The sequence below is a fragment of the Rhinolophus hipposideros genome, assembly GCF_964194185.1.
Source record: "Rhinolophus hipposideros genome assembly, chromosome: 10".
NCBI classification, from domain to species: Eukaryota; Metazoa; Chordata; class Mammalia; order Chiroptera; family Rhinolophidae; genus Rhinolophus; species Rhinolophus hipposideros.
Genome location: NC_138056.1, coordinates 45,215,508 through 45,359,686, shown reverse-complemented (window position 1 = coordinate 45,359,686; position 144,179 = coordinate 45,215,508). Strand labels below are relative to the sequence as shown.

The following is a 144,179-nucleotide window of genomic DNA, read 5'->3' as shown; positions in this document are numbered from 1 at the left end:
GCATGAAGATATGGAGTAGAGTAAGGATACCAAAGAACCTGACAAATTCTTGGTGTAGCGTCTGTGAGAAATGGATGTGGGAGGTGAATGGGTGAATAAGAGTGTAAAATAACAACAGCACTACAAGTGATATTTGATCATCATCCAAGATAGTAGATGTTGTGACACAAATTTGAACAACCCCATGATTGTCTCCATCAGTGTTCAGCAGGGTACTAAGGGTATTGTCTTTGGAATACCCACAGGCATCCTGCTCAGACAACACAATGTTAGGACCCACATCCTCATGGCTGATGTTTTCCTACTTGTGCCTCCCCTGCTGAATCCCATTGTGTATTGTGTGAAGACCTGTCAAATCAGAGAAAGGTTGTGGGGAAACTGTCCAAAAAGAAGTTGATCACAGGAATGAGAAAGGGAATACATTTGTAAGTGATAACTAGATAAACCTTGAGTGTTAGCTGGAAGAAGGCATGATATAGCAGATTGCCTTGGGTTTCAGTCAGACAGAGTTCATAGAGTGAATGGCTTTTAACTATTTGTCCAAAAGAATGTCTACTTTATTCCAAAAGCATTACCTTACAATTTTTTAACCATTTTCTTAATTATCTAGGAATTATTGACTCTCCATTCAATCACCCACACATTATCCTTCTTTTTTAATTACCTGTCAGAGTTGATTATTAGGCTTTCCAAAGAATATTGAGAATATGAGAAAACCTTGGCTTTTAAGAAAGTATAATCTCCTCGTGTTTCTCTATCAGATTGGCTGCTGCATTACTGGATTTTGCTCTATAACCAATCCATTTGTTGGTTATATACAGCATATATGTTCTCCCACTTTATTGCTTATATTTTCAGTCTCTTAATCAATGGAGTCAGCCACGTTAGGCTACATAGATTTATATTATACTCACTTTGTGGCTGGGGATTCCCTCTGGAACAAATATGAGCAAACCAGATACCAGAAACCACATGTAGCCAGTCTATCTTTGCAGTATAAATCATATCTAATTACTTGAACATAATAATCTTATGATCTAATTAGAAATGTTAAAATTAGAGAGACAAATGCATTGACTTCTCACTTTTTGTCTGTAATTCTCATAAGCCTTCCAACTTCCACTAATACACAATCACACAGAAGTTCCCATACATTTGGGAAAAAAAGAAGTGTTTGAATGAAGTGCTTCTTAAACTTTAATGTAGAAGGAATCACCTTTAGATTTTGTAAAATGAACATTTTAATTTAACATTTTTTGGATAGATCACAAGTAATTGTATGCTTAACTAGTTTCCAGGTGATGCTTATGGGTGGTGGCCCGTGGACCACCCATTGAGACATGCTGATCAGTGTCCTACTATGTGGTTTTGGTAGATGGAAACAAATTTGTCTATCATGTTGAATTTGCTTGGGTGTGACTAGTTTTGTTGAGAAATATATTATTATATAATAATATAATTATTATTATTATTATAATGAAGTCATTTTTTTAACTTAAAAATAAAACTAATAAGACTGGTGTCAAGCAAAGTCACTGATGAAAGTTGTCTAGCTTCAATTAAGTTGATTAAACAGCATTAAAATGACAATGCAGTTTGACTTACATTTTAAAATTTATTACTATTTTCTTTTTCAATTATATTGCAGTTATTCCTTTTCTTATTTATTTTTTATCCTGGATTCTCTTCAGGAATTCTTGTATGTCTGCTCTATCTTCCATGTTGTTATTTTCTTTCTCATCTTAGTGTGCTAAGGTCTGAATAAAAATTGAATAGACGTGATGGTATAAGACATCTTGGTCTTTTCTTGAATTTTGAGGGATGTTTTAATATTTTGTCATTGACTTTCAGATTTACTGTTTGTTTGTTTTGAGGAAGGGGTTTGTTTAATGTTTACTTTCTAACATTAAAGGAGTTATCTTCTACTCCTAGATTTCTAAGAATCTTTTCAAATCATACATTACTTTTATAACATATAAAACTTTCTCTTACTTTTGTTGCAATGATGTATTTTTAGTTTATTCTTGTTGTAGAGAATTTGAATGTGTGTTTTTAAAAATTCTGATATATTTTAAGAATGGCAATGATCTCACAAAACCAAAAGGAGAAATCTATATATTTCAGAAACACACACTGGCGAAACTCTGCACAGAAACATGCACAGTACACACATGCACAAATATATTGTACTCGTTTCATTCAATTAAATTCACTGTGTTGATTATACTCAATTAATTGAAATATAGAGTATTTTCTCGTGGCATTAATCATTTTTTCATAAACATGTAATAAAGTGACTGGAACAAAGTAGGTATTTCACAAATGGCTTTTGAATAAACTAATATCACATAATTAAATACATACGCCTTTCATGGGCACTTTAACAGGCACTTGAAATGAGAATTTCTGCACAGTTTCAGGGATCAACAATTTGTCAAACAGTTTGAAATGACAAAAAGGAAATTGTAGGAAACCATCTCCAACTGAAAACTGAGAATACCTGGAAAATATTGATTGAGAAATGGTCATGCAGAAATAAAAACAAAGTGTCTAAGAGAGGGGGAAATTGATAGAAAAAGAAGAAAAAAGAAAATAATGCGAAGAAACTGTTTTCTAAATGTGTTCAAGGAATGGAGGCCATTATCTCTGAGTCTCTTGCCATTGAGGGACTTAAGATTTATTAACACCCTCATATTTCTGAAAATGTCCTTAGACTAAATGACTAGGAGCAACTTACATATATAAATAATACTGTACGTTATGTATTCCAAAATGCACATTCTATCCATTTTAGCATTTCTGAAAGTAGAATGCAGCTTATAATCAATCTATAGTGTCTTTGATTTGATGTAATATGGCACTTGCTTCTCACTTGCTTAGAATTGCACTGAAGTCTAGAAACCAGCAGGTTTTTCAGTTTACCTTAGGTTTTATGTTTATGAGGTCATCTATGTAGGCAATATGCTAAAGAAAGGGCCCTAGTAACTAAGCTGTTTAGGTTATACAGGCAAATAGTGATCTAAGGCCTATTCTCCATGCTTAATTGTCATACATTCTACATCTGGGAAATTATAGTCCCTTTTCGCCCCTTTAATTTTTTATAGTGTACAATCCTGTCACAAATGGCCCATGTCCAATGAAAAAAACAGCAAAACAATACAATAACAACAACAGCAACAGTAAAGCTTATCATAATTAAAAAAAAATGTCTTTAAGCTATTGTTTCTTGGTAAGGTTTATATGCATTCCCATATGTCTTTGCTATGCTCCACTTTTAATGAAAAGTGTTTTTAACATCTTATAAGTGGATTTGTTTACTTTTCCAGAAATTTTCCATCAGTCTTCTACTGGGTGTCTTTCTGAGGAAATTCCCAGATAGTATATTATCCTTAGGTGCTGTGCAGTCTAGCTCAAGGCAATCTGGGTAACCATGAGGGTTAACTGTTTGTTAACAATTACATTTGCACTAGGGCAATCCCTGGCACTACAGATATTTGGGGCTAGATAATTATTTTTGAAGGAATCTGTACTGTGCATTGCAGAATATGTCCTGTAAGATGGTTAATAGCACCCTTAGTCTTTATACAGTAGATGCTGATAATACACCTCACCTCCCAGGTTGCAACAACCAAAAATGTTTCCAGATATTGCCAAATGTCTCCTGGTAGCAAAATTGTTTCTAGTCTGGAGCCATTGTTTTCGGAGTCCCAGAGTTGGCCTTTTTGTTTCTCCAGGTACTATGGTCCATATTTCAGGAACATGTAGACTATGAAGTGGTGACGATGAAGTCCCCCTGCCCTTACTGGCATTTTTGTAACTTTAACTTTATTTTCACTTAGTTTTATTAAAGAGGGCTTGAACGAAACCTAAAAGACTTTTTTTGAGATTGCTGAACACAACATCTCTATACAATATCCTGCAAGAAAGGATTAAATCCCATCAAATCTGTTTAAGTATCCCTCGTCTTACTAATGGAGACTGTGGAAGGTTTCACTTTGTGCTGCATAATACAGTATATCGATTAGTGCTTTGCTGTGCTACAGCCCTCAATATCCATGGCTGAATCTGTGAGGTTTTGGAAAATTATGCACCTCAGACAAAGAAACAGAACCCTGATCTGATGATTGAATTTCCTATACTAAGAAAGCATTGTGGATACAGATGCAATCCCTAATGAAAAAGTTAAAATGTAGCCAAGATAATACTATCTGGGATATAAAAGGTAAGGTTTCATTCCCAGCTTCTGATTCCTTATCTTTGTTGAATTCACTAAGCCAATCTCTCAGAACCTCAATCTCTTCAACTGAAAATACAGGGGGAAAATGCTTTATAAAAATTTGGGTTATTGTGAGAATCAAAAGAGAAAATATGCCTAAAGAGTCCTAGAAGCATATCTTGCATATATTAAAAGTTCAAAATAATGCTTAGATCTGTAAAAATTTGTTCATTAATTATGAGGTATCATCCAGTTACAGGCTGATTATTGTTCTTTAAGCATTTGACCCTGCTAGAAGTTGTCCCTTGATTTACCTGAGGATAAAAGTGTAGGAGATTAGAATTCGTGTGGTATGTGGAGAGGACTTGCGTCAATGAATGGACATGAGAAAAGGCTAAAAATTTGTTCTATGACCTACAAGGTTTTTAGGTTATATTAGGAAGTTGAATTGTTTGTCACCCATAAAACCCAAGATAATAAATTCTTCCCTAACACCAAATGATTATTTTTCTACTTTCAAAATCTTTGAGCATCTGTGATATGCCCAACTTTGAAATACGCAATTAAGGAAGTTATATTCCATCTAGATGGAGTATTACTGAACTCTGCAAAAAAAAAAATTCCCCTTTCTACAAACATAGCCTTATTTTCACATTTATTTGTTAATAATTATTTATTGGCGATCTACTCTGCATCAGAAATATCCTAGATATTTGGCACAGGGACATAAAGAAAATAGATATGATCTCTAAATTCATTATAGCACACTTTATTTAGAAAGTAGAAAGAAATGAACATGAACTACCTATATATGTAATTGCAAATCATAATATTAAAGAAGAATGAATAATAAATAAGCAATTAATGAGATTTTCAAAAAGAAAGGGTCATGCATGATTTGAACTGAGGGTTTAGATAATCTATCATGAAATTAAGTTGAAACTTTAAAAAAGTGAATGGAAATGAGTTATATAAAATTGAAGTCAAGAGCATTCTAATAAAAGGGGTCAGATGTGAAAATTTATAAGAAACAGGAAATTTGTAAATTCAGTAAAATTTCAGAAGGCCAGTAGAGCTGAAGTTTGATTATATGATAATGTTGGAGAGGTAAAGAGGGTCTAGGTCATGTATAGTTTTATAATATGTATTTTATTGCTTTAATTCTATTCACAAAGAATTAAGATTTCATATTCACAAGAGACATTACACCATTCAATTTGTCTTTTTTATTATTTAATTTTTTAAATTAAAGTTTATTGGGTTGACAATTGTTAGTAAATTTACATAGGTTTCGGGTGTGCAATTCTGTAAGGTCACTCAATTTTCATAGAGAATCAGTTAGAAAGCAGCAAGGGGAGACATTTAGAAACTAAAGAGGTTATTGCAGCATTTCACCAAAGAAATGCCATTGACACACAAGGATGTTTAAAACAGAGATAACAAGGAGACAAAATTACAGTATAATTGGGGTCTAGAATACAAAACAAAACAAAACAAAAACCTTAGTATAGATTGATTGAATTTGGGGATGACAAATCCGTTTCTGTCAAAAGGATAGGTGATACCATTTGTCTGTCTTGATTGGAATTTCTTGCTTTTAACCGAGTTGACATCATGAGCTATTTATTTTATTTTTTGTTAACTGGGATGAAGACCGCAGGAAATATACTTCCTCTTTTCTGTTTTATGTCTCTGTTCAGTACCCAACTTAAATAGAATAAATATGATGATATTAACAAGAAAAATATATTGATTATTTGTGTTAAATATTAGGTTTCCTCAAACTCACCTTTAATCTCTTACCCAGAACATTCCCCCAAAATGTTTTCTACTGTATATATGACTGTTAAATCTGCATCTGACATAATTTTGCTACAACTGTTACTCTAATCTGTATAGTTTTTACACAATACACAATCGGGTTCATCACTGGAGGCACAAGTAAGAGAACATTTGCCATGAGAACATTGAAGAGAGGAGAGGCATGCCGGGCAAAGCGGTGGACAATGGCAAGATTGATGATGGGCAGATAGAAGGTGATCACAGCACAGATGTGTGAAACACAAGTATTGAGGGCTTTGAGCTGCTCCTTTTGGGATGCAATTCCCAGCACAGTCTTGAGGATCAGAATGTAAGACACAACAATCAGCATAAGGTCTACCATAAGGCAGAGTGCTCCAAAAAAGCCATAGATGACATCAATTCGGTTGTCAGAGCAGGCCAACTTCATGACATCCTGGTGGAGACAGTAAGAATGGGATAATTGGCTTTTGTTTCAATATTTCAACTTTCTCAAAGTGAAGGGGAAGGGAAGAACCAAGAGGAAGCTCTTAAAGCACAATACTATTCCTATTTGAACAACTTTGACAGCAGTAAGAATGGAGTTGTATCTCAGAGGATTATGGATGGCCAGGAAGCAGTCAAACGACATGATCAGGAGCACTGAGGATTACAGTGCTGTGAATCCATGGATGAAGAATTCCTGGGCAAAGAAGGCATTGGCAAAAATTTCAGGGGCATTGAATAAGAAGATCCTCAATACAGTGGGAAGGAAGGATAAGGACAAACCTAAGTCAGACAGAGCCAACATGGAAAGGAAATAGTACATGGGCTCATGCAAGGAGGTCTCTGTCTTGATGATAGAAAGGATGGTGCAGTTTCCCAGAAAAGCAACAAGATACATGCTGCAGATGGGTATAGAGATCCAATTGTGTGCATATTCCAGCCCTGGAATTCCAACCAAGAAGAGGTGGTGATTTCTGCATGTGATGTGTTGATAATGGACATGACGCATTGAAACAGAGATTCTTGAGTTGGTAAAATACCAATATCTAGATATTTGATAGAAAAAAAATATCAGTTGTTGAAGGTTCTGACTTATTTCCAGTTCTCTTTGTCAGAACAAAACATTTATGTGACTATCATATAGGGAGTGGATGCCATTTTAGACTAGAATCTATCTATACCATAGATTAGGAAAATTCCTATAGAGAAACTAGAAATGTATTTTGCATTCAGGTATGAATCTGATTTCATTTTCATTTAAAAATATTATTAAACCCTAGTCAATTAATCTGGGTTCTCTATTATTTCCTCCTTTCATATCCCAGATACGATGTTGGGTAGAATATATGATTACTCAATGACAGTACGTAAAGGCAAAGGAATCTCACAAATCAATTTCTTTCCAGGTCTTGGAACTCTCAGAATCAAACTACTCCTAGTTCTATCCCTTGCTATCTGAAAATTGTTGATTATTTAAATATTCTTTTAATATTTCCCACTATTTTCAAATAATGTATCTATTTGTAAAGACAGTCACTCCAGAGATTACTGACGTTATGTCTCATTTTCTCCTGGCCTGGAATTTATTACAAACACTACAATGTATTGTGTTGGCTGGAGAATAATAACCTGAAGTGGTTAGTATCACAATTTGGAGAATTTGAATTCTGTTGAAGGCTGATCTCCCAGAAGGTACATACTCTATTCACATAGTCTCTGAAAGGAACAATCTTCCTAGAAATATGACTTTCAAAGGTGTTTTCCTACTCTGTATGAAATTGTATATGGTTTATTGCCAAGAAAAAAAAATAAAGTAAAAGTCAAACAGATAAGTATATCTGAGTACTTACCAGAGAGTGGATTATTTGGGAGAACACTTTTGAGACTACTACCTGAAGGATTCCAGCATAAAATCTCAGAAGTCATTGAATTTGTCTGCCACCAAAGTCTCCATCTGATATAAGAGATCTTGTACCTTTCTTCTTCCCCAATTATCTGCTCGAGGTCTCTGGGAATAAGAATAAATGTGCAGATGCAGTAAATCCACAGAGATAGTAAATACTAAAGGAATGAAATAATTATCTGGACCTTGAATTAGGGACTGTTTGGCTTAGAGAAAGGTTCTTAATATCCAAGCATGGGACAGACATGGTAAATGCTACATGAAATCTCTGACACTTCTGTTGGGTATTTGGCTCAGATATTACTCCTCTGCCCTCAACAGAATAAAAGCAGAGATGTTATGAGTTAAATCTGTGCATTCAAAGAATTGATGTAGGACAAACACACTATGTCATAAATTTTTAGGCCAAACTTTACTCCTGAAGCCTGGATTCATTCTTCTAAATATTTCTGGACATCACTAAGTAAATATTCCTTAAAATCTACTTGTCCAAATCAGACTCCATTTTTCTCTCTTTCCACATCTGCCCTTTTCATAGGGAACCATCGTCATAATAAAACCTTGTGCTTAGTATTTTCCCTCAACCTTGTCTGTCACATAATTTCACCAAGATCTGATTTCTAATCTGCTGACTCTTCACAGAGTACACAGTGGCATTCATTAGAGGGGGAACCAAAAAGAAGTTATTAGCTATGAGGGCCCTAATAACTGGACAGACATTTTGGCAAAGCTGTGAAGGACAGCCAAGGTGACCCTAGGCACACAGAAGATAAGCACAGAACAAACGTGGGAGAGGCAAGTGTTGAGGACCTCGAGGTGGCCCTTGTTTGAGGCAATGCCCAGAACGGTTTTCAGGATAAGTGTGTAAAACCGAGAAATGCACACCAAATACCATAAAGATGTAAGAGCCACAAACAGTACATAGATGGTATTGACCCAGTTGTCAGAACAGGCCAGCTTCATGACATCCTGGTGGAGTCATTAGGAGTGGGATAAAAGGCTTTTCTTACAGAATCTCAGTCTCTTTAGAATAAAGGGGAAAGGCAGAACAAACAAAATACACCATGTAGCAAATATAAGGCTGATTTTAATGACTCTGGCACTGTTCAAAGTGGAGGTGTATCTCAGAGGGTTGTAGATTGATGGACGTGATGAAAAAAACTGATGATTCCATAGCTGAAAATCCATGAATGAACTCTTGGGCAAAGCAGACTTCAGGGGAAATTCCAGTGGCATTGAACAAGAAGATTCTCAACATTGTTGGAAGCGAGGAGATGGAAAGTCCCGGGTCAAAAAAAGCAAGTATGTAGAGGAAATAGCACATAAGCTCATGCAGAGAGGTCTCTGGTTTTAGAAAAAGAGAATGGTACAGTTCCCCAGGATGGCAATGAGATACATGAGGCAGATGGGTATGGAGAGGCAAATGGATATGGAGACCCAAATATGAGCATGCTCCATCTGTGGGATACCAATGAGGAAGGAGGTAGAGACTTCCACTTCAGTGGCTTTAAAAACTGACATTGCAGTGATATGAGGGATCAGGATGTGGCTCTCAGAAAAGCTTTCCTGCAATGGCATAAATAGATGAGCTCAAATGTGTATGCTGTAGTCATCTGTTTGGTATGAATCTTGAGATTACAGCTATTTTCCTACAATAATTCTTTGAACTAAAACAGTGTGTTTTATAATATGTACAGATATAAATATTTCAAATGCTTTTCTTGGGCTTAACATACAGAAAGAAAACAGTAAATTTCACAGCCTCTGTCTCTATAGCTTTTTTTTTATAGTAATGCCCTTACAATTGAAGATTATATGGATAAATATAGGTTCAAATAAGGACAACACTTATTACAGTTGCATTCTTAGTTATTAAATAACATTAAACTTTAAGAAACAATATTCCTTTTTTAAAAAAGGGGCTAGGACATCCAAGAGAATGAAGTTAGACCCCTAATTCATTCTTTACACAAAAATTACCTCAAAATATATAATAGATACAAGTCCAAAAGCTAAAACAATAAAGGTCATAGAAGGAAACATGGGTAATAATTTTTTGTGACCTGGGGCTAGGCAATGGATTGTGAAATATGACAGCAAAAGCACAACAGAATCTATCATCTATCTATCTATCTATCTATCTATCTATCTATCTATCTATCTATCTATCTATCTATAGGATTTCATCAAAATTTAAAAAAAAATTGTGACTCAAACGACATCATTTTGTAAATTATATATCTGGATTTGTATGAATAGTATGTAAAAGACTATTACAACTCTACAATAAGAATGAAAATATCCTTAGCATCACTAGTCATTGGGAAAATGCAAGTAAAAATGAAAATGTGATACCACTTCACACATATAAAATAGCTAAAATTAAAAAGACAGACAATAACAATTGTTGGCAAAGCTATGGAAAAATTTGAACTCTCACATTGCTGGTGAGATTGTGAAATGGATCACCAACTTTAGAACTCATTTTGGTAGTTTTTCAAAATTTTAAACATAAAGTTCAAATGACCCAGGAATTCCACTTCTAGGAATATATCCATGAGCAACGAAAGCATGTGTTTATAAAAAATACTTGTACACAACCCAATTGGACTAAATTTGCTAATAAAAATTAGTACAATACTGACATATGCTATAAGACAAGTGAACCTTGAAAACATGCAAAGTGAAAGGGACCAGTCACAAAGACAACATATTGCACTATCCCATTATTATGAAATGTCCAGAACAGATAAATTCATAGAGGCAGAAAGTAGATTAATGGTTTTCAGGGACTGGGGAAAGGTACAAATGGGGAGTGACTGCTAGTGAATATGAAATTTATTTTTGCATTGAGAAAATATTCTAATATTAGATAGTGGTTACAGTTGTACAATTCTGTTAATACACACTGACTTGTACACTTAAAAGTATGAATTTTATAGTATGTCACTAGCATCTCAACAAAGCTGTTAAATAATAAAATGAAATTGCATCCTCAAATACTTACTTTTATATTTTTCTTACATAAGAAACTTACAATATGAAAATGGCTTTTTTAAATTAAGAAAACCCACCTGGAACATTTGATATGCCCTCACTGTAACTGTGGTGCAGAATAAACTAGTCTGACGGCTTCCTAGGAAAATTTGAGGTTAACTGGGATAGCTGGGCAGCTATTTAGGTTCAAAGGTATGTGTATTTAGGTACCAAATGTGGAATACAATATACGAATGTCAGCTTGGGGTCACTTTAAAAGAGATCCAGTTAAAGCAAAGAGGACATGGGTGGAGGGATAAAGATCAGTTGACTAAAGAAGAGGCGCAGTTCATCAACAGAGGAACAGTGAGAGGGTCTGGCAGTGGAGTCTATGAAGACTGCAAATGTGCTCTGCCAAATGGGGAGAGGGGGCTTCAGGGTGCTTTCCTCAATGAATTAATTCTTCCCATTTACAGGGGATTGGATGAACCTCCTGTTAAGGGCTACACTTCCAGCATCTAGGACGTCTTTACTCTCCCACTTAAGTCCTCTATTTCTGAAGGATAGGTCTATTATCCCATAAACACACACACCATAAAGCTTCCTTCTTCCATACTATTACTCCAGAAGATAATCTAAAGTGAAGTGTACAACAATGAAAAGCAGTAATTTGTTTGAAGGATATATATTCTTAAAGAATAGTGTAAGTTATTTTCCTTTACTCCAGAGTAACCTAAGACAGATTTTGACATTTTCAATATTATAAAATTTGAGCAACATCTGTTGTTTCTGCTACTTGGAATGCTGTGGAGTTTTTGTTTGTTTATTTGTTTGTTTGTTTTGGTGGTTGTTTATGTTTGTTTCTATCCTGTCTACAGATTAATCCTCAAATTTTTGGAATAAGAGTAACTCAGTGTATAGTGTGCTTTCCTTGACATCATTGCTGCTTTTATCCTCTCTCTACCTTCACAGTCTCTCATTTAAGCAGATATTATTTTGATAGACACTGACATACATTAAATGAACAATGTTATACCCTCAGTTTGGAGGCCTCTACATTTAAATTATATGATTAAATAGAATTTATAAAATACCCACTTCCACACAATTATTTATAATCCATGGACTGATAGATGGCTTTTTGTTAGAATCATAAGGTTGCTTTCTTATTTATTGAGAGGAAAAATGTAAAGCAAAAATGTAAATCTAATAAGAAGCATGCTGAGTTAGGAAAGACTATGGAGAAAGAAACCATTGCCTTCTCACCAATGCCTACTACAAACTCTGTGGTCTCATATACCTGCACCAATTTATAGTAACATATAAGGTAATAGCTCTAAACATGTCTCTCAAGATCCAGATCTAGGTACCAGTTTTGAATTTCTCTCTTTGCTCAGTCAGTGATTCTGGCCTATTGCTTGATTGCCATTATTTGGCAGAACTCTGGGCTTTTACCATGCATTAACAGAATTGCTGGATGTTTTAGAGGGTCAGAGTGATGGCAACCACCTTCATCAGTTGGCCACTGCAGTCACACAAGTACTATGTGGATTTCTTGCTTGAGTATTGTAAAGTTAAATGGTAGCTATTAATATCAGGACTCGTACCAGTAGGTTGGTTAAGTCATTGGACCCACATGTCAGAGTAAAGAAGAAATAAAGTATGCAGGCACCAAAACTTCACTACCATGTAGGTCTAACAATTCCTCACTTCAGAATCTAGTCCTGCCTCCCTGGTGCTCTCCTATTGACCCCAAAACTTTTGGTGATTCCAGCTCAGCAAATTCTACTCAGAGAAAAAGAAAACTTCTTGTGGTGAAATCTCAAAGGGCACTGGAGCCAAGGAGGATCATCCAATCCCCTGTAAATGGAAAGAATAAATCCTCTAAGGAAAACATCCCTTAAGCCTCTGCTCCCTCTGGCAGAATTGTGCTCATTTCATCCATGATCCCAGAATGCCATATGAATAATTTTAGAGCAGTTTCACAGTGTACGATAACGACGCCTTTCTGTGTCTGCTTCCTCCACTAGAGTTTATTCTTAAATTTATAGATGTTTCCTGATACAAATTGAGAAGGTTTGAAAATTTAACTTTCATCTAGCATCTGTGAGAACAGTGCGTTTCAACCTGGCATGCTCATCAGACTTCAGTATGGAGTTTCATAAAAATATAGATTTCTAGGCCTACTCCATATTCCCTGAAGGTCTTTAATTGATATTTTTGGTATTGTCTTGGTGTTTTCATGACATATTCTGCATATTATTTCCCATGATTATTATGTTGCTTATCAATATTGTTTCCACTGTAAAAATTATCCTTATTTATTTTTTATAAATCTGATGTAACATTCACTGTCCTTGAATATAGGCTATGTCATTGTCTTTAGAGATATTTTATTTAAAACTTCTTTTTTTTGTAATAGCTTTATTATTTTGTTTTGTATGCCACAGAAACAACCAAATTTATTTGTCAGTAGCATTGTGTTATCAACTCTTATTAGACTTTTTACACTGAATGGTATAAGTAATAAATTAATAATGACCATTTTAAGATTAATTTAACTCTCTTAAGTTAGCTTAACTATCTTAAAAAAATAGTTTTTGTTTGACTCTGATGTGTTCATCAAACTTCTGCAAACAGCAGCAGAACACAGTTTTGTCTGCGACAAAGAATAACCCTGTCAGAGCTCATGGAAAAAGACTGCATCAAGTACTTCATACTTCAAAGAATAGACTCTTGGGTAACTTTCAGACTATAGACATACCTCAGAAGTATGGCAGATTCAGCTCCAGCCCACCACGATAAAGAGAACACTACAATAAAGTGAGTCACAAATAGTTTTTGGTTTCCCAGTGACATGCCTGTATTCCAGTGGGCTGAGTCATGTTTTCCAGGACTCCTTTTAGTCAATAGACATGTAGTTTCATAAGCCTGCTAACCCAAGATCCAGTGGAATAAGAATTAATTGCATAGGGTTGAATAAATTGATGAGTAACATCCATTTTATTGCATTTATTTGCAATATTGTTGCTTTGTGTTCTATTTTCTGAACATATAATGAGACTTTTTCTCTTAAGCTTATTTCCAACCAATAATATCCCAGTAGGTTCTGCTTTTGTAAACTGAAGTGAAATATTTTGAAGTTAAAACTGATTCTCTTTGACTCCTCAGAGTACAGAAACTCTTCTTCAGTGCCCTTGATTTCTGTGGCAATGCGTTATTCATATAGATGCAATAAGAGCTTGTCTTATTTTTAATCAGGATATAATTTGAAAAATTAGTTATGTTACTAGGGCCTTTCTTGGAATACCATACTTGTGAGTGTTGCCCATGCAATCAGGCATAACCAGTTACTTCTAGAGAATTAAGGTTACTTTACAAAGTCTGTGTTGACAAAGACTTCCCAGATATGGATGAAAAAGAGGTTCTATGGAAAGTCAGTGTCATGGTTGCTCACTGGCAAGTGGTGAAAGCTTTCACGAGGCACAAAAGAATGAAGTTAGAATGTTTATTTGAGAAGAGAAACATCAGCAGAGGAGTTTTCCGGGGTAGAGTCTAGGGTAGACAGTTGTCCTGAGTTTCTTTTTAGCTGAAGTTTTATACTTTTGTAACCAGGATGTAATTTGCTTTGGCCTTCAGTGGAATCTTCTATGGTGTTCAGCTTTGTCTGTTGGGGTGCGGGAAGGTGTGGTTAAACATATTATTGCAACCTTTGCATATGTTCCGTAAATTTCAGTTGGAAATTCCCTGTTCCCCTTTTCCCCCCACAGTCAAAAGGCTTATTCCTGTTTACCCATACATGTCTTATCATGTATGGGTAACCTCATAGAGTGATCACACAAATTCCTAACTGGTCAGGTCATGGTGGGTAGTCAAACCCCAGGTATATAAGTCTTTAGTAAAATGTTTATCTTTGCCTTAAGCAAGCCCCGCCCATTGTTTTTTATGCATCTAGGTTAATACACCTTTTGAAGTAAGTGTAACCACCCTCAAGAGAGCACATAATCTCATTAACTATCTTAATCCAATTCTCACCTTGCTTTCTCCCACCTTCAGATAATCTTCCTATGATCCCTCCTTAATTTCAAATGTATAAAAGAAACTGTAAAACTATCATTCTTCTGGAGCACTTAAGATCTTGCTTCCAGGCAGCTGTCATCAGTTTTGGCTCAAATAAACTCTTATAAAAATTCTTTACAGGTTTGGCTATTTCTCACATTGACACAAGTAAACTAGTCTGTGAAGGGGTTTAGAACAAGTCTCCCCAGAATGTGCCACTTTGGTATGTGAACTATTTAGAGCCATAGACAATCAAAGCCAAAAATACTTAAGAGCTTATTACCTCCCCTTTAACTGCTTAAAAGAATTTAGATAGAGAGTCTGGCCCAGGAAGAAAACTATTACCAGAGATAACTACAAATAATACTATCTAGTGTGGTGAGCTGAGGAAAGCTAGGTAGATCAAAGTCCTCTGTGTCCTATTGTCTCTGCATGGTTTAGCAAACATTTGTTTACCAAATGTTTCCTTTTCCCATCCTCCTATTAATTGTCTTCCTTCTCCTTGAAGCCTCAGACCCCTACCTCTTTTCTCCCTAAATTCAGGATCGGATATAAATTTTTTCGTCTTGACAGCCTGTGGGCCTCATATTCTTATGTGGTCCCATATCACACAATTAACTTTGTTTTTTTCATTAATCTGTTTTATGGTAACTTGATGATTAGACCAGCCAAAGAACCTAGAAGCATAGAAGAAAAAAAAAATTTTCCCCAATACCTGTTACTTGGCTAGCCCTGAGAGATGGAAAGGGAGTTTACTTCCGTGTTAGGCCAGGATCTTGGGATGTTTGGGGGAGTCTGAGAAAAGAAAATATTGCACAAATGTGTAGACAGCTGAAGGAGTAATTTGATGAAGACAACTTCTTGGTTATAGCTCCCTGTCCTAGGTATATAATAGCAGCTTTTAAAAATCCAATCTGCGATTCCATACGGAAATCTTTAACATTTCAATTATAAGAAAGCCTGTCTGTTAAATTAACATTCTTTCTGCATCTGTGTAAATAATGAGGCCAAATCTAATGGGGGAAGTCTTATTTTGTGATCAAGAATAACCTTCCTTTGAAATTATATTTTATTAAAATTAGAGAGACTATAGGGAAAAATGTGTGCTACAGTGGAGAACTCTGCATTGTTTAGAACACACCTTTATAGGTTATCTGACTCTGATGGTGTGGGGACTTTGTGTTTTCATTGCCTTTGAGCTACTGTCCAGCTCAGTAAGTAGTCAATACTAACAGCAGTTAAAAACAAAACAAAACAAAACAACAACAAAAAAAACAAATTCAACCAAGTAAATTTAAAGATTTAATTGGCTTATTGAAAGACACAGGAATTGGGCAGCATCTCATCTAGCAAATAAAATGGGAGGGTTTTAATGCAGAAGGAAGGTAGGGCAAGGGAGTCATTAGCAGATGAAAAGAAAGGATCGCTGCAGGCCAGGTCATTTTCTTTTGGAGGGAAGGGAAAGGCAGTTTTATCATGCAAATTACCTCACTAGTGCTAACCAGAAAATTTCAAATTGACTGGTTAAAGTTACATTTCTGGGAGAAGTTTAAGTTACAGTTAAGTCTTGGTTTACTGTTTTGGGAGGAAATGACTCAATTTGTGGCCTGTTATTTCTTTTTCAACATAGTACTTAATGTAATTCATGTTGGTAGACATGCAAATACATTTTATCTGGTGGAGGGTCACTTGACATATGTTCTGTGAGGTGCAAGAAGCGATATTTGTACTCATTTGCAGATTAACGTTAGCATTCCTATCTATAAATATATCTTTTATATGGCTCTCCTTTGAACTGGTTGCATCATTTATTCAAGGAAATTTTCTACCCTGAATAACTTAGGTGATATTTTAATGCTCAGGAAGGAAATATTGACATAAAATGAATGAATTAATTAAATTCTTCTTATATTTTTATAAACTCTGCCTGTGTGCATATTTATTGGTTGCATTGGTTCTGTTTGTGTGTGTGTGTGTCATTACCCATCTCAATTTCAATTCCTCAAAGCATAGGCATGTCTCATAAAAGTGAAAACTATGTGTTGAAGGGAGATATTTTAAATAAAGAGGCAATCCGTTGGCACTTCTGATTACTGATTAGTTATCATACAAATGTATACTATTAATTCTCAAATGAGTACATGGAATATTATTTTAAACATAATGAAAACGGCAACCATATGTTATGTCTATAAGGCTGGTAAAGCAAACTGGGTGAAAGTAGAACCTTAGAATACACTTTACATTTACCTAAGAACCCTAGGCCTAAATCCTAATCCAACAAATTTGCAATGCTGATTCTTCAATCTTAATAAACCTTTGAGAGATAATACTGTAAATAATAATATTTATGTAATTCTATATTGATTCATTCTGCTTGTTTTATATCATTTATTGATCAGGTTTTTACTGTGGTTAAGCATTTCTGTCAGCTGTGTTTCTGACACAGTTTCTCTAAAACCAGATTTCTTATCTGCTGGCTTTTCACACAGTATACAATGGGGTTCATTAATGGAGGTACCAGAAGGAAAACATCAGCCATGAGGACCCTAATGATTGAAGACCTGTGTTTGGCAAACCGGTAAATGATAGCTAATGAGACAATGGGAATATAGAAGGTGAGCACAGCACAGATGTGGGAAATGCATGTATTGAGAACCTTGAGCCTTTCTTTCTTTGATGCTATGCTCAATACTGCTTTCAGAATCAGCATGTAGGACATGAAAATAAATGTTAAGTCTAGGATGCCTGTGAGAGCCACAAATAAGCCATAGATGACATCGACCTTGTTGTCAGAGCACGCCAGCTTCATGACATCTTGATGGAGGCAGTAGGAATGGGAAAGGAGGTTTTTCTTACAGTATCTTAGATGTTTTAGTGTGAAAGGGAAAGGGAGGATCAACAAAACATTTTTGAGAAAGAGAATAAGCCCTATTTTGGTAACTCTGGCATTGGTCAGAATGGAGGTGTATCTCAGAGGATTGCAAATGGCTATAAAGCGGTCAAAAGACATTATAAGAAGTACTGATGATTCCATAGCTGAGAATCCATGAATAAAAAACTCTTGGGCAATACAGGCATCTGGGGAAATTCTTGGAGCATTGAACAAGAATATCTTTAGCATGGTAGGGAGAGAGGAGAAGGACAGGCCCAGGTCAGAGACAGCCAACATGGAGAGAGAACAGTACATAGGTTCATGTAGAGAAGGCTCTGTTTTTATGAAAAATAAGATGGTACAGTTCCCCAGGATGGCAACAAGGTACATGAGGCAAATGGGGATGGAAACCCAAATGTTAGCAGGCTCCATCCCTGGGATCCCAATCAAGAAGAAGGTGGAAATTTCATTTTCAGAGGTGTTGAAAATGGGCATGCCAGGTATATGAGGGAAGCAAGATGAGAAGCTTGGAGAGGCTTCCTGCGGTGATGCAAATAGATTGGCTCAAATGCCTGACTTTACCGTATTGTAATCATTGAGGTCTTGTGAATCCAAGTGATATACACATAATTCTTAAATACAAACCTAAATGGAAAAACAAATAGGCAGAAAAGTACACATCAATATCCAACTAAAAATAAAAACAGAGAGAAAAGGAAACAAATTGATGTCAAAATGGAATCTTAGAACAGATATGGATTATAACAGATATAAGTTCTATAGAAGGACTGATTGGTTAATTAAAATAATTACATCAGTACCTACTTTCCAATTTTAGAACTTGAGACTTTGGCTTTTATTATGTAAATATTATAATCAATGTACTGTTAAGAATTTCTTAAAAATTTCAGTGAATTTTATAAAATTCAGGGATGGGTAATGCATTTTCTAAACTGTTCTTTAATGTAAACATGGGTTTTATTTTCTTTCCTCATGTTTTCTTTTGTCTCTCAAAACTATTTGGTCGTTTTTTCCATAGAGAATTTTACATCTTCTGTAAATTTATTTTTAGAATCCTTATGATTTTGTTGTTATTATTCATAGGATCATTTATTCTCTATTATTTTTCTATTTTCTTAATATAGGGTGATTGTCATATAGGGGGATACTACAGACTTTTGTTGTAGAAGACTGCTATCAGTTCATGCTGGTCATTCTTTTTGTAATTCTCCCTTCCAATCATAGATCTCTGAGTATTTCTGCATCTTTTTTTGTCCCCGTAACTCTGTATACAACTCTGTAAAGAAATCCTTAAATAAACATTCCTCAGTTGACTTTTCATGTACATCTATTTCTTTCTGGCTGGCACATGATTAAGAATTATTTGATTAGATAGCCTTTGTAAAATAGTGAATCGATGTATTAAGTCATTCAATAATACACTAGAGCTAGTTGCAGTTTTCATCATCAATCTTTGTCATGAAGGATTTGATGATATCTCTCAGATCTAAATTATTTATGCAGTTTCTTAGTACTTAGTATTTAGGCAATCCCTTTTAGTGAAGATGTTCTTCCCCCCCTTGTAGTCTTTAGAATGTTCTATCATTGACATTTTGCAGTTCAACATGTAGTACACAGGTGGAGATTTATAATTAACTTACTTTGTTTGGAACTTAGCATTTTCAAAATGAAAAGTCATGTATTACTTTACTTTTGAATATCCTTTGCAATTATAACTTTTAACACTGTCTGTTCAGCAATATATCTAGTTGGAAAATGTTGCACCTTCTCATTCTAGCTTCCTAGAATGAGTGGCTTCATGCTTTCAATCTCTTCATTTATTTATTTTCATTTGTGTCTCATCTCAAATGTATTCCAACTATTGAGTTTTATTTTAATTACTCTATTTTTCTTTCTAATAAAAGTTATTGTAATAACGTTCAATTTATATCTACTAATCCCCCATAATTTTTCATTATTTTATTGCTCTTATGCTGCATGTATTTTTTGAGGATCTTAAGCATGCCTACTTCTAAATTCATTTTAAGTTACTTTACTTTTTCCTTTCTCATGAGTGTGTATTTTTATTATTGAGATTGTAGTTTCTTTTTCAGTCTTTATGTTGTTTTGAAATTTTACTTGTAATCTCATCTTGAGTGGAAATTTCCTTGTTTGCTTGATTTATTTTGTTCATTCCGCATTTTTGGATGTGGTAGTTGGGTCTTCCTTATTTCCTGAAATTTGTCAGTAGTACTAAGTGTTTTTTATAATGGTTAATGGATCTTGTTTCAAAGGAAAGTTGAGTACAGTTTTGCCCATCTTTTTCCCATCCTATCTCAAGACCAGCTTGTTATAGGGAGTAGGCTTGGGCTATGGCAATAGCTATTTCCACCCTTCATGTGGGTTAACAGCTTCATGTCCCAAACAGGGCATTTTGGTCCTTTGTCAAACATGGGACACTATCATGCTGAATCCCACATACGTGCTGAGCTGCCCATTACCAATATATTTCCAGATAAGGAGCCAAGTTAGTTTGTGGATTCAACTTCAATACACAATTATGTTTTTATATACTGCATCTCATAATATCTATTTATCTATCAATAATGTATTTTCTATCTATTTTTCTATCTAAGGAGCATGGCAATGTCTTTATTATCATTTTTATATTGTATCTATTAAGGGTACATGTTTAGTGTGGAGTGGATTGATACATCTGATTCTGCTCACTACACTGGATGAATAAAATCCTCTATCAAAACTTAGATACAATTTTAGAAATATAACCTGTTAGAGCTTATGTTGAGGAAAATTTAATTTAGTTGAGATCTACTTGATCATGTAGACTTTGTAAAATAATGAATTAATGTACTAATTTATTCAGTAATACACTAGAGCTAGTTGCAGATTTCATCATCAATTGTCAGGAGGGATTTGATAATATCTCTCAGATCTGAGATATTTAGGCAGTTTTTTAGTACTACTATTCTTATCTTTACTTACATCTTTGACCATTTTGTTGCTATGATCCAGTTGTCATGACAAGTTCTTAAAAGCTCATGTTCCCTTTCTTTTTAACTATTTCTTTTCTGCAATTTTTCTCATGTAATCTCAAACTCTAATCACTACAATCTACCCTCAATTGTTTTTGAGAAGTTGCTGTTGCAGCCTGAATTTTGCTGCCTTATGAAATGGACTTTCTGGACTGGACCTCACTTCCAACTTTCTATAGTTATTTTCCTGTGCCTAAGCTGCTTCCATTTCTGGGTTGTCTGTAAACATTTTAGTGACATTTATCCCTCTTAAAAATGGGATGTCAAGGAGACAGATAGACAGAAATGCCTAGGAAATTCTGATTATATAATAAATTATACGCATAAAAAACAAAAAAAAGAAAAAGAACCTGTCAGGTGTTTGGATATTTTTCACCTTATTTTGGAAGACTCTCGTACAAACTCATAGAAGGCAATGAATAAACTATTGTTATATGACTAAAACCACTGGGATCTCTCTGCCTAAACATTAATCCAATTGTGTCATGTGATATAACTATCAATAGAAGCCAATCAGTTACACCTAGTGTCTTCCTATTCTCCAAACTTGCTTCTGACACTAATCTGAAAGGAGTAAGATTAGTGTTAAGAAAAACTCAAGTTTTATTCCCACAGGGATTGGGCAAGAGTTTTGCTTGTTTGATTTGCATAATTAAACAGTTAAATAGAGTTATTGGAAGTTCTTTTCTTCTAGGACAGATGGTATCAAAGTATGTTTAGTGTTAAATTTGCTGAGCTAAGTGAGGTGTTTGAGGAGAATGATGCTTTTGCTGCTTGAGGACCCTCCTGCCTGGGTTATCTCTTGACCTCACCCACCCAGTTCAGGCTTCATTTCATCAGCCCTCTCTGTTGATGTATCTGCCCTTGACCCAAGCAATTCCTCCTTGGGCTTATGGAAACTGCTCCTCTTTCAAATTTTCCCAAATGTTATCTAGCAAACTTTCTCCCAAACTTCATAGGTTGCCAATAACTTGGTATTATTTTTAACATATAGTAATGTCTTTAATAGTTCTGAATCTTTAATCAATTTAAACATTTTGAAAACTGAGTTATAAATCCCTCCATAACAAATCCTATTAATAACTTCATGTTTATATAAGTTATCTTATATAAGCATTTACAATTGAGGTAAAAAAAGAGATGAACCCAAGATGAAGCTATCCCAATCCCAGTTGTTAGGTACAATTAGAATTAAAAATTACTTGATTCGTCGTCAATCAAGAAAAATGGAGTAATAAGAAAATTTGTAACCAGCACGATATTTACTCTTTATTAATCAACCTCACTTCTGAACTACCCAAAAAAGTATCTCTTTCTTTAGAAAATGCTATGCCTCTCTGGAAAGCTATTTCATTCTTGCTTTAAAGCATGAGTTTTTAGAGGCTAGAGGAAGTCAGAACACTGTACAGAAAATTTTCTAGTATGTTGTTTTCATCTCAGAAGGACTTACCCAACCCAATTCCCTAGTTTGCAAAAACATAAAAAATGCAGTTTAAATAACAGATACAGAATGTCTTTAAAAGATGGAGTTAGAATAAAGTTCATTATATGCAAGTTTTTAAATGAGGTTTTTTTAAATCATGCTCTTTATGTTACAAGTGGAGTGATGTTTAATGTAGTCAGAATGGTGTTATCAGGACTACTTCTAGTCTTAAGTATATATCCTGAAATTGAAGCATTAAGCAGTAAAATTATGAGTTTATCAGGGATAAATTTTTGATTATAAGATTGTTGACGAAAAAACATCTAGCCTAAGAGAAAGCTTGTAAGAGTTTATTTGAGCCAAACTGACAACAGTTGCCAGGAAGCAAAAATCTTGATGGATTGAAAAATGCTTCACAAAATAGCAGTTTGCAGCTTATTTTATACTTAGAATTAAAGGAGGAGGGTTTCATGAAATTCATTGGTGGTAGATTAAGGGGGTAGGAGAAAGCAAAGAGGGGGAAATCTCTGGGATTGGATAAAAGTAAATTGGAGAGACAGGTACTTCTACATAGCTGGGTACAGTATAGTTTAATAGCTCACTTTTAACAACACGCAGAGGTTGTAATCAGGGGACAAGAAAAACAATGTCGGATTCTGTAGTTTCCTGCTCTGGTCTGGAAAAAAGGGATTACTCTGACTTTCCAAGGGCATTTTATTTTAGATGAGAAAAGACAATAGACAGGCTCATTTAAGGTAAAAGATTGACCTTTATCAAGGAAACTACTGGCTAAAGATGTGACTTCCGGCCAAGGCCCACCTTAGTTAGGAATTTTTATGTTCACGCCATCCTCTGTGGTTATTTTCAGTCTCCTGAGCTTGTCGGGGTTTAACATGTGGCCCCTTTTTCATCCACAAGATCCACAATTAGAACATGAGGGTTTTTCAGGTACTTACCAAGGAGATGGCCATTGCATTTACAATTGAGGTAAAAAAAAGAGATGAACCCAGAACCCAAGATGAAGCTATCCCAATCCCAGTTGTTAGGTACAATGGTTAATCATGACAGGCTGATTCTAATCCTATTCTGATGCCTTTTTAGAATAACAAAGGACTCAGGGGATGACAACTCTAAAAGCTGTACCCAGAGGGGACTCAAAAGCCCAAAGGCAGGTCCTTAAATGAGTAAATTCAAGCAAAGTTTAGGTGAATTCCCATTATGCCTGTGAATTAGCCATTTATGGTTAATGTCTCCTGCCATTTCATAAAGCAGAATTAATTGCTCTCTTACCTGCAATTTCAAGCACCTGTGTGTAGCTCTTCTTGAACAGTTGCCTATATTAATTTTCTAGGTCACTATGTCTGTGCCACTATAATTGTGTTTTTAGATTCATTTTTGCTACTTGCTGATAAATGCAATTTATGCCTTACAAATAAATGATCTTCTTTTCATGTTGAAACATATTTGAATTTCTTTTCAGAGCTCAGTCTATTATGTCCTTTAATTTTTTAAAAAAAATATTAGTTTGTTAGAGTGTTTTCTATATTAAAAAAAAAGAAAAAAAAAGACTATAGCCTTTTATTATAATGTGCTTTGCAAGTAATTTTTCCTTTTGTGTTGCTTGTGTTTGTTCTGTTAATGATGGGGCCACAGCTTGAGTTCTTTTTGAATCAAACACTGAGGTGTACGTTTGTGTGTAGAATTTTATTTGGAGAGTGCTCTCAGGTTAAATATCTATGGGGAATGAAGGAAATAGAACTAGTGGATGGAGAAGTTGAATGGCATGCAATTGTAACAAAGGCTAATTCAATCCTGCAGAGATCTCTGGAGCTAAGATGACCCTTTAGAATTGTCCTGAATTGAAGAAAGGGCCTTGGCCTTTTAAAGTACACATTGATTGGTCATTCGATGTGATCTGCCTACAAGGAGGAGACATAACCTTGGGTGAGTTGGCTCCATTCAGAAGACAGCAATTCCCAAGAAGAAATTAGATGAGATCTGTCAGCTGTGATACTCTCCCAGTAGAGGAATGGGTTTTACAGGCCTGGCAGGATTAGGAGACCTGAATGGTGCACCACAGAATCAGCTACAGTCAGCCTTTGTATGCTTGGATCCACATACTTCAGTAATACCTTTGGAAGCAGCTTTTCCAGGATTCATATGGGCTTTTTAAAATTGAAAACTGACAAGAAAATAGCTGGTGCATGATCTACAGGCCCTTAAAATTGCAGCTGTCCTGATCCACAACTGTTAGGTATCTTTTCTGTCAACTATCCATTTTTGTTTCCTACCACCCTCAGCTAGTGTTTCCCTGAAAATAAGACCTAGTCTGACCATCAGCGCTAATGCGTCTTTTGGAACAATAATTAATATAAGATTTAGTATTATATTATAGACCCGGTCTTATATTAAAATAAGACTTGGTCTTATATTAATTTTTGCTCGAAAGGACACATTAGAACTTACAGTTCAGCTAGGTCTCCGGTAATCCTTGATCATCATAAATTTCTCAAAGTGTGGCTTTTGCATTTGTCTATTGACCATCTGTCTAAGTCCACTTGGGCCGCTGTAAGTAAAAGAAAGTACCATAAACTAGGTGGCTTCAACAGCAAACATTTAGTTCTTTCAGTTCTGGAGACGGGGATGGCCAAGATCAAAATGCTGGTAGACTGGGTGTCTGGTGAAAACTTGCTTGTTGGTTCATAGAGAGCAGTATTTTTGCTGTGTGATTACATGACAAAAAGAAGGCCCCTTTATAAGGTCACTAATCACATTCATGAAGGCTTCACCCTTATGACCTAATTATCTCCCAAAGACCCCACATCCTAATACCGTCACACTGGGAGTTAGAATTTCAACATACAACTTTTGAGGGATACACAAGTGATGAGCAGAAAAGTGTTAATAAAAGTGAACTTGAAGGGGGACAGCCCAGGCCTGCATTCCCTCCCCAAGAATCACCCAGCCTCATCCCCTAGAAATAAATCTAAGATGTCTAACCCCTCATAAAAAGAGGTTAAAACCCAGTTGGTTTTAACTGGTTCTTCACACATGTGCAAACTGCCAAAACCTGTCCATTAGTTTAACTCTAGCCTAATTATAATGCAATTAGAATGGAATGAACATTAAGGCTTGGCCCCCTGTGGGTTTTTCTATATGCATTCTGGGAAAGAGGATGCACAGAAAGAAACTAGTTATATAACCAACATATGTCAACCAAATGACCTCAGTCTATACGTCACATCTTCTGCGTACGGAAATTTACCTACACTTTCCTATATAAGAAAAAGCTAACCTAAAGTTAGGTGCTGTCTGCCCCGACAAAGTCTAGGCTGGCTTCCTCCTTCTTGAATAAACTTACTTCCTTGCTCTCCTCATTTCAGGCTGAGTTTGTGAATTCTTTTCACCTTTTGCGAATGACCAGGGGTTAATTCCAATGACACAATAAGAGACATTCAGTCAATTACACCATCAAAACTGGGTATGAAGTGTGCAGGGATGCCTAGGGATCATCTAATACCAAGAGTATTCTTACTTGGTGCGTTAATCAAGGTTCTTCAGAGAATGAGAACCAATATTATATACATAGATAAATGGAATTCACTCATGTGACTATAGAGGCTGAGAAGTCTTAAGATCTGCAGTTTGGTAAACTGCAGTTTGCCAAACTGGAGACTCCGGAAGGATGATGGTGTAGTTCCAGTCCAAGACCAAAAGCCTGAGAACCTGGAGTGACAATGGTATAAGTTTTAGTCCAAATGCTTCCCTCATTGTTCTGGCTATGGTACTCCAGTAATATGTTGAAAAGAAAAGGTGAGAGTGGACATCCTTGACTTGTTCTGGATCTTAAAGGGAGTGCTTTCAGCTTTTCACCATTGAGTGCGATGCTAGCTGTGGGCTTTTTAAAAATTGCTTTTGTTGTGTTGCAGTAAATTTCTTCTATACCTAAATTTTGAGAGTTTTTATCATGAAAGGGTGTTGAATTTTGCCAAATGCTTTTAATACATGTATTGAGATGATCATGTGATTTTTATCCTTCATTTTGTTAACATGGTGTACAAATCACATTTATTGATTTGCATATGTTGAGCCATCCCTGCATCCTAAGGATGATTCTTACTTGCTTATGGTGTATAATTCTTTTAATGTGCTGCGGTATTCAGTTTGCTAGTATTTTGACATCATGTTCATCAGGGATATTGGCCTGTATTTTCTTTCATTGCAGTGTCTTTGTTTAACTTTGTCATTATACTGATGTTGGCCTAATAAAGTTTGGAAGTATAACATTTTTTATTTTTTGGAAAAAGTTTAAGAAGGATTGGTATAAAATGTTCTTTAAATGTTTGGTAAAATTCACTTGCAAAGCCATCTGCTCTTGGGCTTTTCTTTGTTGGGAGTTTTTTCTTTTTTCTTCTTCAGACTTATCTATTGTAGGCCTGTAGGTTTGTTCAGGCTTTGTATTTCTTTGTGATTCAGTCTTTGTAGGTCCTCCATTTCTAAGAATTTCTCCATCATTTCTAGGTTGTCCAATTTGTTGGCATATAATTTTTCATAATCTTTTATCATCTAATTTTATTTCTGTGGTATCAGTTGTAACATCTCCTATTTTCACTTTTAATTTTTATTAATTATAGGTTTCTCATTTTTCCAGTCTAAGTAAGGAAGTTTTTATCAATTTTGTTATCTTCTCAAAAAACAATATTTAGTTTTATTAATTTAAAAATTATTTCTCTATTTCTGCTACAGTGTTTTTTATTTCCGTCCTTTTGCTAACTTTGGGCTATATTTGTTCTTCTTTTCCCAGTTCCTTGACTTGTAAAGTCAGGTTGTTTTTTTTTTTATTTTAATTTTTTCTATTTTAATTGTAGGTATTTTGGGTTTTTTTGTTTTTTTGTTGTTGTTTTTTTTGTTTTTTGCTGTAAACTTTCCTCTTGGTACTGCTTTTCTTGCATTCCATAAGTTTTGATATGTTGTGCTTTATGGTTGGTTACATATATATCTATAAGTGTTATATCTTCCTGTTGAATTTACTTATTATATAATAAACTTCTATGTCTCTTGTAATAGTTTTGAACTTAAATCTATTTGGTCTGATGAAACTACAGCCATCACTGCTCTCTTATGATTACCATTTACATGGAATATCTTTCTACACTCCCTCACTTTCAACATATGTGTGTACTTAAATCTAAAGTGTGTCTCTTATAGACAGCATATATTTGCATGTTGTTTTTATTCATTCAACCACTCTATAGGTTTTGATTGTTCGGTAGAAACATATACTTCAATCAAAAGTCATGACCTAAGATTTTAGGCTTTTTCCCTGAGTGCCTTACAACATAAGATCCAGATTACTCCATCTGCTTTATTTAGTTCCTCTGACCAAGCAGGTTCACATCTTATTCCAGTTAACCATTAGTCTACCTTCTTATCATTGTCTCACAACTGTATGTTTAACTTACAGATCATTTTATGAGATGGTTAACTAATTTAAGGCAGGCTCTCTCTGTCTTAAAAACTTACATATCACAAATGACATGGCACTCTCTGGAAGAAAAAAATTAATTGTGAATGAAGAATAGTTTCAGGAGAGAAAAATACCGCTCTCTCATGGTGATAATTAAACATTCATGTTGTTTTGTACTATTATAGAAATATTTACAACTCTGCAGCCTGCCCAGCCCCTTATTCCTATCTCTCATTGTCACTTTTGTTCTCAATCAGTAACTGTTCTCTCAGTCTAAGCCCAAAGTCAGGTTCTGTTGTAGAAACAGTTCCCCTGCATCAAGATTAATTAGATATTGAGTCACTCTTTCCCAGAATAGTTGTCAGTGCTATGACAAAGGCAACAATTTCCCAGCTCTGGAAAATATTCCCTCAAACCCCCTACCCCACCTTACTACCTCAGTCACAAAAATGGAGGTCATGAATTCCTATAGCTTTGAAAGTACTTTTTCTCCTGTTGCCAAGATAGTTTATTCACATGAAGTTGGGAAACAATCCATACTCTGCTGGATAAAATCCATGGCACAAGCTAGACGTTTTAGCACCAGGCATTCATGCTACAGGAATGTTGAAGAGGGTATTAGCGTAGGGGTGGAAGGAAAGATGGTTCTTGCTTCTCACAGCTCCTAGTTTTTAAAATATGAAATCTAGTATTCATTCTCAAAACTTTCTGGTTGAATTCAGTGCTTCTACACTCCCTACATTCTCAACATCCCCTACCTCATAACTGCTCAAAAGTATTATCCTTAGACCAGCAGCATTGGCATAACCCAGGAGCTTTAAGAAATTCAAAATATTAGGCTTGTAAAAGACTTATTGAATCAGAATCTGTATTTTTAACCAATACAGATGATTTATATGTACATTACATTTTGAGAAACACTGCTGTACTTCAAACAGATACTTCAAACAGATACTTATCTGTGGCTGAATCATTAATAAGTCACTTATTTACTTTTTTAGGTAATCTAGGTCTCAGCACCCAGCACTCATTAACTTGAGTACAGGGTCAGTCTTACAGGTGACTGCTTATCCATATCTGCCCTATGTAATTGCATGGTGTACACGGGGAGCACCAGAAACAGCATCACACTGATATGTGACATCATACGAGACGTAGCTAACGCTTTGAAACTGACAGTCCAATTTAGGGATTAAAAGTTCTGCCTTCAGTGTCAAACACTTTTTGTTTATAATGTCTATATATTACTTTGAGCATTATGGCTGTCCAAACAAGGGTCAAATAATGTCAAAATCTCATTTTCTTAACTTTAAGATGAAAATAATAAAACTTCTACTTCAGAGATAGTTGTGTCAGTGAAACAATGTAGTCATTCTTCACACAGCATATGTGCTCAATCAATTATTATAGTTATCATCTGCCCTAGGTTGAGAGATCTGAGTTACATGCTCACATTCACACTAGCAAAATAGATACAAACAACTCACTTCCAGTATCATTACTAGCTATGAGACTCTTTCACTGAACACTTTTATTTATTTAATAAATAATGCCTACTTTGTAGGTTCCAAAGAATGTGCTATATCTATGAATACACACTGTAGAAGTTCCTATCTTCAGTGAGTCTGCAATGTAGTTTAAGGTCCTTTAAACATAAGGAGGTTTCATTTATTAACCATTCTGAACCAGAATTTCAAGAACAAATCAGAGTGATTGAAGAACTACCCTTTAAAGAAGACTCTGATTGTGTTCCTCCAAGGGGACAGAATGGACCTGACTTCTAACCATCCTAGATATGTCCAGCATAGAAGGAGGGAGATGAACTCTAATTGGCCACTTCTGATGAACAGGAGAGTAATGAAGAAACGATGAATGGAGAAAATAGAACTCACAAGGAAAGAATACAGGAGCATTTTGGAGATTGATAAGTGTGAGGGGCTAAGAAAGAGATGTTTCAGATCACCTAAGGAGACACAAAAAATTGAAAAAGAAGGTTTCCACATCTGGTTTTTCAATGTTGCAATGGGTTTTGAGTAACTTTTAGTAACTTTTGAGTGTTAGGCATTTTCTCTTTTATTATGATTACACTGAACTTAGATCCGAAGATTTGCAAATTTATTCAGGTTAAAGGAACATCAAGGATATGTTGATGGTATAATGATGGCTATTTGCCAGTAAAGATAAGCAGCATGCCCCATTTAATAAAATCTGCTTCAAGTTAACCAGATATAAATACAAACCTCAAGATTTTTACCATCTCCATGAAAAGGTGGCATATTTCCTAAGTCTCAGTATATTCGTCTTTCAAATGAAAATTAAATAAGACCTATGTCACCGTGAAATCTCAGCAAACAAATTCATAGTTTTCAAAGTTGAAAGAGGCTGTAAGGAATAAACCATCTTTATACCATGCCTTTCTCGCAATAAACATCTCTGGTTCCATACGCCTTTTCCAGATTTGGGATAATACCACTGGTCTTATTAATTCTTGTGGTTGATTGTCAGTTTACCTGTATCTTTAAAATATAACTTCTTTGTTTTAGAACATAAAGTAGTTTATAGCACTTTCACATTTAAATAACACTGACAACATTGTTATGTAGATCTCCACTTGATCACGTACATTACCACTTATATTATAGTCCTACATCCCTCAGGGTGAAATGGATGAATATTTGATACCTTATTGTGACCCAAATTTTTATTTTATTTATGTACATTTTATTTATTTTTATAGAGGTATAATTAACATATGGTAAAATGTGCAGATACTAAGTATACAGTTTAAATGAGTTTTAAAAAATGAATCCATCTTTATTACCCAAACTCTAATCAAGACATAGAAGATGTCATCACCTGAGAAAGTTCTCTTGTGCTCTTTAACCACTGATCCTCTCCCCTCTAGAACAGAGGAAATCATTGTTTTGGTTGCTTTCTATAAATTAGTTTTGCCTTTTCTTGAACTTCTTATAAGGGAATGGAGGTATAGGGCAGAGAGCTATAATTCAACATAGGAGTCGCTGATGGAAACTGCATTACTGCAAAAGGCATGATGGGTTTTTAGAGCATAGGAGAAGGCAAACTAATTTGACTTATTGAGGCTGTGTTTGCTGGGATACTATGGCTGGAGGGTACCATGCTTGGGGAATAGGCATCCCTGAAAAGAGAAAAAAAATGATTACAGGCAATTTCTGGGAAAGAATTGAGGTGGAGGTGGGGATTTAGAGTTTTGGGGTGACTTAGAACTAGTGAACACCCCTTCCTGCCCCATCCATTTTATTTCTACTCTTTTCACAGCATCATTTTATCCCATTTGGTTTATCTGGAGAAACTGGCAGAAGTAGGAGGGAGAGAGGCAGGACAAATCGACAAACTCTCTTCTCTGAGTACTAGTGTAGCAGGTATTCCTGTGGATGCCAAAGGATGAGCTCCTGGAGGGCAAGAAATTGTACCACAACCAATCACTGTGTGTCTTCCTTACTGGAGAAACAATTTCAGTCCTGGACACTTGGAAAGTGCTCAATAAAGACTAGTGTTTGATTTGTTCTCTCTCCATGTGTCAAGGTCTTTGTTTCTTTTTTTGATTTTTGTGTCTGTGTGAATGTAATAAGAATTATAAAGCAGCCCTTATCAATTGTGATTTACTGTGTACCAGACCCAGTGTTCAGGTTCCAGCTCCACTACTATCATATTATGTGAATATGACGACTTTCCTTAATTTACAGATAAAAAGACAGAGCCTTTATAGCATGAAACAACTTCCTTATGTCAGTTTTCTGTAGCAGAGTTAATATTCATACCCATATCTTAGTGATTTCAAAGGCTATCAGCTGAGACCTTATGCTATGCATGTACATGATTTGACAATTAAGTTCGCGAACATGTTGCAACAACGTTGCTAAACTTTTCTGATATCAGAGGGATTATTCATTATGAATTTGTACCAACTGGACAAACAGTTAACCAAGTTTACTATTTGGAAGTGCTGAAAAGGCTGCATGAAAAAGTTAGATGACTTGAACTTTTCTCTAACAATTCATGGCTCTTGCATCACGACAATGCACCAGCTCCCACGGCCCTGTCTATGAGGGTGTTTTTAGCCAGTAAACAAAGAACTGTTTTGGAACACCCTCCCTACTCACCTGATCTGGCCCCCAATGACTTTTTTCTTTATCCAAATATAAAGGAAATATTGAAAGGAAGACATTTTGATGACATTCAGGACATCAAGAGTAATATGACGATAACTCTGGTGGCCATTCCAGAAAAAGAAAATTCCAGAAAATTGCTTTGAAGGGTGGACTAGGCACTGGTGTCAGTGCATAGCTTCCCAAGGGGAGTACTTCAAAGGTGACTGTAGTGATATTCAGCTATGAGGCATGTAGCACTTTTTCTAGGATGAGTTTGCGAACTTAATTGTCCGACCTTGTATATTTCTGTCTTTCTCAACTTACTATCAATAATTTATTGTCCAAAACTAATTTTTAGGAACTTTTTTTTTTCTGTGTCCTGTGTCTCTTCTACTATATGGGTCTCAGAGATTTTTCATATTCCGATCTGAATCTTTACTATAGTACATGCTATTCCCATCCTCAATTTCCTTCTCTCTTCTCTCTAGCTTTTGCAGCAAGATAGTATTTGTCTGTGACTAGTGAAGGAATTAATCTATAGCTAAAACTGTAATAAATTGTTCTTCTGTTTCCTGCTTTTGTTTTTCTTGTTCCATATTCTAGCAATAATGTCCCCTATAAGCTGAGATACACGAGTATTTCCTCAGCCAAGACTATGACCAGGTATCCTAAGGGCCATTGGGTGTGAAACGAATGTGGAAATAAATCCCATGGCTGCTGTCATCACCTTGGCAGGCTGACCTTCAACCCAAAATGGGCAATGATGACATTAACCAGTACAAAGGGCAAACAAGCTGCATGAGTCCCTGGACGTTGCTGGCATAGCTATAAAGAGCCAATGATCCATGTTAGATACATGAATTGAGGAGGGAAAGAAATGAGCATTTGTCATGCAGCCTGTCATTTTAAAAGCTATATTTTCCTGCCTTGGTGACTTAGGGAGCTTAGTATGGAAACTTGAATCCTGTTGTTGTTTGATAAATGATTATTAAATACATAGTTAAAGAACAACTCTGTTCAGTGAGAAGTGGTAAACACCTTATAAGAGAAGGGCATATCACTGCACTGAAGTACCAAAGCTCTATATAGATGCCCCTAATGAAACTACAATTTCAATATTCCTCTGGGTTAGCGTAGCAATCATGAATTCACTCTCATAATCTTATTTGAGAAGAGAAAACCATTACATTTGAAAGAAAAGACTGGGAGTGGTGGATACAAGTAGGGGTGCATTCCTATATTTTCCAGGATTATAATCATATGCTCTTGACACAGCTATGGTTAAGGGCTGTTTATATTAATTACATCTCTGGGGATCCAGCAGATTGTGACGCCAACCCTGAATTTTCAACGCCAGGAGAATTTATAGAGATGGTGCAAGCATTCAGATCTCACTATTCATTGAATCAAAGGTTTTCAGGACTGGAGATCTACAGAGAATCAAAATTGTAGCATTTGTAATCAGTATAAGTTTGACCTTTAGATAGAAACGGAACTATCTGAGAAACAAACCAAAGAGAACAAGAACTAAAAGCACAGAAATACAAGGAGAAATAAGAAGAAAGATAGAGGTAATAAAAGGACTGGGATAAAAGTAGAGAATTACATGGTGAAAAGACAGAAATTTAGGTAAAGCAAAATAGAAGGAAATGGCAGCAGAGAGCAGAATAGGAAGGATAAAGATGGAGAGAGAGAGAGAGAGATTGGGAAAGCCATAGAAATAAAGACAGAATGAGAATATGAGAATATGACTTTACCTACAATGAAGGAAAGTTTAGGCAAAGAAAGACAAAATGAAGCTGGATCATTTGGGAAAAGGGCTACCATTTGCATGATGAAGCATTCATATTGATGAAATTGGTTTATGTATGCATTTCAAGTAAGTGTTAATTTTATAATTACAAATAAATAGTAGGGATATTTTGGCATAGTTTGTGTTAGTGTACAAGGGCTAAAAAGAGTAAAATTATTAGAAGAAGAAGTTGTGCAGGAGGGAAAAATAGGTGTCATCCTCTTTAGTGGTAAACACTTTTAAATGTATGAAACATCATAATATTCTACCCCAATCTTTTTCAACAATTTTAGATAGGACAGTCAATGGAAGATTGCTTCTGGGGTAAGAAGATTGTTACTGTAGGTAAGATGCTAGAAAGTCTGCAATAAAATGGTCTTAGCCTGTGGGGTTCTCCATTAATTACTTGGAATAGGTGAATGTGTGATATGAGTCTTTACATGCCTCTGCCCTTTGAAACAATGTTGTCATAGACTCAGTCATTCCCTATTATTTCTTTTTCACCTCACTAGGATTAAGTTATATTAAAATAAACAAAGAACTTCAAAGAATCATTGTGAATGACATACAAACAGAAAAAAATGAATAGAGAAAGAACAGTAATAAATGGACTGAGAAAAAGTAGAAGACATACTCGCAACAGATGATCAGTGAGAGAAAAGGATAAGAAAGAGAAAGTGTAAATATGGATATTCCTGCCTGTCTTAACTTTAAATCTATGCACAGGCTTAAAACTGAAGTTTTCTAAACATTGCAATCTATACTTAAAGGACTCACAGCAGGGAGGAAGATATTTCCAAAGAAGAATGATCCACTTTATTTCTTGCAACTTCTCTGAGAATTAAAGAAAATATGATTTATATCAAGGATGGAAGAATTAAAGGAGAAAGCATAGAACAATTTCCTGGCGTGGGGTAAAATAACCGAGTTTTATATTGTGTGCATAGAATAATCTTTGTGTGTGTGTGTATATGTGTGTGTGTTGTGTATGTGTGTGTATGTGGTGTGTGTGTGTGTTCTATATATTTCAATGTTAATGTTTGAATCGATGAGCTAAGCTTTACAATGGACATCAGAACAAAAGTTTCTGAGTGAGGAAGAAGAAAAAAAGACAATTGGCTAGGAACTTTAGTAAATTTTGAAGACAAGAGAGAAAAATGTTGTTTGAAGGTAAAGAAAAATAGATGTGTTGAACAAGGCTTCTGCCTTGTAGATGCAGAGCATGATGAGTAGCTAATTGCTTTAGCCAAGACAAAGGCCCCAGTGAAAGCTCAATTCACTGCCTGGGGCTAGAGAAAAGTATCAGGGAGGCGTTTAACTTCTAGAGGACAGGGAGGCCTAGAGTTTGGGAAAAAGGAAGAAAGTGACAAATCTTATTACATGGAGAGGATGGCATGATATTTTCTTCTGTTCTCAGATATAGATTGTTCAGAGAGAGAGAACTTTCAGTATTCACACTATAAAATGGAGATAAGAATCAGTCAAGAGGAGAAATTTTTGAAAACAAAGTTTTTCTGAAGTAAAATAGAGAAAATAAAGGTCAGTACTAAATAGATGGAGCTCACAATAAATCTGAGGCTACATTTGGAAAGATCTTCACTTCAAGCCAGGGCTGAAATCTGTGTTAGACTTTGAAGATGTCAGAGACTAAGGGTCTACAAAGAAGGATGAGGGAGATGCTGAGATGTTGCAGCAGCCATGTCTCCAGTCTATGAGGACAATGTAAGTGAAGAAAGAGTTTTCTGAAGGACAGTCAATGTGGTTAGGCAGGCCTAAAATAAGGAACCAGAGACTAAAGGGGCAGAGAATCCCATAAGGCTTAGCGGTAATGCCCAGTGCATCAACCCAGGGTATGGCAAGGGCATGATTAGAAGGGCCAGTCACAGTGAAGACTGCTCATGGAAAGTAAAGCCAGACATTAGAATTATATTTTGAAAAGGAAAAAAGAAGTTGGTGGTTTCTAAGAGGCACTTATGATGAATGGGTCCTAAAGTTGGAAAAACATTTAATATTTAGATTGAATATTTTTAAATGAGATTATAATCATAATTTTGAAAGACAAAAAAGCAAGAAATGATAAATAGAAATGAAGTGGACAGTACCCATTATTACTAATTTAAGACACATAATATATAACAGATGTCTGAGCTAAATATATTGTTTTAATTTCATTTTGTGGGAAGGCATACAGGAAGAGTGTGAATAATTTAATTGTGAATATATACAGAGGATATTCAGAGGATGCCAACAAATGTATACACATTTTAAGAAAAAGAAACTATGTATGTATATGTATGTGTGTGTGTGTATATATATGTGTGTGTGCATGTGTGTGTGTGTATATAACATATATATATTAGGGGATATCTATATGTGTGTGTGTGTGTGTGTGTGTGTGTGTGTGTGTCCTTAACCTACTAACAGGAGTTTAGGTTAAGGAAGAGTTCATATACTAAAGAGCAAAAAATTAAGTAAGTGTGCTTGCATCATGGACTTTTTAAAACTTTTTTTCATCCCCTCTTTTCATATACTGGGATGTTTACTTTTTATTATTAAAACATTAACTATGTTCAATTTAAAAATATTATATGAAAGTCAGACAATTAAGTTTGCAAACTCATCCTAGAAAAAGTGCTACATTCCTCACTGCTGAATATCACTATGGTCACCCTTGAAGCACTCCCCTTGGGAAGCTGTGCACCTACATCAACACCTTAGTCCACCCTTGAAAGCAAGTTTGGAACTCTTTCTGAAATGACCATCAGCGGTGTCATTGTATTACCCTTGATGTCCTGAATGTCATCAAAATGTCTTCCTTTCCATATTTCCTTTATCTTTGGGTAAAGAAAGAAGTCATTGGGGGCCAGATCAGGTGAGTAGGGAGGGTGTTCCAATACAGTTATTTGTTTACTGGCTAAAAACTCCCTCACAGACAGTGCCATGTGAGCTGGTGCATTGTCGTGATGCAAGAGCCATGAATTGTTGGCAAAAAGTTCAGGTCCTTTTTCATGCAGCCTTATTAGCACTTTCCAAATAGTAAACTTGGTTAACTGTTTGTCCAGTTGGTATAAATTCATAATGAATAATCCCTTTGATATGAAACAACGTTGCAACAAGTTTGTGAACTTAATTATCAGACCTTTGTAACTTATTAAATAAAAATAAATATGAAGAAAAATTATGTTGAATCCTTGGGGCCAATTCAGTTATCATGAATTAAAAGATAGCCTAGACACGATAAACGATTAATTCAAGAAAATTATTGACGGGCAAATTATGCCAATCCCTAGACATTTACTCTGACTTTTCTCTATGTCCATTTTCATAATACATAGTAAAGATTTCATTCTTTACTCTTTTGTTGCTTAAGTTTTTTAGTGTCCTTAACGTAAATTCATCAAAGTTCTTGTCAGAGATGACCAGATTTGTGTGGTACATTCTTTTGTTCCAAAATTTGGTGCTGTTTACTGCTATGACATGCTTCTTACATGAGAACCATAAAAGTACCTCCTTTCTTCCCCTGTGTGGCTGGCAGAAAGATGTATTGTATTCTGATTGCACTGTTTATGCTCACAAGAGATAAAAAAAGGATAACACAAACTTATTCCTCACTGTTTACCAGGGTCATCATGGTGGTCTGGAATACCAGTGATACTATGGAGCCTGTATTTATTCTGAAGGGTTTTCCTGGACTGGAGTATGCTCATTCTTGGCTCTCAATTGTATTCTGCCTTGTATTCTTGGTATCGTTTATTGGTAATATTACCATTCTCTCTGTCATTTGGACTGAATCTTCACTTCACCAGCCCATGTATTATTTCCTCTCCATTTTGGCACTAAATGACCTAGGTATGTCCTTGTCTACACTTCCCACTATACTTTCTGTGTTATGGTTGAATGCTCGGGAGATTCAGGCAAGTGCTTGCTATACCCAGCTCTTCTTCATCCATACATTCACATTCCTGGAATCCTCAGTGCTGCTGGCCATGGCCTTTGACCGTTTTGTTGCTATCTGTCGTCCACTGCACTACACCACCATCCTCACCAATAGCGTAACAGGCAAGATTGGCTTGGCCTGCTTGTTAAGAAGCATGGGAGTTGTACTGCCCACACCTTTGCTACTGAGACGCTATCACTACTGCCATGTCAATGTCCTTTCCCATCCCTTCTGTTTACACCAGGATATTCTGAAATTGTCCTGTTCAGATGCCAGGGTCAGCAGTGTTTATGGACTGTGTGTAGTTATCGCCACGCTGGGCATGGATTCAGTCTTCATACTTCTTTCTTATATCCTGATTCTGAATGCTGTGCTGAGCATTGCATCTTCTGAAGAGCAGCTAAAAGCACTCAACACATGCGTGTCCCACGTCTGCGTGGTGCTCATCTTCTTTGTGCCAGTTATTGGGGTGTCAGTGGCCCATCGCTTTGGGAAGCATCTGTCTCCCATAGTCCACATCCTCATGGCTGATGTCTACCTGCTGTTTCCCCCAGTGCTTAACCCTATTGTCTACAGTATCAGGACAAAACAGATTCGTCTACGAATTCTTCACAAGTTTGGGCTAGGGAGGAGGCTTTAAAGTACCCGCTATCCTTCAGTGTTCCCACTAGAAAATCAGGAGGCAGCCATTTGAGTAGATGAGAAGTGAAATATTTGGGGATTAATCATCTGCTTAAATTTCTAATTCTTTAACTTCCTAGATACGTGATCTCAGCTCATCATGAACCCTATGAGATTCAGTCTTTTCATAACCAAATTGTGATAAGTATAACCTTTTTCATCCCCGAGATAATTATGAGATTTATAACTGACAAAGTATGTACAAAAGATTGTTTTGGAAAACTGTAAAATTTGCTATATTATTACATTATTATTATTATTAATGACTAATAGAAATAACGTTGCTTATGATATGCTATGTAACTATGTTTATATCATTTCTCATATTTATGATCAAAATCCAGAAATCAAAACCCAGAAACCAATCTGTCTCTCTCTCTTTTTCTAATACATTTGTCCACATTTTGTTTCTTATGTCAAAATGTTATAACTTTTTATGAAAAGATTTCTGACTTCTTGGGGAGTTTGGAACTTGAGTTCCTGGCAGGACTTTGAACTATGACTGTGGCTGTTGGCTGTGGACTAAATCCTCACTTCATTACTAGACAGTGTGATATTCTTTCTTCCACGGCCACCATAGATCTATCTGTTCTTTCAGCTTACCAGCAAATACTGAGCCAGAACCTTGAGAGCTGCTCAAGAAATCTTGACATTGCAGGTCTAAACATCTGGGTAAATGTGTAGATTCCCTGTTCAGTACTATAGCACAGGATTTCATGTCTTAATCTGTGGGTGGGTTGGCAGTTGTGCACAATAACCACCCTCATCTTTTAGCAATTATTTTCTCCTCTTTTTCTATATGTCTGAGTGGAGCTTTAATATCATTTTGTCTCTCTCAGTTTCTTTATTGTAGATAACCCAATACTTGTTTTCTTCTTCATTCATTCATTAAGATAACTTACACATGTGCTTTTTTATTGGTGATATTTTATTATTTCACACATATTTACTGTCTGTTCAGCTGTATTGCAAACGTTTTGAGTCTGGGGTCATGACTGCTACACTAACATATCACTATGGGTTGGTCTTTTCTAACTGTCATGAGTACTCATAAAATAGTGGTAAGTGTAAATCCTATTGCCTTTTTACTCATCCAATGAAACTATACTGAGAAACATGAAATGCCTATTGTAGCTATTATTGCTTTAAGTACAATGGATACGTACAAAATGGAATGCATTGTCTTAATGTTAAAAAAATTAATGTTTAATGGTGAGATACATATGCATAAAGATTAGTAAAATTAATAGATGCTATCACTAAAATAGGGAAATAATACAATACTGTTATTAAAGAGTGGTCAATTTTACTTGAGGATTTAGGAATTAGGAATTGGAGTAGTTGACACTTTAATTGTACCTTGTGAGCCAAATTCATTTTTACCAGCTGAACAAAGTGTGAAAGAAATTTGTGTGCTGAAGCTTGCTTGTACTGGCTTATGAAAGCCAATTTTGCATATCTCGTTCCAACGACATGTTCTGCAATGTCACATTGGCCGTTTGAAATTGGTCATGATGGGAGTTTTTACACAACAGAAATTGGTAAACACTAAATTCCAGGGCTTTAAATTTTTTTTCCTCAAGAGTTGCTTGTTAAGCATTTACCAGCCCACCACTGGGCAATGTAAGGTATTCCAGGAAAAGGAGTTAGCATGAAGAAAAATGAAGTGTGGAAAGAACATATGTTAGTAATATTTTCCAATCTCCAGGAGAAACTTCAGACTTGCCTAAACGATCTCACATTATCTAAAAAGAGAAATGACTCTGAAGTGGCTTGTGATGGACATGGACATGCACTGCACAGGTCATACTTCAATGAAGAACTTGTAGCCTCAGCTGCTGTGATGTGGTTATCTCGTTATGGGATACAAATTGTGCTTGCCTCATAAAATTCATTAAGAAGTGATCCCTTTTTAAATATTTAGAAATGTGCATGTAGGGTTTCTGTTATTCCTTAGTTATATGTTTTAAATGATTCATTAAATATGTTATCTGGGCATGGGGTTTTCCCTCTACAAAACTTCAAAATAAGGTTTTCAAGAAAGACATAAATTCCTGGTAATCTGCAGAAAACTAATTTCAGATGAAGATTTCTGGGCTCTTGGATCTTAAATATCGGTTCTGTGTTATTCTCTTCTCTCATTCATCTCCACTATATGTGAAAATGTTTGAAATGTCTCACATATGAATTATTCTCTGTTCTACTTGCCTGTTTTTTTTCGTCTTTTTTTTTTTTTTTAGATGCCAGACTTTAGGTATTACCACAAGTTTATTTTAGCGAAGGCTTGACCTTGTCCAAATAAAATGCCTTGAGGAAAGGAGTTATCATACCCATATCATATTTCCTGTGGCAGTGAATATTTTGCCTACATTATGTCTCAATAAACAAACTGATTCAGAAAAGAAAATACACCCCAACTAACAAAATGAGTTAAGCTCAGTATTAAGATAAAATTCAGATGTTTTCCCACTGGTTTAATAACCAGTTTGCATTAACTTACACATCTTAAGCCAGGCCAGTATTCATTGTCAACTTCACACATCCCACATGTAAACTCTGAATTAGGCTCAATGATGAACTTGTGTTTCTGTGAAGATACCATGTGAAGAAAATGAGAGCTTTTCAGATTTCCCACCATCACCCCACCACCACTACACACACACACACACACACACACACACACACACACACACACACACACACTGACATTACCCTAATTCTGCTTATAATATGAATTAATAACAAGAAAATTTTAAGTCTGGTTGATATTAAAATATAAAACAAATATATCAACACTTCCAGTTAAATACATTTTACAGTTTTCTTTGGTAAAGAAAACTCACTCTGAAATGGGGCATTGCCCTACTTGCTCCCCATTAGCTCAGTCAACAAAATCTATACAATTTCATTTAAAAGGAAAATGAATGTGACTATGGTATTATACGGCAAGGATCTGTGAAAAATAATGAGATTTAATGAGGTTTGGGAGAATGGTGTTATCTTGGAAAACAGGAAATATGGGATTAATGATTAATCTTTGGGAGGAAAGAATGAATATAGCAACTAATCATTTAAACTAAGTCTTACTGAATTAAATGTGTGAAAATATCATCAGACAAATTACCAACTGATTTTCTTTTTCGTATTTTCCCTGGATCATTTCACCTTTTCAGAAAAAAATCTTCTTATTAATATTTCTTAACTAGTAAGATACCAAGAGAGCAAAATTTCAAAAACCAAACTTATTTGATACAATATATATTTTAGAATGTGAACATATTAAATATATTAAATGCAACTTTTCTAAACTGAGTGCATACTTCCTGAGGAATTAGAGTTTATTTTATGGAAATAAAAATACATGGCAATCCAAATCATGGCTAAAATCTATTTGATACTCATGAGATCAGATACAAAGAAATTAGCCTTGTGGTGTAATTATTTAATGACTATGGAATTTGACGTACCCATTGAAAATACTTGATAGGGTTTTGAAAGCAGTTTCAGCTCAGGGCATAAAATATAGGGCCACAGAATTTGTAGACTGACAGAATATTAAGAACAACTAATTTAATAACAAATCAGTACCAAAGGGAGAGTGAATCAATTTTTGATTATTTGTTATTGAGTACTTAATACGCTCTAAGTGCTGTACATATATTAACTCACTGAACATTAAAAAAATAGGGGACAGATAAAATTATTATGAACTCATTGTGTACATAAAGAAACAGGCAAAAGGGCTCCCTAGGTTGCATAGCCAGTAAGTGTCAGGATCGGGATTCAAAGACAAGGACCTCTGGATCTACAGCTCATGCTCTTTACTGTCATGGTTCTAGAGTCTATGCTCTTTGCCTTCATAGTACCCAGAGACATAACACAGAATTTTGACTTTAGTTTAGTTTTTTTCCCCTAGTCCCCAGCTTAAAACAGAATTTCTCAACGTTGGCACTATGATGTTTAGACTGGATATTTCTCTGTTGTAGGGCCTGTTCTGCTCATTGTAAGATGTTTCGAAACCTCCCTAGCATCTGACAACTAGATGTTAACATTTCCCCAGTTGTGACAACTGAAAATCCCCTCAGACATTGTCAAATATCCTGTTAATAAATTTTTCTTCTGTTTGAGAATTACTGCCTTAAATCGAGGATCCCTCAACTTCCACTTCCCAAATGGAGTTCTGCTGAACACAAATTCCAGATACTAATACATGCTGTCTGGATAAAATATGTCTGGAAAATTCTAGCTCGTACTATATTAATAGCTTTTCTCAATGCTGGATTTCTCTGAAACATTGGCATGCAATATAGATGTTCACACACAATGGTATTATAATGTGAAGTTTGTCCCAAACATAACGGACCTAGGCTTACTCTGTTTGTTTAGCCATTAATTATATTTGAATAATGGCCTATTGTACATTTTAGGAAAATCTGACATAGTCAGTATAAAGAATTAACATTTTTGAGCAGCTAGTGACTGCTGTCTCTGGTTTTTCAGAGCACAGACGTTTTCTTGTACATTATTCTGACGGACTAACCCCATTAGTTTTCTCCATCAGATGACCCCAAGGATACTTCCCTGTTGCTGCCAAATCTGGACTCCCAGATTGAGAATTTGGCATGATCATCCCCTTTCCCTGAGAAAGAGTAAAAGCTCCAATGGAAGTGACATCACTTTTCCTCCCTGGAGGCTGCATTGAGAAAACAAAAATGGTCGTGAGGGAATGGACTAATCAAGAGGAGGCACTGAGTTTAGAGTAGTTAAAGCACAGAAGTACAGTGCTGATAAAGGACTTTGCTGGATAGAATCAAGGACTCTGAATGCAAAAATATTCTATCTTGGCTCTGGAGTTGCTAAAGGAGGTGGACACCTCCTCAGTCAGGAAATCTAGTTCTTGAAGAACTATGTGACTTAGGAGCCACCGGTTTTTATGCCCATCTTCAATGGCTCCCTCTACCTATAAGAAGTCCCTAAGACTGGCTGACCAAGCTGTAGCAAGCTGTCTACACCGGAAGGCTCAGGTATGCCTGAAAGAAAGCTTCTGAGGTGAGAAGAAAGGGTAAGAAATTAGTACCTATTTGAAGAATCTAGGAAATAGAAGGGAAAGTCAAAAGTTAGGACTGATCATCGCCCATGTGAAATTACTATTTTGGGATAGGTTGGAGGTACCGATTGCCATTCCCTAAAAGAAGCCAGACTGTCACCCTCAAAGGCTACTCAAAGGAGCTTAGGGATGGAATGCCATTATAAATTCACCTTCAGGTATAGACACCACATGTGATGGGAATTTGTGCACTGAAATCTCTGCTCTATTAAAACATTGCTATCTGATGTTAACTAAAGATTATAATGTTAAAAACAAAGATGATGATATTCATGATGATTTGAGTACTTCCTCCATTTCACTCTTTTGCATATCATAACCACTTGGCAATGTTATAAGCCAAAAAAGAAACCAGGCAAACTAATTCTCAAGAGAAGTCCTGAGGAGTAAAATCTTTACAAGTGATAACTTGGGCACTTCATGTCACACCTGCCTTTAGATCACTTTTGTACGTGGCTGATATGCTTGAGATTGTGGCTACTTCAGCATCTCCATTAAGATTTTACTTTACTTAAGCCCAAAGTGTCTCCTAGGTCTCAGATTCTGTGCTGGGTACTTTAGATACTTTTTCTTGAATTGCTTAAATATTACATAAGGTAATGCAGTTCCCAGTTTTTATGCTCATAGAAGTTTAGTAATCTGTCCAAAATGATAGAAATAGTGAATGACAGTCGTCATCAGTCCTTCTCTGACTCTAGAGAAGTAGGCACTGAGAGCAGGGTGCTTGTGTCTATATCTAATAGACTCATTTAGGGAAGATGGATTATGGATACCCTAAGTCAAAGACTTTTCTATGAAGAAGTAGGTGAGGGTGATCTAAAAGGGAAGTCTGGTATACCTGGGCAGGATGGAGATATTGAAAGATTTGAGGTGGGGGGGTATCAAGGCAGAAGAAAATAATTGTGTGCAAGTACCAAAGTAATGACAGTTACTGTCCAGTTATGTTAAAGGCAATTAGGAGAAATTTGTGATATAAAAAGCTAGGAACGTGAGGGAGGTGTATAAAGACCAGTATTGCCTACTATTCTATGATTAATATAGTATGTAAATCACAGGTTGAGAATATGTAAAGTAATTCCTCTCTTCATTGTATTTGCTCCTAAAATGGGAGGAAAATTATGTCAGAGTGGAAAATTTCCTGTGATTCCTGTAGGAGGTTATGGATTGATTATTTTAAGTCTTTCAGAGGAAACTGTAAAATGTAATTGTATTAGAACAAAATAGGTTGGGGGGCATGTAAATTTTGAAAATTCTTTGACATGAGATATACTAAGTGAAAAACTTTTATTGATGTTTGGTGCTCATAGTAACTGGAATTGGGTGGCTATCATCTCGCTAACTAATTGAAGTCTCTACGGTTCCTACTATAATGACTTATCTTAGTCTGCAGTAAACTATGCCTCATGTTCCCTACAGCACATTCTATCTATGGAGTGACTGATCCCTGAGCACTAAAGCTCTTACACTCTTCTTGTAACATGCCATGTGTTCTTTTTTTGTTTTTGTTTTCATTTTTATTCTAAGATTTTTTTCATCTCTCTTCTTGTTGTATTAGGTATCCTTCCAAATTCTCTGTGTAGGAGTAATTTCCCTTTTGACAACCCTATGTGGAACTCAATATACCACGATCTCCTCAACACACATGCCTCAAATTTATCCTCACAAACTGAATTACTCTGACCCCTTAGTTTCACCAACTTTTCATGCATGTCCTGAATTTTTGTTTCTTTTAATGACACCAAACTCTGCCAAATAACTGAACTTGTCTTGTGTTTCTTTTTCTCTTTCTTAGCATATGATGATTGACCAATATTTTATTTTTTTCTCCTTACAAACTTTTGCAACTATTTATACTTTACCACCTATACAATTACATTTCACTGTAATGCTTTTGTTGTTGTTGTTGTTACTACATGGTCTCCTAAAAGATTTCTTGCTTTTTCTTTTGTCAAAATTTAGACCATTTTTTAACATTGGTTCTATTTTGACACTGATATAATATAAATCTGGTCAAATAGTTTACTTTTTTTAAAAAAAAAATGACATGTTGTATCTTCTAAGATTAAGTCCAAATTTATCTTTATATTTATGCATAATTTCCTTCAGAAATTCTGGTCCATTTCTATTCAGTCTTAGCTTCAATAAACATCTGAAAAGCCACCCTACCATATAGCTTTGCTCAGTTATATTCACTTACACTTGTAATACTAATACCTTTCTGCATTTACGTGGGTGGTAATCAGCACAGATTGTCCAACACAGTCCTTTTCCATCTAACTCATATTTGTTATTCAAGAACCTAATCCAAGAATCATCTTCAATAAATCTTTCCTGACCTCCCTGAATTAGCATAGTTTCCTCTTTCTGTGTTTTACACGACCTTGTATTAAACTAACACTTGTTTTAATTTTAGCTCTCTCAACTTACTAGTGTATTTGAAGGCATGTTTACATATTTCTCTATATTTTAGCACTACCAGATTTCCTTTTCAAAATATATGCTCTCCATAAATGTGCAATTAAGAAATAATTAATTGGCAAAATAATAAATGGAGATGGTAATTATATATAATGAGCAGAGGAGTGATTGAAAGCAATAAATACCAGGGCAGCATGTATCGGAGCTTCTTTTTGCAATATTGACTTTTACCCTTATTGTTCTATGTTCTTGTCTCTCCACGTAGACTGAAGGTGCCTCCATCAGCACAATGTCTGTCTTCAATAGCTCTGCTCTGTATCCTCGCTTCCTTCTGACAGGCCTCTCAGGCCTTGAAAGCATATATAGTTTGATTTCCCTCCCCATCTTCTTGGTTTATGCCACCTCAGTTGCAGGGAACATTACTATCCTATTTATCATCCGAACTGAGCCTTCCCTCCACCAACCAATGTACTACTTTCTGTCAATGTTGGCACTTACTGACCTGGGCCTATCGACTACAACTTTTCCTACCATGTTCAGTGTCTTCTGGTTCCACGCCCGGGAGATCTCCTTCAATGCTTGTCTGGTCCAGATGTACTTCATTCATGTTTTCTCAATTATTGAGTCAGCTGTGCTGTTGGCCATGGCCTTTGACCGCTTTGTAGCAATCCGAGAGCCCCTGCGCTATCCAGTCATTCTAACCAATGGTGTAATCACTGGGATTGGGTTGGCAGTTGCTGTAAGGGCCTTGGCTCTGGTCTTTCCAGCTTCCTTCCTCCTAAAGAGGCTTCAATATCGTCCTGTTAATATTCTCTCCTACACCTTCTGCCTGCACCAGGACCTCATAAAGACAACTGTATCCAGCCGTCGGGTCAGCAGCATCTATGGCCTCATGGTGGTCGTCTGTTCCATGGGACTTGATTCAGTGCTCCTTCTTCTCTCCTATGTACTCATCCTTGGCACAGTTTTGAGTATAGCCTCCAAGACAGAAAGAGTGAAAGCCCTCAATACCTGCATCTCCCACATCTGTGCTGTGTTCACCTTCTATACACCAATGATTGGGCTATCCATGATCCGTGGCTATGGGCAGAATGCTTCCCCAATTGTCCATGTGCTCATGGCCAATGTCTATTTGCTGGTTCCACCCCTCATGAATCCCATTGTTTACAGTGTCAAGACCAAGCAGATTCGTGACAGAATACTCAAGAAATTCAAACGACAGAAAGATTAGGTGAAAGAGACTCTAAAACACAACTTTCCTCCACCTCCCTTTTATATATATGAGAGTATTTCAAATTAATAAGGAATTTTGAGTTTAAATATTACTGATAATATTTTGGCTTTAAAATAGTAGATACAAACATCAATAATAAGAAACCCCATTTTTCAGTGTAGGGAATAAAGGCAAGGTTTTGTTTTATATTCATGTTGACATACTAAAGAATATGGTCACTAAACCCAGGTCAGGCCATTCTTTGAACTCTAATGTTCGTTTTAATAATCACAGTAGATGTTTGTGAAACTAAAAGAGTCATCAAGTCAACAATCTAGTGAAGCTATTTATTATACCTTGCAAAAGTCCTCAATTTCTAAAGAAGATTTAGATTTTAAGATGACCCTGGGTCAAATATAAACTCTTCAGTCAAGATCATTATTTTCCCACAAAATTGACCTTAAAATTAAAGAATTTTCAAAGTTTTTGTTTGTTTGTTTGTTTTTAAAATCTCCTGTTCAGGATGGAAAAACATTTCCAGACAACTTGGGCCAAAATAATTCAACTGATTTGAGTAGCCTTTCAAGTTATCCAGAAACCATCATGCTTCTGTGTCTAGAAATCTACAGAGGCCTTTCTTTTGTGAGCCGTGTAGACACTTCTGAGACCCAGATTTCATCTATTTTACTGTTTTTGATCTGTTGGCTACTGAAAGAGAGATGTTAAAGACTCTGAATATCATAATGGATTGATTTATTTATCCTTGTCATGCTCTCAGTTTTACCCCAGGTATTTAGATGTTTTGTTGTTAAGTACAAAGATAATAATATTTCTTATGTCTTCTTGGAAATTACTTTATCAAAATGCAATACCCTTCTTTATCTTTGATAATTTTTTTTATTTTAAAGTATGTCTTTTCTGAAATCAATATAGCTTCTCTAGCTTTCTTTTGATTAGTGTTAGCATAGTAAATCTTTCTCCTTTCTGTTACTTTAAAAAAATGTGTATTTTTAGGGTCCTAGTTTGCTAAGTACTGCTTTATTTTTAAAATATTTTTAACAGACTTAATTTATATGTACTTCACCTTTTTTTAAATTAAACTTTATTGGGGTGACACTTATTCATAAAATTACATAGACTCCAAAAAAAACATACAAATAGCCAATAGACATAAAAAAATGTTCAACATCACTAATCATCAGAGAAATGAAAATAGAAACCACAGTGAGATATTACCTCACATCAGTTAGAACGGTTATCATCAACAAAACAGATAATAAGTGTTGGAGAGGCTGTGGAGAAAAAGGAACCCTTATACATTGTTGGTAGAAATGCAGACTGGTGCAGCCGCTATGGAAGGCAGTGTGGAGGTTCCTCAAAAAATTATGAATAGAATTACCATATGACCCAGCAATCCCCCTCCTAGGTGTCTACCCAAAAAATCTGAAAACATTTATCTGTAAAGATATATGTGCTCCAATGTTAATTGCAGCTTTATTTATGGTGGCCAAAACATCGGAACAACTTAAGTGTCCTTTGATAGATAATAGATGATTGGATAAAGAAGATGTAGTATATATACACAATGGAATACTATTTGATGGTAAGAAAAGATGAAATAGTACCATCTGTGACAATATGGATGGATCTTGAGACTATAATTCTAAGCAAAATAAGTCAGACAGAAAAAGTAGCGAACCATATGATTTCACTGATATGTGGTATATAAAACTGAAAACAACAAAAGAACAAGACAAACAAATGAAGGAAGAAAAACTCATAGACATAGACAATAGTTTAGGGGTTACCAGAGGGAAACGGGGGAGGCAGGCTCTAGAAGAGGGTAAACGGGTTCTAATATATGGTGATGGAAAGAGAACTGACTCTGGGTGGTGAACACACAATGTGAGATATAGATAATGTATTACAGAATTGTACACCTGAAATCTATGTAACTATACTAACAATTGTCATCCCAATAAACTTTAATTTAAAAAAAAAGAAAAAAGAAAAGATGAAATAGTACCATTTGCAATAACATAAAAGAATCTTGAGATTATTATGCTATACTTCACCCATTTAAATTATACAATGCAATGTTCAATAGATAAGTGTAACTGTTTGTCAATTTTTATAATCTCAAAAAGAAATTTCATACTCTTTAGCTATCTATCACCTCCTGTACCCCATATCCTTCACCTAGTTGTAAGAAACCACTAATCTAATTTTGGCTCCACAGATTTCTTTATTTTGGACTTTCCTATGAATGTAGTAATAAAATATGTGGTACTTTGTGTCTGATTTCTTTCACTTAACATGCTGGTGTAGTATGTGTCAGTACTTCAGTCCTTTTTATGGCTGAATCATATTTCATTTTATGATGTTATATAAATTGGTTAAATTTGTGTATTGTGTATTGAGCTATGATTTCCACAGAATATATTTCATAGCAGCTAAGTCCTTGAGCTCAAGCCCACTGGCACCAAATTGAAATTCATACACATTCAATAGCTTTAAATACATCCCACATAAATATAATTATAACCATATGTGGAGACTGCCTGATTGGACACCTCACAAAATTGTACCTGCCTTCTCCTAATTATAAATAAGACAAACCCTGGAACTGTAAAAGACTCCAAACCACTGCTGCCTTTCAGGGCTTTTTCATGCTATGAAAAGGCTACCAAGAGGCTACCTTTCATGCTATGAAAATATATTTTTAAGAAATACATGCCCCCTCTCCAATTGCCCTCTGCCCCAGGAGTTCCCTTGCCCTTTACCCTCTGGGGTGGTGACCCTGACCACTAACCCTGAGAAGTCTCCTGCTGTGTGGAACTTTTCCTATTATACAACCTGTACAAGTGCTGCTCAAGAAAGCTTATTGTGTGATGGTGCCATCTTATGGTCAAGCTTTTCTTTGATCACTCCCCAAATCCTAAAGTTCACTACAATTTACATTATACATTTTGTTTATCACAGATGGTTGATGAACATGTGGTTTGTTTCCACCTTCTAGCTATTATGAATAATGCTGATATATATATTCTTGTACATACTTTTTTTTTTTTTTTTTAAGAAAGAACAATCCAGAGTACTAATTGGGTATCATCATCTGTCTGAAATGGATGAAGAATTTCCTTTAACTTGGCCTCTAAGATAGGTCAGTGGTATGTCAACAAGTAGTATTACTGGGAGTGGAAATAAATTTCCATTGATCACACTGGCATACTCCCAGTTTGTGTTTATATCCTCTCAGTCAAGACCTAAGAGGAATATGTATTACGTCCCTGTTTTTCTTTAGTCTGAAAAATGGTTTCTTCTTTGAAATCAGCATAAATCACCACCCACTCACTGGCTTCCAAGGGAATTTTTTTTTCAACCTTATTTATAAGCTTCAAAAGAAGTTCTGAACAAGATAGCCGGAAGATAAGAGTAGTGCGTTTAAAAGTATGCTTAACTTATTACACAACGGACTGCTGTTTGGGCAGAGAAAAGGGAAACGTAGGGGAGAAAATGAGCAGTAGGCACAATCCATCGGGTTTTTTTGTTGTTGACTGCAAACAAGACACCCAGTTCTAAGCAGGAAGTTGGCCTTCAGGTTAAGAATGTGTGTTGTCCTAGGATCATTTGATTCTGGTTGAAAAATGAGTGTGTGTGGCAGAATAAACTGGAAGGGATGCAGCAGTAATTGATCAAGATTTCCAGGAACAGGAGGAGTGACATCATAGGAAGGGTGGCAGCGGGGCACACTTTCTGAGTTCTCCTCCGGATCTTATTACAAACAGGACATATAACCCATCAAACAGCTATTTGCTCATCACACAGAACAGCTAAGAGACTCCTAAGAGACTCGTGGAAGGATTACTTAAAGGTGCGCGAATTGGATGAGCAGGGGAAGAAGGAAAGGAGTGGAGTGGAAGCGCGCGGTCCCGTGGTGGAATCCTGGCAGCGGTGGCTGTAACCCGCAGCTCTAAAGACACAGGGGTTCTCAGGGCGGAACAGAGAATACAAAAGCCAGGAGGGCCCAGTTTAAGAGGCACAAGATTCAATATATCCAGAGGCCAACTCCAGGACAAACCAGAGTACTACTGTGTTTGACCTACAAGTCACACACCCAGAGGGAATTCTCTGCAGGCACAAGAGCCAAAAGAGGCCAAACCACATTTAAGTGGTCAATTCTTACGTGGGCAGAGCCAAGTCTCACAACTAGTCAGCCTAGGAGTCAACCCCACCTACTCACAAGCAAAAATCAATTAAAGATCTTCTTGAACAGAACAATATACACAACACAAGAGTCACCTTTGGAGCACACGCAGAGGAGAAGAACGAAGTAGTGCAAGTCAAATATAAAGGACACATCCTACATAAGATAACCCAGCAAGAACTAAGAACTCTAGGGGATCTACCTAACACATCAAAGCAAACACAGAGAGTCAGCTAGAATGGGGAAACAAAGAAACATGTCCCAAATAAAAGAACAAAAGAAACCTCCACAACTGGAACCGAATGAAGCAGAGTTAACCAACATATCAGAGACAGAGTTCAGAACACTGGTGATAAGAATGTTTAAGGAGCTTACAGAAGACATAAAGAAGGATGTAGAAATCATAACGAACAACCAGTTAGAACTAAAGAACACAATTATCGAAATTAAGAACTCACTTGAAGGAATTACCAGCAGGTTGGATGAAGCAGAGGATCGAATCAGCGACTTAGAAGACAAGTTAGCAGAGATCACCCAAACAGAACAACAGAAAGAAAAAAGAATAAAAAACAATGAAGATGGTTTAAGAGACCTCTGGGATAACATCAAGCGCAACAACACGCACATCATAGGAATACCAGAAGGTGAAGAGAGGAAGCAAGGGATTGAGAACATATTTGAAGTAATAATGTCTGAAAACTTTGCTACCCTGATGAAAGAAACCAACATACAAGCCCAGGAAGTGCAGAGAGTTCCAACCAGGATAAACCCAAACAGGTCCACACCAAGACACATTATAGTTAAAATCCTTGTACATACTTTTGTGTTGACATATATTTTCATTTCTCTTGGATATTTAGTTCAGAGTGGAATTATTGGATTATGTAGTTTAGTTGTTTGAACAACTGCCAGACTTTTCCAAAGTAGCCACAAATTTTATATTTTCATCAGCAATATATGAGGAGTACAATTTTACCACATCTTAATCAACACTTTTTATCTCCTCTATATAAGCTTATGATGTCTTTGGATAACAATTTGTATATGGTGCTAGGTAGGATTCTTTTGCATGCCAATATATGATTGTCCTACCATAATTTTCAAAGAGAATACATTTTTTTTTTATTGGGGTGACATTGTTAATGAAATTACATAATTTCAGGTGTACAATTCTGTATTACATCATCTATAAATCCCATTGTGTGTTCACCACCCAGAGTCAGTTCTCCTTCCATCACCATATATTTAATCACCCTTACTCTCATCTCCCACCCCTCAACCCCCTTTCCCTCTGGTAACCACTAAACTATTGTCTGTGTCTATGAGTTTTTGTTTCTCATTTGTTTGTCTTGTTCTTTTGTTGTTTTTGGTTTATATACCACATATCAGTGAAATCATAGGGTTCTCTGCTTTTTCTGTCTGACTTATTTCGCTTAGCATTATACTCTCAAGATCCATCCATGTTGTCACAAATGTTCCTATATAATCTTTCCTTAACGCCGAATAGTATTCCATTGTGTATATGTACCACAACTTCTTTATCCAGTCATCTATCGAAGGACATTTTGGTTGTTTCCATATCTTGGCCACTGTAAACAAAGCTGCAATGAACATTGGAGCACACGTGTCTTTATGTATAAATTATTTCAAATTTTTTGGGTAGATACCCAGGAGAGGGATTGCTGGGTCATATGGTAATTCTATTTGTAATTTTTTGAGGAACCTCCACACTGCCTTCCATAACGGCTGCACCACTCTGCATTTCCACCAACAGTGTATGAGGATTCCTTTTTCTCCACAGCCTCTCCAACACTTGTTACTATTTGTCTTGTTGATGATAGCCATTCTGACTGGGGTGAGGTGATATCTCATTGTGGTTTTTATTTGCATTTCTCTGATGATTAGTGATGTTGAGCATTTTTTCATATGTCTATTTGCCATTTGTAAGTCCTCTTTGGAGAAATGTCTCTTCAGGTTCTCTGCCCATTTGAGAATACAATTTCTTAAAGGCTAAATATTAAATACATGAAACTGCATTTGTAGTGTGGTGTTCTTGATTTGAACCTCTGTTAGTTTATATAATTTTCAAATTCACAGAGCATCACTACCTTAACAAAATATGCTATATGAAATAGAGTCGAAAAATTTTGTTTCCTTTCTGTGTGCTGAGCCTAGAAAAGCCCTTGAATATTTATATCCTTATATTGGTAAATATATATGGGAAAATATATTTTTGTTTCTCTTGGTATCTTACTTGTATGCGTCATAATATTACTCCTGTCCATATTTAAAAAATGTTTTGTTTTAGTCCTAAAAATTATTGTACGATAACCGAAATCACAAGATTTCTATTGACCAAATGACTAAATAAATGGCTAAACAAATACACATTTAGGCAGATTAATTTATATGCAGTTGCAGGAAAGCTCTTCTTCGATCCACACAGTTCCTTACATTCCTGCAATGCAAAGCCTCCGAAGTGGAAGTCTCTACCTCTTTCCTCATTGGGATCCCAGGGATGGAACATGCTCACATTTGGGTCTCTACACCCATTTGTCCTATGTCCCTCATTGCCATCCTGGAGAACTCCACCATTCTTTCTCTAAAATCAGAGGACTTTCTGCATGAGCCTATGTACTATTTCCTCTACATACTTGCTTTTCTGACTTGGTACTGTCCATCTCCTCATTTCTAATTATGCTGAGAATCTTCTTCAATGTCACTGGAATTTCCCCTGATGTTTGTTTTGCCCAAGAGTTTTTCATTCATGGATTCTCAGCTACGGAATCATCAGTTCTTTTCATCACGTCCATCAATCTACAACCCTCTGAGATACACCTCCACTTTGAACAGTGCCAGAGTCATTAAAATCAGCCTTATATTTGCTGCATGGTGTATTTTGTTTGTTCTGCCTTTCCCCTTTATTCTAAAGAGACTGAGATTCTGTAAGAAAAGCCTTCTATCCCACTCCTACTGACTCCACCAGGATGTCATGAAGCTGGCCTGTTCTGACAACGGTTCAATATCATCTGTATATTATTTGTGGCTCTTATATCTTTATGGTATTTGGTGTGCATTTCTGTGTCTTACACACTTATCCTGAAAACAGTTCTGGGCATTGCCTCAAACAAGGGCCACCTCGAGGTCCTCAACACTTGCCTCTCCCACGTTTGTTCTGTGCTTATCTTCTGTGTGCCTAGGGTCACCTTGGCTGCCCTTCACAGCTTTGCCAAAATGTCTGTCCAGTTATTAGGGCCCTCATAGCTAATATCTTCCTTTTGGTTCCCCCTCTAATGAATCCCACTGTGTACTTTGCGAAGAGTCTGCAGATTAGAAATCAGATTCTGGTGAATTATGTGAGAAATAAGAGTGATGGGCATTTTTAGGTTTAAGGAATGCCCAGTTTATTTGGCAATTTTTGAACAAATTTAGGGATCCAAGAATGACAATGAAGTAGTAGAGACTGAATAAAAAGATATGCTGCATATATTGTAAATCCATCAAACTTCAATTAATTAATTAATTAAGAAGCAGCACGTTCTAGATTATGTGCCTTGGGAGTTAGGCTTGGAGTCATGTTGTACTTGTAACTGTCTTTTCCACCTCTTCTCTCATTTTTAGCCCTCTACTTAACTTATCCAACAGCTCAATAAATATATCTACATCAGCTTCAGCAGCACAATCCTCATTATGAGTAGAGAACATTTTAATATATTTGATTTTTTATTACTTTTAGGTATATAAAAGAGTGTAATAGTTGGGCATGTATACCCCTCACAAAGTGATCACCCCCTTGCCCCAATCTACTACCTTTCTGACATCATGTGTGTAGCTGTTACAGTTCCACTGATTCTATTCCGATTTTTTAAGTGTTCATTTAAAAATAAACAATCATGACTCTAATTAACTCAGGCAATATCAGCAGTCACTGATGTGGGCTGAAAGATTAAGTACACACCTACAACCACACACAGAATGAGCATCTCCTAAACATTTGCAGATTTCATCAGCAACTCAAATAAACCACTAAAAGTTCCTCTGTCCTCCAGAATTATGAAGTATATTTGGAGATATAAGCCTCACATGTACAAGACAATTAAAATTAAGTGCAAAAATAATTGATAAGGAAATATTTCATTCATTCAATTTTTCAAGTTTCTGCAATAAATTTTATAAATTCCACCCATTGACATGCATATTGCATTATTTGTCCCTCACTGAAGTTTATCTAGCATCTTTTACTTACCACTATTATAGCCCTGACCAATAGTATTATTTCTTTGTTGTCTATAGACTACATTAACATGTAAGTAACTTGAAAGGCAGGTATTATCTTTTAGTTTTGTCTGTGCTTTACATCCGCACATCCAGGGATTCAACCAACCCCAGATCTAAAGCAATATTTTCCATCCATGGTTGGGAACTCGTGGTTGGGAATCTGCAGCTGTGAATGCTAAAATATTGTCTTCCATCCTTTGGTTTGTTAAATCTGTGAATGCGAAACCTGTGGAGACATAGGATGGACTATATTTATGGAAAAAAATCTGCATGTAAGTGGACCTGTGCAGTTCAAACCCATGTTGTTCACGGGTCAACTTTATGTGTATATGTATATGTATGTGTATATGTATGAAATTTAAAATTTTCAGAGATTCAGTTTTAAGGTTTGTCTGCTATAGCTGGAAAAACAAAAGTGCCAAAAGGATTTAACTTCATGCTTTGCAGTTTGTGCTTTATATCTTAAGCCTGATCATGTTTTTTTTTAAAGTATTATCTAAGATGTCTGCACAAGTGTGTAGTAAAGAGATATAATTCTTCCATGTGAAATAATTTTATTCTCATGAGAATGAGAAATATGTATACATTTGACTGAAAAATGATGAGAAAATGTTTAAGATAAATGAGAACTTCCAGACCAAACACTATAAACTTAATAATATGAGAGGTTTTTCAGTTTGGCTTATGTAGGTCCAAAGTTTATGAAGGAGGTGGTGTGGTCTAAATTCTATTTTAATTAACCACTTAAAATGTGCCAAGTGTTGTACTACGTGCCTAAGATTCACTACTTAATTTATTCCTCAAAATATCCTATATTGTGGGGATTATTATCATTCCTAATTTCCCAGTTGAGAAAACAGACCTAGAGATGACTAGTAAATCACTCAAGATGACATCGCTACTGTAGTACATGGGAAATCCAGTATGTGAACTGAGTCAGACCAGTTCCAGGATTGGACATTTTTACCATGCATCTTTACGACCTCTGTGATGCAGATTGGAAACTTGTCAAGGGGAAAATTGGGAGGAATAATCATGGACAGAAGACAGTGGGACCAAAGACCATATCTGAATCCCTAGAGCTAAGTTGTCAATGAACCTAAAACACATGGTCAGTGAAGGGAATAGTGAGTGAGAGCTAAGACTGAAAGTGGCGTCTCCTATACCAGGTTATTATGTTTGAATTTAGAATCTGGATTAAATATTATTTTCTCTTGGAAAAAATAACCCATAGAATTTGGCTGCAAAATATTACTTAGAAGGAGATCAAATGTAACTATGCCATAAATAAATGTTATATGTGATCTTGCCCCACATTTGTGTTTTTCTTTATATAAATTCCTATCCCTATCAGTTGTTGTTTTTTTTTGGTGGTGGTGAGGGGGTGGGCTTCTGCTTTTTGAAACTATAGTGTAGAAGATTTGTCAGCAATCTAAGAGAATTAAATCCCAGGGCACCATTACAGTAGAAAACAGTTAACTCAGCTTTTCCAATGTCATAAGCAGCTGCAGCTTTAACATAAACCTACTTTCCTTGGCTGTATAAAAAAAGAGACATAGAGCTTTGGTGCTTGATATTTTACTTGTGTCTCTATTCTTATTAAAGAAAGAAACATTGCAGGTGAATTTCCTTTGATTTAGGTACATTCTGGAGTCAAATGAAAGAGAGATGATCAAAGGTGTCTGAGAACTGCTGGGCTTGGTATTACATGCATCACAGCCCAGTTTCTGAATCAAATGGGAGAAGGAAAAAAAACTTGCAACTTTTAAATGGAGACTAGGAATGCTTAAAAATATCTAGAAGTTCCAAAGCATTTAAAATCTATCTACAAAATGATTTTATAGTTATATAGATTATATTTCTGCTTACAGGAAATGAAATGGACTCAGAAGCATGATAAAACTATGAGGTGAGCAGCGGCATATTATTGAAAGTTTATATGCAGAGATGAACCCAAATAGGCATCTGAGTGTCTAGAAACAAAGAAGGTGTCTTGGCCAACATCCTGCCAATGAGCAATAGCCATTAACTGGACATTTTAGTTCTTAAAAAACACAAATAAGGGAGGCATTGCAAAATACAGCTCCTCTCTGTCTCCAATCTCTGTCTCTCTGTCTCTGTCTCTGTGTCTGTCTCTGTCTCTGTCTCTCTCTGTCATATAATATCAGAATGGGTATAACACTTATTTTCTGTTTTCATCTTAATATATTTACAATAAAAATATGAAGCTATATAAAGGATAAAAGTTTGTCTGCTCTATTCTGACGTTGAACCACTCTGCCACAAGTTAGAGACCCAGAAAGTCCCTGTATTTCATTATTTGAGTTTCTGAGTGCCTAGTTGCTTCTCCATAATTTTGAAGGCATTGCAAAGTGCCTTTCACTGTTTCTTTTAGATAATAACAGGAAGTTATCCTCTCTCCAATTAGATTTTGTTATTCCAGATTGTGCTGCTCAAAATGCCATCTCTAGATTCATAACCACCTGAAGCCTTCTAGGTTTTCCTCTCCTCTTATTTACAGTGACTTAGACAGGCAGCAAGAATGACCCGTACATGCTAGTTCTGTGGAAGTGGGAAAATTAGCAGATTTTCTCAGAGGAACTGATATGAAGTGGGGAACGAAAGAAGAAACTTTCAAATACAACCATAATTCTCTAAAATGACCTGCTACGAAATGGGCTGATTTTGGAAAAATAGAAACATCAATAAACATATGCAGAAAGTTTATTATTATTTTTCTTTCTGGGCTCTTTAAAGTATAGAGGTATGTGACCCACGCTATGTTTGCTCCTGGGCAGGCGTCCCAGAGTATCTGTACTTTTATTTGTGATACTGTGTATCTCTGGTAATCTGTTTCTATCTTTTTGACATGATATTAGTCTTGATTTTGGTATTTTCTCTATGTCAATAGACAATGAATGAATCATTAGAAAGTTTCTGCATTTTCTAATTATGGAGGTGCCTTGTACATCTGTGCCTGTGACTTTACTTTCTCATCTGCCTATCTCTTGTTTGATTATGTCTGTATTTCCATGTATGCATTCTTGATTTTTCATGTATGCCTCATAAGACAGAGGCTTCACAAAATGTATGGGACATAATAAATTAATCCATACTTAATGTCAAGTTCTATGTCTTATAACTCAGCCATGGGCTTGCTGATAATTCTTAAATGTGAATAAATTAGGATTAAATCTGCGTATGTGCTTTGAAAATGACCCATTCAAATGAGTGTGGCTTGAATAGAATAAAAAAAACGAAAACCAACAACCACGAATAGGCTCTTCTAAATGGCAAATCTTTTCATTTTCATTATAGAAAAAAGCACTAAATTAATCATTTTCCTAACCACCTCTTATCAAACTTCTTTTTTCCCCTCTCTCCTAGGAATGAAAACTTCTCCCTTCTGTCATTTAAAAAGATGTTTAATCACAACAGGAGCCTTTTTCACCCAGCCACGTTCTTCCTCATTGGAATCCTAGATCTGGAAAAGGTCCATGCCTGGCTCTCCCTGCCTTTCTGCTCTGTTTATCTCGTGGCGTTACTGGGCAATGCCACCATTCTGCTGGTCATCAAGGCCGAGCAGACCCTTCGGGAGCCCACGTTCTACTTTCTGGCCATCCTTTCAACAATTGATTTGGCCCTTTCTACAACCTTCATACCCCGCATGCTGGGTATCTTCTGGTTTGATGCACATGAGATTAACTTTGGAACTTGTGTGGCTCAGATGTTTTTGATCCATGCCTTCACTGGCATGGAGGCTGAGGTGCTGGTGGCCATGGCCTTTGACCGTTATGTGGCAATCTGTGGTCCACTCCACTACAGGACCATCTTGACATTGGGTTGTTGGTGGGCATCAGCACGTGCATTGTAATTCGACCAGTCCTGCTTACACTTCCCATGATCTCTCTCACCTACCACCTACCCTTTTGTCAGGCTCGGATAATAGCTCATTCCTACTGCGAGCACATGGGCATTGCAAAGTTGTCCTGTGGAAACATCCAGATCAATGCTATCTATGGACTCTTTGTAGTCTCTCTCTTTCTTATGAACCTGGTCCTTATTGGCATCTCCTATGTTTACATCCTCCGTGCTGTCTTCCGCCTGCCATCACAAGATGCACGGCTAAAAGCCCTAAGCACATGTGGTTCCCATGTTGCAGTCCTCTGTGTTTTCTATATTCCCTCTGTCTTTTCTTTCCTCACTCACCGATTTGGACACAACATACCCCACTATATTCACATTCTTATTGCCAACCTCTATTTGGTTATCCCACCGTCACTCAATCTCATTACTTATGGTGTAAGGACCAATCAGATACCAGAGCGAGTGCTCCATGTCTCTATTAAAAAATAGGGACATCTAAAAGATAAACGTCTAAGTATTACTTTGTCTTGAGCACCTGAAACTAATAAAAAAAAAAGAGCAGTTTAGTGGAGTGGTGGCAATAAGTCTCATGAAAAATAAAATAGGGACATCTACTTCCTTTGTTTACCAAACACTTTGATCCAGCAAACAAAACTGATGTGTTATTTCCAGAAAGACTTTTCTCTGTTTAAATTTAGTTCTGCTAAATTACATTCTAGTGGATTTGATCTTGGTTCCTTATTGATTCTATGATTTGAATAATGTTTATAATACTTAAAGTTCCAGAACCAATTCCTATTGTGGAAGGAAGAATTGTTTGCATCAGTTCACTCCGAGTGAGAGTGAATAGTCCAAGCAATGACCATCTCGTCATTTAATTTGTCAACATTGCTTTTTTCTCCCAAATTTTTAAGTTCTAAATTTTCCTTCTGTTTACAACAAAACAAGGAAACATAACAAATACCTTTGTTCTCACAACACAGAAATAAAAAAATGATCACTATGATTTATTTTTCTCAAATGTTATTTTTAATCAAACACATGAGTCATTAAAATTGAAATGATCTATTGTCTATTACCCTAATCCAGTTCCAGTTTTTTTCTTATCCTCAGAGTCAGTAATGAGTACCACATAATTTTTTGTCTTTCTGATAGTCTAAATTTACTGTTTCAAATATAAAAATTTTGGGGGTTGGATTTGTAAATTTTAATTAAATTTTAATTAATGTAAATGATAATGCACTGTGTATCATTCCAATTGTTTCACTAAATATTAAATTTAGAGATCTATTTATGCTGTACATACAGGGTATAGTTATTTGCTTTTTAAATGTATAAAATCTTTCATTTGCATTTTATTTATCCCTTTATCTTTTGATGATATATATGTAATAGTTTAGTTGTTTTTAGTTAATTAATTAATTTTTACCTTTATTCAATTTATTGAGAAGACTGATAAGTAAAATTATATAGTTTTTAAGTGTACAATTCTACAATATATCATCTATAGATTGCATTTGTATTCACCACCCAGAGTCAATTCTCCTTCCATCATCATATATTTGACCCCCTTTACTCTCTTCTACCACTCCCTCTCTCCCTGCCCTCCCCCCTTACCTTGTAGTAAGCACCAAACTGTTGTCTGAGTTTTTGTTTGTTTGTCTTGTTTGCTTGTTGCTTTCAGTTTTATAATCTAATAAAAATTAAAAAACTAAAGACTGCACAACTAATCATTTGTAAGAATTATGTATTAAATGAGGTGTCTTTATGCAGAAACACACATGAAACAAGGTGATGTATTGATTGACTGACAAAAAGTTTGTGACAAGAGATTCACAGGTACTTAACTCTGAATTTTCCCTAGGAGCGATGGTTTCATATTTCTAATTTATTGTTCATAGTGATTTTATAGAACAAAACTCCTGAGAATAATAAGAATTGACTATGTGTGTGTGAATACCTTATGTATGTGTGTATACACACACACACACACACACACACACACACACACACACACACACATCCAGGGGTGGGCTTGCTCTCCCTTCCCCCACCCATGGAAGAACTCATGGGCTGAGGGAATCTCTCTTGGTGCAGAGCAGTGCTAGGTTGGAGGAGGGGTAGTTTGAGGAAATTAAAACTTTACTTCTTATTCTTTTCAGTCTTTTCTTATTCTGTACTCCACTGGGGTCCCGTAACCTTTCATCTGAATTCTAGAATTCTCACAAAGGTATTTTCATCCATTAATGGTTGTTAAATTGGTGTTCCCATGGGTGGTGGTGGTGGGGGAGAGAGTACTGGGACCTCCTAATTCTGTTATACTACCTGAAACCTCACTTTTCTGTTTTCATTTCCTTAGAAGCCAGTGCTCCCTAAGCCTCTCTTCTTGAGTCAGAGCCAGATTAGAAACTAGAATGTTCAGAGACCTTGTGTCCTTTCTAAAACTATTATAGCTCTAGGGGATATTCTATTGAAAGCTTCTCCCAGGCAAAAAGCAGGGTTCTTATAAAGACTGAGCAGGTTGAGACGAGACAGAGACAGGATTCCATCGCGGTGCTCATTCTGGTGAGTCTGCCCATGTCCCAGTTTGCAGTGCGTCCTTGCATCACAATGATGGGTGAAGGGAAAAACTAGGGCTAAGACCGGAAGAGAAGAGACACGGGATAAGTTTTGGGGGAAGAAGACTAAGGTTAAAGTTTAGGGAAAGAATAGCATCACTTTTAGGAAGGACCATGTAATACCAGAAAATAATTTGATTTCAGCCTGAATCATTTTGTTGGTGTGCATTTTAGAAAATTCAGTCTCCTGATATCTAAAGAATGATGAATAACAGTATCTTTGGAATAGGTTCAAAATGTCTTAAAAGAATTATCTTTAAAACTAATGACATAGTTAGGGTTTTTATCTTTATTACCTGTATTTTATAGATGAAAATGCTTATTTACTTTCCTCTGATTACAGAGTGAATAAGTCATGAAGCTGGTTCTAACACAGTTAGTCTGACTGAAGAGCTCATGCTTTGAAGCACTGCAAAGTACTGTGCTTGGGTAATAAACCCAAGAAATGATGGTTTGAACTAGCTCTATTAGGATAGAATAAATGTAGTGATTTTAGAGACACTGGAAAACTAGAATTAGTTTTTGTTTTGCTTAGTTTTTCTTTCTTTTGACATATAGGGAGCAGAGGTAAATACTATTCAGATTTTTTGATCTAGCCAGTTCACTGAATAGTAATGATGTAAAACAGACAGCTATAAAATTTCGTTTTTCTGTATATGTCTTCCAATTATTTCTTCTTGGTTATTCATATCACTTCCTATTTACTTAACCAACTACCGAGGCCCAATTAAAGAATATAATTATCTGAGTTGAGAGATATAATTCCCTCATTATTTTATTTTTAAGTGCAGAACATAATACTATCTTTCCCTCTAACAACAACAAAAAAAAGAAAAGAAAAGAAAAGAAAAGCTCACACACACAAAAAAACAGAAAGGTAGCTCCTTTGATGAGCTCTGTACCTATTAGCTGATTTTCTTATTTATTAAGAATCTATTGCATATAGTTATGATGAAACAGGGAAAACATTGCTTTCCTAGCTTTCTGAGATTATTGCCTACATTCCTGATCTTCAGAGATGTTATTTAAGAATACAAGAATTTTATTTCATAAAAGAACCTGTCATTGGAACGTACATTGATAAATCACAGAAACTTTTGCTTCCATAATTGAATCCTACTTTTGTTCCTTGTGTTATCTATGTCATACCTTTGTAGAGTCTTTACTGTTCCATTAAAAAGCCAGAACATGATAGAAGAAAGACTTTGTTATTTTGGACATTTCACAAAATGTCTCACACAAAAAGCAAGCAAACAAACAAACAAACAGACAACAACAACAAAATATGTATGGTTCTGGGCTTCCCTTCCTTACCAGTGTTTACCATTTCCTCCTATGAGTTCCCTGTTTCCTTACCCATATTGTACTGCTCCTTCTGTTACTTGTCTATCTTGGATAGGACACTTTTCTTGGCTTTGCTTCCCATATATCAATGTCTAGATTATACCCTGATTATTTTACTGAAACTGTGATCATGATTAGCATTACTCCTCTGGAATCCTCCAGTGATACAAAATAATGAAAATATACTTTTTACTACAAAACAATTACACATAATGGACGCTTTGAAAATATGCCTCTAAAAAATGCCATAAATAAGGTACAAGAAAGTATGCAAGAAGAGTGTAGATAACTTGGAAAATGGTAGATTCTGTTTGTTCAGAATATGTTTTCTAGCTAGTGTATTCTTCAAAATATTTGCCATATACCTTAAACATTTAAAATTACAATCCTCTCAGATTCATAATGAAGGTACTGATATCTCTTATTCAGATGGAACTGAGCTTGAAAAAGAGTATGTGTTTTTGTGAATGTGTGTGGAGGAGGGGCAGCTGTGTATGCATGAGTGAAGTGTGTGAAGTGTGAATTTTTTCCTTGTTTCCATTCTCTTTCCATTTTAATTTCCTTATTTCCCTGTACTTTCTTTCTATAGCTCTTTAACTATAAACATTTCAAGCATTTGGCAAGTCTTTTAAACTATTTGAGGTTCAGATACATATGTTACAATAGGGTTAAATATGTTTATAAAAATTAGAGATGATATTTGCACAGGTTCTGACAACATTGAAAGTAGTAGGCAGTACTTCAATAAATGGCAGTTGGTAATGCTGTTTGACTACATTTACTTCTAATTATGCAATAATAAAGCATAAATATTTTAAACTGGGTTGATTTTATCCCTTTAGATTTATTTTTAATATTTGAAATTACATTTTAATGAATGTGTGTTTTCATCAACACTTACTACCCACCCTGTGTTAACATTTGTGTGTTACCATTTAAACAAATGGAACCAATAGAAATAACTATTTATAGAGGCTAGCAGAGCCCTTTTAATGTGAAAATTGAAAGTAAATTATGTTGTTGATGATGAGAGAAGGTAATTAATGAAATAAGTATTAAGGAAAAATCTTAGCATAATACCAATGGCAAGACCAATGCAAATGAGACCAGTCTTCTCTTTAACATAGAAGAGAGGTACTAACAAAGGTGAATATGTTATGTAGAATTTTTTGTATTACAGTCCACTGCACAACTTCTTTTTTCTTTCTTTTTTCTTTAAATTAAAATTTATTGGGGTGACAATGGTTAGTAAAATTACATAGGTTTCACGTGTACAATTCTGTATTACATCGTCTATAAATCCCATTGTGTGTTCACCACCCAGAGTCAGTTCTCCTTCCATCAGCATATATTTGACCCGGTTTACCCTCATCTACCAACCTCCTCTGGTAACCACTAAACTTACCTTACATTCTGGTAACCACTAAACTATTGTCTGTGTCTATGACGTTTTGTTTCTTTGTTTTGTTCCTTTGTTGCTTTCAGTTTTATATCCCACATATCAGTGAAATCATATGGTTCTTGACTTTTCGGTGTGAATTATAAAAAGAGCAAAAGAATACAGAACCATGGTTTGTATTATGAACAGACAGAAGCAGGCAACGGCAACCCCTACATAAAATAGGTCACTATACACTTAAAAATAACATACAGGGTAAAGATGTCACTGCACAACTTCTTCCAAAACTTTCTCACTGAGAATTCACCACAGGTTGGTCTTTTTGCAGTACATTCCTAACTGTATGAAGTAACAGAAGGAGACAATAGTCACAATTGCGTGTTATTTTTCTTTAGGTTTAAAACACTGCAGCGTTTTATCTGGTGCCCTGCAGATTTGTGAACACACCTCAGTAAGGAATATGGACATATGTATTACCTGGAACGATGTCCCTTCCCAATGATACCCACTTTTACCCTTATTCCTTCTTGTTGCTGGGGATCCCAGGACTGGAAACGTTCCACATCTGGATTGGCTTTCCCTTTTGTACTGTGTACATGATTGCACTCATAGGGAATCTCACTATTCTGTTTGTGATCCGGACTGAAAGCAGCCTACGCCAGCCTATGTTCTACTTCCTGGCCATGTTGGCTACCATTGACTTGGGTCTCTCCACAGCCACCATCCCTAAGATGCTGGGAATCTTCTGGTTTGGTCTCAGGGAGATAATCTTTGATGCCTGTCTCACTCAGATGTTTTTCATCCACAATTTCACAGGTATGGAGTCAGCAGTCCTCTTGGCCATGGCTTATGACCGTTATGTGGCCATCTGCAACCCACTCCGATATAGCACCATCCTTACCAACAAAGTTGTTTGTATGATTGGTCTTGGTGTATTACTGAGGACATTTATTTTTGTTATTCCATTTGTATTTCTCATTTTACAATTGCCTTTCTGTGGGAATCATGTTGTTCCCCATACCTACTGTGAGCACATGGGTCTTGCTCGTTTGTCTTATGGCAGCATCAAGATCAATATCATCTATGGCTTGTGTACTATTTTAGTCCTACTGTCTGATATGATAGGCATTGCCCTTTCGTATATTCAGATACTCCATGCTGTTTTCCGTCGTCCTTCCCAGGAAGCCCGCCTCAAATCTCTCAGCACATGTGGTTCACATGTTTGTGTAATTCTTGCTTTCTACATACCAGCCCTCTTTTCCTTTATGACACACTGCTTTGGCCAGAATGTCCCCCGCTATATCCATATACTTCTGGCCAATCTTTATGTTATAGTGCCACCAATGCTAAACCCTGTCATATATGGAGTCAGAACCAAGCAGATATATGACCGTGCGAAGAAAATACTATTAAAAACATAAGGAATTGAAAAGGAATTGAAATATATATATATTTGGCAATTCTTTTAAAATATTTGAGGTTCATTCAGATCTATATGTTAAAATAGGGTTAAATATGTTTATAAAGATTAGAGATGATATTTGCAGAGGTTCTGACAACTTGAAAGTAGTAGGCAGAACCTCAATAAATGATAGTTGATAATGCTGTTTTTGACTACATTTAATTCTTATTTTGTAATCATAAAGAATAAATATTCACAAACGGGTTGATTTTAATCCTTTAGATTTATATAGATTTTAAGCCATATATATATAATCCATATATATATATATCCATCTATAATCTATCTGTCTATCTATCTATCTATCTATCTATCTATCTATCTATCTATCTATCTATCATCTATCTATATACCCTAAGCAGAGAAATGTCCTGTTATGTTGAATTAAATAAATTAAATGTTCTTGACAGAATTGTTTATTGATTTTGGCTCCCTTCTGTAAGTATTTTAATGCATTCAAAAAGTTAAAGTCAAGTTTTTTTAAAATCTAATTTGTATGGCAATGATGGTCTATCAGTTTTTATATGTGATTTTTCGTCACTGGTATCAGTAGACTTAAAGTAAGATTTATAGAATGTAATTTTTTTTGTGTACTAGCCATAGTTTTTGTGTACTAGCTACCCTATATTATTCTTGTGGATTATTTTGATGATTCTCACTCCCTTTTTATCCGCAAGCCTCTCTGTAATTGCTTCCCTTGACTTACTTTGCAGCACCCTCTGATCTCTCCTTCTTTTTTGTTTTTTTCTCTATCTTCAGAAGTCAATCATTCTAATTCTGTTATGAGGACTATATTATGATATGCTCTGATTGCATCATAAATATTGTAAACATTCAAAATTGTGTTGTAGGTTAAGTACTGATTTTGTACACAAAAAGAGAGGAAATGATTGGGACTGCAAAAAGCTCCATTATAAATTTTTATGTACAGTGTGTCACAAAAAATATATTTAGGTTTTTATAGACCAAACTATGATGTAAACATAAATATAGGAACCACTTACAGTCTAGAGAGGTTGCTTACTTTCAACTTCTAGTTCTGTTTTCCAACTTATTCTTACACTCATTTTGTAGTTGTTGATTTTTTTGTCCATTCTTCTCATGAATTTAACAGTTAAGTGGAACTTGAGTTCAGTCCTAGTTCTGTCTTTAACATATGTTTCAACAATCCTCAATTTCTTTTTTAAATAAATGTAGTCATAGTTTTATTTCACAGATAAAGCATGATGGCTTAATTATATAATGCTTCTAGATTACTATATAATATTTTATAGTATTATCTAATACACTGTATATTGTATAATGCCTTGTATATTGTTAATAGTAGTTACAAAATAATTGTTAGTCATAAGTATTATCATCATTATTTGTGTTACTATGTTTAGTTTTTTATTCTTACCATTGACAGCAATGTTTATATTAGAGATGTTTATGGATTTTTATTTTAATATCAACCTCATATAAAATTTCCTAAAGCTGATATGATATAACTAATATACACGTGTTAAATATAATCTGAAGATTATATATATGTATGTTATATATGTATATTATATATGTATATATAACACATACACACAAGATACTAATACACAACTAACTTGTTGAAATTTTATAAAAAACATTGTGATTGTCTTGAAATTCTTATCTAAGGAAAATTGAAAAAGCTCATTTTTCCTAAGTCCATCACAAATCACATTTATATTTTTTCACATATATGTTTAGCATTACCTCAGTCTTTCAAACAGGAATTTTTTATTTGGAAGTAATTATTTGCATTATTTATTTTTCTCTTCCTTTATGTGTAATATGACAGAAGTTATCTCAACAATCTTTTTGTCACCTCAGATCATAGTCTCTTAATCTTAACCTTATGTTCCTCTTCCTAGCTTTCTGTATCCTAATTTCTTGCATCAACTATGTGATAACCCTATCTCTGAAGTACCTTTTTCAGCATCCACTCTCAGTCTTCCAGAGCAGCTGATTTTATTTCACAAATATCTCTTAGATATTTTCTTTTTTGTCTCTGCTGTTATGGTTTTATTTAGTATTTCTAGAGGCCAGCATATGATATTTGCATGTTTGCTGCATTTTCCTATCAACTTAACGTCCTTCTTGGTCTTCATTTTCTAGAGATATGTCTATTCCTTGATAAACTTCTCTACAATCCAAGAATACCTACTTTGTAAGACTTACTACCTTTCTCTTCCTTCCGCATTCTCTAAATACAAATGCCACACCAATTTTCTGGCATTTGCATTTTAATTTTAAAATCTACCATTCAAATAACATCTTATTTCAGAGAAAGAAAAACATTGGTACACGTGGGAGTGAATTTCTACATGTCAGCAAGTTCTAGGGCAATTTCTCTAAAACCCTTCAAATTAGAGTAACACACACTTTTCTTTGTTTACTGTGCACTTATGCTTATTTTTTCTTGCTTAGAACATAATATAGTAACTTGCAATGACTGCCTATAATCCTCTCTCCTCCTGCACCATGAAAAATTTGATATTACCGACTCACACAGCTACTCAATACATGTTTATAAATTAATCTATCAAAGAAAGAACTTATATGCTTATTATTAGTTATAGTATAACACAAGAAAGTTGACATTAAATGTATGTATTAGTGTAAGTTATAACGTTGCCAAAAATTTTTAAAAAGTGTACCAAAAAAGTGTAATAAAGAATATTATATTGCATCAATATGTGAGTAAATTATTTAATTCTAAAAATAGTGAGAGAGCACAGGACATCTTTCCATCTCAAATAATCGATGCATAAAATAGGATATAAATTAGAAGATTATTTGTGAAAAGTGATTTTAATGTTATATAATAATTGTCTAAACATGTTTATAATCATTATCCTTAAACATGTTTACAATCATTGCTTTAAACATGTTTATAATTATAAACAAACATGTTTAGAAACATGTTTACAGGATGTCTCAGGTTGCAAATAAAAGAAAATCATGGTATAAATTTACTCCATTATAATAAAATATATTATTTCATGTAACCATAAACCCAGTAGAAGAGCAGGATCCAAAAAGTTGGTTGTTTCAATGGGCTGCAATGCAATCAAAGTTTCAGTTTCTCTCCAGCCTTTTAAGAACTAAAAAAAAATTTCTCTCAACAGGAAAGTTGAAATCTTCCTTTCATGACAGCATGTCCAGAATTAGGTCTCATGACTATTTGTAAACACACCATTAATAAAGGAATTGGATTTACCACTGCCGGCTTATACTAATCATCTTAAGTTGAATAAACATTTAGTACATAAGATGATACCCAATGCATCAAGTGACTTAATTTCTAGGTGGCTTCTCCGTTAATTATAATTTGTTCATTAAATATGTAATATCAAAGAACATATTTACTGATAGATATCCTGAAGATGCAAATGTAATAAGAAAAATGGCCCCACTTATAGACCAAAGCTTATGGGAAACTTACAGAAATTTACATATAATTACACATGTACTTACTTATATCATATACCTAGTACTGCTCACAGTTGTAAAATATTGGGGAAATGTGTACTAATGGGGACAATTAAATGAGTGGTTTCACTATTTTTTGTTGAGTGAAAAAAAGAAAAATAGAATCGCCATTTTTTTCAAAGGCATCATGTGTACAAATATACAGTGAAAACATTTACGTTATTAGTGATTTTTCCATATATAGGTGCTTTATTTATACATTTACAAAATTTTCCAAAATAAATAAAATGACAGTATTATTTAATAAAACTTATATGAGTAAAATTAGATATTAGTATAAAACTGAGGTTGATTGCTGAGGTAAAAGTGGTATAACATCATGGAATTTTTAAAACAGTTCCCTTTGGATTTTCTTCACGTAGTATTCTCGTGACCCCGCATTTCTGTTTTCTTTCTGGTGATTTTTTTATTCAGAAGAGGAAAATAAATAAAATATTTTTGCCCATTCACTTTAAAATTGTATCAATCCCATTATGACATTGCAATGAACTATTAATCCAAATGGACGTCACCTTATTGCACTGCCAGCTTTCAATTGTTGGTCATTTCTACAATCTTATGTTTTTTAAAAATTAATTGCAGCACTTTACACAATAGCCAAGATATGGAAACAACCGAAATGCCCGTCGGTAGACGACTGGGTAAGAAGCTGTGGTACATTTATACAATGGAGTATTACGCAGCCATAAAGAAGAAAGAAATCTTATCATTTGCAACAACATGGATGGATCTAGAGAACATTATGTTAAGTGAAATAAGTCAGAAAGAGAAAGACGAGTACCATATGATCTCACTTATATGCGGAATCTAAAGAAAAGAATATGTGAATGAACTAATCAGAAACAGTTTTGAGGACACAAAGAAAAAACCGAGAGTTGTTAGATGGGCAGGGGGGGCTGGTGGGGGATAAGGGGAAAGGTGAAGGGATTAGGAAGCAGCTGGTAACCACAAGATGGCCTCAGGGTTTTTTGAAAATGAATTTGGGGAACGTATTCAATAATGTTGTAAAGATTTTGCTGGGTATCCGATGGACATGCGTCCTATTTGGGAGACCACCTCAGAGATACTGTGGATGCCTGATCATGGCATTGTACACCAGAAGCTAAGCATTAATGAATGCCAACTATAATTTTATATATATATAATGTGATGGCTCGGTGTGAGGTTGGAGGGATAGTGGATGGGGGGAGGGAGGTTCACAGTGTGAGGGATATAAATGATGAACGTCTAAGTATTACCTTGTCTTGTACACCTGAAACTAATAAATTAAAAAAAAAAGAAAGAAATACTCAAACTCTCAATCTCACAGATCATGACACACTCCTATACTATTTTTCCATCTCTCTGCTTTCTGTCTCTCTACTCTTTTCTCTTCCAACTTCTAATATTTTTTGATATTTCAATTACTGTTGACATATATTATATTAGTTCCAGGTGTCCAACACAGTGATTAGATATTTATATAACTTATGAATTGATTGCCCAATAAATCTAGTACACATCTGGCACCATATATAGTTATTACAATACTATTGATTATGTTCCCTACGGTGCACTTTATATCCCCATGACCATTTTTTTTATAGAGCTGTTTTTATAAAGCCATGTAATAATCACTTCCCTTTTTATATCCTTTCCCCCAAACCCTCTCTCATCTGGCAACTATCAGTTCTCTGTATCTATGACTGTTTCTGTTTTGTTTGTTGTTTATTTTATTCTTTAGATTCCACATATAAGTGAGATCACATGGTATCCGTCTTCGTCTGACTTATTCACTTAGCATAATATCTTTTATGTCCAGCCATGTTGTTACAAATGGTAAGATTTCTTTCTTTTCTATACCAAGTAATATTCCATTATATATGTACCACTTCTTCTTTATCCATTTGTTTATTGATGGACACTTAGGTTGCTTTACTATCTTAGCTATTGTAAATAACACTGCAATGAACATAGTGGTTCATACATCTTTTTGAATTAGTGTTTTGGATTTCTTTGTATAAATACACAGAAGTGGAATTGCTGGGTCATCAGGTAATTCCATTTTTAATTTTTTTAAGGAAACTCCAAACCATTTTCTATAGTGGCTGCACCAATTTTCAATCCAACCAACAGTATACAAAGGTTCTCTTTTCACTGCATCCTTGTCAACATTTGTCTGTTGATTTAATGATAATAGCCATTCTGGCAAGTTGAAGTGATATCTCACTGTGGTTTTAATTTCTTTTTTTAAAGTTTATTGGGGTGACAATTGTTAGTAAAGTTGCATAGATTTCAGGTGTACAATTCTGTATTACATCACCTATAAATCCCATTGTGTGAGTTTTAATCTCAGTTTCTCTAATGATTAGTGACGTTGAGCATCTTTTCATAAGTCCATTGGGCATCTGTATGTCCTCTTTGGAGAAATGTTTACTCAGGTCCTCTGCCCATTTTTTAAACCAGATTTTTCTGTTTGTTTGTTTTGTTTTTGCTGTTAAGTTGTATGAGTTCTTTATATATTTTGGATGTTAACTCCCTACCAGATGTATTATTGGCAAATATCTTCTCTCATTCAGTAAGTTGTCTTATCATTTTGTTGATGGTTTTCTTTGCTGTGTAAAAACTTTTTAGTGTGATGTTGTCCCATTTGTTTATTTTTTCTTTTGTTTCCCTTGCCCAAAGAGATATATCAGGAAAACAAAACAAAACAAAACATTACTAAGAGCAATGTCAGAGAGTTTACTGTCTATGTTTTCTTCTAGGAATTTTATGGATTCATGTCTTACATTTAAGTCTCTAATCCATTTTGAGTTTACTCTTGTATATGGTATAAGAAGGTGGTCCAGTTTCATTCTTTTTGCATGTATCGCTACAGTTTTCTCAACATTATTTATTGAATAGACTGTTTACTTCATTGCATATTCTAATCACCTTTGTCACTGATTAAATGACTAGGTGTGGGTTTGTTTCTAGGCCCTCTATTCTATTCCATTATGTCTGTATTTATGCCAGTATCATGCTGTTTTGATTACTATAGCCTTGTAGTACAGTTTGATATCAGATAGCCTGATACCTCCAATTTTGTTCTTTCTCAAGATTGCTGTGGCTCTTTGGGGTGGGTCTTTTGTGGTTCCATATAAATTTTAGGATTATTTTGTTCAGTGATTATTCTAGTTCAATGGAAAATTACCATTGGTATTTTGATAGGGATTGCATTGAATCTATAAATTTCATATGGGTAGTATGTACATTTTAATGATGTGAATTCTTCCTATTAATGAGCATGGTATATGCTTCCATTCATTTGTATCTTCTTCAATTTCTTTCTTCAATGTCTTATTGTTTTTGAAGCACAGGTATTTTACTTCCATGATTAAATTTATTCCTAGATATTTTATTTTTTATGCATTTGTAAATAGGATTGTTTCTTAATTTCTTTTTCTGACAGTTCATTATTCATGTATAAAAATGCAACCAATTTTTCAATATTAATGTTGTATCCTACTTTATTGAATTCATTTATCAGTTCTAATAATTTTTTCTTTGGTGGATTCTTTAGGGTTCTCTTTCTACAGTATCATGTTAACTGCAAAGGCTGACAGTTTTACTTCTTTGTTTCCAAATAAGATGTCTTAATTTTTTTTTCTTGTCTGATTACAGTGGCTAGGACTTCCAATACTACGTAGAGTAAAAACGGTAACAGTGGATATCTTTATCTTATTGATGATTTTAAAGAAAAAGCTTTCAACTTTTCACCATTGCATATTACATCAGATGTAGGTTCATCATAAATGGTCTTTATTATGTTGAGGTATGTTCCCTCTATCCCTACTTTCATGAGAGGTTTTATTATAAGTGGATACTGGATTTTGTCAAATATTATTTCTGCATCTATTTATATGATCATGTGATTTTTATCTTTCATTTTATTTATGTTAATTAAATTGCAGATATTGAACCAACCCTGCATTCCAGGAATAAATCTCACTTGATCATGGTGTATGATCTTTTTAATGTATTGCTAAATTCAATTTGCTAATACTTTGTTGAGGATTTTTGTATCTGTGTTCATCAGGGATATTGGCCTAGTTTCTTTTTTTTTGTAATGTCTTTGTCTGGTTTTAGAATCAAGGTAATGGTGGCCTTATGCAATAAGCTTGGGAGCTTCTCCCCTTGAATTTTTAAAAATAGTTTGTGAAAAGTAGGTGTTAAGTCTTCTTTGAGTGTTTAGTAAAGTTCACCTGGGAAACCATCCAGTCCAGAATATTTGTGTTTTGAGAGTATTTTGATTACCCATTCAATTTCATTAGCAGTAATAAAAATCAGTCAGGTCTGATTTTCTGTTTCTTTTTTATTCAGTCTTGGAAGATTGTATGTTTCTAGAAATTTATCTGTTTCTTACAGATTGTCCAATTCATTGGCATATGATTGTATGTAGTATTTTCCAATAATTCTTTGTATTTCTTTGGTGTCAGTTGTCACTTCTCCTTAAGATCAGGAACAAGAAAATGATGCCTACTTTCATTACTTTTATTGAAGATAGTATCGAAAGAACTTGCCACAGCAATCAGACAAGAAAAAAATAAAAGGCATAGAAATTGGAATGGAAGAAGTAAAACTGTCATTATCTGCAATGACATAATACTATATGTAAGTAACCCTAGAAATTCCACCAAAAAACTATTCGTACTAATAATTGAATTCAGTAATGTAACAGGATACAAAAAATAGTCAGAAATCTGTTCCAGTTTTATGTCAATAATGAACTATTAGAAAAAGAAATTAAGAAAACAATCCCACTTACAACTGCATAAAAAAAAATACCAAGGAGGTAAATGCCTGTACTTGAAAAGTTTAAGAGACTGAAGAAATAAATTGAAAAGATATAAATAAGTAGAAGCATATATCATGCTCATAGACAGGAAGAATTAACATTGTTAAAATGTTCAGACTACCCAAAGCAATCTGGAGATTTAATGTAATCCCTATCAAAACACCAATGATGTTTTTCACAAAACTAGAGCAAATAATCTTAAAACTGATATGGAATCACAGAAGACCCTGAATAGCCATAGCAATCTTAAGATAGAAGATCAAAGCTTGAGTTATCATGCTACTGATATCAAACTATATTACAAGGCTACAGTAATCAAAACAGCATGGTACTGGCATAAAAACAGACACATAGATCACTGGAACAGAATAAAGAGCTCAGCAATAAAACCACACGTACATGCCCGTTTAATCTATAGCAAAGGAGGCAAAGACATATAATGGGGTAAAGACAGTCTATTCAATAAATGACGTTGGTAAAACTGAAGATACATGCAATAAAGTAAAATGGCCACCTTCTTTAAGTCTTTAACTAATCTTAAGTTTATTCTTGTAAACAAACAAATGGCCAATAGATGTATGATAAGATGATCAATATTACAAGAATAAACTTAAGATGGGTTAAAGACTTAAAGGTAAGACTCAAAATCATAAAATTCCTAGAATAAAATATAGGCAGTAAACTCTCTGACATTGACATTAGTAAAATTTTTTTCTGATATGTCTCCTTAGACAAGAGAAAAGAAAAAGTAAACAAATGGGACTACATCACACTAAAACATTTTTACACAGTGAAGGAAACCACCAAGAAATTGAAAAAACAGCTTACTGAATGAGAAGATACATATTTGACAATGATACATCTGATAATGGGTTAATATCCAAAATTTATAAAGAACTCATACAACTCAACAGCAAAAAAACACACAATCCAATTAACAAATGGGTAGAGTACGTGAATAGACATTTCTCCGAAGAGGACACACAAATGGCCAATAGATGTATGATAAGATGATCAACATTACTAATCATCAGAAAAATGGAAGTTAAAACCACAGTGAGATATTACTTCATACCTGTCAGAATGGCTTTGTATGCTCATCAATAAACAACAAACAAGAAGTGTTGGCGAGGATGCAGACCAAAGGGAACCCTCGTGCACTGTTGGTGGGATTGAAAATTGGTGCAGCCACTATGGAAAATGGTTTGATGCTTTCTTAAAAAAATCAAAAATAGAACTACTTGATGACTCAGCAATTCCACTTCTGTATATTTATACAAAGAAATCCAAAACACTAATTTGAAAACATGTTTGTTGCAGCGCTATTTACAATAACGAAGATGTGGAAACAACCCAAGAGACTATCAATAAATAATTGTATAAAAAGGATGTGTTACATATATACAATGGAATATTACTCAGCCATAAAAAAGAATGAAATCTTACCATTTGTGAGAACACGAATGGACCTACAGGGCATTATGCTAAGTGAAATAAGTCAGACTGAGAAAAACAAATACTGTATGATCTCACTTATATGTGGAATCTAAAGAACAGAATAAATGAGCCAACAAAATAGAGACACATAGATACAGAGAACAAACTGATGGTTTCCAGAGGGGAGCGAGTTTGGGGAGCAAGGTGAAAAAGGTGGAAGGATTAAACAATACAAATTGATAGTTACAAAATAGTCATAGGGATGTAAAGTACAACATAGAGAATATAGTTAATAATGTTGCAATAACTATATAGAGGGTGCCAAAAAAATGTATACACATTTTAAGAAAGGAAAAACCTATATTAAAATTGTAATACTCAATATATACTGATAACAAAAGACTAATACAAGTCATGTGTATACATTTTTTTGGCAACCCTGGTATATACTGACAGGAGGGTACTAGACTAATCAGTGGGGTTACTGCATAAATTATATAAATGTCTAACCACTATGTGGTATGTCGAAGCTAATATAAAATCATACTGAATGTCAGCTGCCACCGAAAAAAACAAATAATTTAAAAAAGAAACTCTAAATTTGCAAAGCTATTGTAATTTTTTTTTTAAGTCTTGACTTATCATTTACACAACCAATTCCACAGTTTTCAAAATATTTCTAGATCCACATATATCCAGGACTTTTAAGCAACTATCTGTCTGAATTTTATTTCTATAAATTGCTTTCATTTTTTTTCTAATTGGAAATTAACACAAATATTGCAGTAGCAATAGAACATCAACCAGTAGAAAAATTCAAGTAATTTAGCAATTAGTGTTTTATGCTTTTTAATTTTGGCAATTCTAGTGGACGTGTAATAATATTTCATTCCAGTTTTAATATACAATTCCTGATGCCTAATGATTTTGAGAATTTTAATGTCACTTGTACATTTTCCCTTACCAAGTGTCAGTTTAGATCTTTTTCCATTGCTGTTTTTATTATTTTTTAGTTGTAGACATTTTTATACATTCTTGACACAAATTCGTTTTCAGAAATAAGGGATTGTGAATATTTTCTCCCAGTCTTTACCTTCTAAATTCACTTTCTTAACAGTAAATTTAAAAATTGATAATATGTAACAGACTATTTTTTATGGTTGTTGCTTTTTGTCTTGAGGAAACCATTACTTTCCATTGGGATACAAACATATTTTTCTTTCTTTGATTCTGCAGATGTCAGAATTCTTTTTTTTAAAAAATATGTATGCCTATCTTCTTTTTTGAAAAAATTAAATACACTGGGGTAATAAAATCATATACATTTGAGTACACAATTCTATAATACATCATCTATATATTGCATTGTATGTTCACCAAAAGTCAATTCTCCTTCCATCACTGTATACTTGACCCTCTTTACCCTCTTCTACCATCCCACCACCACCCTTTCCTTCAGGTATCCACTAAACTGTTGCCTGTGTCTGAGATTTTGCTTGTTTGTTTGTCTTGTTCCTTTGTTGTTTTCAGATTTATATACCATAAATCAGTGAAATCATGTGGTTCTTGACTTTTTCTGTCTCAGTTATTTCGCTTAGCATGATAATCTGAAGATACATCCATGTTGTTGCAAATTGCAGTATTTCATCTTTTCTTATGGCCGAGTAATATTCCCTTGTATATATGCACCACATCTTCTTTATTGTCCCCCTTCTTCTGCCATCCCCCGACCCCACTCCAGTTCAAGCCCTTGTTTCTCAGTCTAGTTGTGTAGGGCACAGCTCCCTGACCTATGCTGGTACTATGAGCATTGCGCTCCCCCTGTCTGAGGCAGTCAGTAGTCGGTCATCAGTCGGCCACTCAGAGCGGCTCATGGCAGGCGGCTGCCAGCCACTCACACTGGCCACTGGCTGCTCCTGGCAGCACATGTTAGCCCATGGAAGCACACAGCGGTGGTAGCTCACGCCAACCTCTAGCTACTCACAGCAGCCCAGCTCCAGGGAGAGCTGTTGTTTACAATCTTAGCTGTAGAGGACACAGCTCACTGGCCCATGTGGGAATCAAACTGACGACCTCGGCATTAGAAGCACGTCTCTCCAGCCACCTGAGCCAACGGCCGGCTCCCACATCTTCTTTATACAACCATCTGTCAAAGGATACTGGTTGTTTCTATATCCTGGCCACCATGAATAATGCTGCAATGAATATAGGGGTACATATATCTGTATAGATAAATGTTTTTGAGACTTTTTTCGTAGATGCTCAGAAGAAGGATTCCTGGGTCATATGCTAATTATATTCTTAATTTTTTTAAAGGAAATGCCATACTGTTTTTCTTATTTGCTATACCAGTTTAAATTCCCACTAACAGTGTAGGAGGGTTCCTTTTTCTCCACAGCCTCTCCAACACTTGTTATTCTTTGCTTTACTGACATAGCCAGTCTAACAGGTGTGAAGTGATAGCTTATTGTGGTTTTCATTTGCATTTCCCTAACAGCTAGTGAAGTTGAATATTTTTTCATTTATCTGTTGGCCATTTGGATGTCTTTTTGGGAGAAGTGTCTGTTTAGAACCTCTACCCATTTTTTCATTGGATTTTGTTGTTGTTGTTGTTGTTGAGTTGTATATTTTCTTTATATATTTTGGATATTAGCCCCTTATAGGAGGTGGTGTTTGTAAATATCTTTTCCCATTCAGTTGGTTGCCTCTTTGTTTTGTTGATGGTTTCTTTTGCTGTGCAGAAGATTTTTAGTTTGATATAGCCCCATTCATTTATTATTGCTATTACTTCCCTTACCTTTGAGATCAAATTTATAAACTCCTCTCTTAACCCAAGGTCCATAAATTTAGTACCTAACTATGCTTTCTTCTATGCAATTTATAGTTTCAGGTCTTATGTTTAAGTCTTTGATACATTTTAAATTAATATTGGTATACAGTGACAGATAGCAGTCTAGTTTCATTCTTTAGCACATGGCTTTCCAATTTTCCCAGCACCAGTTATTGAAGAGGTTTCTTTTTTCCATTTATATTTTTGGCTCCTTTGTCAAAAATTATCTGTCCATATATTTGTGGATTTATTTCTGGGTTCTCAATTCTATTGCTCTGTGTGTCTGTTTTTCTGCCAATACCATGCTGTTTTGATTATCATCGCTTTGTAGTATAAATTGAAGTCAGGGAGTGTGTTACTTCCAGCCTTGTTCTTTTTTCTCAGGGTTGCTTTGCCTTCGCGGTCTTTTGTGATTGCATACAAATCTGATCTCTCTGCCTTTTTTTTCTCTATTTTTAAAAAAAATGTAATTGGAATTTTGACAGGGATTGCAGTAAATCTGTGTATTGCTTTGGGTAACATGGCTATTTTAACTAAGTTGATACTTATGTAGGTCTATTTTAGAAATGTAATTAATATTTATATATGTTGTGAAGTTGTAATCAGGCACTTTTATTTATTATTATATTCAATTACACCAGTATCACCGGTAAAAACAACTCTTGTATTTTCATTGAATTGCTACATTGTTCACTTTACAAATTTGAATCGAGCACATTAAATTGTGTCTATTTCTGTCTGTTCTTTCTATTATGCTGTACTTATCTATGATTGTGCAAATGCCACACTGACTTGATTACAATAGTTTTACAAGTTTGAAGTTCTTTAGTATACATCCCATGGTTTTGTTATTCTCTTTTCAATGAATTTAGGATATTCATATAACTATTTTAGAATAAACTTAAGTTTTTTGGTGTTAATTGAAATTCTTTTAAATTTATTTATCAATTTAGGAAGAACTGACATCTTAATATATTTCAGTCTTCCAAATCATGGATATGCTATATAATTAAAACATGTTTTGTCTTGTTAATTTCTTTCATGTTTACAAGTGCTTATTGCTAAGTACTCTGAATTTTATGCCATTTTAAGTGGTATTGTGACGTTTTACAAAATTATAATTTAAAATTTAAATTTCCAATTGTTTGCTCCTAGTATACAGAAAAAGTATTGATGCTTATACCCAAGTAATAAATAAGCTAAATGATTGGTTCTAAATTCTTTGTTTTTTTTATGTAAATGTTCATGTCATTTATGAATAGGAATTTACTTATTTTATTCCAATATTAATGTCTTATTTTTTCTTGACACATTGACCTTGTTAGAACCACCAGTAAAATATTAAATATATAATTCATGGTAGTTGATATTTTTGCCTTATTTCTAATTCTGGGGACAAACTTCAGTGTTTCACCATTCAGTATGATATTAGCTATAGGTTTGCCACAGATTCCCTTCACTGAATTGAATAAGTTTTCTTTTTTGCCTAGTTTGCTGAAAGTTTTTTTTTTTTATATATAGGTATCTCATACATGAATACTGAATTTAGTGACTAGTTTTTCTAATTCTAGTATGATTATCATGTTTTTGCATTATTTGTTTATACAATGATCATCACAACTTTCTGATTGCAAAAGGAAAACATTATTAATCAATTCATCAATCACAGCATAAAATACCATCTCATTAAAAAAGTAGCTATAATTGCAGGGTTATTAAAGCAAATAGATGGAAAAGTTTATCTCCAGAGAGAGGACTATGATTTGCAGATGAGCCTCATAAGTCAATATCTTCTTACCATCATATCCAAAGTTTCTTCCCATTCCAATTCCTTGCTCTTTTTAGAGTTTTCTCTTATGTATGTGTTCAACTAAGTAACCAAAGTAACTTGAAAATGTTACACAAGTTCTGGTTACTGGAAGTGGTCTCAGTTGAAACTAACATGTCTAGCTGAGCATTTCACAAAAGAATAAGCTAAAGATAATCATGAATCCTTATACCACACTACCACCTGAAAAGGTTGTTTCTAACTTCTACAATCGCCCCACAATGAGATTCTTGTGGGGGTCAATGATGTTCTACATGTCAGTGGCAAAATTTATGTACAGGTTTGATAAAAAGGAAGATTTCATTGGCATGCAATTCTCTGGGTTTTTTACATGCTGATGTCCAATTGTTCCAGCCCGTTTTTGAAAACACAATCTTTGCATCATTGTATTGTCTTTGCTCCTTTGTCAAAGATTATCGGCTATATTTACATGGGTCTGTGTTGGGACTCTCTGTTCTGTTTTATTGATCTATTTATCTATTCTTTTGTCAATACCATACTTTCTAAATTACTCTAGCTTTATGGTAACTTTTAAGTCTAGTAATGTCAGTTCTCCAACTTTATTCTTTTCATTTAATATTGTGTTGGCTATTCTGGGTAGTTTTCCTTTCCATATGAACTATAAAATCAGTTTTCCAATATTCACAAATAATTTGCTGGAATTTTTTATTGGAATTGTATTGAATCTGTAGATCAATTTGGGAAGAACTGACATTTTGATAATGTTGTCTTCTTATCCATGGATATGTGATATTTCTTCATTCGCGTATTTGTTTGAGTTTTATGGTTTTACTCATATTGATATTGTACATCTTTTTAAAGATGTATAGCTGGTATTTATTTTTATTTGCTAATGTAAATTGTATTGTGTGTTTAATTTCAAATTCCACTTTTATTGTTGTATAAGAAAAAGATTGGCTTTTATATGTTAACCTTGTATCCTGTAAACTTGCTAAAATTTCTCATTACTCTTAGGTAATTTTATCTGTGAAAAATATAGGCCTATGTTCACACAAAGTCTTGTACACAGATATTCAGAGCTGCTTTATTCATAAGATCCAAAAACAGAAACCAACCCAAATATATATCAACAATGACTCGATAGAAAAATTCAGGCATATTCACATAATATAATACTAGTCAGCATTATAAAGGAATAAACTGATGATATACAACACATGTAGATGAATCTTAAAATAATTATGCTTAATCAGAAAAACATATGCCAGAACATAAGAGGCATATAGTAGTGATTAGATCTACAAAAAATTACCCTAATCTATAGTCATAAGCAGTTATTGCCAGGAAAAACAGGGAAGGATGATAGGTATGTATTTCACAGGTACATAGGAAATTTGACACGATGAAAGATATGTTTATTATTTTATGATAATTGTTTCAAAGTTGAGCACACATGGCAAAATATATTAAATTGTACACTTTAAATCTTTTTATTTTGTTGTATGTAAGAGATCAATAAAGTTGGAAAAACATTTTTAAATTCCCATTCTTACTCATAATATAAACCAAAGGCATTAGTGCTATCTGGATATTCTGCATGTTGGGTATCTAAAATATCCTTGAACTTTTTGTCCTACAATTCTGTCCTTTGTATATTATTCTCAAACTGTATTGGCTTTCTTATTTCTTTCAGATTTCATTGACAGTGAAAAATTTGGGGCTTTTTACTTCCTGTTTCCTTAGCCTAAAATACTATTTTATCAGAGATTGCCTTTTTAAACCCTTCATTGTCTTCAAACTTTTTCTCACATGTCATCTGCCAGGTGATATTTTTCTTGTCAATCCTAAATATAAATATATCCTCCACCACAAACAGAGCATCTCATCATTTCCCCTTTTCCGCCATAACATGTATCTCTAACTGTTACAATATATTTATGCTTAAAACTTTTTATTAGTAAGACAGTCCAGTGTGGCCAAAATGCAAATGATTCCACTACAACTAATCTCTCCCACAGCTTAAAAATAAAATTTGGACAAAACACAAAAACAGTTACTTCAGTAATCTATAAAGTTAGCAAATCAGGCAAGTTGAAACAGTGAGTCAAAATTTGAAGAAGTAGTTTGTATCATGTAGACTCTCAAAAAATTTTCCTTATGGTCTTTCCTTCCACTGATTATTGGGCAAGCATTTAGCAGGGGATATAGCTGGTTATACAGGCAACAAAAGGAAGGAAAGAAGGAAGAAAGAAAGGAAGGAAAGAAGGAAGGGAGGAAAGAAGGAAGGAAAGAAGAAAGGAACGAAAGAAAGAAGGAAGGGAGGGAAGGAGAAAGAGAGAGAAGAAAGGAGGGGGGAAGGAAGAGTTGGATCTAGAGATTATGTATGAAATCCCTATTTTCTCCCTCCCTTTCTTCTATATCACTAATTACATCAAACAGAAGTGGTCCACATACACCAATTTAAGATAGAGATAGTGAGAGTGGATAAAAGAGCAAGATCCAACTATATGTTGTGTACAACAACCCACTTTAAATATAAATACATAGGTAGGTTAAATTTAAAAAGGGAAAAATATGTCATGCAAACAGTATTTAAAAAGAGCTGAAATGGCTATATTAACATAAGACAAAATAGAATTCAGAATAAGGAGTATTTTCAAAAATAAAGATAGATATTATATAATGACAAAAGAATCAATTCTCCAAGAAGACATAACCATAAATGCACATGCACTTAACTGCAGAACTTCAAATTACATGAAGGAAAGCTGATGGAATTAAAAGAAAATGTAGCCAAATCTCCAGTTACATTTGGAAAATTCAAGACTCCTATTTCAATATCTAGCAGAACAAGTAGAGAGAAAATTAATAATCAAAAGGTGTAGGATGCACTACAAAGTGTATTAGACTAAAATTTATAGCATTATATACTACTAGGAAAAGCTATATAATAATGCTAAGTGTACATTTCTAACTTTTATGTATTAATTTTCTTTATTGGTTATAAATTCCACTAAGGGAAGTAATTTTTCTTCTTTTGTTTAGTATCAAATATTTTGTGATCAGGTAAGTGCCTGGCACATAATACATGTTTTCTAAATATTTATTTAATAAATACATAAATGCAAAAAATCAATGCCTTCATTTTATTTTATTTATTTCAGGAATAACAGTTCTGATTATTTGGAATTTTCCACAAGTTTGAAATACCCAATGTTTGCACAAGTAGTATGAATTACTCACTTCATAATCCGTAGTCATTCTCAAGGGTATTCCTAAAATGTACACTTCATCAGTTGTGTACAAGGTGAAAGCCACATGTATGGCTTACCACAATGTTTTCTCTTCTGCCCACTGCTCATAAGCTTTCTCTTATGGTTACAATGAAGCTACAAATTGACCAACTCTAATTGTCACCTGGATTACCTACTTTTAAGTTCCCCCAGTTAAAAAATTTTTTAAAGCCACAGTCAGAGAATGTTCTTATTTAGTCAATATTATAAACTAATAAGTATGTTTCAAAAAGACACTGAGCAAATACATACATAGTGAAGGAATGCTATTGAAATAATCTTACCTTTATTAAGTGCTTAAATATGCTAGAAACAGTGTTAAACATTTTGTAATCATTAACGTATAACATAGGTATTATTATTTCTGTTTCACAGACCTTCAGGTAGGTTAAATTGTATGCAACTTTAACTTACAGAGGTAGTAGGTGAAAGAATTGAGATTCTAAGTCCTGGTCTTGCTGATCCCAGAATCCATGAAATTTATATCAAAGAATTATAGGAGGAGGGGAATAAGTAGAAAAGTAAGGCTCAGAATTCTCAGATGGTTTTAGTCATGAATAACTGTAGAACACATTCTCGGATCTGTTTGGTCCTTACTCCATAGATGATAGGGTTCAGCATAGGTGGTACCAACAAGTACATGTTGGCCAGCAGGATGTGGGTGTGGCGTGGTATATGCTTACTAAAACGATGAGTAAGGAAGGAAAAAAGAGCAGGGATGTAGAAGGTGAGGATGACACAAACATGGGACCCACAAGTGCTGAGAGTCTTCAACCTGGCCTCTTTAGAAGGAAGATTGAATACAGTACGAAGTATCTGTACATAGGACAGAGAGATGCATGCCACATCAGTCCCAACTATTAAGATAATGACTGCCAAACTATAAAGACTATTGATGGAAATGTCAGCACAAGCCAATTTCACGACAGCCATATGCTCACAGTATGTATGGGGGACAACATTGGTCCGGCAATATGGCCACCGCCTTACCAGGAAGGGATGTGGTGTCATTAGCACTAACCCACGTAGAAGTGCCACTATGCCAACCTGAGCCACCACAGAATTTGTAAGAATGGATGAGTGTCTCAGAGGATTACAGATTGCCACATACCGGTCAAGTGCCATGGCCACAAAAAGTCCTGACTCCACTCCAGAGAAAGCATGGATGAAAAACATCTGAGTGAGGCAGGCATGGAAGTTGATTTCATGATAATTGAACCAGAATATACCCAACATCTTGGGAAGAGTAGAAGTTGACAAGATGAGGTCTGTGATGGCCAACATGGAAAGAAAATAGAACATGGGTTCGTGAAGAACGGTCTCAGTTTTGATGATGAAAAGGATGACCATGTTTCCCATGAGGGCAACAGCGTACATTGAGAAGAAAGGGATAGATATCCAAACATGCATTTCTTCCAGACCAGGTATGCCCATAAGGAAAAATGTACTGGGATTGGTGAATACAGTGGAGTTAAAGTCAAGCATGGTGATTATGTCAACGTGAAGACATACACTGGCTCTCTTTCCCTCCTGTGTCCCTGGAGTAATCAAATGCACAAATACTCTGGTAAGTATTCAGTATAGAATTATTCAATATAAAAATACAAACAAGCAAATTTATTCCAATTTTAAGTGCCCGTTGGTGAACTTCTCTGAAATTAAAAGTTTTTATTCCTCATTGCCAGCTATTAATCTCATTCAGAACTACTTGTAATAGAGACTATCTTCTCTAACTGCTTACTACTCTTCCTTAGGAGCAGAACCTCCAGAGTATTCAGCTTGAGATCAGGTGTTCTCTTTCTGTCTGTGATAGAAAATCCTGATAAATAACACAGGTTCCTCACATCCTAGCAAAGCAATGGGGAAAAAAACCTATGTTATGACTATATATGAACATATGAAAGATTTAATGGTTAATCCTTTGGGGACATATACATGAATATATTCTGGATTAGTGCCTCAGAGTATTGCAGAATATATTTATATTGCCAAAAATAACCATTCAATCTTTTTATAAAAATTATATTGAGATGCTAACTGGGATGCATGATCCTTAGGACCAGACCTAAGAATTTAGAATACACTTTAGGAAAAAAAGACTAATGAGCTCTAAATTAATCAATCATCAAGATTTGAAAATAGTAACAGTTGCTACTTTTTGTAATATAATGTGTATCACAAAAATACAAAGAATCATTACTAAGTGCCCCATTGCTGATTTGTATAAAATATAAGCTCACCATTATCATTCTTAATTTATAAAAGAAGAAACTTATACTTCACAGAAGCTAAATATTCCTTTAAAGTCACATGATCAGTATGTGCTAGAAAAAGATAATACAGTGGCTTCACTCCAAAACTTCATTTTTGTTTTTCTATAATATGCAATCAAAATAAAGGAAATGTTAATGTTTTTCACAGCTCTTAATGTGATTCTTATAGGATACTCAGAAGCAATAATGACAGATATTCTTTTTTTTTTGCTGTGAACCTGAAACTGCTCTAAAAAATAAAATTTAGTTAAAAATGGAAGCATCTTATACATATTGTTTTACAATTTTTTAAACAATGTATCACACAACTGTCTTATTTTTGTTTTATAAATGTGGTTTTATGGATTAACATGATTTATAGCAAATCCATAAAATAATCCTAAGTTTTTTCTATTCCAACATCTCAATTGATGTCAAGATGTTCACTGTGAAACTAGTGGTCACTATGCCATTTCTTAACGAATTATTCTTAAGCCCAGAGAATATACCTGCATACACTTCTTTCTCCAAAGTTGATACCAGTTGACTGGTGAACTGAAAATTCTAAAGGATGGTCAACAAAAACCTCAAGAGCATCATGATCTAACCACACAAGTGGCTTGTTCCCTGTGGCAGGACTACACTGATTTTACCTGCCAACATGAGGCAGTCCAGAGAGGTCTCTAACTTATCTTCAGAAGAACTATATTGTCTTACTCTGCTATATGCTCTCAGTCTATTTTCGGCACAGCTGAGTCTCAAAAATCCACAGTAATTTGGCATAGTTCTTCCTCAGTTCTAGGAAGTTCTTTCTCACTCCAGTGTGCTACAGTCCCCTCATTGTTGCCTCTCACTTCTTCAACTTGAGTAAACATAGATGAGTCATCAATACCTTCAGATTAATTGTGTTATGTTGAATCAAAGCCAGGAACTCAGAGATTTGATTCATTCCCTGCATAGAAGGCTCACTACAGGTTTTATAGTTCATTTGGAGGCAGTCCCAGGGGCTCAAACTCTGCCACAGATGTTTTTCACCTTTTGGTAAGTGTGATGCCTGAGGGAGTACACATTTTCTCTATCACATGACATTTGTTGGTAGAGATGTTTTCTTTGAATGAGACTAAAGGAGCTTTTTAGAGAAACAGTTTATTTGTTCAAGTGCTTCTGACCACACTACTTTAGCTAAAATTAGTTCATTTAAAACTAGTTCAGTTAAAACGAAGGATGTAGTCATATAGCGGACTTAGCTGACAAGACAACACAGAAATAAAGTAGAAAACTGGATCCCTGTGATATGTTTCAGACTTAACATCTCTCTCTCTCTTTCTCTCTCTCTCTCTCTCTCTCTCTCTCAAAGATTCATATGTATGTATGTATGTATATATGTATACATACAGCTATATGTAGTCCTTATACACACATATAAGCACATTCATATTTATATGTACATATACGTATTCATACACAAACACACACTCATAAAATTATTGCACTTATAAGACACATGGTGATATTATATATTACAAACAAAATACAGACATACACTTAAATGTATTTGTGTATGTGTGTGATTATAACAATTTGATGTTCAGTTTGATATTTATCAAATGCCTGCTAGGTACCTGAGTTAAATGCTTTGGAAAACAGCACTGGGAAAAAAGTACCATCCCTCCTCTCAAGAATCTTATCCACTAATGAGGGGATTCATATTACTAACACTTTAAATAATATGTACAGAGAAATTAAATAGAATAACATTTTAATGAATGATTGGAGTGACAGCCTTAAGATGATTAGTCAAAGACAGCCCTTTTGAAGAGGTAAATTTTGATAGATACCTAAATAATGAGAAGGGTGTGAAGAAATGATTTGAAGATAAAGATTCTAATACCAATTCTGACATGTGGAGGGGAGGTTTTCCCACACCAACAAGCAATTTCAGGACACTGACAGGCTGCAGTTTCTGTCTCTCTTGTTTTCAAACAGAGCAGTTGTTGGCATTTGGCATTTTGTGTCGTGCAGGGTGCAAGAAAATATGTCTATATTCAGCCCATTTCTGCATTGCTGCAACTCCCCCATATCCAATTATTTAATGGACCCAGATGGCCATGGAGTGCACCAAAAGGTTGACCTTGTGGTTCCAATCACTTTCTGAACCTCATAGAGGTTCTGCTGATAATCATCGATATCTTCTACTTTAAAGCATCCCTTAAATTCCCAGAGTAAATCCATAGGGCAGTGGCCTACACAGGCATCCCTTTAATAGTCCAGTTTTCCATTGCCCATCTACCTGATCATCCAGCTAGGTCATTGGCTATGGCACATGAGTCGGTAAAAACTCAAACAGAGGGACTTTTACCATTGCTCAAATATTCCGTCACTGCTAGGAAAACAGCATGCAGTCCACCCACTGAGCTGAATTATTTTTACCTTCTTTAATGACAGTCTTTACATGCACTGGTCTTAATGCAGCAGCTTTTCAAATGGGATGTTGTCCATGAATCTTGGAACTGCCATCCATAAACCAAACAGCTCTTTGTTATTCAGTTCAGAGCTGTTCACAGGGCACTGTTCATGTGGCAATCGAAATCTGCACATGGATGTTTAGAGTAGCTTTACTCATCATTGTCAAAACTTGGAAGCAACCAAGATGTCCTTCAGTAGATGAATGGATAAATAAGCTTTGGCATATCCAGATAACACACATATAATGTTATTCAGCCCTAGAAATAAGTGAGCTATCAAGCCATGGCAAGACATAAAGGAATTGTAAATGCATATTATTAAACAAAACACACCAATCTGAAAAGAAAGGCTGTATACGGCATGATTCCAACTCTATGAAATTCTGGACAGGGCAAAACTATGGAGACAGTAAAAACATCAGTGGTTTCAGGGGCTGAGGGAAGGAAAGGATGAATAGGTGTAGCACAGAACATTTTTACTGCAGTGAAACGGTCCTGTGTTATGCTGTTGTGATGGATACATACCATGGTACATTTGTCAGAACCCACAGAATGAACAATACCAAGACTTTACCCTAATGTAGCTATAGGCTTTGAGTGATAATGATGTGCCAAAATATTTTAGTGGATTGTAACAAAGTTTCCACCTTCGTGTGGAATTTTTTTTTAATTTATTAGTTTCAGGTGTACAAGACAAGGTAATACTTAGACGTTCATCATTTATATCCCTCACACTGTGAACCCCCCTCCCCCCATCCACTATCCCTCTGACCTCACACCGAGCCATCACATTATATGTATAAAATTATAGTTGGCATTCATTAATGTTTAGCTTTTGGTGTACAATGCCATGATCAGGCATCCACAGTATCCCTGAGGTGGTCTCCCAAATAGGACGCATGTCCATCGGATACCCAACAAAATCTTTACAACATTATTGAATACGTTCCCCAAATTAATTTTCAACAAACCCTGAGGCCATCTTGTGGTTACCAGCTGCTTCCTAATCCCTTCACCTTTCCCCTTATCCCCACCACCCCCCGCCCATCTAACAACTCTCGGTTTTTTCTTTGTGACCCCAAAACTGATTCTGATCAGTTCATTCACATATTCTTTTCTTTAGATTCCGCATATAAGTGAGATCATATGGTACTTGTCTTTCTCTTTCTGACTTATTTCACTTAACATAATGTTCTCTAGATCCATCCATGTTGTTGCAAATGATAAGATTTCTTTCTTCTTTATGGCTGCATAATACTCCATTGTATAAATGTACCACAGCTTCTTAATCCAGTCATCTACCGATGGGCATTTCAGTTGTTTCCATATCTTGGCTATTGTGTAAAGTGCTGCAATAAACATAAGAGTGCATACAGATTTTTGAATTGGAGTTTTGGATTTCTCCGGGTAGATGCCTAGGAGTGGAATTACTGGATCATAGGGTAGTTCCATTTTCAGATTCCTGAGATACTTCCATACTGTTTTCCATAGTGGCTGCACTAATTTGCAATCCCACCAACAGTGCACTAGCGTTCCCTTTTCTCCACATCCACGCCAGCATTTGTTGTTTGTTGATTTATTGATGATAGCCATTTTGACTGGAGTGAGGTGGTATCTCATTGTGGTTTTTATTTGCATTTCTCTGATGGTTAGTGAGGTTGAGCATTTCTTCATATGTCTTCTTGCCTTCTGTATGTCCTTTTTAGAAAAATGTCTCCTCAAGTCCTCTGCCCATTTTTTAATTGGGTTGTTTGTTTTTTTGGAGTTGAGTTGAGTAAGTTTGAGATATACTGCTTTACAAATATTTTAGAGACTTTCTCCAAAGTTTATTATCATACTAGAATTCCCTGTGATACCTATAGATAAATACCTATAGATAAATATTTCCATCATTCTTATCCTAGCACATAGTCGCTGAGAGATGTCACCTTAGTTATGAGAGTTAGGTATAATATAAAATCAGTAATTATTAAGCTTTTTTATAAGGGCTATTCCATAAAGCCACAGTATTTTCAATTGAAGACATAGTTTATAATAATAGATAAAATGTTATCATTTGCACCTCAGAGCAAGTTTTAATTGAATCTTGAATTTCATGGCCCATAATGGGAGAAAATAAAATCAAAATAAGAATTTGTTGGTACATTACAACTAGAAATAGGCTTTGTTGTGTGCCTAGAAGATTCATGGTGTAATTATTTGTAAAATCTATCAGACTTGAACTAAAAAGTCTCCTACACATCATACATACACATAATTGCATACAGACACATACAGATAATTGCACAGGTGAGATCTGAATTTCTTAACAGCACCACTCTTGAATCTAATGAGAAATCTTTGAGATTCAGGCACAAGGATCAGAACTATTTCTAGAACCATTTTCTTCAATCCTATAAGCTATCTATTGTAGCCATAAAACAAATTTACAGACTTAGCGAAGTCAAGTGTCTAGTAGCACAGAGAACATGGCATTTCAACTACTTCAGCTAATTCCATGGGTTTACTTTCTGGTTCAGTATTGAATTATTCACTCACACTTGGAATTTAATCAGTTGAGTTATCTACTGTATCATAAGCTTCCTACATGAGCAGAACTTGTTAAAGGATGTGGATTGTCTCTCCATTATTTAAAAAGAAAATATGTTTTATTTTAAACCTAGTATGAAGCAAGACAGCAGAGATGTGTTATTTCGCATTCTGTTATTGCACTTTACAGTCTCTATTTCCAAGAATAATAAAAACAATGAGATTAGCCAACATTTATGATGTGTTCATTGTGAGTCAGTTGCTATGATTAGCACTATAACTGTATCAGTGGTTCCTAACATAGGTGATGCTGATTTTTAAGTGGCATTTCAGCAATTTTTTTGGTGTGTTTTTGTGAATGTCATTACAATGTTAGGAGGCACTAGTGGAGTTACTAAGTAAATAAAGAATCCTCCTGTAATACATAGACTAATTCCTTCCAACCTCCCACCTTCCACAGAATGTTCTGTGTCTAAGAGGAATTCCAGATATGCAACTGGACACTACGTAGTTAAAAAAAAATATAAATGTTCTGAATGTTTAATTTTACCTTGCTTTATATTTACTGTTCTGAATGTAGATTTTTTACTTTGCCTTACTTGTTATCATAAATTATCTTTGCATGGTTTTAACATGTAAACATGCACTGGATATTCTAGAAGGGTAGCTATCATGTATGTCAAAGGATTATTGTACATTGTTGTGTTAAGATTATTATCAAAAGTTATTCAACATTTTTGAAACTACATCACCAAACAAAACAATAACATTTCTCCTGGCATTTGAATAATCAATAAAACACACCAGGATTAACTGGCATTTATAAATTTCACACTCACATTTATTTTATGCATAGACACAAGGACCTGACTACTTTATTATGTCATCTAGTGTTGTTATGCACAGGTATATATGTTTTATTTTTATTTTATATCACTACTTTGGTATTGTGGGGTTTTTGTGTTTGTTTTTTAAACTTACTATATTTGATTCAGAAGGGTAAATAGATCTTAGAAAACTTTGTTGCATAAACTGGAAATTAGATTTGATTATGTTCAGAATTATTATTCTATATTACCTTATTTAAGATTCAAAATCACAAAGATTATTATCACTATATCATAGATGAATCTTAATCTAGATCTCACATTTTAGATAACATAAAGTTTTCAAAGAATTTGTAGGAGAAAATCTTCATAACCCAAAGTTAGGCAATACAGTTCTTAGATATGACACAAAAAACAGGATCCATAAAAGAAAATTAGGTAAATTAGATTTCAATTAAAATTGAAATTCTTCAATAGAAAGTTTCTTATAACTTAATAAGTCCCACCAATTGTTCTAACTACTAGGTTTGGAAAGACAAATAAAATAATTAAAAGTTTTGCTCTAATTTTTTTCTACTTCCTCTGTATTTTCCATAGTTGCTACTGCTCAGTGAGGTCAATGCACTTACAAAGTTTTACTATCCTATATGAACCCAAAATTTAGCTAAAACGTTTTTCACATCAAGGTAATGCTGATTCAGTTTCAACATTCCCTGTTTGATAAAACTTTTTCTTTGTTGATGATCAGGGGAATCACAAACCTAGCAAAGTCAAACATATTTGACTGTTAATAATTTAAAGAATCCCTCCTTGATTCTTTTGGTTTTAACACCATAAATAATAGGATTCATCATGGGTGGAATAAGAAGATATATATTGGCTATAAAAATGTGGATATGTGGAGCAATGTGGTGACCAAACCGATGAGTGAGAAAAGAGAAAAAGGCTGGTGTATAAAACACCAAGATGACCCATACGTGGGAGACACAGGTACTTAAGGTCTTGAGGCGGGCAGCTTTGGATGGGAGATTGAAGACAGTGAAAAGAATAAGTGTATAGGAACAGATGATCAATATGAAATCTAACCCCCCTGTCAGGAATGCCACAATTAGGCTATAGGCTCTACGAATTTTGGTCTCAGTGCAAACTAGCTTTATCAGAGCCATAAATTCACAATAAGTATGGGAGATGACATTCGTTTTGCAGTAGGAAAGCCACCTCAGTAGGAAGGGGTGTGGACTGAGAAGCACAGCTCCTCTGAAGACAATGAACATACCCAAGCCTACAATCACTGTAGGTGTTAAGACAGTGGTATGTCTTAGTGGGTGGCAGATGGCTATATAGCGGTCAAAAGCCATGGCTAAGATAAATCCAGATTCCATAGTAGACAGAGAATGGATAAGATACATTTGAGTGAGGCAAGCTTCAAAGTAGATCTCTCTGTCATTGAACCAGAAGAGACTGAGCATCTTGGGAAGTGTAGAAGTGGTAAGCATCAAATCAGTCACTGACAGCATGCACAGAAAGAGGTACATTGGCTCATGCAGTTTGTGGTCTGTCTTGACAATTAATAAAAGGGCAACATTTCCCATCAGAGATAATAGATAGACCAAACAGAAAGGGATGGAGATCCATATGTGGGCAGCTTCTAATCCTGGAATGCCAAGCAGTAGGAAGGTGATAGGTTGAAGACTGGTCCTGTTGTAATCTAACATTATTCAAAGAGTGGATATTCCATGACCCTGTCCAAATTAAAAATCACAAAGATTTTAAGTATATGAAGACCAACTTTTGTTTTATTATTATGGCTGCAAGAGATGTTAACATTTAATAACACGCAACTGACTATTAAATGGTTTCTTCAATAATACACTATCAATGCATTAAATAGATGTGACTGTACATTTTGGGTAAGAAAAATAATAGAAAGTTATTTTTTTCTCTCTCTTTCTCTCTCTCTCCTCTCCACTCCCTGCCATGCTTTTTTGCTTTCTTCAGAAAGTATTGTCCAGTTGGTTGGTTAAATATATTTTGGCAATATTATGTAGTATTATAGAGGCAGTAGTTAAATGTGAAGATATAATTTTCTACCATTCAAAATAACCAAAAAAAGTAAAAGTTAAATCATCATGAATTAAACCCATTTGTATATTTAACCCCTCTTACCCTCTCCCAATGATAGGGCTTATAGGTATAAGGAAAATGAAACTTGGGAAATACTAAAGAACAATTGGGTCAATAAAGAACTGAACAAAACTAGTCTTACATTGAAGAGTGAGACATTGAGTTAATAAAGAAATACCCTTCTCTTCATAAAAGCAGCCAAACTGGATGGTAAGAAATCATTATTTTGAAAGACAATCTAATAGAGAAATGACTAAGTCTGGAAAATGTGGGTATAGATGTTACTAGACATTTATACTCTTTTTTTAAATGATCGATTAAACTCTTCTGGAAGGTGCATATATATTCTTCAGTCACGTAATACATTTGATGCTGGGTTTTGTTTCCTAAGTAAACTTTTAAATGCAACTCTTGGCTCAAGATATCAGGTTACTAGAAAGTGTGTCTTGGAATGTGTGAACAATTGTTTTTGAAAGATATCCTAATGATATCAAATTTTAAATTGATAAATCATTAATTTGATTCAAATATCAGTGTATGATAAGCTTATGTAATACGAGGCATCCTTTTAGTCTGAATAAAACAAAGTTTAACAAAAACAAATAAGGTTTTTACCAATGTAGTTCGTGACTGAATTCTAGGGCTAGGTTAACAAAAATTATGAAAAACATGTACATCTCTACCTTATTTTTTGTCAAGTCAAGAAGTTGAGCATCTTTCAGGCAACCATAAGGGTTAAGTCTTCACTGCTGTGTCTGGACTTAGGACCTCCAGCTTGAGCTCTACCATTCCTTTCCACGGAAGCACTGAATTCTCCCTTCCCACCTCAACCACAACTCTCCTGCCTATAATCTGGTTCTCTCACATTTATGGTTAGATGGTCTCACTGCTCAGCCTGAGGCTCAGCATAATATTGGCTATCATTACAACAGGTGCCATTACATTTCTTATCCTGAGGGATCAGAAGCTTACAAGGAATATGTTATACATAGACTCTCCTGAGAATGCTCCCGATTGTAGGCAGTTTCACTAATTTCTCCCAATCTCTCCAGGCAGTTTGGTCTCTTGGGAGGGCTCAGTCTTATGGTGTCCGTACTACCTGAGTTCTGAGCTTAGAAATCAATAGGAGATGGCCTGTGGGCTCCAGGTATCATGAAATACTTGATTTATTATACCTTTTTGGCTTAAGCACTAAATGCTTTCTTATAACATATGTAATTAGAGCTAGAAGGAGTGTAGAATATCATGGAGCAACAAGTTTATGAATAATCAGGGTGACTGTATGAATATCTTCACATGCCTCTAGATATTCTTAAGTAACTCACCTGAACCAGATTTAGTTTTAAAAACAATTAAAGTTTCATGTTCCTATCCCTGCATTCCTCTGAACTTTATTTGTTTGATCAAATACAAAATAGGCAATATCCCCAAGTATGGGAGCCTTATTATTTGTGTTTTGGTTGGGATATTACGCAAAGATTGAATATGCTTTTATAGATATGTTTCTCCTATCTTTTTCTTCTACTGTGTATTTCAGGAAAAGTGAACATTACAGGCTCTTTCCCAGGGTCAGAGATTGTCTGTATTTGTGCTGGGTTTGTTCAGTGGGGACACTGGGACCATCCTCTCTATTTCACAATTTCCTCAACTGAATCTACTTTTTGGCTTCAGATTCTACCAGAGGGGATTTCCATGGTTTCAGATACCAGTGGGAGACTCATATTTCTGAGATATGATTAAACTACTGGTGCCTCTATGTTTTGCTGGCTATACTTGGTGTGGATTCATGTAGTTTCTAATTTCAGGGAGTCCTCACTGTCAAATGTTTGACTTCTCAGAAATCCTATAATTTGTGTAAATAACCACCTGTATTAAAGATGCCCTGTACTAAATACTCAAGTGCTTTCTGTCTCCTGATTAGACTTGTGACTGGTACAGATGCCATTCATAATAATATAGAGCTCGTGACTTCAGTAACTGGATGAGTTAAAGAAATGATAGAGTATTGTCCTCCAAGGTAACTCTTTTAAAATATTAGAAAGGGAATAATCAAAAGATACCACCAACCTCAACATAAAAAAGGCCATATATAAAGGAACCTACAGCTACTTCATACTAAGTGGTGAAATACTGAAGGCTTTTCCTCTATGGTCAGGAGCAAGATACGAATGCCCACTTTTACTATTTGTGTTCAATGTAATAATCAACAACAACAACAATGACTGGTAAAAAATGGGCAAAGGAGACATTTGTCTACATCAGTAGACATTTGTTCAAAAATATGTTCAAATGGCCAATAAGCACATGAAAAGACACTCAACATAACTAATCATTAGGGAAATGCAAATCAAAACCACAGTGAGATACACTTCATTCTCATAGGGATGGCTGTTATTAAAAGAAAGAAAGGAAGGAAGGAAAGAAGGAAGGAGGGAGGGAGGGAGAGAGGGAGGGAGGAAGGGAAGGAGGGAAGAAGGGAGGGAAGGACGGAGGCAAAGAAGGAAAAAAGGAAGGAAGGAAAAAGGAAAGGAAGGAAGAAAAAAGAAAACAAAAGATAACAAAAGAAAAGAATTATTTTGGTGTGAATGTGGAGAAACTGGAAGGAACCCGTGTGCATTGCTAGTAGAATGGAAAGTGATACAGCTGCTGTAGGAAAAGGCATGGAAGTTCTTTAAAAATTGAATAGAATTACTATATGATCCATCAATTCTACTTCTGGGTGTAAACCCCAAAGAAGTGAAAACAAGGCCTTATATAGGTTGTTTTGTATATCTATGTTTATAGCAGCATTATTCACAATAGCCAAAAGGTGGAAACATTCCAACTGTCCATCTACAGGTGGATGAATGGATAAACAAAAATGAATTCATATAACTTTAAAAAGGAAGGAATTTCTAACACATGCTACAACATGGGTGAACTTTGAAGATATTATGCTAAGTGAGATGGACAGTCACAAAATAACAAATATTGTATGGTTTCACTTATGTGTGGCACCTAGTATAGCTAAATTCTTAGAGACAGTAGTAGAATGGTAGTGGTCAGAAGATGTGAAGAAGGGGGAATGGGAAATTAGTATTTCATGGATATGGTATTTCTGTTGGGGTAGAAACAAAGCTGTGGAGATGGATGGTGGTGCTGGTTGCACAGTAAATAATATGAATGCACTAATTCCACTTAACTGTACACTTAAAAATAGTTAAAATGATAAATATTATGTTATGTATATTTCACTACAATAGAATAAGCACCAGTGAAATTCCCCTTAATCATATTCTGTCATAATGCTAAAAATATGAGTGGTGGTATTAGATAGATAATAGATAGATAGATAGATAATAGATAGATGTACATAGATAGATAGATAGATAGATAGATAGATAGATAGATAGATAGATAGATAGATGATAGATAGATCTTTATGGACTTTATTATTAACATAGAAATACATATTGATAAAAACATCAGAGGAGGCTTCTTTCAGTTATAAGCTCCTGCTCCATAAACAGGAGTAGAAAGGGTGTAACAGTGATATATGGCAGTAAAAAGTATTTGAAGAATGAATAGCATATATGAGTATATGTAAGTGCATTAAACATAATATAGCCTTGTTGTCTTTACAATTTAGTCTACAGCACCCTCATTGGATCCCATTCCCTTAGTTCATATGATAAAACAAGAGAAAGGAGGCCCTGAACAATCAGAGAAAGCTGCAGGAAACTTGGCTACACAGAAGATGAGTGAGTTAGTTTATATTTTCCAGATACATCTGGTATCAAAGGATTCTAAACAACTTAACTATGATCTCTTCATTCCTATTTTTGCTGAGGAAAAGAGAGGAGCAGGAGAATTAGTTAATAATCATGCAAAAGTAAATTTCAGTGGTATGAAAATTAGTCTAAGTGACTCTCATTCAATTTAAAAGGTATTTATTGAACACATATTATAAAATAACAAGTTAAATAGTAAATAATTTTATTAACAAATGAAATTACAAGTGATTACTATATCTTATCACTATTCCATTTTCTCCATTTTATTATTCTCCAGAAGGGTTTAATAAAGTTAGCAATGTCATAGTATTAAGCAATGTACTCTACAGAAAAAGAATAAAAAACATAACTTTTTTTTGAGGTTTTGCTAGATTTAGTAAATATATAGTGAAGAGGGACTGGAATCAAATATATTCATTATATAAATATCAAAAAGTACAAATATTACACAGTTACAAAGACATTAAATTAGAGATAATAGGTGTTTCCTAAATTATTTTAAACTAAAGGTGAAGAACATAGTAACTTATAATCACTGGGGAAGAATTAAAAAAACACACATTTATTTTGTTTCCTTTGTGACATTGTACTGATCTTCTTTACATGTTTCATTTAATCATCACACAACAATATGAGGTAGGTTGTATTATCACTCATTTTTAAATAATAGGAAACTGAGGGGAAGAGGAATTAAATAGCAATAAAGCTAGTCAGGCAAAGAATACTGGACTTGAACCCAGGCAGTCTAACTCCAAAGCCTGGGTCCTTAACAATTAAGTGAGCGACTACCTGTAAAAAATGTCATGAAGTCTAAATGCTACCAAATAAGAACATATGTTCAGTTCGGGCATCTATTAGGAAGTCAGGGAAAAGATGATCAAATATTTCTAGTTCTTCAAAGTAGAAAGTTTCATACTCTCCCCACATTTGAATTAACTGAGAGTGGTGAATCCAGAGATGTTAGTCTGTGTGTTTAAATATGGGTGTGAGCTTCTAAAGATAATAAGTAAAGGAAGATGAAAAAATTCAGAGCATAAGTTTCATAGAACAATTTTTACAGATCTAAAGCATAAAAAATATCCACAGATCTTAGGTTATATTTTTTAAAAAAATAATGAGAAATGTAAAACTGGGATGGGAAAACAGTGACAATGAACTAGAGAAGGAAAAAAGTCCTTGGTATTAGGCAATAAATGAATGATTTAACATTGTTACTAATAAGAAATTTCAGATCTTATGTCTTGATACTGCATTCCAAGTTACCTAATGAATGCCCATGGTGCCCTGGTAATTTGGTAACATTGACTACTAGTTATGAAAATGAGAATTCATGACTTCAATTTTAGTCAAAAGACTCCATGTTATTGCCTTATTTTATGAAATACATACACTCTATCTCTATCGAAATTTCTCTAGAAAATGGAGCAGCTTTAATATTAATATTAGAGCCTTCACACTAATTCATATTTGTTCGTTTTTGAGAGATTTGCTTAATATTAATGTTAAATATTTATATATTATTAGTCCTACTACCCCTTTATCTGGATAAACCATATTCTTCAATTTGATTCCATTACAGGAGAGATACAACATTCATCACCTGTTCTACAAAATCACAGCCATATACATGGATCAAATTGTTTCAAACTGCCAGGTATATATGGTCCATCATTTAGTTCTCTAGAGAAATCTTTTTTTACATAGCGTTACTTACCCTTATCCATGTCCTCCTCCTTTACTGTTTACTCTCTATATGTAATTATCTAAAAAAAGACATGTACTTAGGAGGAATCAATCAGTTCTCCAATATTTAATAAATGAAAACACTGAAATAATCTGTTGAATTAGAATTTCTGGAATGTACAGACATCTAATAAATAAAAGACCTTTCAAGTGGTAAAAGCAACTAAGATTATGAGAGTGAAAGCAGTTAATTATTTTCCTTACATTATCTCTTTTACTTCCATTTATTCTTGAACCAACTCTTTTATTGATCCAACTAAAATCAAGCAAACTTGACCATTAGTGTCCTAAGAACATGTTCTCGTATTTTCTTGGTCCTTACTCCATATACAATGGGGTTGAGAAAAGGGGGCACCAAAAGGTACATATTTGCAATAAAAATATGGATATGCGCAGGAACATTTTTCCCAAAACGGTGAGTAAAAATGGAAAAACCAGCTGTGGAATAGAAGACAAGAATAACACAGACGTGGGATCCACATGTACCTAAAGCCTTAAAGCTAGCGTCTCGGGATGGCAGGCGGAATACAGAGCGCAGAATGAAGGCATAGGATACGGCAATGAGAATGGCATCACAGGAGCCAATGATTGTAGCCATACTGAGGCTATAACGCTTGGTGGCTCTTGTGTCCGTACACGCCAGCTTCACCACAGCCATGAACTCACAATAGGTGTGGGCAATGATTCGAGTCCTGCAGTAGGGAAGCTGTTTTAGTAGGATGGGATGTGGGGTAAAGAAGGCTACACCCCGAATCACCACAATGATACCCATTATAGTGATGTGAACATGGGTGAGAATGGTGGTATGGCGCAGTGGATGACAAATGGCCACATAACGGTCAAAGGCCATGGCCAAAAAGAAGCCTGATTCCATGGCAGTAAAGCTGTGGATGAAAAACATTTGGGCCAAACAAGCATCGAAGGTGATGTCATGGGCTCCAAGCCAGAAGAGACAGAGCATGCGGGGTAGTGTAGATGTGGAGAGGACCAGGTCAGTGACTGACAGCATGCACAGAAAGAAGAACATAGGCTCATGGAGGCTTCGCTCTGCCTTCACCACAGCCAGGATGGTCACATTCCCCACTACAGCCACCATGTATATGGAGCAGAAGGGAATTCCAATCCAGACATGCAGGTGCTCTAATCCTGGGATGCCCATCAGCAAGAAGGTGACAGGAAAGGGACGAGATGCATTGAGAAGCAACATGATGGTTTTTCCTTTGATTTTTACAAGTACTTCTGAAGGTAAAGTTGCTAGGCAAAGATGATCCAGATGCTAAAAGAACCAGATGCTAAAAAAAAAAAAAAAAAAAAAAAAAAAAAAAAAAAAAAAAAAAAAATGGAGATTTTGTTTAGAAGGTCCATTAATGATGTGCTGTTAAAAACAATTCAAATTCAAACCTGAAGTATTTGAAGCCACTGGAACCAGACTGTTAAAATTTGTAACAACATACCAAAGTACTGTGTTTTGAGGTATAGAAAGATTATACTAATATCACGTTTTTTCATTGTTTCAGGGAACTATTCATTAGTCACTTTGTCCCTTCATTTCCAGTAAAAGATTCCATCTGTGATCATACTTGTACTTAATTCAACAAACATTTATTGAGCCGTTACCATGCTTCTCTTTTGAGCTATCATACAGTATTTCATGTAAGTGAGTTTTCCATAACTGGAAAGTGATTAAGCAGAGGCCTTTGTGAAAATTTTAGGGAGTTATTTAAACAACCCATGCTTGGGAATATAAATAAATTGACTCTGGTCCTCTCTGCCTGGACATAATATTGAAGTCTTTGCCATAGCTTTTGAAATAAGATTACATATATAAGTATAGTTAAGGATAATGTATTTCTGAACAATAAACCCACTCACTACCTTTTCATCCTAAGTTTTTTCAGACTTAGATAATTTCACTGTGCACATGGATCCTAATTGTGCTCCTTCATTTGTCAATTCAGAAATCCACATTCAGTTTATTGCACAGCAGTTTATTTATGGGATTGGTAAATTGGCCTAATGATGTCTAAGAAATCAGCTACTGACTAAAACAGATTTCTTTATACGTCTTCCCATAATACCAATGAACAGTCAAATCTCCATGGCAGAAATTACCTGGGATAAAGCAGTTGAGCATGAGGCAGGGAGAGGTTAAGAAAGAAATTGACTTAAGTCATCACAAATGCTTCAGTTGTAGAGAAAACCTCAGTTATTAACTTTCTGTTTTCCCCATTTCCATCAAGGCAGTACTGGGTACTTGGGTAGTACTGCCATCAGCATTTAAAAAGAGTCTACTTTTCCTGTCTCAAAGTAATCATTATAAATATAATAAGTAATATGTAATAGGAACTAACAGAGTCACCTCTATGTATGCTTTCCAGAATCATTCCACACACTTACCTTCTTCAGATATCATTAACTGAGCAAGTATTTTCTAAGTTTTTACGTTTACATTTCTGGGATTTATTATAGTGAAAAACACTTGAACAGCACAAAGATGGTTTTTTTTCACAGATGGCTTATTTAGCTTTAAACAAGTAATTATACTTGTTTAAATTGTTAAAATTGTTAAAATTGTTTAAATTCAAATAGTAACTAATCAGGCAAAAAATTACCCCAGAGGAGAGAAAAGGATGAATTATGTAGAAATGACAGTAAAAAATCAAAATAAATGCAGTGAATCAAAGAAAGCCTTCTTGCATAAATGACACTTAGGTTGAAATGTGAAGAATATATGACTTCAGTCCATGTGATTTGAATATAGATATATAGGTATAGATGACTATCTATCTATCTATCTATCTATCTAACTATCATCTATCTATCTATCTATCTATCTATCTATCTATCTATCTATCTATCTATCTATCATCTATCCACAAACACACATAAACAAAGGAAAAAGAAAGGAACATAAAGTTCCATCAGGAAGAACTATCATGATGTAGTGACTTAAAATCTAATGTAATTGGGACTCAAAGACTACAAAGAGATTCAAACGAGATGAGATTCTATGGGTAAACAAGGGTCTCCACACATTCATGTATAATCAAATAACTAACAGAAAATTTTATAATCCGATCTCTAGACCAGTGGCTGTCACTCATTAGGTTCTCAATAAGTACATGTTGGAGGTATAAAAACCATACGAAGCATTAAAAGAACAGAATTGTAAGGTGAACACACTCACAGATACAAACACTAGTTTCCAAAACACATTTTTTTTTTTTGCACAAAGAGACACATTACAATCTCTGTGATAGCATCTCCTTGAAAATGCCAACCTGTAGTTAAGTCCAGACATCATGAGGTACCGATATTTTTGGTCCTTCAATAGATTCATACAATATGAAATATGACCAAAAATGAAAGATAACCTTGACTTCTATGATACCCTTAAATAAGATCTTTGCTACCTAGAATTAATTTTTTATTCATTTCATCCATAAAGAATGAAAAATGTTCATTTTCTCTGTATCAAAGGATTAGCTCTCCTCTAATCTAGATAATTTGGAAAATAAAAAGATGGTATTTGGGTGAGTCCAAGATCCTTTAAAGTTTTCCTTAGATTACTCAGATTATTTCTTTCTCCACATCCCTCTCCAGTTTCATTACAACCTTAATTAGCTCATACAGAAACTGATTCAGAGCAAAGAAACAACCTAAAAATGTAACTTCTATATGTAGTATCTTCAACATGGTAATCTCAGAGGATAAGCAAGGATAACATCTGACACATACAGGTCCTTATGGAATCAGTGGGAGAAGTGGGAATGTTTGTACTGTTGGTGATTGATAATCTTCTTAATTTCAGGGACAGTAATTTACTGTGCATTCCCTTAGGTTTATAACTGCAGATTTAGTCATCCCTCAGCAATTATCAGCCAGTTAAGAGGATGAATCCTGAGGGAACTGAAAAGACACATTCTTTTTTCCTTTAATACATCAACTTCATTCCAATGTCAACTTGGGAAATAAACCTTCCAGGTCAGAAGAGAGTGGGATGATGTATTTAAAATGTTGGGGCAAAAAGTCAAGAAATCTATATCTGGCAAAGCTACCCTTCGAAAATGAGGGGAAAAGTTAAGATATTCTCAGATAAACATAAACTAAGGGAATTCATTACCACTAGACCTGCTCTAGAAGAAATTCTAAAGGAAGTCCTTTATGTTGAAATTAAAGGAAACTAGAGATTAACTCAAATTTATACAAAACTATAAAGTTCTTCAGTAAAGATACAAATATGAAAATAAGTATCATCACAATTTTGATTCATAACTCTACTTTTTATTCTTCAATAGGATTTAAAAGACAAGCACAAACATAATTATAAATCTATGTTAACAGGCAACAATATATGAAGATGTAATTTGTGACATTATTAACATAAAGTGTGAGGGTGCAGCACTAAAGGAGTAGAGCTTTGGTATGTGATTGAAGTTAAGTTGTTACCAGTTTTAAGTATATTACTATAACACTAGGGTTTTATATGTAATCCTTGTGCCAACCACAAAGAAAATGACAAAGACTGAGAAGGTGTCATTACAAAAATCAACTAAACACAATGCAAGGCAGTAAAGGAGAAAGTGAAGGGCAAAAAAAGTTTTAAGACATACAGAAAACAAATAACAAAAATGGCAATAGTAAGCCTTTCCCTATGACTAATCACTTTAAACTTAAATGTCTTAAACTTTTCAGTCAAAAGATTTACAGTGACAGAATGGATTAAAACAACAGGATTCTGACTTCAGTTTTCTAGTTCGGCAAAGTGAAAAGCTGGAAGTTGACACTTTGCCCTAACTACAAGTAAAAAGCTGAACCAACTGAAAAATACGCAACTATTCTTACATCCATAAGTGAAGTGAGGTCACAGGGCAAACTTCTTCCCCTCAAATTGAAGAAACCAATGGGTGAAGAAAGAAAATCACAATTTACCAAAACAACAATCTCTGTGGGAATGAATGCCAAGGCAGGAAAAGTGTGAACTATAAATAACTAATTGCTGGAGACTTAGTGTAGGCAAACTTGAGAAACAAGCACCAGGGTGACCCAGTCATTGATGGGCCCCTACATTTTTGTGAGTTTTACCTTTAGGAGCCTACCAGGTCCTCACAGTATATCACAAAAAAAGTCCCTTCATGCTTCTGTCAGGCAGAGGGGAAAAAAAAAATAACATGATAATATCAACAAATGCATAATAAACATTTCACAAAACCCAATACTCATTCAAAATAAAAACTCTCAGAAAACTAGGAATAGAAGTGAACTAACTCAATTTAATAAAGAATATCTACAAAAAACAAAAATACCTGTAGATAATATCATACTTGACAGTGAGAAAATAAAAGTTTCCCCACTAGAATCAGGAACAAGGCAAGGATATCCCCTCTCTCCACTGATTTTCAACATCCTAGCTAACACAATGGACAAGAAAAAGAAATTAAAAAATAGATATTGGGAAAGAAGAAATAAAATTGTATGTGATTACAGATGATATGATCATCTATGTAGAAAATCCAAAAGAATTGACAAAATTTTCTGGAATTTAGCAAGTATAGCAAGGTTGCATAACACAAGGTTAATATACTAAAGTCAATCTCATTCCTATGTACCAGAAAGAAAAATGTATAATTTGAAATTAAAAATAAATTACCATTTACAATAATATTCAAAAAATGAAATACTTAGGTATAAATATATACATATATATTGAGAGAGAGAGAGAGCAAGCCAAAAAAATATATAGACATTTTAAGAAAGGAAAAAACTGTATTAAAATTGTAATACTCAATATATACCAATAACAAAGATGAATACAAGTAATGTGTGTACATTTTTTTGGCTCGCTCCCTGGTGTGTGTGTGTGTGTGTGTGTGTGTGTGTGTGTGTGTGTGTGTATATGTATACATATATATATATATATATATATATATATATATATATATATATATATATATATATTTGCAGTTTTAATATAAACCACTATATAATTGTGGTTTAAAAGGTTAAAAATAATTGCAAAAACCACAATTACTTTTTACAACAACATTTTATATATATTGCTAGATTTGCATGTGGGTGTCCAGTTTTTCCACATTTTAATTATATATATGCGTGCATATATATATATATATATATATAATTTTGTGGATATAGAAAACTAATTTTATAGTTTATATGGAGAGGCAAAAGACCAAGAAGAGGCCACAAAATGACGAAGGTGAATAACAAAGTTGGAGGACTGATACTACCCTATTTCAAGACTCACTATAAAGCTACAGTAATGAAGAGAGTAGTATTGGCCAAAGAGTAGCAAATAGATCACTAAAACAGAATAGAGAGATCAGAAATAAACCTCCGTAAATAAAGCCAACTGATTTTTGACAAGAAGCAAAGGCAATAAAATGGAGCATAGATAGAATTTTTACAAATGGTTACAAAAGATAGTATTTTTAACAAATGGTTAAAAATGTGGGAAAACTGTATACCACATGGAAATCTAGAAAAAACATTACACTCCTCACAAAAATGAACTTGTAATTCAACACAGACCTAAATGTAAAATGTAAAACTATAAAACTCTTAGAAAATATCAAGATGACATAGGGTATGGTGATGACTTTTAGATATGACATTAAAGATATGATCCATGAAAGAAACCATTGATAAATTGAACTTCATTAAAACTTAAAAATGTTTGCTCTGGCAACCATCAGTTTTTCCTCTATATCTCTGAGACTATTTCTGTTTACTTTGCTCATTTATTCAGTTCTTTAGATTCCACATATAAGTGAGATCATATAGTATTTGTCTTTCTCTGACTGACTTATTTCACTTAGCATAATGTTCTCTAGGTCCATCGTATTGTTGCAAATGGTAAGATTTCATTCTTCTTTATAGCTGAGTAATACTCTATTGTATAAATGTACCACAGTTTCTTAATGGAGTCGTCTACCGATGGGCATTTTGGTTGTTTCCAAATCTTGGCTATTGTGAATAGGGAAGGGGGTTTTCACTTTGTGAGGGGTGAAATGTCTAACTATTACATTGTTTTGTACACCTGAAATTAATAAAAAAAGAATGTCTGCTCTGTGAAAGACACTGTCAAAAGAATGAAAACAAGTCACAGATTGGGAGAAAATATTTTCAAAATATGTAAAGGACTGTTGTCCAAAATATACAAAGAATTTTTTGGGTAGATACCCAGGAGAGGGATTGTTGGGTCATATGGAAATTCTATTCTTAATTTTTTGAGGAACCTCCACACTGCCTTCCACAACGGCTGTACCAATCTGCATTCTCACCAACAGTGTACGAGGGTTCCTTTTTCTCCACAGCCTCTCCAACACTTGTTACTATTTGTCTTGTTAATGATAGTCATTCTAATTGGGGTGAGGTGATATCTCATTGTGGTTTTTATTTGCATTTCTCTGATGATTAGCAATTCCTTTCTCTCTCTCTTTTCCTTCTGATACCCCCTATGATGCTAACATCTTTACTCTTGATTTTTGTCCCAAAGTTTAAACTGTTTTCATTTCTTGGAAATCTTAAAGGGACTTCTTTAAAAAGAAAAAAAGGAAAAAACAGACAAACAAAAAGAAAACGTAAATATTAGTAATAAAATTACAATAACTATGTATTTATCAATAATCACTTTAAATGTAAATAGAGTAAATGCTCCAATAAAAAGACATGAGGTAGTGGAATAAATAAGAAAAGAAGACCCATACATGTGCTATCTACAAGAGACCCACATCAGATCAAAATACACAAATAGACAAAAGTAAAGGATAGAAAAATATATTTCATGCAAATGTAAATGAAAAATAAGATGGGGTAACAATAGTTATATCAGACAAAATAGACTTTAAATCAAGATTATATAATAAGAGGCAAAGAAGGACATTACACAATGACACATGGATCAATCCAAGAAGAGAATATAACCCTAGTAAACATATGCACCCAATATAAGAGCACCTAAACATGTAAAGCAAATACTGACCCGCATAAAAATAGAGATTGGCAGTAATACAGTCATAGTAGAAGATTTTTAACATCTCATTGACACCAACGGACAGATCTTCCAGACAGAAAATCGACAAGGAAACAGCAGACTTAAATGACACACTAGACCTGATGGATTTGATATTTTTAGGGCATTCCACCCCAAAGTAGCAGAATATACACTCTTTCCAAGTGCATAGGGAACATTTTCCAAGACAGACCACATGTTAGGTCACAAAACAAGTGTCAATAAATTCAAGAAGATTGAGGTCATATTAGACATGTTCTCCAATGATAATTGTGTGAAACTAGAAATAAATTACAAAACAATCCCTAAAAACACACACAAACAGTGGAGGCAAAATAACATGCTACTAAACAATGAATGGGTTAACAATGAGCTCAAGGAAGAAATCAAAAGATACTTTGAGACAAATGAAAATGAAAACACACGACCCAAAATCTATAGCACACAGTGAAAGTAGTCCTAGGAAGAAAATTCATAGTAATACTGGAGGCCCACCTCAAAAAAAAAGAAAGATCTCAAACAATCTAAGTTTACATTTAAAAGAACTGAAAAAAACACACAAAACAAACAAACAAACAAACAAACAAAAAACCCAGCAAACAAAGCCCAAAGTGAGTAGAAGAAAGAAAATAATAAAGATCAGAGCAGAAATAAACAAAATATAGGCTAAAAAAATTACAAAAGATCAATGAAACCAAGAGCTGGTTTTTTGAAAAGATAAACAAACTTGATAAGCCTTTAACCAGCCTCATGAAGAAAAAAAGAGAGAAGATCTAAATAAATAAAATCAGATGAAAATGGAGAAGTAAGAACAGACACCACAGAAATACAAGAAATTATAAGAAAATCCTATTAGCAATTAAATACCAACAAATTGGACAATCTGGAGAAATGGATAAATTTCTAGATGCACACAATCTTCCAAGGCTGAATTAAGAAGAAACAGAAAATCTGAATAGACTGATTACTATTAATGAAATAATATCAGTAATGAAAAAATTCCCAACAAACATAAGTCCTGGACTGGATGGCTTTATGGGTGAGTTTTACCAAACAGTCAAGAAGGATTAATACCTATTCTTCTCAACCTATCCTAAAAAATTCAAGAGGAGGGAAGGCTCCTAAGTTCATTCTACAAGCCCACCATTACCCTGATTCCAAAATTAGACAAAGACATTACAAAAACGAGAACTATAGGCCGATATCCCTCATGAACATAGATACAAAAATATTCAACAAAATATTAACAAGCTGAATTTATCAATACCTTAAAAAGATCATACCCATGGTCAAGTGGGATTTGTTCCTGGGATGCAAGGTTGGTTCGATATCCACAATTCAATTATGTGATGCACCACATAAACAAAGTTAAAGATAAAAGTCATATGATCACATAAATAGATGCAGCAAAAGCATTTGCAAAATCCAGCATCCATTTATGATAAAAGCTCTCAGCAAAGTGGGAATAGAGAGAACATACTACAATATAATAAAGCCCAATTATGACAAACCTGCAACTAACATCATACTCAACAGGAAAAAACTAAAAGCATTCTCCTTAAGATCAGGAACAAGACAAGGCTGCCCATTTTCACCACTTTTATTCGACATAGTATTGGAAGTCCTAGCCACAACAATCAGACAAGAAAAGACATAAAAGGCATCCACATTGGAAAGGAAAAATTAAAACTGTCATTATTTGCAGATGACATGATACTGTATGTAGAGAACTCTAAAGATTCCTCCAAGAAAAACTATTAAAACTGATAAATGAATTCAGTAAAGTAGCAGGATACACAATTAATAATCAGAAGTCAATTGCATTTTATATGCCAAAAATAAACTGTCAAAAAAAGAAATTAAGAAAATTATCCCATTTGCAATTGCATCAAATAAAAAAAACACACAACTATGAATAAATTTAACAAAGGATGTAAAAGACCTATACTCAGAAAACTATAAGGCACTGAAGAATAAAGTGAAGAATATACAAATAAATGGAAATATATACCATGGTCTGGGGTAGGAAAAATTAGCATAGTTAAAAAATGTCCATACTACCCAAAGAAATCTATAGATTCAATGCAATCCCTATTAAAATATCAATGGCATTTTTCACAGAACTAGAACAAATAATCCTAAAATTTATATAAAGACCCTGAATAGCGATGACAATCTTGGAAAGAACAAGAAAATTGAAGGTATCACGCTACCTGATTTCAAACTGTACTACAAGTATATAGTAATCAAAAACGCATAGTATTGGCAAAAAACAGACACATAAATCAATGGAACATAATAAATAGATTAGAAATAAACCCACAACAATTAATATATGGTCATTTAATATATAACAAAGGAAGCAAGAATACACAATGGAGTAAAGATGTTTTACTCAAGAAATGGTGTGAGAAAACTGGACAGATACCTACAAAAAAAAGAAACTGGATCACCTTCTTATTCCATATACAAGAATAAACTCAAAATGGATCAAAGTCTTACATGTAAGACCTGAAACCATAAAACCTCTAGAAAAAATACAGGCAGTAAACTCTCCGACACTGCCCTTAGCAATATTTTTTTCTGATCTATCTTCTCAAACAAGGAAAACAAAAGAAAAAAAAACAAGAACAAATGAGACTACATCAAACTAAAAAGTTTTTGACAGCAAAGAAAACCGTCAACAAAATGAAAAGACATTCTACTGAATTAGGAGAAAATATTCACCAATGGTATATCTGATAAGGGCTTAATATAAAAAATTTATAAAGAACTTGCACAACTCAACACCAGAAAAACAAACAATCCAATTAAAAAATGGGCAGAGGATGTCAATAGACATTTGTCCAAAGAGGACATACAGACGGCCAATAGGTAGATACATGAAAAGATGCTCAACATCACTAATCATCAGAGAAATGCAAATTAAAACCACAATGAGACACCACCTCACACCTATTAGAATGTCTGTCATCAATTAGTCAAAACTCAACAAGTGTTGGGAAGGATCTGGAGAAAAGGGAACCCTGGTGCACTGTTTGTGGGACTGTAAATTGGTGCAGCCAATATGGAAAACAGTTTGGAGGTTCCTCAAAAATTAAAACTAGAATTACCTAATGATCTAGCAATTCCACTTTTGGTTATTTATTCAAAGAAATCCAAAACACTAATGCAAAAAGATACATGCACTTCTATGTTCACCGCAGCACTATTTGCAATAGCCAAAATATGTAAGCAACTGAAATGCCCATTAATAGACAGTTGGATAAAGAAGATATGGTATATTTATACTATGGAATATTCCTCAGCCGTACAAAATGAGATCTTAGCATTTGTGACAACATAGGTGGACCTAGAAGGTATTATGCTAAGCGAAATAAGTCAGACAGAGAGAGACAAATATCATATGATCTCACTTATATGTGGAATCTAAAAAAGAAAAATAGGCAAGCAAACAGAGGAAACAAAACAGAGTCATAGATACGTAGAACAAACTGATGGTCACCAGATAGGAGTTAGGAGGGTTGGGTGAGAAAGATGAAGGGATGAAGGAGTACGTATTGGAAATTACAAAATAGTCACAGGAATATAAAGCACAGCATAAGGAATATAGTCAACAATATTGTAATAACTATGTATAATGCAAGTTGAGAACTAGACTTATTGGTGGGATAATTTATATGTCTAACCATTATGCTGTACACCTGATACTGATATAACATTGAATGTCAATTGTTATTGATAAAAAAGCACACATTCCTCTCTGCACCCCTCTTATCTCTCAAGATTCATCTTTTTAAAGTGAATCTCCCTTGCTTATTTCTTTCCAATTACCCTGACCTTCTTACAGGTACTCAAACAAGCACAGCATGTTTGACTTTTGTGTCCGCATTGTCTCTTTTCCTTGATTGCAGTACTCTTTTCCTGATATGCATGAGTTCTATATATATACTGTATTTTGTAACACATTATTGCAACTTGCTCTCTAATACCTGTGTCTGTCTGTCTATCTATCTATCTATCTATCTATCTATCTATCTATCTATCTATCTATCTATCTATCTACCATCTATCAATCACTTATCTATCCGTATTCAGAAAGAGAGAAAGACTGAGGGAAGTTGTTCCTATAGTTTAACCCCCATTGCTAGAGAAACCTAGTATACATTTTCAAAATTAATCCGTGAAGGAAGAAGTGAGAGAATTAAAAGATAAAGCAATTGACAATATTGGCACAAAATAAATATAGTAAATAATTTCAAAGTTTGGTGTTAGTCATGTAGAAATTATGAAGCATGTTAACTTCCATGGAGACAAGGAAGTACTTGCTTAGGTTGCTAATTATAAAAATGGGTGATCTTCACAAAGTGAGGAAAAATAGATTTAATAGACAGAAAGGAATCAATATGATGCTATGGGAAAAAAAGAGCAACTGGGAAATAAGACAAAGAGGGAATTAAGGATAGCCTACTTCAATTAAGGATAGCCTGTTTTGATAAAAAGAGTGAGATAGTTCTCTAGAATTCTTTAGTTTCCTTTGATATGAAACTTGAACATGTTTATCTGTTTAGGAAAGGAACATATATAGAGCAAATGCTTTAAGATATAGAAGAAAAGGCAAATGATGGGAGACATCCATGAAGTAATTGATAAAGAGAAAATGAAAGAAAATTAAAGAAGGAATTGATATCACAGGGATAAAATGGAGATAAGATATTTGTAGAACAAGTTTTAAATGGTGGGTAAAAAGAAAAACAAATGTAATAAACTTTAGAGCCAAATTTGTGGAGAAATTGCTTGACCACATTGGAAAATTTGAAGCATGGAAAATTTAAAAAGGAAACAAAAGATATGGCGATATTTTATCCATCCCTATTAATTACAGTGAATATTGAGTATATAGAATACATATGTATATATTCTGAGACATACAGTCATAGAATGCTTACACTATCCCAAAAGTCTGATTATTGAACCATCAACTGATAGATATATCACCTTTTGGTTGGAGTTAGGAAGTTGGCTCATACCTAGTTAAAAACCCTTATTTTTATTTTTTTTACATTTTCCAGCTTTATTAAGGTATAATTAACAAAAAATGATAAGATATTTAAAGTGTACAATATGATGATTTGATATACTCGTATGTACACATTGTGAAAATATTTGCCCCGAGTTAACACATCCGTTATATCACATATTTACCCTTTTTTGGGTAATAACATTTAAGTTCTACTCTCTTATCAATTTCTATTATACAGTACAATGTTATCAACTTAAATGCAATAAAGACCACATTATCAAACATATTATCAACTGACACACTAGGCCCTGCTTCTGGGAATAAAGAAAAAAGTTAAGTTTTCCAACATAATTTTACATTCAATTAATAATGTTCTATGGCAAAGGAATGTGTTACATTAACTTTGTGATAAGAATGCAATCTCATATTTGATACATTTGAAATGTTCCCCAACATTCTGTAAAGCTCATCACCTGGAGATCTTGAGAAGATTACTCTGACATTACAGTTACTCAAGTAGTCACCGCAAAATTTCATAAACATTACCAATGGAGGGGGTGAAAAGTAGTGTCAAAGTGGAACAAAGAAGTAAATGATGAATTCTCAAATTGGCTTAGGCAACAGGGAAAGCAGGCACTATGTTTCTTGACACTTAGCATATAAGAAACAAACAAGAAACTGAAATGTGCTATATATATAATAATGGTTTCAAACAATTTTATTAGTGGTAATAATGGTAGTAATAATAAGAATAGAAGTTCTTGTAGCTATAAGTCAGCTGCATTTATGAAGATAAATATCTTTTCTGTTTCCTTAAACTGCAAGGATGGCCATAGGCCAGAAAGTGGATTAAATTATTGTATTCATTTGTTTCACTCCACAAATTTTTCATTTCTCAGATTTTCTTTCCACACACGCCTAATGATTTCAGATTCACCTTGCTCTAAAAGTAACCTATAATTTGAGATTTCTTGGTTCTCATTTCTTGGAAACAACTCATAAGGTAACCGTGCTTTCTGCCTATGTGCCTTCAGGCAAGGGATACCTTTCTTCTCCAAAAGAGGGCTGAGTTTCAGGAGTGTAATGATCTCTCTAGGGCCAGGTTTGAAAATTGCGCTGGGATCAGCTAAGATTCTAAGGCCAAGGGAAGCAACAGCTAAAAATAAGTGATGAAAGACACTTAGTAGCTAATACTTTTCCTAATCCAAAGCCTGGCAGAGAAGAGCTCTTCCATTCACTGATTTTACATTCTAGCTAGCTCTCTTATTTTTCTGGGTGAGTTTTTTCTCCATGAATTGGGACCGGTTATTGCTCAATGTTTCCATAATTGTAGCATATTTTAACAGAAGTGGAAAGGATAATGAATCGCATAACATTGATCCTGTATCTCTCAGTAACAAACTTTACTTTGGCATGTCACCTTTTTTCCTCTTATTCAGGTTTATCAATAATATGACAGATGGACTAGATTCACCTAGTCCATTCATTTAGAGATGGAAGAGATGCAAAGATAATCTACTACTATCTTCTTAATTACATGTGGAGAAAACTGAGAACTGACACATCCCAATTAATTAGTGGTAGGGCAAGATGAAAATAAGGATTTCAACCTCCTCTTCTAATGTTTATTAAAAATAAGAGAAGATAGTGTGGTGGTTTGGAAAGTTGTGTGTATGTGTGCGCACGTTTACAGTTTGAGCAGGAGTGCCTGAAAGATGTAGAAAGAAAGTCAAAGATAGAAGCATCCTATTTAAAACCAAAACTTTAATAGTTTTGGTGTCTGTTATTACCTCTGTAATGACAATTCATGTCCTGTCCCCCGAAATACAGTGTTCTCTTTAGCTGTATTTAGCTGGGGCATTAAAATCTTGTATTTTTGTTTTTTTATTTCTAACACTTTACCCTGTCTCCATTTAAGATATCTTTCTATTCCTTTCTCTTTCTTTTTCACTCAGAGACCAGGAATGAATCTTTTCTGATCTGATTATCATAGAAATCATTTAAATTGCATAAATCCATGCCTTTGCTCTTTTAGGAGCTATTTTTAATCTAAACTCTTTTAGAAAATTGGTTTTCCTGTTCATATGTTTTCCATCTACCTACTAAGACTTTAAAGTCTTAGTAGAAATAAAGTAATTATTTCTCAGGTGAAGTGGCCAAATCAATTTAAATAAGTGAAATATGTTGACTCCACCAAAGTCTCCTTGTCATTGGGAAGTCATTTTTCTATTGTGACAATGATTATTTCATCTGCTTACAAGAATGCCCAATCTTTTGGATAAAATTGAGAAAAGTTATTCCACTCCGGAAAATTAATTGTCTCATAGATTTTTATTTTATTTTATTTTTTTATTAGTTTCAGGTGCACAAAACAATGTAATAAACATTTCTCATTTATATCCCACACACAGTGATAACCCACCTCCTCCCATCTACTACCCCTCTGATATCACATACAGCCATTACATTTCCACTGTCTCTATTCCTAATGCTATACTCTACTTCTTGTAACCATATATATATATAAATTGTAGTTGACATTCATTATTGTTCAGCTTCAGCTTCAGGTCTCATAGATTTGTAATCCTTTCTTCAGAAAATTTTCTCATTTCTGTATTTTTGTTTTACACTTCTTGAGGAAGGCAGTAATGTGTCTCTGTCTTCACAGAAGTTCTCTGCAGGTTCTGACTAACACTAGCTACCAAACATTGAGTGCTTACTTTCTTCCATACTTGGTGCTGTTTTTTATATATAAATGTATGTGGCCCTCCCAGTAATTCAATGAGTTATAAGTAATATTATTACTTCTATTTGTAGTTAAGTAAACTTAAGGAATTTGGACAAGATTCCATGTAGATCCAGCATTAGATGATATGTTATATTTCTAAATTCCTATCCCATGATTTTAAATACTAATTTATGGTTGTTTGTATTTTATGAAATCATCAGTCAGATGCAGCCACAAGAGGAAACGGAGAAGAGGTTCAGGAAACAAAGGTTATTATACCAACAGATCCTAGAGACGAAAGGCACAGTAGGCCTTGCAGGGCTACGTAGAAAACACACCAGTGTCATCAGGAGGCAGAAGACAAGAGGAGGAGGTGGGAGAGTGGGAGCACATAGGTACTTGAGCCAAGACCTTTACTGGGGTTTCAATGAGAAAGGCAAGGCAGGGAAGAGTAAACAGTTTAGGATTGGCTGATTTGAATAATTTTGATAGGCTTTGGCTATAGGGGTGACCTTTAGGTGCCTGGTACCTAGCCCTAGGATGATTAAGGCAGAAGGATACTGCCTCCTTGAGTGCATGGGCCATAAAGGATATATGGATCGGTTAGTTTGCATATCAAAGTTATGCTCCTAACTGGACTTTGCTGCCTCTAAGAATTGGCTAGCCCAGACAGAAAGGGGCAGTCTGTCTTCAGCCAGAAAGATTTTTTAAGATATTAAAACATCATAATATATTGAAAATTGCATACATATATGTATATACATAATGTATAGGATGATGAATAATCTATTTTATATATTTATGTTGTATTTATATGCATTTGTGTTGGTATATATTTATATAAAATATATTATATATTTATTTATTATATATACAGATATATACATATATTTTATATATTATGTATAATTTTATATTTTTACATATAATACACATACTATGTTATATAGAAGAAAAGTAACTTGATGAATTCATTATCACCTATAATTGTGGGATTGGAGCTAAATTTTACTTTTATCCTTACATTGTCAGGCAACTTATACATAATTATGTAGCATATATTGTCTTTTACAAGTCCCTTTAGGCTCTGCCTTTGTCTTCTCATGTCACATTAACAAGATATATTCACAGTTTATCACCATTCACTTCTAGGAAATCTACCACTTCCCCCTCCTAGCTTCATCTCATATAGGCATCAAAGGGAATTTCTTTTCACAAAATTTCTAATTGTTTTCATCTGTATCTCTTTTTTGCCTTGGACATAGTTTACTGATGAATGTAGCTACAGAAGCTCATACAACAAGATCTCCTTCTCTTCATCAGCTATTAAAGTATTCTATATTTTATTACATTGGGGACTTTCAAGGTATTTCCACATATATATTCCTATTGACTGTGAAACAGTCTTTTTTTCCCTATAATTTTACAGCAGTAATCCCTCTAGTTTTCCTTTAAATAAAATATATAAAGTCCTACTCATAATGATATTCCCTATTCAGTGTATTTGGCTATGACAAAATCATAAGAAGATAAAACTTTTGAATGATGTTTAGTTTGTAGAATAGTTAATAAAAAAGAAAAACAAGAGTATATAAAGTAAGCTTTAGTGGGTAGATTTCTAAAGAAAGAAAGTTGGCAAATTATTAAGATATTAAGTTTGGAATGGGTGTTAAGTGGGACAATATAATAAAAAAATCAGAATTTATTTTCACTACCAACTGATAACAGTAAAATGAAAAAATGCACCTAGGTTAGATTGAACTCTATTATAAACAGTAGAGTGACCCACAGCCAACCCTGCCCTTTTGTATCTGAAACACATTAATATTATCAAAATATTTAAGCTACAGTGTTTATTCAATAAGCCAGTTTGTGTATGTTACAATCATGTCTTAATTTATGGTGCCTTTTGATTCAACTGATTTCCTATCTATCTTCTCAACTTTCTGTCTGCTATAAGACCTGTGAGTACTTACATCACTTTCTACCCCATCCTCTTCTTTTATTTTTATTTACTTATTTATTTAAATTAAGTTTATTGGGGTGACATTGGTTAATACAATTATATAGGTTTCAAATGTACAATTCTATAATACATCATCTATATATTGCATTGTGTGTTCATCACACAAAGTCAAATCATGTACCTCATCCTCTTAAACATCCACTTTGTTTTTTATATAGTATTTTATTTTATTATTTTTAATTTTTAAAATTAATGTTTATTGGAGTGACAATTGTTAGTAAAGTTACATATGTTTCAGGTGTACAATTCTGTAATACATCATCTACATATCACATTGTGTGTTCACCACCCATCATCAGTTCTCTTTTCATCACCATGTATTTGATCCCTTTTACCTTCAAACACTCACTTTGAAAACTAATAGGCCAGAATTATCTCAGTCCCTCAGATATGCTCTTCCACTACTGATAAAAGAATGAGTCCTCCACATCACTTCCCAGAAGCTGGATAATGAACCTGCATATAGGCAACTTAACCAACATTTGCTGAAAGTACAAACCTCCTCACTCCCCAATCTGAGAGTCAATCCCTAAGATTAGTGGGGAGTTATTTCACTACCTAAACCAGAGAAAATTGGAACACTGGGAAAAGTTGCCACTATTTGGAGATTCTGAGCTTTAAACAAAATGGACATGGATATGGGATTGAAGATCTAGTCTATGATTTCAAGTGTCACAGAGAAATGTCACCTAATCTGAAGTGTGTCTGGAGTTCAGAGGTGGATACAGACAAAAAATTTAATGTCATCCTGTGCCACCATCTGAGAACACTTCAAAAACTAGCAAGGTCAATGCTTTTAGAATCATAATTTCCATTTCTACGATTTCTAGGTGACAAACACTGGATTTATCTTCCTCATCCATAAACACTCACATTGACTTTGGGTAAAGATAGCCAAGAATTCTATTGTGGTACCAACTTAAATTGATTAGCAAAGATTCAAAGTCACATGGCCACATTTTCATCCATATGTTTCATGCTCTGGAAGAAATGGTGAGGAAAATATCTTTCTTTCTTCCCATCCATAATTTCTTTTTCTCTGAATAGATATTAGAATCAGTGGTGAAGAAAGGATTTACCAACCTGATGGGATCTACCAACATGTCATATCTGAACCCTAAGACAGTGACTCTGATTGGGATCCCTGGACTAGAGCATGTGCAGTTTTGGATTGGATTTCCCTTCCTTGGTGTATGCCTGGTGGCTCTGCTGGGGAATATCTTCTTGTTAATCATCATCTCTACAGAACGCAGTCTTCACCAACCCATGTACATCTTCCTGGCAGTGCTGGCAGTCACTGATCTAGGTCTCTGTGTAGCCATTGCTCCAAAGATGTTGGCCATCTTCTGGTTTGGCCCTTGCTCCATGGCTTTTGATGCTTGCCTTACCCAACTTTTCTTCATCCATGCCTTGCAGGGTATGGAATCTGGAATCCTGTTGGCCATGGCCTTTGATCGCTATGTTGCCATCTGTGATCCTTTGAGGCACACAGCCATCTTCACACCTCTTTTCTTAGTTCAGATGGTACTGATGATGGCAATTCGGGCAACAGTGCTTGTTGGGATTTTACCCATTTTACTTAAACGGGTGCACCTTTTCCAATCTGTGGTTATTCTTCATTGCTACTGTGAGCACATGGCTGTGGTCAAGCTGGCTGAAGAAGATGTCCGTATTAACAAATCATATGGGCTTTTTGTGGCTTTTGCAATTCTAGGTTTTGACATGATCTTTGTCTTCATCTCCTACATTCTGATTTTTTGGGCTGTTTTTCATCTTCCCCAGAAGGAGGCACGACTCAAAGCATTTAATACCTGTACTTGCCATATTGTTATCTTCCTGGAATTTTATATCCTTGCCTTTTTTTCCTTCTTCAGCCACCGTTTTGGACATGTATCATCCTATGCCCATATTCTATTGTCTACCATCTATCTTCTTGTGCCCCCTGCTCTTAATCCCATTGTGTATGGTATGAAGACCAAAGAGATCCGTAGGCGGTTGATCAGATTTGTATTCTGAAGCCTGACACCCAGCCGTGATCTAAAAATAATATGACAGGAAAAAGTATATTGACCTGTTGAAGGTGGAAACTCCTTTTACTATGTCTATCTTGGTGAGGTTTTTTTTGATTGTTTTTTATTTTTTTTTACATTATCATGATCTCCCCTAAATAATTTTTATTTCCAAAACAAGAGCACTCAGAATATGAGATAAACTTGGGAGGAAAGTGTATATGTATCTCATCCCTCTATCTTTCCCTTTTTTTCTTTCTTTATATATTTTTTATAATCCTGATATGATAATTAATGGCATAATTCAGTTTCATACCTAATTGCTGCTAAAAAAATGTACCAATGTTCTTTCTGGTGGAAAACTTTGTGAGTCATCTACAAACTGAACATGCATTTGTTTGTGTCTTGAATTGAAAGTGATGAAGATTACTAAACAACTTAGAATTCTTACCATTGTGAAAATAGAATTTGAAGGCTCTAGTAACTATCTCTTTAATTATAAAGAGAATATGCTAGACAAAATATTTTTGTGGCCACCGAATTTTATATATTTTAGGAGTGAATGATAAAAAGTAAATTTTAGCTCACTGTGGTTAAGAATTATATGGAAACGCACTGCTCCTAAAATAAAAATATATTTGTGTGAACAAGAAGCTCTCTATCAATGGAAATTTTCAAGAAGTGAGTGAATAATCTGCTATATAGGTGGTATTCTTCAGGTGGCAAATAAGATTAGGAGAATGTCATAGCAGCTGTAAGTACAACTGGCTGGTGTGAATCAGAGTTATCAGGAACAATTTTCAGTAATAAATTTATTTGCATTAAATCTAAGTAAAGGCATTACCCATTTATAGCACATAGAGTGAAATGATGTTATGTTCCAAAGAATGTTATTATTGCCAGGCAGATGTCAACTGTAGCTATGATTATTTTCAGTAAGTGGAAATGTGAACTGATGAACGGTTGTTAGGGTATTTAATTAGTGAAAATATTTAAGTACTTCTTTCCTCTATATGATTTATAACTCCATTATCTTTGTCCAATTCATCTTTTTTTTCTGGAATGTACCTGGAGTGTATTGAGAGTCTTTTCACAGTGGAGCAGGGGCCAGAAGATAAGCTAACCTCTTGATTTATGGGAAGAAACTACTGTTACACAGAATAAGGTGAATTATCTTGGAAAGGAAGAGAAGTGTCCTGGCTCTCATGAATTCCTATAAATCTCTATATGTGTAAGTGAAAGTGTTTTGCCTACCTTGAAATTTCTAGGAAAACAAAACAAACAAACACAAAAACACCTAATCCAAAAATTTGAGAGTGGACTATATGTATGAGAGCTGATGTGGAGAGCACTGGAAAATAATCATTGGTGAACAATTATAGAGATGCTTGGGAACATAATACAGAACCATAGAGAGGAGGTAGAAACTGAAAAATCACTTATGAGGGAAATGAAGAAAGTTGAGTGTGGCTAATTGTATTTTCTAAGCATGGCTATAACTGTATCTTCCATATCACATACTCTTCTGTTATATGATTTTGCCACTTTTCAATCAAAAACAGACTCTTCAATATACTTTTCAATAAGTTTGAGACCCTGAAACTTCTATGAATACAACAGAAGTTAATCTGTGTCAATTCTTGGCAGGGTCCTTAACTGATATCACAGTTTTTCCTTTTTTCATGCTACCATGTAAAAACCGCCTGGGTTCTACTCTGATGGAACAGGAGTTACTGTGGAGGTAAACTGATGTGTCCAACATATGAGTGAAGGAGATGCCTTGGGTCCAGCCCTGGATTCCTGTTCCAAACACTATCTGCTACTGCTCGACAGACTTCAAGTGAGAACTACACAAGCTGAGTCCAAGCAATCAACAGAATCTTGAGGAAAAAAAATTCCTAAAATATTGTTAGGGTGTTATGTTACATAACAATAGTTAAGTGTAAGAAAAAAATGGTGTCAAGAGTTTGACTCTGCATTAACAAAAACCTAAAACATGCAACATTGACTTTGAGAGTAGATGGACAGAAGCTTAAAGGGTACCAATAAGACTGTTAATGAAGGCTTTAAGTAGAATGACAAAATTTTTATTATGTACCAGAGAATAAAGGGACCTGTGCTTTGTGACGATGGAACAATTGACAAAGCTGTCACCTTTTTTTAACATAGAAAATTATGTGTGTGTATATATATATTATATATATATAATGTATATATACATATATATGTATATATATAATATAATGAACTGATAGATTTAATGAATGAAATTTCCAAAGAATGTTGAAAGCACCACATATAATAAAATATGTATAGAAAAAGATGAGTTAAGAAAATGTTTAACTTTCAAGTAGGACTCAGAGAAATTATAAAGGCTTCAGATATTTCTGAGATCGAGCATAAAACATTCTCATTCACTTTTTCTCTACACATTACATAATCTTCATGTAAGAGCTGGCCTCTGGGGAGTGGTGGGGGGGGGGAAAAGTGTGCATTTTTAAGATTCCTTAACCTGGCAGTCAGAACTACCAGGGTAGACTGAAAAGGACTGAGATAACTCAAAATGAAAAAAAATCATTGGTTGAGTACATATATACAATGGAAAAAAATCCATTGTATACATGTACCACATCATTTATCCAATCATCTATTAAAGGACATGTGGGTACAGAGCCAGGAGTGCAGTTTCCAGGCTCTTGGCCTCACGTGGAAAGGTGCTGGCTTGGTAATAAACAGCCATCAACTGTGATTGGATGGCCATCAGCTGTGGCTAGTTGGCCATCAGCTGTAACCAGTGAGCCATTGGCCACTAATATAACTTCCGTGGCTACGCTAGTAGAAAATGGGGGCTAGCAAGGACAGATTGTGGATTGCGGATTTCAGAGAGGCGAATGCTGCCAGCGAGAATATAGTAGTATGACTCCCCTATCTATGGCTCCGTGGGTGTTCCTTTTTGGCCTCACCATGTCCTGCGTTCTTATGTGGGGAGCGGGACCAGAGACCCAGCATGCCACCCTGCATGACAGGACACTTTGGTGTTTATCATGTCTTGAACACCATGAATAATGCTGCAATGAACAAAGGGGTACGTATATCTTTACGGATAAATGTTTTCAGATATTTTGGGTCACTACCTAGAAGAGGAATTTCTGAGTCATATGATAATACTACTGTTACTTTTTTGAGGAACCAACATATGTTGGAACCTCAAATGTTGAGGTTCCTCAAAACCTCAAATGTTTTGAGGAACCAACATTTTCAATAGTGGCTGTACCAGTTTACATTCCCACCAGCAGTGTATGTGGGTTCCTTTTCTCCACTCCCCCTCCAACCCTTGTTATTACTTGTCTTGTTGATAATATTTATTTCCCCCAAAATAAGACCTAGCCGGACAATCAGCTCTAATGCATCTTTTGGAGCAAAAATTAATATAAGACCCAGTATTATATTATATTAATTATATCATATCATATCATATCATATCATATTATATTATATTACATTATAAAACCCAGTCTTATATTATAGTAAAATAAGACCAGGTCTTATATTAATTTTTGCTTCAAAAGACGCATTAGAACTGATTGTCCATCTAGGTCTCATTTTTGGGGAAACATGGTAGCCATTCTAACCAGAAAAACTGCCATTTGTAGCAACATGGATGAATCTTGAGATTATCATGCTAAGCAAAATAAGTCAGACAGAAAAAGTCGAGAACTATATTACTTCACTCCAATGTGGGATATAAAACTGAAAGCAAAAAATGAATAAGACAAAGAAACAAGAACTCATAGACAAAGACACCAGCTTAGAGGATAAGGGGGTGGGAGGGTGGTAGAAGAGAGAAGAGGGGGTCAAATACATGGTGATGGAAGGAGAACTGACATTGGGTAGTAAACACACAATGCAACATATAGATGATGTATTACACAAATGTACACTTGAAACTTATAAAATTTTACCAAGGCATGTCACCCCAACAAATTTAATAAAAATTTAAAATTAAAAAAACATTATTTTATAAAAGTGAAACATTTGGGGAATTAAAAGAAGGAAATTATTAAAAAAAAGAAAAAAAGGAAAAAGAATCATTGGAATCCCCAACCTATAAGCTTAAAAAGATGAAACGAAAACTTGTGCTACTTTAGAAAATGAATGATGACTCAGAGTATAGAGCCTAGATCCCACAGGGTAAAGCCAAAACCACTGAGAAAAAGAGCATTATTTTCATGGAGCAGGATAGGACCCCAATTCTAAAGCTGGCAACATGTGCCTTTGATTTCAGAACCAATAACTGTGTGTTCTATCTTTTTCTCTTTTTGGAATGAAGTTGGTTTTTGCAGTTATCCTATTGTTGTGTTAACATTATATGTTATCAATGTGAGAGGCAGATGACTTGTCTTTTCAGTTAATTTCCCTTTTCAAGGACAGGGGAACTTGTACTCCAAGAACTACACCCATGAAGCTTCAGCTAAGTCTGTATGACTTAGATGCTGAAATTCTGGATGAATATCATAACAGGATTAGACTTGGAAATTTGGAGGATGTTTAAGTGTATGTTGCATATGAGAGGAACTATGCCAGACTAGATTTGTCAAAGTGGTTATAACAGTATCTTCTAAACTCCATGTTTTTCTGCAATGTAACCACCAGGAAATGAGTCTACTTCCCAATCCCTTGAATTTGGTCAAGTCCTTTGACTTCTTTGAACAATAGAATACTACAGAAGTGATGCTGTGTAAATCTTGGATACAGACTATATCTGGCCTAGCAACATCTGCTTTTTATCTTTTGAAACCCTTAAACACCGGTAAGAAACCCAGGCTAATTTTATGGAGACTCCATGGGTAGGAATACTGAAGCAACAGGCTTGTCAGTGAAGAACACATATTGGATGACGTCCATCTTTATGAACCTTCAGAGAATCCAACCCAGCCCCTTTTTGCCATGCAACCATATGAGAACATGAAATGAGAATGTTAAATTGAGCCCAGTCAACACAAAACTCTAAAATTGGGGGTTGTTTGTAATGTAGCAAAAAGTAATCATAATTAGGAAGGGGAATTATACTTGACGGAACATATTGATCCATTGAAGGTAAAAGAACATCTCATACATAATATTCAGAAAGGAGTTGAAATTTTATTTTGAAAGGATCCTCAATGGAGAAGAATGTCAGCCAGGCTAAAAAAAAAAAAAAGCTTTTTTTCCCCACTCTTCCTTCCTCTTTCCCTCTTTCTGTCTGTCCTTTCTCTACCTCTTTTCTTTCCTTCCTTTCATCTTCCTTTCTTTCATTTTTAGTGCCTAAGCTGAATGTGTAAGTTCATGCATTCTTTTATGCTCTTGTTGCTTCATCAGAGAAGTTATGTGAAATGGGACTTGACCTATTTAACAAGTTTATTAAACTTGTGTTATATACCATTGAAATTCTAGAAACTATGAAAGCAAGTATAGACCAAAAATTCTTTTTAATGTGTAAAAATCATATAAAGAGGCAGTTCTCATATTGTATAATATGTGTTATATTTGAGAAAGGATAAGGAAACACTGGAGACCAGAGAAAATGAATGCCACATAGAGTGAAGAAAAAGAAAAGGTGGAGGCTAGGGAAGTATGTACAAGGTGAGTCCCAAAAGTTGATAAAAAGCATGTAGTAGTAGCATTCTGAGAGGAGTTGTTAATTATTTGAGCAAATTTATGTCTCTGAAAACTGGTACAGCCAAACTGTGAGGAGATTAATAGTGGTTTTACATAGTTATTGATGCAATTGATAATGCACATCAGTTACATGTGCATATATATGTTCTCATGAATGTATTCATATCTCAGGTGAGGTATATGAATATGTATAGATTTTAGTGTAATAGCATATTAAAAAGAAAGATAGTGAGCGATGTTTATAGACAAGTGAGATGATTGCAGATATGTATGTGAAAGAAAAAGCAGGTATATTTGTCTACGTTTATGTGAACTAAATATGACATGTGTGATGCTTGTTCTGGGTAGACCTAGAGATATCTAAATTATGAATATTAGGGATGGGAAGATTGGTGTTGTTTACATGTATAAATCCCTTAGTTTATGAGTTCATGTTTAATAACATTTTAAAAAATGGAGACAAGAGTTTTGCCCTGCTAACCTGCAGTATAAAAATCAATTTCTAGGCCTGGCCCTAGACCTTAAAGAACAGTCAAAATAAGAAGAATGGCAAGGCAGGCAGACCAATATCTGAAGTACAGGACAGATCATAGATATATGAATGTCAAAGAAACCTAAAGTCTCTGGCAGTACAAAAAGTGACAGGTTGATATTTGAGGACAGGTATTAAGGAAAACAAATCAAAGAAAGAGTCTCTTGAGAAGGATTGTGACTAAGAAATATCAAGGGAAAATGCCTCCCATATAGCATGAAGAATGAGCCAAAGTAGCACAAAATGTGTAGTTTATAAATAAAGCAGTCCGGTTTAGCTGGATTGATGCCTGTACTGCTATTTAGTGAAAATAAAGCACCTTATACTGCAGACTGGAGTCAAGACATGCAATAACTTGAATGCCAGGCTATGAAGTGAAGACTTTATCTTAAGAAACAGGCTGCTGAAGATTTTAAGTAGACAAAATCAGATATTTGGGAAATAAAACTCTAGCTGCAGTATTAATAGCATCTTTGAATATGAGAGAAATTTGATACGTGAAATTCTTAGTTAAAAGAATTTTGCAGTACAGAGACTGAAAATGATGAAAGTGTAAGATAGAAAAAAGATAGTGGAAATGTGCAGAGAAATCTTGGTCATTGGTTGATGAAGGAAAGAAAATAAAACTAATTAAATAATTTCAAGGTTTTACATTTAATGTGACTCAAGTAAAATAAACAAAAACGGGGAGTATAGAAGGATAGTCTACTTGGCAAAGAGGTTAAGAGTGTAGCTTGGAAAGCTTTAAGTTTTAAGGTGTATATAAAGAGTGGTTCACAAGGCTGTAACAATATATTTTCTGAAACACAGACATAATTCATGGTTTGTGACACAGATCTGGTGTCTTGAATTGTGAAAACATGAGGTTAGGCCGGTACAAGGGAAAAATGAAGTTAGAGAAAAACAGTTTCTTTAGTTTCTTTGTTTTTCATTGTAAAATGCTTTTCTATCAAATCCATTCTACGGTATATTGGTTCCATATTCTGACACTAACAGTAACTCTCTAAAGAAGACTGTTCTTTATTAAAAACTCTTCAGACAGAAAAGGAGCTCTTTACTCATTGATATGGTCATGGACACATTTATATATTCCCCTCCATTAAGATTACTTTCCATGATATATAATTTTGTATTGAAGTATCTGAAACATAAATATGAAAGAAAAATCATTAAATCACAAAAAATTAGGTTAATTATTTTTGCCTATATGTCTTCAGAATATATGCCTAAATTCATTTTACCTCATTTGAAAAAATGTGCTTCCAATTTATGTTATGTAATGCAATCAGATAAGCAATAACATTAACAACAAAATGTTCTCCTATGTTATTACTTGCATAAGCATTGGGGAGGGTTCAGGTTGTGAGGGTTTCATAACAACTACACTCTGATGGAACGAATTTGTCCCAGTTACATTCCCAAACTGACTGAGTCCTCCTCTTGCCTTGGTTATTCCTTTTCCCACGAAACCCCAAATCTGGCAGGAATTATCTCTACCTCCACCCTTACATGATTTTCAGCTCTATATACCAGGTCTCCTGTCCACCTCAGGTATTAACCTTGGTCTCCATGACAGTGCAGGATCCGCAGCACCCACTCTCGCATTTGCTTAGTCCGGGCCCCATATATCAAGGGGTTGAGCATGGGAGGCACCAGGAAGTAGAGATTGTCTATGATAATTTGTAGATGGGGAGCCATATGGTAACCTAAAATCTGGGCAAGGACAGAAAAAACAACAGGAGAATAAAAGAGAGCAATGACACAAAGGTGAGAGCCACATGTGCTGAGAGCTTTGCTCCGTGCCTCCCAAGAGGGAATCTGAAAGACAGCATGAAGGATCAGCCCATATGACAGAATGATGAAAAACAGATCAAATCCCACAGATGCTACAATAACCATGAGTCCATAGACAATGTGGTCAGAGATGTCTCCACAGGCTATCTGAACCACAGCCATGTAGGCACAGTAGGAGTAAGCAATGATGTGGGTTTGGAAGCTTTCCAGTCTTTTTGCCAGGATGGGCGCTGGGGTCAGCAATGTTGCTGCCCTTACCAGGATAACCAGTGACATCTTCACAAGCATGTTGTGAGAAAGAATGGTTGTATATCTCAGAGGATGCCAGATAGCCACAAATCTGTCAAAAGCCATGGCTGAGAGGATCCCAGACTCCATGACATAAAAGGAAGGGATAAAAAACATCTGTGTGAGGCAAACATTGAAGCTGATTTCTTTGGCATACATCCAGAAGACACCCAGCATGCGCGGCACAATGACACTGACCAGGGACAGGTCAACAACTGATAGCATGGCCAGGAGGAGAAACATGGGTTCATGAAGACCCTTCTCCACCCAGATGATACATAAGATGGTGGCATTGCCAATGACTGCGATGACAAAGACCAAAAAAAAAGGCACAGAGAACCAGTCATGGGAAGATTCTAGGCCAGGAATTCCAGCCAGGACAAATATCAAGGGCTGAGGAATGGAGTTGTTGCAAGAGGACATCCCACTCATAAGCTCCTCCAAGGTCTGATTCCTGGGGAGAAAGAAACAAGGGACACTTTGAAATTACTGCAGCATTTGCATTTAAAATGTCTGGTATTATAGCAGTTTATGGTGATAATCATAATTATATTTTATCAACTAATGATCAAATGAATGCTTCAGCTACTTGGGGTGAGGAGGGAGATAATCCTATGCTACTTTCTCTGCGAGGAGAAGTAGTCTTAGGAGTAAATTCTCAATAAAGGCATATCAGCTCCATAGTTTAGAATCTCCTGTGGTTCTGATCCCATTTAATATTAAATGTGTATAGTCCTGTAGGACTTTTTTCTCCCAGATAGCAGAACCCAGCAAGAGACACAATATTTTTATGTTAAAGGCAGGAGGTGGGAGTGTGCACAAGCAAGAAAGCATGGTTTTCACTAAAGACGAAGTTGAATTTCATCATCCCAGGGTCCTCAATCCTTGAGATTCGTCTTGGTGTTTTTGGATTCTTCTCTGGAGTGTTTATTGACTTTGACAAAGAACCTAGGAAAACTGCTGAACTTGTAACAGAAAAGCATGATTGTATTCTTAAATACAGATATTTTGGATCACAAAAGTGGAATCAAAAAATGCTTCAATAAATAATAATTTAGTATTTTTCCCGATTATTCTATAAAGTATGTATATGAAATGGGTAAAAGTAAAGGTAAATTAATAGTCTTCTGTGTGTATATATGTATATTTATATGTTTTTGTATGGAAAGCATAGTTTAGAGGTTAATTGTAATACATATTTCTATAGGAATAAGACTCTTGTATTTGTTAAATATTTTAAACTATGTAACTATTATGAATAGAAATACACATTTACAAATTTATAAACTATTTGATGAAAGCTATAAATTAAACAGCATACTTAATCAATACATTAAAAGTAGAAACCAAACAAACTTATAATAAATACAAAAATAAGTTATAGAAATAAGATTTTTCTGTAATTACCATGATTGAAATTAAATTTCACTCTTTGCTCCAGATTTTGTTAGAAACATTCCAAATTTATGATAGTTAAAAGATAATCACAGAAAAAGAGAAGTTTCAATAAAAGCTTAAAATAAAGGTTGAAAAATGTAATATAAAATTGCTTTTAAAATAAAAGTACAGTAATATTAATATAGGGTCCTTTTTGTTTTAGTTGTTGATGAACTTAGATTTTTTTGTCTTTTTTGCTAATTAATTTACTGTAAAGAATTAAGAGCCTAAAATACAGTGGTATGTCTGCTAAAATACTGTAGCAGAATACATCACAAAATCGAGTTATCAAGATCTAAGTATTTCATATATCAACTGCATTTGGCAAAAGGCATACCATAGCTGAATGATAGGCAGGTCTGCAAGGTAACTTGGAATAGTGAAAATAGCAAGGTCTTTGAGATAACACATGTCTAGGATACAACCTCAGCACTGTCACTTATTTTATGTGACTTGACCAAGTTGTTTAAGGCTTTGAACCTCATTTCCTCATCTCAAAAGTAGGATGAGGCTTACCTTACAAAATTGCAATGAGGATTAAATCCATTATTAAATCCCAACATTGTATAAAAGGTGCAATGTTCCTAGCACAGATCTTTGAAATTTTTGGTGCTCTAAAAATGCAAATGTATTCTTTTTCTATGAAGTACAAGGTGTAGGTGAGCTATGCAAAAAATACTATTCTTTTTGTTTTTTGTGTTTCTAGAAAAGAACTATAAATAGAATAATGAATATTTTTGAATTGACACCATGAGGAAGAATATTTGATGGTCCTAGTAATTTTATCCTCAAATATTTTTAGATTCATTACGTTCTATAGTGAAAAAAAATTTAGTGTCACCAGAGACAGATACCTGGTTAAACAAAGAATGATTTAAAAAAAATTAAAAGTTCAATGGGGGAAGAATCCCATCACAAACTCAAACAGAAAAGATAGCCCTGTGAAACCAGGAGCTCATTATCAGGTAGAAATTAAATGATAATCTACCAGTAATATTGCAGATAAAATTTTTCCATGTGGTGGTAACATTAGAATATTATTAGAGCTTTAAGCAACATCTGAACTATCAAGAATAATTGCCAGTATCAACTATATCAACATGAATTACAAGTACAGACAACTTCAATTTAGGTATAAAAATTAGAGAGGTACTTATTTTCTAAAGAAACTCACTGTACATTTTAAAAATTGTAAATCCCAACTGTGGACTTAGAAGGATTGGTAACTGGTATGTGGATAAAAAGATTTGAGAATCTCTTTTTCTTACATGACTTTGTATCCCAGGATTTTCTACTCTTTTTTTGCCCCCTCTTTTTCTCCTTTTTCCTAGAGTAGTACCTGTAGCTGGGTGTGAATCCAGTCACAGCGGGACTGGGACCAGCCAAGCAACTGTCTTCTTGAGGTGTGGGGAAAATCTGTTGATGTCCAGAATAAGATGGAGTGTTTGAGCTGGAGGCGGATTTATGCTGTTCTGTCCTTGCTCTCCTGGGTCCTTAGTGGCCTCTCTGTTAGGCAAAGTGCTTTGCTTAGCTTGAATATTCTGGAATACAAAGCCTAGTGTCAGTCACTGAGGATAGCACATGTGGCTAAGAATAGATGTTTAGGAGCTCTGCAAAGTTGTTGGTGTGTTGAGGGAAGTGGAATGGTATGGTTTAGGAACTCTAGAGAGATGAGTAAGGATTGGGAATAATTTAAGATGGAAATGAAAGAATGCCTGGAGTAACAGAAGGCAGAGCTGCTTGCAGATATGATTATATATAAATTGTTATAGCATGCTTCAAAATCAATAGCTTAAATTATTTAACTTCCTTGAGACCTCCATCAGCAAAACTTAAACTGAAATTATGAGCCTTGATTTCATAAACGCAGTTAGGATTCACAAAATCCTGGGGAAAAAGTGCATGTACTCAATAAAATCCTGACTAAATTATTACTATTTTTTTTTTGTAAATAAAACACATAAAAAGAAACATAGTTGAACTTAAATCAGGAGCAAGAGAGAAGAGCTCTAGAAAAAATATTGCTTTCGGGGTGACTGAAATTCAGAAAGACTTTTGGCAGAAGTCAGAAGCTCAACTTGAGAGTAAATGTATATAAAAGGAAGAGAGAAATTTAAGAAAGTTTTAAGAACTTTATTGGAGAAAGTGGTCAAATGTAAACATCCTGAAGATAGTGATTGGAGTTCTATTTGTTCACTATTATTTCTCTGGAGCCTGGCAAATTCCAGGTCTTCAAATATTGTTAGACGGATAAATGCACACACACACACACACACACACACACACACACACAGGTTCTTCATCGATCATCCACTCTAAACTCTAATAGAATAATAATGCAAAGGTAGGCATGTGGAAGTTGTCATTTAGCCCTATCTCACATCCTAAAGTATGTTCAAGGTTCTCAAATTGATTTAATTATTTCCATCATGATTGCTACCAACCTGCATAAAATTATTATCATATCGTCCTTGAAAACTTTTATAACCTCCTGAAAGTTCTTCTTCATTCATTCATGCTGTAGTTTGTCCCATCTCATTTTCCTCATTGCAGCCACAGTGATCTTTTTAAAACACAAGCCTGACCATGTCACTCCTGTACACAAAACCTACATTGTCTTCCTCTTGTTTTTAGGGTAAAGCTGAGAATTTTTGGCATGCCCTACCCACCCCTGCATGCTACTACCCCAGACTTACTTATCTACTTTTCACTTCGTTCTCTGTACTCTAGCTCACAAAATGGACTTCCTTCAGTTCTTGAAATGTTTGATCACCCTTCCTATCTTAAGATCCACACATGTTCACACATCCTGTTCTCTCCTTGTAACATCACTACCCCATTTCATGATCACTTTTTCTTTTCTCAGCTAGTTAACTCCCATTCAGTACTCAAAGAAATATCATTTTTGAAGAAGCTTTCCTTAGTCCCCTCTAGACTAGATCATAACCCCACGTTATGTGCCCTTATAGAAATCTGTATTTCTACTCGATAGCACTTAATACCCAGTGTAATTATGCATTTGAGCATCATTTGATCATGTCACCTCCCCCAGATTGTAAACTCCCTGGAACATAAACTCTTTTCTGTGCATGTTTTTATTTTTTTTCTTAAAATATAACTAACGTACAATATTGTATTAGTTTCAGGTGTACACCATAGTTACTCAACATTTATACACCTAAAGAAGTGATCGCCATGATAAGTCTAACAACCATCTGACACTGTACCACTGTATCACAATACCGTTGACTGTATTCCTTATGCGGCACATTATGTCCCCATGATGTATTTGTTTTATACCTGGGAATTTGAACTTATTTCCCTTCACCTTTTTCTCTCCTTTTTTAATTTTTAAATTAAAGTTGACATTCAATATTATTTTATATTAATTTCAGGTGTATAGCATACTGGTTAGACATTTATACAATTTAAGAATTGATCCCCCTGACTAGTCTAAGACCCACCTGGCACTATACACGGTTGTTATTATACTATTGATTATATTCCCTATGCTTTACTTTATATCCCTATGACTATTTTGTAACTACCAATCTGTACTTCTTAGTCTCTTTTCCTTTTTTACCACCTGCAACCCCCTCCCATCTGACAACAATCAAAATGTTCTCTGTATCTATGAGTTTGTTTCTGTTTTGTTTGTTTCTTTATTTTGCTCTTTAGATTCCACATATAAGCAAAATCACATTGCATCTGTCTTTCACTGTCTGTCATACTCCACTCAACACAATACCATCAAGGCCCATCCACGCCACTGCACGTGGCAAGAACCCATTCCCTTCCATGGCCAAGTAATATTCCATTGTATATATGTATTACCTGCTCTTTATCCATTTATCCATCAGTGGACACCCAGGTTGCCTCCACGTCTTGGCCATTATAAAGAATAAGTGAATGAACTAATCGGAAACAGTTTTGGGGACAAAGAGGAAAAAACCGAGAGTTGTTAGATGGGGGGGGTGGGGATAAGGGGAAAGGTGAAGGGATTAGGAAGCAGCTGGTAACCACAAGATGGCCTCAGGGTTTTTGAAAATTAATTTGGGGAACGTATTCAATAATGTTGTAAAGATTTTGTTGAGTATCCGATGGACATGTGTCCTATTTGGGAGACCACCTCAGGGATACTGAGGATGACTGATCATGGCATTGTACACCAGAAGCTAAACATTAATGAATGCCAACTATAATTTTATATATATAATGTGATGGCTCGGTGCGAGGTCGGAGGGACAGTGGATGGGGGGAGGAGGGTTCACAGTGTGAGGGATATAAATGATGAACGTCTAAGTATTACCTTGTCTTGTACACCTGAAACTAATAAATTAAAATAAAACAACAACAACAACAACAAAAAAACAACAACAGCAAGAAGGTCCAGACTTGGCAATTCAACTTCAGGCAACCTCTAACAGATTGGCAATAGTCTCAACATTTACATTTCCCTAGGGATTATCTTCTCTTTAGCATGGGAGAAATTTGTTTCTACACCTAAAGTCACTGTCATTTTCCTTCATTATCTTACAAAAAGATTATCAAACCCTTCCTTATTTTTTATTACATTTATTGGTGTGACATTGGTTAATTAAATTACACAGGTTTCAAGTGTACAATTCTATAATACATCATCTGTATATTGCATTGTGTGTTCACCACTCAAAGTCAATTCTCCTTCCATTGCTATATATTTGGCCCTCTTTATCCTCTTCTGCTTCCCCCTTACCCTCTGGTAACCACTAAACTGTTGTCTGTGTCTGTGAGTTTTTGCTTGTTTGTCTTGTACGTTTTTTGCTTTCAGTTTACATCCTATATATCAGTGAAATCATATGATTCTTGACTTCTTGTGTCTCACTTATTTCACTTAGCATGATAATCTCAAGATCTACCCACGTTGTCACAAATGGCCATATTTGATCTTTTCTTATGGTTAAATAGTATGCCATTGTGTGTGTGTGTGTGTGTGTGTGTGTGTGTGTGTATGTGTCACATTGTCTTTTTCCAATTATCTATTGAAAAACACTTTGCTTGTTTCCATGTTTTGGCCATTGTGAATAAAGCTGCAATGAACAACGGGTTACAAATGTCTTTATGGATAAATGTTTTCAGAATTTTTGGTAGACATCCAGAAGAGGGATTGCTGGGTCATATAGCAATTCTGTTCCTAATTTTTTGAGGAGCCTCCATACTGTTTTCCATAGTTGCTGTACCAAATTACATTTCCACCAGTAGTGTATACAGGTTCCTTTTTCTCCACAACCTCTCTAACACTTGTTACTACTAGTCTTCTTGATAATAGCCATTTTAACAGATGTGAGGTGATATCTCATTGTGGTTTTGATTTTCATTTCCCTAATAGCTAGTGAAGTTGAACACTTTTCATATATTTGTTGGCTGTTTGTATGTCTTCTTGGGAGAATTGTCTGTTCAGGTCCTCTGCCCATTTTTTAATTGGATTGTTTGTTTTTTGTTGTTGAGTTGTATGAGTTATTTATATATTTTGTATATTAACCCCTTATCAGAGGTGTTGTTTGCAAATATCTTCTCCCATTTGGTTGGCTACCTCTTTGTTTTGGTGATGGTTTCTTTTGCTGTGCAAGAGCTTTTTAGTTTAATAAAGTCCCATTCATTTATTTTTGCTTTTATTTCTCTTGCCTTTGAAGTCAAATTCATAAAATCCTCTCTTAACTCAAAGTCCATAAGTTTAGTACTTATGCTTTCTTCTATGTAATTTATTGTTTCAGGTCTTATACTTAGTTCTTCGATCAATTTTGAGTTTATTTTGGTATATGGTGACAGATAGCAGTACAGTTTCATTTTTTTCCAATGTGGCTTTCCAATTTTTCTAGCACTATTTGTTGAAGAGGATTTTCTTTTCTCCTCTGTGTGTTTTGGCTCCTTTGTTGACAATTATTTGTCCATATATATGTGGGTTTATTTTTGGGTTCTCAATACTATTCCATTGTTCTCTGTTGTTGTTGTTGTTGTTTTTTCTGCCAATGCCATGCTGCTTTGATTATTGTCACTTTGTAGGATAAATTGAAGTCACAGAGTATGATACCTCCAGCTTTGTTCTTTTTTCTCAGGATTGCTTTGCCCATTTGGTGTCTTCTGTGATTTTTTACAAATTTGATGATTTTTTGTTCTGTTTCTGTAAAACATGTCATGGGGATTTTGATGGGGATTGCATTAAATCTATATATTGCTTTGATAATACAGGCATTTTAACTCACAGTGGCCAACACATAGAAACAATGAAAGTGTCCTTTGATAAATGATTGGATAAAAAAGATGTGGTACATATATACAATGGAATATTACTCAGCCATGAGTAAAGATGAAATACTGTCATTTGTGACAACATGGATGAATCTTGAGAATATCACAGTAAGTGAAATAAGTCAGACAGAAAATATGATTTCACTCATATGTAGTATATAAAACAGAAAGCAACAAATGAACAGAACAAACAAGCAAACACTCATAGACACAGGAAACAGTTTAGTGGTTACCAGAGGGTAAGGAGGGTTGGTAGAAGTGGGGAAAATATATGATGATGGAAGGAGAGCTGACTCTGGGTGGTGATCACTCAATGCAATATAGATAATGCACTATAGAATTGTACACTTGAAACCTATGTAATTTTACTAACCAATGTCACTCCAATAAATTTAAAATAACATATATAAATACGTAAACAAATAAAGTGTAATAATCAGTGACAGAGTCAGCCACATAGTTAGTACCTTTTGTATTGCATTGGACTGTCTTTCTACTGTGGTGCTTGGCAAAAGGCAATGGAAAAAGACAGGTAAAATGACCCAGAATGCAAGAAGAATAAATGGAATCAGTGTTCCTTTTAGCATTAAAAAAAAAATTATACACATATTTTGCCCTTTCTGAGATTTAGTTTTCTCAGAAACAGAAAGCAAACTCCATTTTTTAAAAATTTTATTTAATTTTTAGAAATAATTTTAATCTTATAGAAAACAGATTCAGTAATTTTTGAAAGCCCCCAGATGCTGTCATATGAATCCAGTGATTATAATCCATTGGATTAAATGTATCATAATAATTATTTAGTGTATACTATTTATTTAAATGTAAAAAAAATGTAACTCACTGAGGTGTAGCTACTTATGAGTTATGGTATCAGGAAACAAATAACACAGTTTCTTAATTTTTATCTAGAATGCTTTTCGATATGTAACACTAAATTTCCTTATAACTCTGAAACTATCTAGCACATGGCTGTACATAGAGTCGTACAAAAAACACTTGCAAATTTAATTGAATTTTCTTAGTTCACATGTCTTCACTTGTTCAAAGACAAAACATAAATAAAGGGGAAAAAGAAGACTTTATAGCTTCCAATATTTGTATAGGTTTTAATAATAAGTGATGTATTTTCAAACATTCTAGCTATTGCAGGAACTGTGCCTCGAGCAGTTTACTACCTGTAAGAATCAACACTATGCTTTGTGTAAAAGAGGCACTTAATTACTATTGAATATATTCATGGTAAAGAAATGAATCAAGAACCAAAAAAATGAATCATTAAATAAAGAATGACTAGTTGGATATTTTTTTTTAAATCTTGGAGGAAAATATTTGACCTGTCATAAGCTCACATTTCATATAATAAAAGAGACTTTACTAGCATAAAATTAGAATTTCAAATTTCAGACATGGAGTGTATTTAGAATTTCCATGACCCTATTTCTACTTGCTGTTTCTAATTCAACAATGTCTGTCCCCACCCCTCTTTATCCTATTTCTTGATTCTACTTTTATTTACCTCTCTCCTTCAGCACATTCATCTTGATGAAAAAGATATCAACTAAAAATAAAGCAAGATATGTGAAGATCAAAATTAGATAATATTGAGTGTAACAAATAAGTAAAATAAAACTGAGAAGAAAAAGAAATATTTTGAGGAGGATGTAAACATTACCATCAACTCTACATTGTGTAAGTAACATTTAATTATTTATAAACATCTTTAAAATGTTCAAGACCTTCAAATACAAAATTTATATTTTAACCTATGGATGCTGAACACACCTTTCCTAATGCTTGTGCTCAAAAAAAAGAAATAAGAGAAAAGAAAGAAAAGTTTTATCAATTTTTTTATGAATAGAAATATATTGAAACTATTGCATTTTAGATTTTGTATTTCACATTCTAGTAAAACTATTTTAAAAGGATATCTACATAGATAACTCAAATTTTGAGTTTACAAATTATTATTTATTATACTAGCTCCTAAAATTTATTACTAGAGTTACATTATATACATAAAAAATATTTTTCCAAAAACATTTTGAAGACACATATTCTCAAAACTGAGGTAATTCTTCCCAGCAAAATATAGTTGGTGAAGAAATAAGTGATTAAAAATATGGATGAATGAGTGAATGAATGAATGAATGGCGAATTTGTATTATGAATTTAGAACAGAAGTATCATCTTATTTTTGGAAAATTAATGAAGACTAGAGTTCCAGCAAGGAGCTAGTGATCCTAAAACAAGAAACCCTTTTGTTCCTGCGTAGAATTACAATATGATTGAGGCTTCTATCTCATTTGTATATGGATTTATAAATTAGGAGACACTCTTACTCATATTACCTTGTTTGATAAAGTCATGCATATTCATTTGACTTCTGAAAGCATTTGCTTTTTTCCCGCAGAATCTGTAAGATTCAGAAGCCCAAATAATAATTTATTTTTGTATTCCAACCCTCTATCATTAAGCAAAAATGCAATGTAATTCTTCTCATAATGTAAAATGCTATCCTTTGGATTATGCATCAGTCATCTTTATGCTATAGAAGGCCTGTTGTGGCAAAACATGATAAGAAAAAAATAACAGAGAAGATCACTATCCCCTTCACCATCTGTGTTTGACATTTCCTTCTATACAAAGTATTGCTGCAAAATACTTCAGTATCCCACTTAGTAATTCAGTCATTCAATCTAATAACTCAAACAATAAAAACACAATTTCCTTTAAAAAAACCATGTGGATAATAAACTGATAACACATAGACTCTAGAAACAGCCATATGCATTTATAAAAAGAATGATCTAAATATTTTCAAGACAAGTCAATCCAATTAATTCAATCACTAGACTACGTATATGTTTATATGATATTCATGCTGCACTTTTTTATTGTATGATGCCAGGGAAATATTTTAGCTCTTTTTTAAATCAAGAGGTGAATATTTTCTAGTGGAGAAAGAAATTATGACTGATAGGTTTATAGATGATAAAGTATGTCCCAGGCACTATAGAAAGCAATTAGCAAGAACATTTGGTGTGGGTAGACCTAAATGAGGAAAACCGCATATGCTTACATAGGAGAGCCAAATGAATTCAGTGAACATAATTCTGACTACCTGTCATGATTTCCTTGTTTTTAGAATTGTTCTGACACAATTTCATCCCCATGAAATCAAACTATTAAAGGAATAACAGATTGATCCAGGTTTAGCAATCTGACCCAATCTACATAGGGCAATTATATTTTTTGTTCCATAATCATTGCTGCAGGGACAGAATACTGTCACTAAATACTGCTGGGACAGGATAGTGTCACCGAATCCATTAGAGAAGTCCATGCTCTGCTGCTGTTGACATCCTATCGCAGCCTGTCTTTTGTCCTTTCTGAGTCATAGGTATTCAAATTATCCTTGGATGTCATGACATAACTCAGCTCCTGCTTTTTTGTTTACTTGACTAACCAAATTATATTTCTATTGTGTGCAATCAAAAGAATATTTATTACACTAAGGTTTATAGGAGATATGAAATAGATATTTTCTGGGAACTAAGGGAAAAGTTTTTGAGAGGAAAAAAAGAAATACTTTAACTGCATCCTACATAATATATAAAGACATGTCAAGAAGTTTGTTACATACAATAATTAGCATTTATTGTTTGATTAGTTAAAATATTATCTATCAAACAAATATTTATCAAATCATTTGTATATTCTGGGTCCTCTGGATGTAATAATAAGGCAGGAATCAGAACTAATCTGGAGTTTACATTTTGTCCTGTGTGTAACAAAATGACACAGCAGAGGCATTGTGTGTTATAAAACAGATATTTAAATCCCCTATGCTGTTACAGTGACATTCCACTGATGATTACCTTAATATGCTGAGATATTCCTTGATGGAATCTGAGCAGTTCTTTTGGTTTCCTGTTTACCAATGTTAGGAAGATAGCACTTAGAAATATGAATATTTTAAGCTTTATCCATAGGTTAGGTGTCCTGGAAATCGATCTGCCCAGATTAATATAGATATGACACTTAATCCTGGTCCTCTATCCTGGAATCCCCCGTTCCTTGTTGCTTCGGAATGCTTGGGTCATTTTAGTTGGTTACAGAGCCCTCGCACTTGCATCCTTATCTCTTTTGTCTTTACCCCGTAAACAATGGGGTTCATGGTAGGTGGTACCAGTAAGTAGAGGTTTGCCAGGAGGATAAGGACATGCCTGGGCACCTGGTTTCCAAAGCGATGGGTAAAGAAAGAAAAGAAGGCCAGAGTATAAAATATCAAGATGACACATATATGAGCTCCACAGGTTCCAAAGGCCTTTGTCCGGGCCTCCCTAGAAGGTAGTCGGAAGACTGTTCTCAGGATTACCCAGTAGGACAACGAAATGAAAACAAAGTCCAGCCCTGTGGTGAGGAGAGCAGCAGTGAGCCCATAAACACTATTAAGGGTAATGCTATTGCACGCCAACTTGGCGATGCCCATGTTCTCACAGTAGGTATGGCGGATGATGTTGCTCTGGCAGAAGTGCAGACGGAGAATGAGGAGGACACCAGGGGTAACTACAGCCACACTCCGAGCCACCAGAGTCAGTGCCACCTTGCTAATGAGAGAGCCTGTAAGTAGGGTTGCATAGTGGAGTGGTGCACATATAGCCACATAACGATCAAAAGCCATGACCAGTAGAACAGCAGATTCAGAGAGAAACAATGCATGAACAAAAAACATCTGTGTGAGACATGCAGGAAATGTTGATGGGGAAGGGCCCTGCCAGAAGATGAGAAGCATTTTGGGCACTGTGACAGTACAAAGGAGGACATCATTGAGTGCCAGCATGGCAAGGAAGAGATACATGGGTTCATGGAGGTTCCTGTCCCAGGCTACTACTGCCATAACCAGGCCATTGCCTATTAGGGCCAAAAGGTACATGAAGCTGAAAGGAATGGAGAGCCAGATTTGGAAGTCTTCTAATCCTGGGACTCCAGTCAGCAGAAAGGCTGTGAGGTGAGTGGATGTATAGTTGGATGTTGTCACAGAGAAATAGCCAAAATCTGTTACATAAAAAACAGTGAGAAAAGAGCGAGAGTAAACGATAGTAGAAAATGAGTATTTATACCTTCATACTAAGTCCTAAACATTTTTTTTGGCATGATGAAGTATGATAACCACATAATTTGCATGTATAAGTTTTAAACTTTTAACTATATTATTGTATAATTTTTGCCTCTCTAAATTGATAATAAATCCTTAAATTTAAAAAATGTTAATTTTTCTATTTCTTTTTCCTCCATAACAGTGGATAGAAGATAACAGTGGATAGGAGAGAATTAATATTCTATTACTCAATGGACAAACTTAATGGGAGGAGATAGGTCCGTTAGTAGACTGGAGTTACCATGAAGACTCTAATTCTTGTTTACCATCTTGAAGGTGTGAAATATGTTCCATTGGCTTAATTTTTCTACAATAAAAAAAAAAGTTTTATTCATCTGTCTCTCATTTGAACTCTTGAAGATAATGGGTGAATTAACATGAAATTTAAACTGTTATGCGAAAGTTGTAATATTATTTATACCTTAATAAGCACTAACTCTTAAGCATCATGAAATGGAGTTAAAAAAGACAAATAAAAATTCAGAGTACAGAATGTTCTCATTCAGAACAAGGAAGTCATTGAAGAATGTCAAGACTCATAATTAATCAATACCTATCATTGAAAGAGACTTCTACAGAACAGTGGCCAATTTTCACATTCATCAACAAAAGAACAAGATCTAACTTTAGCAACTTTTTAAAAATAGCCATTCTTACTTTTAATATATCAAATAAATATAAAGTAAAAAATAGCTTTTCTTTAAGAGATGCCTCAAATATAAAATTATTTATTATCAGACTCACAAAAAATTAATTCAATTAGTCAAGTTTGTAATCAAATACAGTACTTTTGGTAAAGGCACCATGCATGCTTATAAACAATTTTTGAATGAACATCTTAGGAAGTTTCAAAGTTATGTATAATAAATGCTGTTTCATCTGAAGAAAGCCACCAAAATCTAGAATCCGCATGGCTCCAGTTTTCATGTGGAGATGTCACACCATCAAGTAGATGGAAAACTACATTGCATTTCAAGATCTCCTCCTATCATTCCTTGAGTTAATTGAAATCCTTTTCAAATATACCAACCCTTAACAATGAAGGATACATTTTTACATTATCAACACTATCTTATTCTCCCTCACACTGTCTTCTTGTCTCCTTTCTCTCTCTCTCTCTCTCTCTCTCTCTCTCTCTCTCTCTTTCTCTCTCTCTTTCTCTCTCTCTTTCACACACACACACACACACACACACACACACACACAATTCAGATGAGGAAAAAGACAAAATTTCTCATCAAAAGGCAAATACATAGAATAGACAAAGTGGCTTTTAATGAAATTCCAAAAGAGAGGTTTTTTTTTTAATGGTTATTTTGTAAAATATATGGAGGTATAACCACATGTTTTTTTTTAGCCTTGTGAAACTTAGGCTTGTGAGATTGGTTGTCTCCCAGCAGTGCCTGGGTTTGTTGTGCAACCACCAGGCACAGAAAACACGAGCATATTTAAATATAAGACATACCACATATCAACACAGGAATAGACAATATAGCAGTATTGGTAAAAATAATAATTGCAAATATTTATCACTGCTTACAATGTGCTAAACATTTTCCTAAAAGCTATTCTAACCACTTTACATGGGTCATCCAATCTAATTGTCACAACTACTATATGAAGTGGCTATTGTTAGTATCCCAGTTTTACATAGAGGAAACTCAGGAACTGAAGGACTTCCCCAAGGTCACATCTCTAATCAGTATGTAAAGCCTGTTTTAAAACCCAGAAATGTTAATTGCATAACCCACAGTTTTAACCCTTAAATTATTCTAATTTACCTTTTAGGTACATGATTTTTTTAAATCTTGGGGAACATAAAACGGCAGATCTTGAATTTCCTCTTAGTGATAATCTTAGGTCTTAACTCTTAGGTCTGACCCTGTAGCTTATAAGAATTCAGAGAAGATGTATTCTCTGTATTGTATATATTCATCTGTATTGTACATCAATATTTATAAAAACTCAAGGCAAGGCATCACCTCTGGGCCAAGAAATCTTTTGGGTATTTTACATACTAAGTGACTGCTTTAACACCTGAGACCCATAGTCAGTATTTGTCTTTCATAATAACAATTCATGTATATGGATGTAGCACCTTAATTAGGAGAGGCATATATAAGCTATGGTTATAAGCCCTGATTTTTGGTGTAGCTTATACATGATGAAATTAAGGAAAAGTACACACTTACTAGTAATCAGAAGGAGTTTAACGGATAATGCATACTCGTGGAGAAAACAAAAATTGGAATATTAAACATGGAATAGCCAGAAAAGTGAGACAAACTTATTGCAAATGTTAGAGAATACCAGGAAAATAAGATTTCTTTAGTGGAGATAAATAATTATGACGCTACTCAGTAGCTGGAGGTGTAAATCAATGCAGGCTGTTTTCATATGTAATTTTATTTTCAAAATTAATTATATGTGTACCCTCATGAATTTCTAAACTCTGAAATATGTATGTACATGTATGTGTTTGTGTGTGTGTATATATATCTCCATGATAATGTGCACCATGAGTGCAACATGTTTCCCAAAGTGATAAATAATGGGTATCCTCAGCATAGGGACGCAGACCATCAGCACAGCACAGATGTGGACAACACAAGTGTTAAGGGCCTTGAATTGTTCTTACCCGGAGGCAATGTCTAGCACAGTGACAGAGTGACAGAGTGAAAAAAGAGAACGAGTACGGAGTCTGCTCCAAAGGTGATGAAAATTAGGATGAGACCATAGATACTATTGCTGCTCTGGTCAGAACAGGAGAGCTTGATCATAACTACGTGTGTGGGCAGTGTGAGTGGGAGAGCACATTATCCTTCCAAAACCTCAGTCACTTAATGAGAAAGGTTCCTGAGAAGATGACAGCCACAGCCTATAGCAAAGGGCCCATACTTATCTTGGCAATGGTGGAATTTGTCAAAACAGTAGTGTGTGCTGCAGTGGTCAGGCACCTACATCATCCACTGCAGGGTACACTACTATTTTTACAAATTCCACCACTGCCAAAATAAGTGTGGGCCCTTTACTATGGATTGGGGCTGTCATCTTGTCTATTGCATTGTTTTGTACACTTGAAACTAATAAAAAAAAAAACCCAAACAGTGAGTGGGTTGGAGATGGGCACATAGCAGTCAAGAGCCATGGTAAAAAGGATGACTGACTCCATTAAGGTAAAAACATAGATGAAGAACATCTTGATGAGGCAGGCATCAAAGTCTATTTCACTGGGTGGTGAACACTCACTGCAATATACAATGTATTATAGAATTGTACACCTGAAACCTATGTAAATTTACTAATAATTGTCATCCCCAATAAACTTTAATTAAAAAATAAATTTAATATAAAATAAACTATTTTTAAAGAAAAATAAAAATAAAATCAACACTGCCACAGTTAGAAAAAAAATATTTAAAATCTTTGACCAACTGATCCACTTCCAGAATTTTTTTTTTTTTTTTTTTTAATTTATTTATTGGGGTGACAATTGTTAATGAAATTACATAATTTCAGGTGTACAATTCCGTATTACATCATCAATAAATCCCATTGTGTGTTCACCACCCAGAGTCAGTTCTCCTTCCATCACCATATAT

General features: G+C 34.8%; 12 protein-coding genes and 2 pseudogenes across 14 annotated transcripts; 6 read left to right on the top strand and 8 right to left on the bottom strand.

Annotated features, from left to right (window-relative positions):
• Positions 1-6,062: 6,062 nt before the first annotated feature.
• Positions 6,063-7,003, bottom strand: OR51A4 (olfactory receptor family 51 subfamily A member 4; the record flags this gene model as incomplete). Its single annotated transcript, XM_081063498.1, is given in 4 exon segments — positions 6,063-6,491; positions 6,495-6,665; positions 6,669-6,964; positions 6,967-7,003. Coding segments are annotated over 4 exon segments (933 nt in total).
• Positions 7,004-8,484: 1,481 nt separating this feature from the next.
• Positions 8,485-9,425, bottom strand: LOC308503420 (olfactory receptor 51A7-like; annotated as a pseudogene). The gene has a single exon. The product of its transcript is annotated as an olfactory receptor 51A7-like (transcript).
• A 7,942-nt stretch (positions 9,426-17,367) lies between these two features.
• Positions 17,368-18,309, bottom strand: LOC308503834 (olfactory receptor 51A4-like; the record flags this gene model as incomplete). Its single annotated transcript, XM_081063499.1, has 1 exon — positions 17,368-18,309. The coding sequence occupies one exon, from the start codon at positions 18,307-18,309 to the stop codon at positions 17,368-17,370; it is 942 nt and encodes a 313-aa protein (XP_080919625.1).
• Positions 18,310-37,305: 18,996 nt separating this feature from the next.
• On the top strand, positions 37,306-38,256 carry LOC308503860 (olfactory receptor 51L1; the record flags this gene model as incomplete). The annotated part of the gene is made up of 1 exon (XM_081063531.1): positions 37,306-38,256. Exon 1 carries the CDS (start codon positions 37,309-37,311, stop codon positions 38,254-38,256), a length of 948 nt encoding a protein of 315 aa, XP_080919657.1. The 5' UTR covers positions 37,306-37,308.
• A 7,855-nt stretch (positions 38,257-46,111) lies between these two features.
• On the top strand, positions 46,112-47,053 carry LOC308503419 (olfactory receptor 51G2-like; the record flags this gene model as incomplete). Its single annotated transcript, XM_081062715.1, has 1 exon — positions 46,112-47,053. The coding sequence occupies one exon, from the start codon at positions 46,112-46,114 to the stop codon at positions 47,051-47,053; it is 942 nt and encodes a 313-aa protein (XP_080918841.1).
• Positions 47,054-47,267: 214 nt separating this feature from the next.
• LOC308503418 (olfactory receptor 51A4-like) lies at positions 47,268-54,628 on the top strand (annotated as a pseudogene). Its single transcript has 2 exons — positions 47,268-47,284; positions 53,658-54,628. The product of its transcript is annotated as an olfactory receptor 51A4-like (transcript).
• Positions 54,629-58,941: 4,313 nt separating this feature from the next.
• Positions 58,942-59,876, top strand: LOC308503844 (olfactory receptor 52J3-like; the record flags this gene model as incomplete). Its single annotated transcript, XM_081063514.1, is given in 2 exon segments — positions 58,942-59,356; positions 59,359-59,876. Coding segments are annotated over 2 exon segments (933 nt in total).
• Positions 59,877-65,233: 5,357 nt separating this feature from the next.
• Positions 65,234-66,169, top strand: LOC308503842 (olfactory receptor 52E2-like; the record flags this gene model as incomplete). Its single annotated transcript, XM_081063512.1, has 1 exon — positions 65,234-66,169. One exon carries the CDS (start codon positions 65,234-65,236, stop codon positions 66,167-66,169), a length of 936 nt encoding a protein of 311 aa, XP_080919638.1.
• An 18,253-nt stretch (positions 66,170-84,422) lies between these two features.
• LOC308503819 (olfactory receptor 52E2-like) lies at positions 84,423-85,370 on the bottom strand (the record flags this gene model as incomplete). The annotated part of the gene is made up of 1 exon (XM_081063484.1): positions 84,423-85,370. One exon carries the CDS (start codon positions 85,368-85,370, stop codon positions 84,423-84,425), a length of 948 nt encoding a protein of 315 aa, XP_080919610.1.
• A 7,358-nt stretch (positions 85,371-92,728) lies between these two features.
• Positions 92,729-93,673, bottom strand: LOC308503831 (olfactory receptor 52D1-like; the record flags this gene model as incomplete). The annotated part of the gene is made up of 1 exon (XM_081063496.1): positions 92,729-93,673. The coding sequence occupies one exon, from the start codon at positions 93,671-93,673 to the stop codon at positions 92,729-92,731; it is 945 nt and encodes a 314-aa protein (XP_080919622.1).
• Positions 93,674-99,860: 6,187 nt separating this feature from the next.
• LOC308503824 (olfactory receptor 52M1-like) lies at positions 99,861-100,805 on the bottom strand (the record flags this gene model as incomplete). Its single annotated transcript, XM_081063489.1, has 1 exon — positions 99,861-100,805. One exon carries the CDS (start codon positions 100,803-100,805, stop codon positions 99,861-99,863), a length of 945 nt encoding a protein of 314 aa, XP_080919615.1.
• A 17,688-nt stretch (positions 100,806-118,493) lies between these two features.
• Positions 118,494-119,423, top strand: LOC308503849 (olfactory receptor 52A1-like; the record flags this gene model as incomplete). The annotated part of the gene is made up of 1 exon (XM_081063519.1): positions 118,494-119,423. One exon carries the CDS (start codon positions 118,494-118,496, stop codon positions 119,421-119,423), a length of 930 nt encoding a protein of 309 aa, XP_080919645.1.
• A 7,737-nt stretch (positions 119,424-127,160) lies between these two features.
• LOC308503417 (olfactory receptor 52D1-like) lies at positions 127,161-128,111 on the bottom strand (the record flags this gene model as incomplete). Its single annotated transcript, XM_081062714.1, has 1 exon — positions 127,161-128,111. The coding sequence occupies one exon, from the start codon at positions 128,109-128,111 to the stop codon at positions 127,161-127,163; it is 951 nt and encodes a 316-aa protein (XP_080918840.1).
• Positions 128,112-139,515: 11,404 nt separating this feature from the next.
• Positions 139,516-143,628, bottom strand: LOC308503416 (olfactory receptor 52Z1P-like; the record flags this gene model as incomplete). The annotated part of the gene is made up of 2 exons (XM_081062713.1): positions 139,516-140,474; positions 143,535-143,628. 2 exons carry the CDS (start codon positions 143,626-143,628, stop codon positions 139,516-139,518), a joined length of 1,053 nt encoding a protein of 350 aa, XP_080918839.1.
• Positions 143,629-144,179: the final 551 nt, after the last annotated feature.